General features: G+C 47.3%; 4 protein-coding genes across 6 annotated transcripts; 1 reads left to right on the forward strand and 3 right to left on the reverse strand.

Moving 5' to 3' along the window:
- Nucleotides 1–10,760: 10,760 nt before the first annotated feature.
- On the forward strand, nt 10,761–45,287 carry Tmem50b (transmembrane protein 50B). Of its 2 annotated transcripts, none has more exons than XM_041673364.1 (7): nt 10,761–10,884; nt 29,494–29,633; nt 32,485–32,597; nt 35,258–35,325; nt 38,197–38,289; nt 40,880–40,937; nt 43,644–45,287. In XM_041673364.1, the coding sequence occupies exons 2-7, from the start codon at nt 29,535–29,537 to the stop codon at nt 43,687–43,689; spliced, it is 477 nt and encodes a 158-aa protein (XP_041529298.1). In that variant the 5' UTR covers nt 10,761–10,884; nt 29,494–29,534; the 3' UTR covers nt 43,690–45,287. The 2 variants fall into 2 exon arrangements, with proteins under 2 accessions (XP_041529298.1, XP_041529299.1); XM_041673365.1 differs by lacking the exon at nt 10,761–10,884 and adding an exon at nt 21,808–21,912.
- Nucleotides 15,368–15,888, reverse strand: LOC121461975 (macrophage migration inhibitory factor). The gene has a single exon (XM_041673366.1). The coding sequence runs from the start codon at nt 15,842–15,844 to the stop codon at nt 15,497–15,499; it is 348 nt and encodes a 115-aa protein (XP_041529300.1). The 5' UTR covers nt 15,845–15,888; the 3' UTR covers nt 15,368–15,496.
- A 7,030-nt stretch (nt 45,288–52,317) lies between the features above and the next one.
- On the reverse strand, nt 52,318–74,469 carry Ifngr2 (interferon gamma receptor 2). Of its 2 annotated transcripts, XM_041673066.1 has the most exons (7): nt 74,253–74,435; nt 65,526–65,658; nt 61,004–61,197; nt 57,250–57,392; nt 55,421–55,583; nt 54,431–54,585; nt 52,318–53,007 (listed from the first exon to the last, which is right to left on the reverse strand). In XM_041673066.1, the coding sequence occupies exons 1-7, from the start codon at nt 74,320–74,322 to the stop codon at nt 52,873–52,875; spliced, it is 993 nt and encodes a 330-aa protein (XP_041529000.1). In that variant the 5' UTR covers nt 74,323–74,435; the 3' UTR covers nt 52,318–52,872. The 2 variants fall into 2 exon arrangements, with proteins under 2 accessions (XP_041529000.1, XP_041529001.1); XM_041673067.1 differs by lacking the exon at nt 65,526–65,658 and having other exon boundaries at nt 74,253–74,469.
- A 39,267-nt stretch (nt 74,470–113,736) lies between these two features.
- Nucleotides 113,737–136,369, reverse strand: Ifnar1 (interferon alpha and beta receptor subunit 1). The gene is made up of 11 exons (XM_041673049.1): nt 136,200–136,369; nt 131,362–131,482; nt 126,397–126,575; nt 124,585–124,739; nt 124,353–124,494; nt 123,533–123,647; nt 121,039–121,238; nt 120,620–120,759; nt 117,975–118,122; nt 117,213–117,352; nt 113,737–115,499 (listed from the first exon to the last, which is right to left on the reverse strand). Exons 1-11 carry the CDS (start codon nt 136,270–136,272, stop codon nt 115,272–115,274), a joined length of 1,641 nt encoding a protein of 546 aa, XP_041528983.1. The 5' UTR covers nt 136,273–136,369; the 3' UTR covers nt 113,737–115,271.
- Nucleotides 136,370–142,742: the final 6,373 nt, after the last annotated feature.

The raw sequence follows: 142,742 nt of genomic DNA on the forward strand, positions 1-142,742 counted from the left end.
CCTAGTCTTTTGTTTAGTCCTACGTGCGACTATACAGAATACAAGGCATAACCTCCTCCCCATTGTGCTGGCAGCCAACCTGATTCACCCTCAGATCACGTTCGTCTCCTACCTCCACCACCACTCCTGCGCCAACTGCACACACCCTCTCTGGGACCTGACGCCCTGCCGAAGCAGGTCTTCAGCACTAATAGAACGTATTTACAGATTCTGTGGATTAGGAAATGGACATACTGGGAGGTTATTATCCTGGTTCTGCAATATCCTTTCAAAAACTTATCATTTGTGTGCAGAATTTATATACACAGTCTTTCTCTAATGTGGCCACATTGTTGACATTCTTCTATATCTTTCTTCGCCTGGTTATTACTAGATTTTAGCTCTATGTCATTATTTACTGAGCCTGCATGGTATGGTATGCACTTCTGGGAATTAGAACTCTATACCACCAAGCAGAGAAATAATAGTACAGCCAGTGGCACTCAATTCCACAGGGAGGAGGCTCGAGGCACAGAGGAGAAAGGAAGCTGAGGTTTATCATGAACCAGGAACCAGATGTGGCAGAATGAGGAAGCATAAGTCAGAAGGTTAGGGGCGATGGCGACAATCAGGAGGCAGGCATGAAATGCGGCTGGTAAGGAGAGGGAAGACCCAAGGCACGGAAAAGGTGAACCTGGCACACAACTGTGGCCTGCTTCTTTCGCAGTCACCGATTTAACCCCTGCAACAACTGGGAGTCACAGTTCCTCGCTCCCATACTAACTCTTTAAAAAAAAAATTCTCTAGTCCCAGCACTCAGCAGGCAGAGGCAGGAGAATTGCCACAAGCGCAAAGCCTGCCTGATAAATGTAGTGAGTTCTAGGCCAGACAGGGCTAAAGAGTGAGATCCTGCGTCTGAGAGGGAAGAGGGGAGAGGAGGAGGAGGAGGAGGAGGCCCACAGGGATTAAGTAACACATTGGGGGAGGTAGACTCTGATCCCAGGGCATCTGCTGTTGGTCTGATTCCCGAACTCTGTTCCTGTCCTACTCCAGGGCACCGTGGAGACGCGGGAGCTCCATCCACTAGAGTGTTGTCTGCATGAGCTGACATTCTCGTCCTCGATTTCCCATGAGGGCCTTGACTCCCTGAGTGTTGTAGCACAAATTCTAATAGGTATTAATAATAAGAACCCAGGGTCAGATATTAGGCGTGAAAGCTGAGAGATCAGAGAAGCAGAGCAGCCAGCCAAATCCTCAGACCAAAAGGGTGAGCCTGTCCTCAGACTGCATCCTCTGACTGCTTCAGACTGCATCTCCCGATGGCACTGAGTCTTGTCTCCTTCTGTCTTTTTTTGTTTGTTTTTAAATAGTTTTTTTTTTAATTTATTTATTTATTAAAGATTTCTGTCTCTTCCCCGCCGTCGCCTCCCATTTCCCACCTCCTCCCCCAATCAAGTCCCCCTCCCTCGTCAGCCCAAAGAGCAATCAGGGTTCCCTGACCTGTGGGAAGTCAAAGGACCACCCACCTTCATCCAGGTCTAGTAAGGTGAGTGTCCAAACTGCCTAGGCTCCCACAAAGCCAGTACGTGCAGTAGGATCAGAAACCCATTGCCATTGTTCTTGAGTTCTCAGTAGTCCTCATTGTCCACTATGTTCAGCAAGTCCAGTTTTATCCCACGCTTTTTCAGACCCAGGCCAGCTGGCCTTGGTGAGTTCCCAGTAGAACATCCCCATTGTCTCAGTGTGTGGGTGCACCCCTCGCGGTCCTGAGTTCCTTGCTCGTGCTCTCTCTCCTTCTGCTCCTGATTTGGACCTTGAGATTTCTGTCCGGTGCTCCAATGTGGGTCTCTGTCTCTGTCTCCTTTCATCGCCTGATGAAGGTTAATATTCAGGAGGATGCCTATATGTTTTTCTTTGGGTCTCCTTCTGTCTTAAAGTCCTCTCTCTGCCCAGTCATATCTTTTCCTGTCTCCGCCTCCCTAGTGTTGATATTAAAGGCATGGAATTCCCAAATACTGGGATTAAAGGTGAGAGCCACCACCACCTAGCCTCTATTGGCTTAGCTCTGTACTCTGATCTTCAGGCAAGCTTTATTGGCTAAAATACAACCGACCTGTCACTACAGAGTGTCCGTACACAATACTGACGAGCAGAGGCATCATAGTGTGGTAGAGAAGGAACTTTGAAATAGAGGGATTTCAGGGTGGATCCGGGATTTTCAGTCACTAGCCATGTGACTTTGAGAAGAAACAACACAGTCAGTGAGTGCTGGCCACACAGGCATGAGACTTGAACTCAATGCCCAAAGTCCACGTAGAAAAGCCAGGCATGATTACAGCTGGGAGGAGAATGGCAAGTGGATCCTAGGCTTACTGCCCGTTCAGCCTCGTTGAATTGCAAGTCCTAGGTCCCAGTGAGAGATCACGTCTCAAACAAAACAAAGCTCCCAAATCAAAGCAGAATAAAAACAAGTGAAGGAACCGGTCAGTGGTGGCACACATCTTTAATCCCAGCACTCGGGAGGCAGAGGCAGACGGATCTCTGTGAGTTTGAGGCCAGCCTGGTCTACAAGAGCTAGTTCCAGGACAGGCTCTAAAGCTACAGAGAAACCCTGTCTCGAAAAATAAAACAAAACAAAACAAACAAAAAAAAAAGTGAAGGACAGTCAAGGATGACACCCTCTGGTTTCTACAGGCTTGCACATACTCTTGAATACATACACCTGTTCATGCACACACAGAGAGATATAAAGCCCACCAGGCAGGACTGAGGTATTCCTGGGTCACATTATGCTGGCTGCAGGGTAGAGTCCTGGTTGCAAATCACTGGTTCTCAGGGGAAGCTGCTCTTCTCCAGTGGGGCCCTTTGAAGATGAATCCTTAGTTGCTACAATGATAGGACATTGCTGCCAGCAGACTTTCTGTTTAGTGGAGTTGTGCAGGTATGCTCCGTTGGCCAGCACTCTTTCCGATTGACTTCTAAGTCCATGTCGTCCTGCTGATAGGCATTTCAAGCATCATGTCTGACCACAGGCAGGATGCCAGGTGTTTTTCAGTGTTCAGGGCAATTAAGCATAATCAGGAATTTTTCCTTGCTTCACCTGACTTGCAAATGTCCCACTAAACAGTCACATGAATGAAAAGCCTGCTCATTATCCAAGCCTACCATGGAATTATATATTACACATAATGGCAGCATATTATTTGCTTGCTATTAACTAAGCCATACACAATACAACCACTGTGAACTTGGTTAAAAAAAAAAGTACTCCATTTTCTTGTGAATTTTACTATGAGTGGTAACCAGAAAGTCATATTAAACTATGTGTTTGTTTGTGTGTGTTCATGTTATGTGTGTGTACATGTTCATGTGTGTTAGTGAATGTGGAGGTCAGAGGTCAATGTCAAGGGTGTTCTTCAATCACATTTACCTTATTTTTTGAGACAGGCTGTTTCACTGAACCTGGAGCTTGATGATTTGCTAGTCTAGTTGGACAATGAGCTCCAGCATCCTCTTGTCTCTGCCTCATTCAGTGCTGGATGTACCCAGTTTTGCCCAGCTTTTCGTGTGGGTGCTGGGTATCTGAACTCAGGTCCTCATGTTTGTGCAGTGAGCACTTTACCCACTGAGCCATCTGCCTAGCCTCTACTATCTGAGTCGCTTATATTACAAAGCTATTACAGTCTACATTTGGGGCATTCAGTGAAGATATCCTTTTAATTTAGAATAAAATATTACTAAATAAATAAGGGTAGTAGCCAGCCTTCAAGATGATTCTCAATGATCCCCATCTTCTGATAGTCATGGTTTTGAGAAATATCCTTGAACATTGTATTAGACTTGATCTATGTGACCAGTAGAATATAGCAAAGTCATGATATATCACTTCTGACATACTCTCTCTCCTTCCCTCTGTGTGTGTGTGTGTGTGTGTGTGTGTGTGTGTGTGTGTGAGAGAGAGAGAGAGAGAGAGAGAGAGAGCGCCGTGGACCTTGGCGTGCAGGTGTGTGGTCCCATATATGTATATATGGAGGCTAGAGGAAGACACTAGGTGTCTTTCTGTTGTGGAATAATCCTTCTGTATACTGTGAATGTGTTGATAATAAATGTCTTATTGGTTGATAATAAAAGCTGCTTTGGCCTGTAGCAAGGCAGAATAAAGCTAGGCGGTAAGGCCAAATGGAGAGAGAGAGAGAGGGAGAGACAGAGGTGGAGAGGGAGAGAGAGACATGGATCAGCCACCCAAAATCCAAAATGCTAGCAGACCAGTAAAAACCACAGCGACATGGCAATGCATAGATGAATAGAAATGGCTTAATTAAATATAAGAGCTAGTTAATAATAAACCTGAGATATAGGCCAAATATTTTATAATTAATATTAAGTCTCTGAGTGATTATTTTAGAGCAGCTGTGGGATGGAGTGGGACAGAGAACCCTCCATGTGTGTATATGTGGAGACCACAGGAGGACACTGGGTGTCTTTCTCTGTTGCTCTCTGATTTGCCTTGAGAAAGAGTCTAGCACTGAGCTGGAAGCTGACCTTTTCTGCTAGGCTAGCCAGTAAGCTCTCAGGATCCTTCTGTCTTCACCCACCAACGCTGGGGTCACAGACATATTCAGCTATGCTTGGCTTCTTATGTTTGTGCTGGGGCTTTGAACTCCATGCTCACGGAGCAAGTGCTCTTACCCAGTGAACCATCTCTTCAACCTCTTAAAAAAAATCTTTTTAAAAAAATGAACCTTTGTCCCATGGATTGGTCTATGTAACTGAGCCTAACCCAGTTATTACTTAGCATTTCACCATGTCCAGGGATTGGTTTATAGGTTGTCCAATCAGGAGTAGGGGGACTCCTTTCCAGGCTCAGGAGAAAGCGGTTCTGTGTTGGTAAAATGACAGTGGGATCAAGCTGAGCTGCTGTAACAAAACACCCTATGCTGAGCGTTTTGGAATGGAAATTCATTTCCCACAGTCTCAGAGCCCAGAGTTCTGGGATCAAGATGTCTGCAGATTCAGTTCCTGGTGTAGGGTCCACCACCTCATAGAGTGGCGGAAGGAATGAAGATTTCTTTGAGACTATCATTTTACATTTTTACATGTATTAATTTGATTGCATAGGTGTGCACACACATGTGCGGGTGGAGGCCAGAGGACAATTGGAAGGACCCGGTCTTCTCCTTCTGCGGCATGAGTTCCAGTGATCCTATGAGGCCTTCAGCCTCATCAGCAAGCACTTTTCCCCACTGAGCCAGCTCTCTGGGCCAGAGACCTCTTTTTATAAGGGCCATTTATCTCATTCAGGAGAGCGCCAACCTCGAGACCAATCACAATTAGGATTCAACACAAGACTATCGAGGAGACATAAACTTTCAGCTCATATCCTCTATCATACTCCCCCGCCAACTTTCCTAGTCCCAAATTGTCTTATTATTTAAGTCATTTTGAGGTGAATTTTTCTGTTCCTTGTCTGCTGTGTCTAGAATCTCCTCCACAGGAAGAAATGCTTCCTCTTCCACCAGGAGCAATGAACTCCCAGGTAATGATGTGTTCTAGGTTCATTTCTGTTCATGAAATAAAACACCCTGACAAAAGCCATCTTACGGGGGAGGGGGCTTGTTTCCCTTATAGTTTCAGGTTATATGGTCCATCAGAGAAGTCAAGGCTGCAGGAACTTAAAGTGGCTCGTCGTAGGGTCCACAGAGGTGAGCCTGTTCCACCCTGACCCAATCTCAGAGAGTCTGAGCTTATTTTTGCTCTTTCAAAGTTGTTGACCACAGGTGTGAGTACAAACAAGAGCTCCTGACCTAGGGTGTGGTTAATTGGTATTTTGAGTATAGAGGTAGGTCAGTTCCACCTTGCTATTACTGCTTTTTCAAAGAGGATTGGCAGGAGGATCCAGGGAGTAGCTGCCTGCAGGATACCTGGTCTAGTCCTTATATCGTGTTAATGAAGTCTGTTGCCTCCCCTCTCCCCTTCTGGAGTGAAGTATATAAGTGTGTGGAAAATAAATGCAGGCAGGTTCAGTATTCACTGAATGTCCCTCCCGATGCTGTTCTGTGTTTCTGTCTCTTATTTCTCTCATATCTCTGTTCCTTTTGCTTAATAATTCTAATCATCGCGCGCTTACCCTGGATCGTGCAAACCTAATTGGGGTTGGATCCCGATGGATGTCACCCCAACATGTGGCCTATGACAGATGTCAGCCCAACATGTGGCTTATGACAGCTAGTCCCATCATATCTACAACCAAGTGTGTTATAGCTGAAGGGAAGTGTTGCAGCTCTGAGGTTCCGGAAAGGTACCCTGGCAGTACGGAACCAAGGGATACCATAAAGTCGCATTGCACATCAAACCTCAGACAAGAAATGTATTGGGAAGGACACAAGAAGGTGGCTACTTCAGTTTGGCTGAGAAGCATCAAGGAGTTGAGCAGGAGGTGGGTTTTATATAGGGTTTCTTGGGGGCAGGGTTTTCCAGGGTGGAGATTTCCAAGGTGGGGATTGATGGGATTTCAAGGCAAGCCCAAGGATTGGTGGTTTTTTTGAGCCCAGAGAAGTGGATTTTCAAGTTCGGGGAATGGTGGTTTTTGAGCTCAGGGACTGGTGGGTTTTAGTGAGTTTTCAAACCCAGAAGTAGATTTGAACCTTTTAGCCTACACCAAGAGCAGAGAGAGAAATGAATGCACGCACACTTCTTCCTTATGTGTTTTCTCATATATTGTCCAGGGCTCCAAACCAGGGAATGGTGCCTCCCTCTCTCAGACTGAGTCTGCCCACATCAGCTAAGGCAATCAAGACAATCTCCTACAAACATGTCTGCACACATGTAGTAAATGTTCATGACCTTTTACGAAACATGTTAAGGAAATGGTAGCATTAGTGCGATTGAGGGTAAAAATCTTCAGTATGCTGTCATCGTGTGTCCTCTATCGGGCTCCTACGCAAGCTTAAGTGAAGGGGTAGGCGTTTTCTCTTTCTTTTCCTTTCCCTTCCTTCCTTCCTTCCTTCCTTCCTTTTTTTCTGTTTTGTTTTATTTTTCAAGACAGGGTTTCTCTGTGTAATAGCCCTAGCTATCCTAGAACTTGCTCTATAGACTAGGTTGGCCTCAAACTCACAGAGATCTGCCTACCTTTGCCTCCTAAGTGCTGGGACTGAAGGTGAGTGCCATCACAACCTGATGTGGGAGGTAATGTATACTGTGAATATGTTTTATTGCCATTGGTTAATAAAGAAGCTGCTTTTGGTTAATGGTTTAACAGAGTAAAGCCAGGCTGAAAGAGATTTATAGAGAGAGTAGGCAGAGTCAGAGAGAAGCCATGTAACTACCTGCAGGAGATAGACACACTGGAACCTTGCTGGTAAGCCATAGCCACGTGGCGATACACAGATTAATAGAAACGGGTTAATTTAAAATATAAGAGCTAGTCAGAAATACGCTTAAGCTATTGGCCAAAGAGTATTGCAAATAATATAGTTTCTGTGTGATTATTTCGAGTCAGGGCGTTTGGGAAATGGACAAGCAGCCTCCGCCTACAACCACCACTGCGTGGCAGGGGTTAGGTGTTTTAAACAGAAGTGGTCAGCAGAGCTCTGAAGAATAACCTTAACAATTGTCACCTTGAGCCACATGCCAGGGGTGTTTCCAAAACAAAGCTGTGGGTGACTAATGCTGTATTGGTCAGTCACATGGCTTCCAAAATTAGTTCAAGTTAACTAAAAGCAGAAAATTAAAAGCTTTAAAGTTTATTTAGATTAGCCCTTGACTTCAGTATTTTCGCCAAATGATTAATGCCACACAGACCTTCCTTCATAACAGAGACACCACGGTCTTAACAAGGAGTCTGCTTCCTCTCCAGGAAGTCTTACACAGAGAAACCCTGTCTTGAAAAATAAAACAAAACAGAAAAAAAGGAAGGAAGGAAGGAAGGAAGGAAGGAAAAGGAAAAGAAAGAGAAAACGCCTACCCCTTCACTTAAGCTTGCGTAGAAGCCCGATAGAGGACACACGATGACAGCATACTGAAGATTTTACCCTCAATCGCACTAATGCTACCATTTCCTTAACATGTTTCGTAAAAGGTCATGAACATTTACTACATGTGTGAGGATACAATGTAACAGCAGTTTGAAGTCCTTTTGTTGCTCAACACAGTAAACTTACTGAAGGAGAGACAGTGTTTGAGAATATTTACACACCGTGTTTACAAAGCTCATTTCGGTCTTTTAGTTGTGGTGCCGCTGTTTGTTTTGCACTCTCAGACGGTGGTGATCTGAATTGCACTGTTAGAAGTAGTTCATGGAAAGAACTTGACAGGGACAGATCAGAACTTAGGGAGTCTCATGTGAACAGCCCGAGTGTCCTGAATTGCTCTCCTCTCTTTCTGGTCGGCTTCTTTCAGTCTATTTGCTGTTTAGGTGAAATGGGTCCTTAGTCCTGGTCCTAGGGAGAAAATGATCCTAAAGTTTCAAGATCTTCCCAGTCCAGGGAGCCTCTGCAGGGGCTTAGGCAAAGAGAATTTAAGAAAATCCTTGGGCTGGGCGTGGTGTCACACACCTTTAGCCCCAGCACTCTGGAGGCAGAGGCAAGTGGATCTCTGTGAGTTGGAGGCCAGCCTGGTCTACAGAGTGAGTTCCAGGACAGCCAGGGCTGTTACACAAAGAAACTCTGTCTCAAAAAGCAAAAAAAAAAAAAAAAAAAAAAACCAACAACACCCAAAAACCCAAAGCACATGATTACATATGTGGTGGCCGAGTTCCAATTCAAATAGAAAACATGTATGTAGGTTTGGTCTTTTTTATATTTTAATTTATTTTATGTATATGAATGTACAAGTGTTTTGCCTACATGTATGCATGTGTACCATTTGCATATTTGGTGCTCAGGGAAGCCAAAAGAGGGAAGCAGATTCCCTGGATCTAGAGTTACAGGTGGTTGTGAGCCTCCATGTGGGTACTGGCTCCTCTGTAAGAGCATCTTTGACATCTGAGCCATCTCTCCAGTCCCATTTTCTAAAAAACTGATGGTGAGTGGAACCAAGTTGTACCTAGTTTTACATCCTAGATCCTCAGTTATTTTGAGACAGGGTCTCACTTCAGGCTGGTCTGGAATTTACTATGTAATTCAGTCTTGTTGGAAGTAAGAATCCTTCTGCTTGGGACCATACTCAAAGCAAAGCGGGGGGCATTTTGGAATGTAGGCATTAAAGGCATGTACCACTACACCTGCTTCATGTGAGGCTGGGGGTACCATGCAGCGCCTTGCATATTCAAGGCTAATACTATACCAGCTGAGCTACATCCCTTAGCCCTGGGCCAGGTGCTTACAGAGCTTTTCCCCTCTGTGTCCTCCTGCCTGCTTGCTAGGGCGCATGCATAATCCCATACTTCTTAAAAAATTATGCAGCAAATGTTAATCAAGCATCTAAGTCCCAGATTACATACAAGAACCATAGGAGTAACACAATCCAGGATAATATTTGTGACGGTTACATGACAAAAAAATCTTTTGCTTTATTCTCTCTTGGTAAATCGTGTTTGCATCCAATTTTGTAATAACTTGGACTTCGTAGCTTTCCTCAACTTTATTTGATTAAATTCTGTAGGAAATGTGGCCTTTGAAATCGTACTGAAAACCCAGAGGCAGTATCTTTAAGAGATTAGTAGAGTGATGGAGGAAGGTCATTGGCTAATAAAGGAACTGCCTTGGCCCATTTTATTGGTTAGAACATAGGTAGGTGGAGTAAACAGAACAGAAGGCTGGGAGGAAGAGGAAGTGAGCTCAGACTCCACAGCTCTCCTCTCTGTAGCAGACGCCTCAGAGAGATGCCATGCCCCGCTCCCATCTTCCCGGTAAGACCGGTGCTACAGTTTATTAGAAATGGGTTGATCGGGATATCAGAATTAGCCAGTAAGGGCTAGATAGAAATGGGCCAAGCAGTGATTAAATGAATACAGTTTGTGTGTTGTTATTTCGGAGCATAAGCTAGCCAGGCTGCCGGGGTGCTGGGAACGCAGCCCCGCCGCCCCTATTTACTACAGTAGAGATTTGTTCCTAAAAAAGCCAAAAATATGGTTGGATGGATGGAAAAAGAATCATCAGGCTGAAATAGCACTTTGGCTTTATTTTGCGGGTGGCGACGGGAACCAGTACAGGCTGGACGTGTAACTTCGTCTCTTCAGGTCTGGGTTTCTGAATAGCTTTCTTTTTTTTTTTTTTTTTTTTTTGGTTTTTCGAGACAGGGTTTCTCTGTGCCTTTGGAGCCTGTCCTGGAACTAGCTCTGTAGACCAGGCTGGTCTCGAACTCACAGAGATCCGCCTGTCTCTGCCTCCCGAGTGCTGGGATTAAAGGCGTGCGCCACCCTTGCCCGGCTGAATATCTTGAAGCACGTGCTCAACTCTCGGCAGCAGGTGAACAATGCTCACCCGCAGAAATGCAAAGTGATCTTGCGGAGTAGGCGTGGGTTCACCACGAAAGTGTTCTCGCCAACTCTGAGGTGCTTGTGTTGACACCGCCAGAATCCGCAGCCAGCGAGGTCCAGACTTTCAGCTCCTGGACAACAAGCAGAGTACCGCGCCAGCCCCGCCCTCAAGAATCAAGCCCCGCCCCTGCCTCTCCGGCCTAACTCTGATTGGTCGCCGCTATGAGCACGGCTCTCGCCCCGCCCCGCCTCCGAGGCCCCCGCCCCGCCTCCCGGCGTTATGGCCCGCCCACGCAGGCCACTTGCTGCAAGCCCATTGGTTGCTGCGGTGCGCACGGCGCCTCGCTCCCGCCCCACCGGCGCATTGGCCTCGCGCCCGCCGCCGGCTGCCGGGCTGAGGTTGAGCGGGCCGCAGCTACCCCGGCCGACGCGCACCCTCGACGTCCCTGCGCCCGCCTGGGGACGGTGTGGACGTCGCAGGTAGCCGGGTGAGTGCGGCTGGCAGGTCTCGGGCTTCCACCATCCGCCGATCGAGCTTGGGGCGCCGGCCCTGCACGGCCTGAGGTGCTGTGGCGCCGCCGGAGTCGGTGCGGAGGAGCGCGCGGGCGACCCGCGGGGCCCGGCCTGCGCCCGCGTCCGCTCGGCCGCCCGTGGCTGTGACGCGGCCGGGAGAGGCCGCTCCGCCGCGCATCTCTTCCGGAGGCTGGGAGGTTTCTAACTCGTTCCCTGGAGCGTCCCAGTGCGACCGGTAGGGATGCACGACCTGCGGGGCGCCGCCGCCGCCTCGGCCCCACGGGGGTCTGGGGACGAGCGACCCTCCCGTTTGCTCGGAGCCATGGCCGGGAACTGTCCGTGCTGCCTTGACTTTCCCGTCCGCCCTCCGCCCCTGCAAGCGCAAGGATGAGAGGGAAGTCTTTGGGAATTCATCCTGAGTGGCGAGTGGCCTTTGCAGGGAAGTAGCGCGGATGGTGGTCGCGGTGGCGGTGGCTGTTGTGGGCTAGGCCGGTTTTCAGCCGGTGAGTTGGTTTGCGAGGTCGCCACTGGAAGGGACTTCAGCCCGAAAGGCAGATACTTGACCTTTCCAGCTGTAGCGGTGGAGGGACGGGCGGGCTCGCGTCCACAGTGCTGCCGCGATGGGAGGAGGGGGCGTGGGAACTCGAGTCTCGCTCGGGAGTGGATATGCTCACAAAATCAGCCTCCTTTTCCCTCGCTCGCAAACTCTTCACCCTGCTGGGACCACAGGTCTCATTTCTAGATAATTCCAGAGGCGCCTATTCCTTAGCTTGCCAGCCTTTTTCATCATCCTCACTCCGTGGGTTTCCAAAGAGCAGAGCCAAGCGATTTTACACTTTAACCGAGCAAGCGTAGTGTATAAGGACTTCCTGCTCCTAAATTGAAACCCAGAGGTTAATCTGCATAGCGATACTGCAAGAAAAGCAGGTTAAATTGGAACGGGGTGAGGACGTAGTTTTTCCTCTTCAGGAGACACGCCCTTTTGACCTCCCCTTTCTTCCCAGCTGGCAGCCTTCAAGGCTGTGTTTTGTTGGTTTTCGTTTTCTAAATTCACTTCTGGGGTCCAGGGGTAAAGAATTAATCTTGTATAATCCTTATTTGCCTTTTAGCGTAATAAAACTAAAATGTGTAGCACAATTTCAACATTACAGAAGGCTATCAAGTATTTAGACAATACAGAAACGTCAAAAAGTGAAACCCTCAAAATTCTCAGACCTTCACTCTCCACTCTTTATGCCCCCAGTTGTACTCCTGAGGCCGTCATAGCAGAATATTTTTTGGCAAGAGATGATGAAGACACATTTAATCTTTTTTTAAAAAAGGGTGGGGGCGCGGATGCATGGAGTACCAGAGAGAAGGCTCAGAGGTTAGAGTGCTATTTCCTGCTCTCGGAAAGGAATACACATCAGACTCACAACCCAGCTGCTACACTCCAGGGAATCCAGTCTTCTGGCTGCTGTGGGCCTCTGCACTCACATGCGTGTGCGCTCCTCACAGGCACACATATATACATTGTGTGTGCACGTGCGCGGTTTTCAAGATAGAGTTTCTCAGTCCCTGGCAGTTCTAGAACTCACTTTGTAGACCAGGCAGGCTTCGAACATAAAGAGATCTGCCTGCCGCTGCTACCCTAGTGCTGGGATTCAAGGCAAGTAAAAGCTGAATTTTAGGACACGACTGTAATTCCAGTGCTGGGGATGAGTCCCAGGGGCTTGCTGGCCAGCCAGCCACTCTAGCCCAAATGGTGACCCCTAGGTCTGCAGAGAGACCTTCATCTCAAGCATAAGGTGGAGTACAGTGGAGGAGGCATTGACCTTTGAACTCTACATGGGCACCTACACACCTATGCTCATACATGCACAATAAATAAATAATTGAGTAAAAGCTTGTGAGTTACATGTATTTTCATTTAAAGAAAAAAAGAAAACTTACTGCTCTTCCAGAGGACCTGGGTTCATTTCCCAGCACCCATGTCAAACAGCTCATAACTTCCTGTAACTCTAGCTTCCTGATCCAACACCCTCTTCTAGCCTCAGAGAACCCCCCTACACGAGGCATATTCTCACATAGACACACACATGTGAATAGAATTTTTTCAAGGTTTATTATATATAAAAATATACAGTATTCTGCCTGCATGCCAGAAGAGGGCACCAGATCTCATTATAGATGGTTGTGAGCCACCATGTTGTTGCTGGGAATTGAACTCAGGTCCTCTGGAAGAGCAGCCAATGTTCTTAACCTCTGATCCATCTCTCCAGCCCCCATAAAAAACTTTATAAGTGATATAAAAATGCCTTTAATCTCAGCACTTGGGAGGCAGGGACAGGCAGATGTTTGAGTTCATGACTAGCCTGGTCTACAGAAACCCCTCCCCCCTAAAAAAAACCAAGATAAATAAATAAATAAGAAAAGATAGCATGTTTCAAAGCTTTATTTAAGCATTAGAAAACTTTTTCCAAAAAAAGATTCAAAGGAATGGTTGTTTATGTAGTTCATAAAGAGAAGAATATCTCATAGTTGCTATGTTAGATATAATATGGTTTTATTTTACAGGGTGAGAAAAAAAATCACAATATTTGGAATGAATTTTCCCTACTAGGGTATACAAATCCAAATCATACCGTGTTAATGTCCTCAGAGTTATAAACTATATCTTCATCAATAGAAAACTGTCCATTAAATAAACGTAGGACAGCTGGGCGGTGGTGGCGCACACCTTTAATCCCAGCACTCCAGAGGCAGAGACAGATGGATCTCTGTGAATTCAAGGCCAGCCTAGTCTATAAGAGCTAGCTCCAGGACAGCTCAGACTGTTACACAAAGAAACCTTGTTTTGAAAAAAAAAAAAACCAAAATAATAAGTAAATAAATAAATAAGCTTATGACAAGGTCAAGTCTTCTAGAACCCACATGACATCTACAGAGCCTTACTATTGGAGAATGTCCTTCCTGGCTTGCGGTATTTACATTGTTTTATAATCTTAAATTCAAACTTGGCCTTAAGGAAAGGACAGTATTGTCACTATAACTTTCAGGAAGAGGTGACCCAACTGAATGGCTTCAGTTCATCTGGCTCCCATAAGGGAGAGAGCCCTGATAATCAGAGTTCAATCAGGGAATCCGGGGACTCTGTACCTAGGACTGGAAGGACATCAGACACTGTCGTTTCTGCATCTGCATTCACCCAGAGCCTTTCTGCAATTGCCAGGACCATCAAAGTCAAACCTCTCTGGGAGGCAAGTGCCTGGAACATGGGCCTCAGGACTTGCAGGAGAAACACCATCAGCATATACTCAAGATGAAGCCAGCCCTGCCAAGTGGCGGCAGGAATCTGGGCTAGGTTCCAGGGTGTGCAGGCTGAGGTTGAAGGCTGCCAGAGCAGCTGGGACATTGCGCTGCTTCCATTTGGCCTGGTATCCTCTGCATCTGGGACATAGCTGGCTTCCTTAGCTCTTCTGTGCTGGTCTCTCCTGTATCCTGTGTTCTTTCTGAGTGGCTTACCTTCTCTAGTGGGGCTCCAAGTCTGGGAGGGTTTTGATAGAAATTAGTTTGGGATCTCTTTCAGGTCGGATGCTTTGGGTCTGTCCTCGTGCGTGATTGATATTTTAGCTAACAGAATTTTGGTTGAAGTCATTTTCCTTCGGAGTTTTGAAGCAATCGCTCCATCCTGACCTGCTGTTGAGCATTGCTTGGTCCTTCGGCCAGATTTCCTCCGTCAGTGAATGCCGTGAGTGCGGGTCTGTCTTCATCCATGAACCCTTAAAACACAACAATAGAGGAGCGTGAGAATGTGTCATTGTGTGTGAACTTTCACTTCTGGTTTTCTCATTGCTTTTGTTTCTTAATATCTCTCCCCTCGCATATGCTGCTATTGCTTGCTTGAGATAGTTTCTCATGCTGTTAGCCCAGGCTGGCCAGGAACTCATTATGTAGCCTCGGTTTTCCATGAGCCCACAGCTGTCCCACCTGATTCTCCCCAGCACTGACACTACAAGCAGGACGACTATGCCTGACCTTTTGTTTAGTTTGTCTTTTCCCCCCAGACCTTGCTCTGTAACCCAGGTTGGTCTAAAACTTGCTCTAAGTTCAGTCCATACTTAAGTTACAGCCTTCCTGCCAAAGTCTTCTCGATGCTAAGGATTCAGATGGATACTTTATTTTCTTTAGAACTTTTTAAAGTTTATTTTTAATTTTCTCTGTGCTGGTGTTTTGCCTGCCCTTACATGTGTGTCACATGTGTGCCTGGTGGCCATGAAGACCAGAGGGCCTTTCAGTCTCCCAGACCAGAAGTGTAGTTACAGACGGTTGTGAGTGGCCATGTGTATGCTGGGAGTCATACCACAGTCCTCTGTGTGATAGCGGATGCTCTTCACCCTTGAGCCATCTCCTCAGCTCCTATCTTATTTTCTTGACTCTTTATTTCTCATTTTTTTTTTTGTTTTGTTTTTTTTTTTAGGTCTCTAAACCATTTATTTCTCCCGGTCGGAGGGTGGACATTGCTACGTGTGGACGAAAACAGAACACTGCGTGCAGCAAGGCTCCAAGAACAAGAACAGCGGTGCAGGTAAGTTATTAGGCCAGCACTCAGGCGAAGGTGGAACCGTTCCAGCCCACGTTGGCTGCGCTCATGTCGTAATAGTTGATGTAGATCCGGTCAGGGCTGATGTGCAGGCGATCAGCCAGCAGGCCGCACAGCAACTTGCTGTAGGTGCGGTTCTGCGCGCCGCCGATTTTGCCGATGCTGTGCAGACTGCATAGGGCGCAGGGGTCGCTAGAACCGCTAAAAGTCATTAGCTGGTCCGGGACCACGTGCACTGCGATGTACTGTGCCGGCTTGCCGGTGGCCTGCGCCAGCTGCTGGGTGAGCTCGGAGAGAAGCCCCTCTGGCACTGAGGCGCGGGGAACGTTGGTGTTCACGGTGAACATCGGCATCGTGGCGGAGGGATTGCACGCAGTAACTAGAGGACGGTGAAAGGCGGGATCTCTCATTTTTTTTTTATTTGGAGATTGTGTAGCCTAGGCTGTCCTCAAACTTCTGTCCTACCTAGGCCTCTGGGGTACTGAGATTAGAAGTGTGTACTCTTAATTTATTTTTCAAACCGTATTTATTTGGGTACGTGTGTGTGTGTGTGTGTGTATGTGTGTGTGTGTGTGTATGCCACAATTCATATGTGGAGGTCAGAGGACAACTTGGGGAGAAATTTCATTCCACCACAGGGGTTTCAGGGATCGAACTCAGGCTGCCAAGCTTGGGTGCAGCAGCAGGTATCTTTGGACGGCTGTGCTGTCCCCATGGTCACAAGTGCTCCACTGTGATACTTTTAAATCCTAAGACTGTTTTCTAGTCTTGATGTTCGTTAGCATAGCATTCCTTCTTAACATTTATTATTTATGTATTTGTGTGTGTGTGTGTGTGTGTGTGACAGAGAGAGAGAATGTGTGTGCTTATATCCAGAGGACAATTTTCAGGAAGAGTAGTTTTTCTCCTAGTGTGGAGATCAACTCAGGTGCCAGGTGCTCACATGTCTGGAATGGTGGCAGAGCCATCTCCCTGATCCTATGATAGCATTCTCTTCTTGGTTTCTGGGGTTGGAATGTTTTTTTTTTTCTTCTTCTCTGTGTCCGTGTGTTTGTTGTGTCAAGCTGCTTTTTCTTTTTCAGACCCTCTCTTGATGTCTTTCATGTTCAAAGGTTCTTCATGCACACAGCACTCTTTGAGTCTGCTTAGAATTTTTAGGGGACTAGGATGACAGACCGCTCTGAGGTTGTGGACGGGACTTTTGAACCGCTCGTTGCTGGAGGCCTTTAGGTTAGTGGAAACCTTAGTTTCCCAGTTACTTGCTGCCCATCTGCTTTGGAGCTTCTGTGCTTTCACTGGTTTTAGCTCCTCCTTTGTCCTTCCTAGCAATGGTGTTGGTCATTGCTTTGGTTGTTGAGACAGAGTCTTACTGTGTAGCCCAGGCTGGCCTGGAACTCACAGAGATCCACCTGCCTCTGCCTCCCAAATGCTGGGATTAAAGGCGTGTGCCAGTACCGCCACTCTTTTACTGTAGTTTTAGCGAGGTTGCAGGATTACCCAGGAGCGGTCATAATTTCTCTCAACCTGAGAGTCGTGGTGCTTAGTCAGGAGCGGCACACCTCAGAGCAGTGTGTTTGTGAAACCTGTTTGTGGTTGATTGGCAGGTCTGAGTGCTAACAGGAGTACTCCGCCATGATTATTTCATTTCTCATTTTTCTTTGTGTGTGTTTTGTATGTTTGTGTTCATAAGGAAGCCAGAGGTAGACACTGCATATTACTCTTAAATTGTTCTTTTTTTTTTTTTTTTTTTTTTTTTTTTTTTTTGGTTTTTCGAGACAGGGTTTTCTGTGGCTTTGGAGCCTGTCCTGGAACTAGCTCTTGTAGATCAGGCTGGTCTCGAACTCACAGAGATCCGCCTGCCTCTGCCTCCCAAGTGCTGGGATTAAAGGCATGCGCCACCACCACCCGGCTTAAATTGTTCTTCTCTTTATTTTTTGAGACATGATCTCTCATTGAATTGGAGCTTGCCAGCAGGCTAAACTATCTGGTTGGTCAGCTCAGGGGATCCACTTGTGTAGTAGTGCGAGCGGTGGGCTGTGTTCCGCCCGGCTCCCAGCTGCCTGGCTAGCTTATGCCCCAAAATAATTACACGGAAACTGTATTCTTTTAAACACTGTTTGGCCCACTAGTTTCAGCCTCTTACTGGCTAACTCTCACATCTTGATTAACCCATATCTAATAATCTGTGGCTTACCAGTAAGATCTTAACCTGTATCCATCTCAAAGAGGAGAGCTATGGCGTCTGGCTCACTGCCTTCTTCCTCCCAGCATTCTGTTCTGTCTGCTCCGCCTACCTAATTTTCTGTCCTATCAGAGGCCAAGCAGTTTCTTTATTAATTAACCAATGACAGCAACAGATAGATACAAGACCCACCTCCATCACACTTGTGTGGTTTGAATAAGAATCTCACCATAGGCTCATATATTTGAATGCTTAGGCTGCAGTTGGTGAAACTGTTTGGGAAGGATTAGGAGGTGTGGCCTTGTCCGGGGAGGTGTGTCACTGGGTGGTGGGCTAGCTCTCTGCCTCATGCTTGTGGTTCAGAGGTAAGCCCTTAGCTCCTGCTTTAGTGTCATGCCGGCCGGCTGGCTTGCTATCACACTTCCAATGCGATGAGCACGGACTCTAGCCCTCTGCAGCTGTGAGTCCCCAGATTCGGGGAAAGGGGACTTTCCTAGAAACATGTCTTTGTGGTATGCTTCCCCTGTCCTCCTTGGTTGGTTTTACTTAGCTGTGGCAGGGTGGCTTGCCCACACTCATGTCTCAACTTGCCAGCCAGGATGTCAGTCACCCAGGAAGGTCTTGGAACTTAACTTTGACCCTTATTCAAAGTGAAAGTTTGACTCAAAATGACTTCAGTTTGGTCCCCTCTTACAACCTCTCCAGTCTTGACTTTCTTAAAACTCAAACAGGTCCTGGCACCTAGCTAGTCCAGGAAGATGCGAGTAAGCACCTGAACTGCCCAGGTAGGTGCACATGCCAGCTAGTGCTGGATGATGCTCCTGGATGCTCAGTGTCCGTTTCCTTCGAGCCCTTTAGAGATGCTTTTATATTGCTCTTTCTTAGTTTGTCCTAATGCCTCGGTTGTCTTAGTGCTGCCCCAGCAGAGTCCCCCTCAGCCTGTGCAAGCTGACAGCTGTGGCCCTGTAGGCTGGGCAATTCCAGAGGATGATCCCTAAGCCGGGGTTCTGCTGGGAAAGGATGCTACAGCTGGATTGGCTCGTGGGTTGGAGCACTCATTTGCATTCATGTGGCAGTTCCTGGGGGTGTGTTTTCTATTTTTTGTTTTTTTTTTTTAAACATACAGAAAGGTTCTGGGGCTGGAGATGGTTCAGTGGTTCAGAGAACACTCTGCTCCCCCAACGGGCCTGGGTTTGATTCCCAGCACCTACATGGTAGCTCACAATTGTCTGTAACTCCAGTTCTAGGATTTAATGCCTTCTTCTGACTTTCTAGGGTACTAGGCACTGCAAACAAACACCCATATACATAAAATAAAATACGTTTTGCAAAAAATTAAAATTTATCTTTTTTAAATAATACAGAAAAGTTCAAAGAACAATAGAGTCAACACTTAGTATTTGTCACATTTGATTTATTATCATTTGTGTTATTATTACTTTTTTTCCTTTTTTTGCATGAGAGAGTCTTATTTTGTAGCTCAGACTTTCCTTGAACTCACCATATAGCTCAGGTTGGCCACAGACCAGCAGTGGTCCTCCTTCCTTGCCCTTCCAGAATCTAGGATGGCAACGTGAGCGACCACACCCAACTGTTTTGTTAGTATTACTAATAATTTTAAAGCTTTAGTTTATTTTTAATTATGTGTATGTGCACAGTTATGCATATACGTGAGTAAAGGAGCCTGTGGAATCCAGAAGAGGCCATTGGATATCCTAGAGCTGGAGTTACAACAGGATGTTGTGGGTGCTGGGAACTGAGCTTGGGTTCACTGCAAGAGCAATATGTGCTCTTACCCACTGAGCCATCTCTTGAGCTCCCATTGGTTGTTACTATTTTGCTAAATTATAATATGTTGCCAGCATTGACGTTTGACCTGTAAACATACCAGCTTGCATGTTACAGGGCTGCTGTACCCCAGGCCTGGGGTGGGGTAGTAATAGTCCTGATGACCTCTGATCTTTTTCTTCCATTATCTCAAAGCACGTAGCACCTGGCTTTTGCCGAGCGCACTGGCCCACACCAGTCTCCTTTGTCAGAAGGGCATGTGCTCAGGCCTCTGTTCTGTCCTATGCAAGCATCCCTCCCCCCATATGAGCAGGCTCAGAAAATAGCCCACGTTTTTAAGTTCTGCTTCTCTTTTGGTGAACAGTCTTCTTACATTGTACTTACATTGTAGAAGGACTCGTGAGAGGACAAGGTGCACATTCCCAACCCCGCTGTGCAGTTGCCTTAGCCAGCGTGTAGTTGTAGTATCAACTACTTGGAACACTGCAGCAGGAAGACAGCTTGAGCCCAGGAGTTCCTGGGAAGCCTGGATAATACAACAGGCTCAACTCTCTTAAACAAAACAACAGTGCTGGCCAGTGCCCTTTAATCCCAGTACTTGGGAGGCAGAGGTAGGTGGATATCTGGGAGTTTGAGGCCAGTCTGGTCTACAGAGTGCGTTCTAGGACAGCCTGTTCCACAGAGAGACCCTGTTTTGGAAAAACAAAAGAAAGAAAGAAAGAAAGAAAGAAAGAAAGAAAGAAACAAAAAGCCCAACAGCTAGAACATGTCCTTTGCCAACTTTGAATTTTGACACATTACAGGTTCTGTCTTCCACAAAACACTAAAACGTAAACCCAAAATTATATTCTTTGGTCCTTTAAAACAACGATCGTTTTTCCACACAGGTCTCATGACATCTTCATCCTGCTTAGAACAGGGCGAGACACACAGATGTCCCATCCAGATTCTTGGTTAAATGGAAACGTAAGGCCAGTTTATCATGGTGGACTATGCTAGAGGAGCCGGGCAGGGCAGACTTGGCCCTGTTGTCAGCATGTAGGAACAGATGGTGGAAAGATTGGCTTTCTACAGGGCCCAGCCGTGAGCAGTGCCCCCAGGGTGAGGCCTTGGGTGCTCCTAGCTCTCTAGACTCTCTCCCTCTCTTCCTATCCTCTCCTTCTCTTCCCTTATTCTTTGGCCCTGACTGGCCTGGGAATTTCCATATAAACCAGGCTGGCTTCAAGCTCACGGAGATGGCCTTCTTCTTCCTCCCAAGTACTGGCATTAAAGGCGTGTGCCATCATGTCCAGCTTGCAGGAGACTCCTTTTTGCTTCCGTCCTGCCTCTTCCCTCTCAATTCCTGTCTGAGAGGTCAGTGGTTTGTCCCTTACTGTCGTATTTTTGCCACTGGTCTATCACGATTGGAGCTCTGTCTTCACTTCTCTTCATCCTGAGCTCTCCAGAGTCAGACGTAATGGTCTGTGCTTCCTTTTTTTTGTCTTGTTTTTAGCATGCACCAGTTGCTTTCAGCCTCTCCCCATGGCCATTGCAAAGGTGCGCCCACATTTTTAACTGTTACAGGAGCTCCCCTTCTTCTAGTTTTCTCTCAATCTGGAACACAATATCATAAATTAAGTAGCTTATAAACAAAAATACATTTTTCACAGTGCTGGAGGTTGGGAAGACCGAGTTCAGAGTGCTGGCAGATTTGGTGGCCCGTGACATCACCAGAATCCTAAGCTGGAGACCTGACCCTAGGGGTTCCTGGTGTGGGAGGTCCTTCTGTCTATGTGTTGCTTTTATTGGTTAATGAATAAAGGAACTGCTTTGGGCCTATAGCAGAGCTATAGGGGAACAGAGCTAGGTGGGGAAAACTAAACAGAATGCTGGGAGGATGAAGCCATAGTCAGAGAGAAGCCATGGATCCGCCACAGGAGATAGATGTGCTGAAACTTTGCTGGTAGGCCACAACCTCATGGTGATGCACAGATTAATGGAGATGGGTTAGTTTAGGATATGAACTTAGCAAGAAATACGCTTAAGCTATTAACCAAACAATATTGCAAATACTATGGTTTTCTGAGTGGTTATTTTGTGGCTGGGCGGCCGGGACTAACAAGCGACCCTTCCCCCAACAGGTTCCAGTGGACCAGACTGAGCCACTTGCCCCAGTCAAACAGGAGACAAATGTTGGTGACTCTAGGAGAGAAATTCATCCCAAAGCTCCCCCACTGGGAAGGCAAAACCGAGGCTACTGTGAGGTGGCCACACCTTGCATAGGGAGGGGACAACAGCAAGACTGCAGGGTCTCTGCATGCGTGCTCGTCCTGCTCAGATTGTAATCTAGTTGTTCATTCTCCTAGGGCTGGTTCCACAGTCGCACCTGTGCCAAGGAGATTGCTGTCTTTGGAGAGATTGTTTCCATTTCCTTGGGGGATGTTTATCTTATAAACCTGTCTGGAATTTAAGGTAACAGAAAAGAATGGGCTAGAGTGCACATAATGGCACAAACCTGAAATGCCAGCACTGGGATCATGGAGGCAGGTAGAGTTCAGTTTGGCAGAAGTCTGGCCTATATAGCAGGTTCCAAGTATGCCAGTTTGTGACCCTGTCTTACAGGACAAGATGAGAAAGATGTGATCAGATGGCATTTGTTAGGCCAGTGATTGAGTTCTGCCCCAGGGAGGGCTGGCTGGCTCAATGAGCACATTTTGCCTCGATGCTGTGGGAAGAAGGGTAATGGATCTCTACCAGGCTTCTTTAATCTTATGAGGGTCCCACCATTATGACCTAATCTAATCCATAGCCATCTGCCCCCAAACCTATCAACTTGGCTGGGGATTAGGGTTTTAACATTTGAATTTTGGGGTACACAAGCATCAGCAGTGGATCTCCTAAAAATAAGCAGTTTCTTTATAGTTCTGCCTCTCACAGGCAAGGGGTCGGTATGTGATGCCTGGTATATGGGACCTGTGTTTGGGTTTCTCTCATTGGCCCAGGGCCTATAAAACATTATTTTAAACAGTTTTCATTAAAGCTTTTGGTGTTTAACTCGGCGTGTTAATAGCAGTGCTGACATAAAATGAAGGAGAGGTCCTTTGAAGCATCTGCCCTTCAGGGCTCTTGAAGACTGCCATGTGACTGCAGTCTGGGGGTTCTTGGAGCCTCGGGGGACCATGGAGGTGATTCCGTACAGTGACCACCAAACTTCACTGATCACGAAGGAGGGACATTTTCTAATCTGGAGAGTTTCCAAGCGTGTTTCTTCCTGACTTTCTGACTCTAAAGGGTGGGTTCCCGTGATGCCTTCGCCTTCCCACCAAACTCCTCTGCACAGGAGTTTAAGCTGGTGTGAGTCACTGTTGGCTCTCCAGCACTCTAGCCTCAGGGGACAAGACTTACTTGGCTCACAGTGCTGCCTCGGCTCTGTCACCTCCAGGGACGAGGAAGAAATGCAGTGGCGAGGATGAAAGCTGCTCATCTCATGGTGGCCGGACTCCAGGGCAGAGCAGAAAGGGGCCAGGAGCAAGATGCCCCCTTCTGCTGTCTGATGCCTTTCATAGGCCTTGTTTCCTAGTTCCTCCCCTTCCCAACAGTGCATCAGACTGGGGGGCTTTGGGACGGGCTGCTACGGCAGCTGTGCAGCATGAAAGGGAAGCCAGTGCTTGGCAGACGCAGAGGCTGGGTCTGCAGGGGACGAGGGGCTGTTGGGTAGAGTCTGTTCTTAGCCAAATGAGAAGGCAACTCAGTCTTTTCAGCAGGAGGAAAAACACCAGATTTGCATTATTTTGTATAAAAATTCTCCCATCTGCAGTATACAGTACATACTGGTGAGGGCAGGGGTGATGTGGCTAGCTCTCCAGGAGGCTATCATGATGGGGCAGGGGAGTGCACACCAGTGCTTGGGTCAGTGGGTCAGTGTCAGCGTGGAGGGAGAGGGGACCAGGACAACTCAGAGTGTGGCAGGGGAGTGCACACCTGTACTTGGATCAGGGTGGAGGGAAGTGGCAAGGTGACCTGGGCGACCCTGGGATCTGGCTTGTAAAACTGCTTGTCATGCATTTAGGGACTTTCAGAACCTATAACCTGGGATCAGCTTGGGAAGGCTCAGGTCAGACGTGTTGATGCCAAGGCGGCTTTGCAGGCTGAGCACCAGGCAGGCAGCTGTGTGCATCTGGGACCACATGTTGGCGTTTGTAAGTCACTCTCATTGATTTACATCAAGCAGTCTGCACTGAATACTCATTGTTAACAGGGAATCCCAAAGCTATGGACTTGAAATCACTTTAAAAATTCGTGTTCTCTGGCTTTTACTCTGTTTTTAGATTTAATCTTTCCCCCAAGCTAGAAGTATTTACCAGGTTTTATTTTTCTTATATGTGACTTAGAGTCCAGAGGGTGAGAAAGTGTTCCCTGATATTAAATATGTAAAATGTTTTCCCCCAAATACTTAGCTCTCTGAGTAACTCATGTTGCCAGATTTTACAGCCTGTAACATGTCCACACAGTGAGTATCTAGAAACCAGATTTACGGCTACCTCTCCTTTGTCCCTGCCCCAGCGCGCTGGCCACGTCATTGCAGTCCTCACTGGACTGCCTCCTTTCCCAGTGACCTGCAGTGTCCTCTAAGCTGGGCCCATCCTGCATCTCTTGTTCTTGTTGTCTTCCATGGCAAGCAGATAACCCTCTCCCCGTGGCATCTGAATTGAGGACCCCTACAAAGGTCTCCGTTGTGTGTGTCACAGTGGGCAGCAGCATAGTGTCATTGTCCCCGGCACAGGCTGTGGAACCATACGTGAACTTCAGGGAGAAGCCTGGTCTTCCTCCTCCTTATGTGACCTAGAACTGTTCTTCAGTAACGTGAGAAACTGGTCATGTTAGTGTGTGTGTGTAAGACTGATTGTAATAGTAAAGAATTCTCACTGGGCAATGGTGGCACACACCTTTAATCCCAGGACTCGGGAGGCAGAGGCTCCAAAGCTACACAGAGAAACCCTGTCTCAAAAATCAAGAGAGAGAGAGAGAGAGAGAGAGAGAGAGAGAGAGAGAGAGAGAGAGAGAGTTCTCACAGAAGCCAGGCATGCCTCATCCTGGCATCAAGTTCCAGGCCAGTCTGGAATACATGTGGGGTTCTGGATCAGCCTGAGTTCACAGTTAAACCTTGTGTCAAAAATCTAAAATCAAACCAAAACAAGAATTAGAGTTTGTGAGTACTGAACGGAATAGGTTATAATGAGCATCTGTAAGCAACCTGTGCTGAGTAGCCAGAGCTGCTGGTGGCCACGGTGACAGGAAAGGCACAGCTTCCACTTGTCTGTCACCTGAGTCAGTTTGTGCTACTTTGGCTCTACTCTAGTTCAAGATCCTAATCCTTCATGGTGCTTGTGTTCTTGTCATTGTTAACTGATTTCTTACATTTTTTTTCTGTGTACATCATTGAAGATTGAACCCAGGTCCTCACAGATCTCACAAGTGCTTGACAAGTGCTCTGTATTGAGCTCCATTCCCAGCTCTGTAACGGATTTTAAAAGACATGCGGCCCATTCCTCTCCCTCTCCCCGCCCCTCTCTGTGTGTGTGCGTATAGGGCAGAGGTCCATGTTGGTGTCTTCCTCTGTCACTTCTACTGTAGTGTTTTGAGTGGGTCTCTCACTGAATCTGGAGCGCTGGGATCCACTTGTCTCCCAGGGTTAGGATTACAGACTGTCTTAGGGTTTCTATTGCTGTGAAGAGATACCATGGCCATGACAGCTCCTATAAGAAGAACATTTAATTGGGGTGGCTTAGGTTTTCAGAGGTTTAGTCCATTATCATGCAGGGACATGGTGGTGTGCAGGCAGACATGGTTCTGGAGAAGGAGCTGAGAGTTCTTTATCTTGAACCACAGGCAACAGGAACTGAACTGAGACACTAGGCGGGGCTTGAGCATATACAAGCCCTCAATGCCCACCTCCACAGTGACACACTTCCTCTAACAAGGCCACACCTACTCCAAGAAAATCACACCTCCTAACAGTGCCACTCCCTTTGAGCATATGGGGGCAAATTAGATTCAAAGTAGCACACAGACTCAGCTGTCACAACTGACTCTCGCACCTGTGTGACAGGTACTTCACTCACTGCCGCCTCCCTAGCCCCAGAGGTTTTAATGACACAAGCTATAATTAGCCATGTGTTGGTGGCACCTGTAATCCCAGCACTTGGGAGGTAGAGGCGGAGGGATCAGTCTTCCAAGGCCAGCCTCTGTTGTATAGTGAATGTGAGCTTGGTTTGGGCTGCATGAGACCATCTCAAACAACAAGAAAAAGAGAGTTAAACATTTAGAAGGGCTAATTGAGTCTGCCCTGGCAGTGGGCACTCTAATGATGGAGCTTCCCCTCCCCTCTTTGCCTCCTCCCCCAGGAGGCCCTTTTGTAAACGTCTAGAGAACTCTAGAGGAGGAGTTGTCTGCTAGCCCACACCATTGTGTGAACACACCTGCTGTGGATGGCGGGAACTCAGGGAAGACAGCAAATGGGAGAAGACCCATCTGTCACATGACCAGTCAGCCTCCTTTCTAGACTGTTTCAGCTGTCTCTGTTTCCAACTGCTCATCCTGCAGCTCGTGTCATTCACTCTCTCTCGGTTTTCCCTGTCAGCAGCCCCAGTTTTGATCAGTGGTCTCTCACTTGGCACTCAACCAGGACACCTGATAGCATTCTTGCCTGTTGCTAATATTTTAAAAAGATGTCTAATAAAACCTTTTCTTTGGCTGGTACAGTGTGGCTCAGTATCCATCTTATCCTCTTCCGTTTGACTATGCAAATGCTTTGTTTACATTCCTCCTCAGCTCCTCCTGCAGTTGACAGCCACTACCGGGGCGTCACCTTGCTCTCAGCTCTCAAACCCCTTGTGGTTTCCTGTTGCTTAGAGCAGAGACCTGCAGGGTCATCTCTGGGCTGCACTGGCTGTCCCTCTGGGCTTTTGTTTTAAGGTTTATTTGGTGGCAGGAGATAGTTTAGAGGTTAGGAGTACTCACTACTTTTACAGAAGACCTGGGTTCAGTTCCCAGCACCCACAATAGCAGCTCACAACCACCTCTAACTCCAGCTCCAGGGATCTGATGTTCCCTTCCTGCCTCTGCGGCTCCTTCCTGCATGTGCACTCGGGCACATACACACACAGAAATACTATTTAAAAATCGTAAAGGTTTGTTTGTTTTTATCTTCTGTATGTGAGTACTTGCATGTATGAATGTGTACCACATGTGTGCACGATGCCTGAGGCCAGAGAGGACATTAGAGCCCTAGAACTGGAGTTCCGGGTGGCGAGCATTAGCACTGGAATCATCATGAAGGTCGTTAGAGCGTCAGCTCTCGGTGTGACACTGCCCCTCCCATGCTCACCATTCTTCTGGGGTCTTGGTATTCTGGGCTCTTTTCTCCCGAGAGATCTTCAGTTGGTTTCCCCCTTAGAGCCAGCAAACCCCCAGATCTTCAGTGAGGTCCTTACTAGTCCTTATGGGATGGAGCTCTTAGCTGCCTTCCTCCATTGTGATTACAAGCCCCTTGCCCCGATTCATTACTTGCTGACTGTCTTTGGTACTGGTGAATTCTTTATTGTTGAGACCCAAGGGTTGTTTTCTCTTATTTTTGCTATACTCTTTTGCACATCCTTAATCTCATTAATTCTCCTGTCCTATGCCATCCCTGGACACAGGAGGGTCGCAAATCAGGGCATGGACATAGCTGCGAGTTTTCTGCTTCTAGGCCTACTTCCAGCAGGTAGTATGGGATGAGCTTTCGAGGGCAGTGAAGTTCCCCTGTGTAACCTTCAGGTGCTGTTTCACAGTGGTGGTGACCTTCCTGACGCCCGGCTTTTCACTTCAATCTTTTGCTAACAATCTGATAACATGTCTGCAGAATATCTTGCTCACAAGTGCCAATATTGCTCTTTGTTGTATGAGGTAGCTGAGATATCAGCTGGCCGGTCACCTTGGTCACATTGTGAAACAGGTTTGTTCCTTGTTAGGATATGCCTGGAAATCCCCTCTGACTTGGACTAAGCCGCACCATGTTTCCCGTGCAGGGAACAGCAGTTAGACTCTTCTCCAGTCTTTTAGCCATCAGCGGGTTCCCTGGGGTCTCCACACACAGATAGATATGTTCAGGAGGCAGGTGGAGGTAGCAAAAAGGAGTTTACACTAAAGCGTTGGGATTATCCCCATGACCTATCCCTCAGGATTTCCCTCCCCAGTCTCCTGCTGACCTGACATCTCTAACCAGCAAGTATGGTTGAGTCACTTCAGATTCTTGCTACTTTTGAAAAGCAGTATCCAGTGTTTTAAAACAAAGCCTTTTCTTGTCCTTTTTGGAAGCTCTGATGTTCTGAGCCTCCTGCTGGGCAGTCTTTGTTTTTATTATAGTATAATGTGGAGCACTGCTCTCACATGTATTTGTTTATTTTGGTTGCTGTTTTGAGACGGTCTCACTCTGTCCCCCGACTGTCCTGTAATTCACAGTGATCTGGCTGCCCCTGGCTCCTGGGCGCTGGGGTCAAGGGTGTGCGCTCCTGTGGGCTCCTGTGCCACACTTGTAACAATCTTCATTCACACCGTTCTCCCCCTCACTACTATGCTGCCTTATAGATCAACCTCGAAGGCTTGGTTCTGTGTGAGGACTTTGGAAAGGGCCCCGCTGAGATATTGTTTCACTGCTCCGTATACTGGGCACCTTACCTGGGAAGGCTCACTGCGTGGCTGACACTCCGTCCAGGACAGCGGTCTCCTGTTTTACACACACGTCTGCTGCTTGAGGCTCTTGGCAGGGACTCAGCTGGAACTGTGGTCTCCTCACAGCGTGGAAGCTTTGGGGATTTTCCATGCTCGTTTTGTAGTACTCCTTCTGTTTTAGTTGATCATCTATATTGTGTCAAATTCAAGAGGGGAGAAATTATTAGTATAGTTTCCATTATTTTGGTCCTGACCGTTGACTCAAATTTAAGGGTAGGACACACATTCTCCTCTGAATGAAAGACTTGTCAAAGGATTTGCCACATTCTCCTCTGAATGAAAGACTTGTCCAAGGATTTGCCACATTCTCCTCTGAATGAAAGACTTGTCCAAGGATTTGCCACATTCTCCTCTGAATGAAAGACTTGTCCAAGGATTTGCCACATTCTCCTCTGAATGAAAGACTTGTCCAAGGATTTGCCACATTCTCCTCTGAATGAAAGACTTGTCCAAGGATTTGCAGTCTTTGTTTTTGCTTCACCGTATGGTGCTTGTGATGAAAATATGGTTCCCTGATTTCCTATTCTCCACTGCTGGGTGTTGCTCCAACACCTGTGGGTGCTAAAATCTAAATGACCATTTAAAGAATGGTAGTGCCCCCTGGTGTCCAAGTCCAGCTACATACATCTCAATAGGTTTTGTGGTTTGGTTTTGTTTTTGTTTTGAAGACAGAGTTTCTCTGTGTAGCTCTAGCTGTCTTGGAACTCGCTCTGTAGCCCAGGCTGTCCTGGAACTCACAGAGATCCGCCTGCCTCCGCCTCCTGAGTGCTGGGATTAAACATGTGCACCACCACTGCCAGGCCAATGGGTACTTCTTGAAGTGTGGTTTTTCATAACTATAGTAGATAAGAACTTAAGTCATTTTAGGATTACAACTCTAATAAAGGAATAAGGTACTTTATTTAGTTATTTGAGACAAAGTCTACAACTTGCCCTGTAGACCAAGCTGGCCTAGCACTCACAGAGTGCTGCCTGCTCTGGTACTAACGGTGCACCGTGCACCCGCTGATGTTTTGCTTCTCAGATGCATTTCCTAGGGCTGGAGAGGCGCTCAGGGATGAAGGCCTGATAGTGCTCTTCCGAAGGAGCCCATGTCAGGTGGCAGACATCCGTAATTCCAGCTCCAGAGGACCCTGTCCCCTCTTCTGGCACCTGTGGGCACCCCACCCCCTCAACACACACACACACACACACACACACACACACACACACATATGAAAGTAAATGTTTTTAGAAAGCGTTTCTTGAATTTGATTTATTTTTCTGTCTTTTGTCCTTTAGGAAACGTTATTTAATGAAAAGTTCATGCTTGCAGAGTAAACATGGCGGGCTTCCTAGATAACTTCCGATGGCCGGAGTGTGAGTGCATCGACTGGAGCGAGAGGAGAAACACCGTGGCCTCTGTGGTTGCAGGCATATTGGTAAGTGAGGTAGACGTACTGGGGACATGATGCCTTGGCGGTCATCTTCGAAATGAACGTCCGTGTCCTTAGATGACAGTGGCCTTCCAGGGCCGCTTCACCTCACTGCTGCTGAGGATAGGTCATAGTATTATGTCGCCTGCTGGGGTTTCATTTTGTTTATTGAGGGGGAGATTATGTAGTCCAGGCTTGCTTTGCGTGTCTATCCTCCTCTGCCTTGCAGCTGTTGGGGTTGCAGGGTTAGTGTTGCTAGGCAGGCACCTTTTCAGCTGAGCTGAGTCCCAGCCCGCCATGCATGGGTCCATTTGATCTGAGGATGGTTTAGATTTGGTGTCTTTTCTGCTGCAGCATCTGTCACAGCCTCAGAACCCGGTGTCACAGAGTCACTGTGACTGGGTGGGCAGCGGTGACACCTTACGCTTTGTACAGACTGGTGCCTCCGCACTGCAGACTCAGAAAGAAGTCTTCTCTTTTGTTTTGTTGGACTCAAACTCACTGTGTATCCTAGGCTAGCCTTAAGTACTAGGATTGAAGGTGTGAATGACAGAGTGGGCTTGCTTACCTTTCTTTCTGTTTTGCTTTCCTTTTTTTTATTATTATTATAGAAAATGTCAAAACTTTAAAAGAAAGTGGTTGAGAAGGGTGGGGAGGTGGGGAGGAGCTGGGAGGAGAGGAGGAAGGGGAAATGTTGGTCAGAATTTAAAACAAGATTTAAACAGCAGCAGCAGAGTAGTGGTATTCGTGCCTCTCACTTCATGCCAGCCGTCCAGTGTCCCAGCCATCCAGTGTCTGCGTCCCTTGTGTCTCTCGCTCCTCTCCTCCGGCTGAGGGCCCACACCGCTCCTGGGCCTGCCTCTGCTTCCCGAATACCCGACTTGTTTATTCTGTTGTTTTGTAAATCATGACCCGAACAGTCTTACTTTATATCTGTGAACCATTTCCTGCCTCTGAGGTAGAGTAAGTGGAAAAGGACAATTACTAGATACGGATTTATTGATTTATCCAGTGATTAAAGCTCCGCCTGTACTGCCTACTTGCCAAGTATGACTTCACTCGCTACCTGGAGCAGAATGACCCAGAGAAGAGCTGAAAATGGGTCGTTGCCCTTAACAACCTCCTGACTGGCTTGTAGACTTCTGTAAAATCTCGCGCACCTGCCCACCATGTGGTTTAGAGCATAATGTAAAAGTGCAAACAGGACCTGGATCAAGGCCTTCCTGGAGCTGTCCTGGCTTCCTTCCGTCGTGACATCTCCTCTTCCACTCTCTTTGCTGTCGGAGTGCTTATTCAAGAAAGTCTCCAGTAACACCTACTGCATTAAAACAAAACAGATGTTTATCCCCCTTCCCCTGCTTGCTTTGGAGGCAGGGTCTTGGTATATAGATAGCAGAGGCTGGTCTCAAATTTGAGGTCTTCCTGCCTTTACCTCCCAAGGGTTGGAATTACAAGCATGTCCCACCTTGCCTAGCTTTTCTTTCTCTTTTTTTACTCTTTCATTTCCTTCCTTTTTTTTTTTTTTCCTGTTTTTGGATCAGGTCTCACCAGGGCCCTGCTCCCCTGGAACTCACCAAAGCCCAGGCTGGCCTTGAACTTGACATGAAGCTTTGTGTGCTGGGATGACAGTCATGAGCCACCATGCCCAGTCTTTCTCTTTTCTTTTGCTTTAGCTTTCTTTCATCATATGTATTTATTTGTGTGTGTGTGTGCAGGGGGGGATTGGTAGGGTAACTGTGGTGCTCGTGTGCAGGTCAGAGGATAACTTTGGGAACTGGTTCTCTCCTCGTACCGTGTGTATCCCTGGGGTGGGACTCAGGGCCTCAGGGCCAAAGGCACACATTTCCCTGCTGAACCATTTGGCCTCTTTTTCTTTTCTCCACTCTTTTTCACACAAGATCTCATATATCCCATATGCATGAACGAGTTCTGCCCGCTGAGCCGCATCCCATGCAGGAAAGCCTACATTTAACTGATATTTTACTTCATAAAAGAGTGGGGAGCATTTCTATAGATGTTTTCAAATGAATTTTGAACTCTCTTAAACATTGAGATTATGTAATTCTCTTATTTTGTCGTTTGAGACAAGGGCTCTCACACCTGTCCTTCATTTCTCTGGACAGTCTTTGCACCTGTCTGTTTAGGTGTACTCAGCTTGGCTGACGTGGAACCCTTACATTTTATATACTCATGTCCAGTCAGCTACAGGGTGCTTAATTAAACCACATAAACTAAAACAATAGTTGGCTTTTATAGTCTGGGAGCTATGGCAACTGGATGCTGGTCAGTGAGCAGCTGAGTAGAGCGCCTGCTGGTTAAGGAGGCTGCCGGCTGGTTAAGGAGGCTGCCGGCTGGTTAAGGAGGCTGCCGGCTGGTTAAGGTGGCTGCCGGCTGGCTAAGGAGGCTGCCGGCTGGCTAAGGAGGCTGCCGGCTGGTTAAGGTGGCTGCCGGCTGGTTAAGGTGGCTGCCGGCTGGTTAAGGAGGCTGCCGGCTGGTTAAGGAGGCTGCCGGCTGGTTAAGGAGGCTGCCGGCTGGTTAAGGAGGCTCCTATCTGGTTAAGGAGGCTGCCGGCTGGTTAAGAAGGCTCCTGTCTGGTTAAGGAGGCTGCCGGCTGGTTAAGAAGGCTCCTGTCTGGTTAAGGAGGCTAGTCATGAGGTGGAGGGAGGAAACAAGCCATTCCTGATGAGACTCTTCTTACGCCGTCAGAGGTAAAGAGCAGGTAGGCCAAGGGTGCTCACCTTTGTGATCTAGCACCCCAAACACAAAAGCAGCGCTTGCCGCACCTGTGCCCGGGGAGGTAGCCACTACAGAGCGATGCTGTGAGCTTCATGACCTGCCTTCCTGGGCTCTTTCTCAGTTTTTTACAGGTTGGTGGATAATGATCGATGCCGCGGTGGTCTATCCTAAGCCTGAGCAGTTGAACCACGCTTTTCACACATGTGGTGTGTTTTCCACACTGGCTTTCTTCATGTAAGTGTGAAATGATTCTCAATTCAGCATTGCCTTTTGAAAAAAACAGTCTTCCTGACCTTTAATGTTTTTTTTTGACATGATTTATGTTTTATTAAGGATATACATAATAATAAATGCTATTTTAAAAAATATTTATTGCAATTTTCAAAAGCAAAATGCTTAGTTAAATTGATTTATTGCACTAAAGAGATATTTCCATGGAGGAAAACACTGATTAAATCCCATTTCCACCTATCTTAAATATTTCTCAGTCTGAAGAAATAAGTAACTTATTTATATTTTATTGTTCAAATAGTGAGAGAGAGCATGACACATTTGTCTTTATGTATATGGCTAATTATAATCAAACCTATGCCCATTTTCATTCATGTAGGCAAAAATCATAGAAATTCATTATATATGGTAAAAAATATTCCATTTTGTGTGTGTGTTATGTGTGTGTGTGTGTGTATCTTATTCTATTCTACAGGACATCTCTTCACTCTACAGACTACTTTTCCATACACACACACACACACATATATATATATATATATATGACATATTTATTTTTACCCACTCATCTGTTGATGTATCCCAAGATGAACTCCATATTGTAGCTATTGTGAACAGTGCTGCAGAATATGTCGGTACGTAGGTTTATCTGGTATGCTGATTTGATTTATATTGGATAATGATCTAGAAGTAAAGTAGCTGAATCATATGGTACATCAAAGTAGAGCTTTCATTGGACTCTTGCTAGTATTCTAAATAATGGGAGTATCAATTTATGCTCCTGTGGATAGTGCAAGAGTTCTTTCTTTTTTATTTCCTTACTGGCATTTGTTGCTTTAAATATATGCATTTTAACTTGTAAACAACATATCATAGTACATTTTTGATTTATAATTTAATGAGACATTATGATATTGAACAATTTTTATGTATTTTCTGGCAATTTGTATAGTGCATTTTATAAAAATAATTTATTAAGATTAATTAACAAAGTACCCTTTCAGATTATTTAAGCGGGATTCACTGGATTTCTTTGTGTGTGTTTAAAATTTTTTATAGGTTTCAGCATAATTAATATTATTTTTCCTTTTACTTCCGTCCCTCAGAATCTTCCAATATACTCTTTCCTATTCGCCTTCAAATTCATAGCCTCTAATCTATTTGTATGCATATCTTCCTAAACAACTTCTGGACTTTATTGATGCATTCTTCTTTTTTTCTACTTTTTTTGAAGGTTTTATTTTATTTTTATTTTTTTAGGTTTTTGAGACAGGGTTTCTCTGTAGCTTTGGAGCCTGTCCTGGCACTAGCTCTTGTAGACCAGGCTGGCCTCGAACTCACAGAGATCCACCTGCCTCTGCCTCCCGAGTGCTGGGATTAAAGGCGTGCGCCACCACTGCTCGGCGAAGGTTTTATTTTTAATTTTTTAATTTTTTTATGTATAAGTGTTCTGTCTGCTTGTGCACTTGCATACTAGAAGAGGGCATCGGATCCCATTACAGATGGGTGGGTTCATTTCCCTGTGGGTGCTGGGAATGAACTCAGGACCTCTGGAAGGGCGGCCCGTGCTCTTCAGTGCTGCTGACCCATCTCCCCAGCCCTGATGGATTCTTTAGCATGATGGATTTATCCCTCTGTGTGACCATTCTGGCTGTTCTGGAACTCCCAGAGATCCACCTGCTGGGATTAGATGTGTGCTCCGCCATACCTGGCCTAACAGTTTTATTTTATTTATGTATTTAGTTACTGATTCATTTATTTTGAGATAGGATCTTTCTATGTAACCTTATTGGAACTTGCTATGTAGACTCGGAAGGTTATATTATGAAGGCTAAAGCTGCTTACTCTCCATAAAGCGACTGTAAGTAGCTCTTCTATTAGCATACCTGTCCTCCCCCCCCTCCCTCTGTTTAACCTGCAGCCTTATTCATACTGTACATATGCTCTGACACTAAGCTATACCCCGCTCCTATTGGTCTTTTCAATATTTTTAAAAATTATTTTTATTTTATGTGTATAGGTGTTTTGCATACATGTATGTAGGTATGCCACATACCTGCAGTATCCATAGAGGTCAGCAGAGGGCACTGGATCCTCTGGAGCTAGCGTGTGGGTACTGGGAACCAAACCTGGTGTTTTAGCCAGTGCTCTCAACTATTGAGCCATCTCCAGCCCTACCTGTTTAGTTCTTCATTATAATGAAAACTTGAAAATGGGATAACGAACCCTGAGTCATCTATATATACTTGTATGAAGTAGATAATAAAACGAGAAACTAAGTGTGGTGGCTCACACCTTTAATCCCAGTGTTTGGGAGACAAAGCAGGTGGATAGATCTCTGTGAATTGGAGGCCAGCTTGGTCTATATTAACAGGGCTGCAATAGTGGGACCCATCTCAAAAGAGAGAAGAAAGAGGAGAGGAGGTTAGCTGCCGTTTCCTGGTCTCTGGGACAGGTGATGAGCTAAGTGTGTTTCTGGGTGTGCTTTAGGGGAAACAAAAATAATAGTATTTCTATGCACTTGCGTTTCTGTTTTGTTAACTACCTAGCTGTCAGATGTTGTCCCTAGTTGGGAAATAGTCATTTTTCTTCTAAATGATGTGCAATCCCGGTGTGTGTTGTCCTGACAGGAGCGCTCACTGGCTGGTTTTGTGTCGTTCTAGGATAAACGCCGTATCCAACGCGCAGGTGAGAGGCGACAGCTATGAGAGCGGCTGTTTGGGACGGACAGGTGAGGCCCCTGGAAGGGAGGACTGCTCCGGAATGTGGAGAGAAGTCAGAGCTCCTCAGGAGTCTTTTCCGCCTTTAGTTTTGTGTGTGTGAGTGCTTTGCCCGAATGTGTGTAAGTGCCCTCTGTGCAGTACCTGGTGGCAAGCAGGCCAGGAAAGGATGTCAGATCCCTGAAACTGAGGTGGGGACAGTTGTGAGCTGCCACATGGGTGCTCGGAACGGAACCTGGGTCTTCTGCAAGAGCAGCAAGTCTGCTCAGCAGCCGCTCCATCCCCCCAGCCCTCACCTTCATTTTTAAGACAGGATCGTGGAGCTCATCAGTGTGGGTGGCAGTGGGCTCCAAGGTGTTTCCTGCTACCCTGTGCTGGGGTACACTCAGTACTGCTGCACGTGGGGTTTATTAGTGTGGGTGCTGGAGGTCTTGTCCACAAGTCCTCGTGCCAGTGCGGCAAGCCGTCCACTGAGCCCTTGTTTAGAACCCATGGAGTGGTACCACCACACAGGGCGAGTTTCTCATCTCAGCCGTCTAGAAACTCCTATGTGGATGTGCAGGATGCATTTTCGGGAGTCTTCAGTCTCATCAGACTGGCAGGCAAGATTGGCCATCACTCCTGCTTCCTAAAAATGGGTTGAATCCACTTGACTGTCCAGAACTCTGGGCTGAAGAGACACTTGTGCCCTGAACTCAGCAAGAGCGTGTAGTGCAGGGCATCTTCCTTATAGCCGCAGAGCAGCCGGACTGTCCCTAAGGGCAGCTGCTGTGTTGGAGGTTCGGGTGTGACTGTCCCTAAGGGCAGCTGCTGTGTGGAGGTTCGGGTGTGACTGTCCCTAAGGGCAGCTGCTGTGTGGAGGTTTGGGTGTGCTGTTAGAAGCAGACTCAGGGGACCCTGGTCTAAATCCACCCCTGTTTGCCGGAGGTGGCCATCTGATGCACCAATTATTTGATTATGTGTACAACAAGTGACCTTTCTTTTTTATTTTTTATTTTATCTTATTGATATTTATTGAGCTCTACATTTTTCTCTGCTCCCCTCCCTGCCTTCCGCCTCTCCACTTCAATCCTCCCCCAAGGTCCCTATGCTCCCAATTTACTCAGATCTTTTTCTACTTTCTACTTCCCATGTAGATTAGATCTATGTAAGTCTCTCTTTGTGTCCGCATTGTTGTCTAAATTCTCGGGGATTGTGATTTGTAGGCTGGCTTTCTTTGCTTTATGTTTAAAAACCACCTATGAGTGAGTACATGTGATAATTGTCTTTCTGTGTCTGGGTTACTTCACTCAAAATAATGTTTTCTAGCTCCATCCATTTTCCTGCAAAATTCAAGCTATCTTTATTTTTTTTGCTGTGTAGTACTCCACTGTGTAAATGTACCACATTTTTCTTATCCATTCTTCGGTCAAGGGGCATTTAGGTTGTTTCCAGGTTCTGGCTATGACAACCAATGCTGCTATGAACATAGTTGAGCACATGTCCTTGTGGCACAATTGAGTATCCTTTGGATATATACCCAAAAGTGGTATTACTGGGTCTTGAGGAAGGTTGTTTCCTAATTTTCTGAGAAATTGCCACACTGACATCCAAAGGGGTTGTACCACTTGCATTCCCACCAGCAATGCAGAAGTGTTCCCTTTTCCCCACAACTTCTCCAGCATAAGTTCTCATCAGTGTTTTTGATCTTGGCCATTCTTATAGGTGCAAGATGGAATCTCAGAGTTGTTTTGATTTGCATTTCTCTGATGAGTAAGGATGTTGAACATTTCCTTAAGTGTCTTTCAGCCATTTTAGATTCCTCTGTTGAGAGTTCTCTGTTTAGGTCTGTACTCCATTTTTTTTTATTGGATTATGTGATCTTTTGGTGTCCAATTTCTTGAGTTCTTTGTATATTTTGGAGATCAGACCTGTGTTTGATGTGGGGTTAGTGAAGATCTTTTCCCATTCTGTAGGCTGTCGTTTTGTCTTGTTGACCATGTCCTTTGCTTTACAGAAGCTTTTCAGTTTCAGGAAGTCCCATTTATTGTTTCTCAGTGTCTGTGCTGCTAGGGTTATATTTAGGAAGTGGTTCCCTGTGCCAATGCGTTCAAGTGTACTTCTACTTCCTACTTTCTCTTCTATAAAGTTCAGTGTGGCTGGCTTTATGTTGAGGTCTTTGATCCATTTGGATTTGAGTTTTATGCATGGAGATAGATATGGGTCTATTTTCATTTTTCTACATGTTGATATCCAGTTATGCCAGCACCACTTGTTAAATATGCTTTCTTTTTTTCCATTTGATATATTTTGCTTCTTTATCAAAGATCAGGTGTTCAAAGATGTGTGTATTGATATCCGGGTCTTCTATTCGGTTCCATTGTTCCTCCTGTCTGTTCTTATGCCAATAATAGGCTGTTTTCAGTTCTGTAGCTCTGTAATAGAGTTTGAAGTCAGGGATTGTGATGTCTCCAGAAGTTCTTTTATTGTACAGGATTATTTTTGGCTATTCTGGGTTTTTTGCTTTTCCAAATTAAGTTGAGTACCATTCTTTGGAAGTTTTTGAAGAATTTTGCTGGGACTTTGATGGGCAGCAAGTGACCTTTCAATTATGGTTTAATAAATCAGTTTAGTGAAATTCTTGTCAGAGCCTGACTCCTCAAATAGTGGTTTCTCTAGAAGTAAAGAGGTAACTTCTCTTCTTTTCCTCTTTCTGAGATGTCTAACCCTTTTTAGCTTCTTTGTTTTGGTGTGAGTGCGTGCGTGCTTTAAATCTTCACGAAGCTAAGCGGTCCAGCAGGAAAGCACGTGATGCGCACCAGGCAGCCCTTTGCAAAGCTGCACATTTGTAAGATGCTGCAGAGCTGCGAGGGAGTGGGTCCTGAAGCCTCCTCTCCCCGCAGGTGCCCGCGTCTGGCTCTTCATCGGCTTCATGCTGATGTTCGGCTCACTCATCGCCTCCATGTGGATCCTCTTTGGTGCTTACGTCACTCAGAGTAAGTGTGCACCCTCCTTCATGTCACTCAGAGTAAGTGTGCACTCTCCTTCACGTCACCAGTGCAGTGCACCCTCCTTCACGTCACCAGTGCAGCCCCTCCTTCACGTCACCAGTGCAGTGCACCCTCCTTCACGTCACCAGTGCAGCCCCTCCTTCACGTCACCAGTGCAGCCCCTCCTTCACGTCACCAGTGCAGCCCCTCCTTCACGTCACCAGTGCAGCCCCTCCTTCACGTCACCAGTGCAGTGCAGCCTCCTTCACGTCACCAGTGCAGTGCAGCCTCCTTCACGTCACCAGTGCAGCCCCTCCTTCACGTCACCAGTGCAGTGCACCCTCCTTCACGTCACCAGTGCAGCCCCTCCTTCACGTCACCAGTGCAGTGCACCCTCCTTCACGTCACCAGTGCCATTGTTGAATTAGGTTAAATTCTTCCTCTGTGTGGAGACCCATCCCCTTGTGCCCCAAACACTGAAAATAGGTTTCTCTTGCCTCGTTTGCACTGAAATCTGACCCGAAAGGACATGTGGCTCATGTGGTCTTTACCACGTTGACTCGGAGTGGACTTGAGTCAGGTGTATTTGGCGGTGAGGTGCCGGGGCTGCTGCATAATATCCATTTGCTTTTCGTTTGTGTCCAGACTAAGTTAGAACTCGGAGGACAAAGACAGTGCCGGGCAGCTGCTTCTGTTGGTTTGCTCCGAGAACAGACGAACTGTTTCCTGTTCCTCTAGTGAAAATGGGAATAAGCCAGCATTCCCATGAAGGGCCGGGAACTTTGTAAAGTTGTGCTCGTTCCTGTGTCCTCATCTTAAGACAGCTCACAGTGAGAAGCACCTCAGTTACTGTCTCTTCTGATTCGATCAGTGGTGCTCATTCCGTACACTCCTCTGCTTAGAAAGTGAGTGGAGTATTTCCGGGGTCATTTCTGACATATTTCAAAGTTCAGCAGACAGCCTTTCTTGGGACTGTTGATATTTATAATAGCAGCCACCATTTAGTGTACATTGAACATCTCTAATCTGTAAATTTGAAATCCAAAAATGCTCCAAAATTGGAAGCAGGGGTTCTGAGCTGTGACGTGACAGCACCCATGTTCCAGTCTGTCCCTGACCTTGTGTGCTGGGTTGCAGTCCAAACAGGGGGACTAAACCTGGTGTGGTGGTGCACACCTTTAATCCCAACACTTGGGAGGCAGAGGTAGGTGGATCACTGTGTGTTCAAGGCAGTCTGGTCTACCAAGTGAGTTCCAGGACAGCCAGGACTACACAGAGAAACTCTGTCTCGAAAAATAAAACCAAACCAAAACTAAACTAAAGTAAAACAGGCAACATAATTGAACTTCATGTTGGGTCCCAACTGAACACTTGGTCCCATTCCCGAGCTATGCATATGCAGCTGTCCCCAAATCTAAAAGCTGAAATCCGATCCCAAGCGTTTTAGATAAAGTGTCAGATAAGGTGAACGCATCTGGTATCGCTCAGTGGTCCAAATACTGTTGCAAACATTACATTTAATCCCACTCCTGTATTGTGGGCACTGTTAGAATGCCTGCACTACAGAAAAGGAAGTTGAGACACTGAGGTTTAGTAACCTGCTCAAGGTGGTGCATTTAGTCAGTAACAGAGCTAGGGTTCAGCACCAAGAACTCAGCTCAGACTTGGGGCTCTCCAGCTGACCTGGTGTTTCGTTTCCTGTGCTCTCAAAAGCTTGAAATGTAAGCATGGGCAGTGGTCAGTCAGTGAATGTAATATCAGGAATAACTAACGCCCTTGTAAGAGTCTGTGCTGGCCCTGCCAGGCACAGGTGGTTTACTTTCTTGTCACTGGTTTTTGTTTTGTTTTGTTTTTAAGACAGCACCCCGGTGTTTCCCATGCTGAACTCAGCTTCCCGGGCTGAAGCGGTCCTGTGCTTCAGCTTCCCACAGCAGTAGAAGCATGGTGCCCAGTTATAACAGCTGTGATACGGCCTGAGCCCTGTGAGTTAGACGGCGAGAGCCTCATGAGGTCACTGACGTTTATCTAAAGTAATCTTTTAGGGAATGAAATGTTGTAATATGAGTGGCAGGGCTGTGTCCCCAGCACCCCAGCCGCCTGGCTAGCTTATACCTCAAAATAATTACAAGGACACTGTATTCTTTTAAACACTGCTTGGCCCATTATATCTAGCCTCTTCTCGGCTAACTCTCGCACCTGGACTAGCCCATTTCCAATCATGTGTGTAGCACCCCAAGGTGCACTTACCGGGAAGATTCTAGCCTACGTTCATCCTGGGTCGGAGCTGAATCGCATCTGCCTCAGAGAGCAGAGCTATTGCATCTGCCCAGGAGAGGGGAGCATGGCGACTCTGCTCCAGAGAGCAGAGCTGTTGAGTCTGAGCTCACTTCCTTTTCCTCCCAGCATTCTGTTCTGTTTACTCTACCCACCTATGTTCTAACCTATGAGGGCCAGCCAAGCAGTTTCTTTATTTTTTTAACCAATGACCTTCCTCCATCAATGATTTGTTTCCTTGTGGACACACAGAATGCGTCACGCTGAATGGCATGGGCCCTGCGGCTGTGTTCCCTTTAATCTGTTTCATTCTTGTTTGCAGATATTGATGTTTATCCTGGACTAGCTGTGTTCTTTCAAAATGCTCTTATATTTTTTAGGTAAGTTGTCTAATTTCCTTTGCTCTCTTTTATTTTTTTTATTATCATTTATTATTATTATTGTTATTATTATTACAAATTTTCACCTCCTCACCTCCTCCTATTTCCCTCCCCCTTCCCTCATTCCCCCTCCCCCTTCCTCTCCAGTCCAAAGAGCAGTCAGGGTTCCCTGCCCTGTGGGAATTCCAAGGTCCTCCCCCCTCCATCCAGGTCTAGGAAGGTGAGCATCCAAACAGACTAGGCTCCCACAAAGCCAGTACGTGCAGTAGGATCAAGGATCAAAACCCAGTGCCATTGTCCTTGGTTTCTCAGTCAGCCCTCCTTGTCAGCCACGTTCAGAGAGACCGGTTTGATAGATTTATTTTTATCTGTGTGCATGCATGAGTGCCTGTATGAAGAGGCCTCAAGAGGGCGCCAGACCCCCAGCAACTGGAAATTGCAGGTGGTTGTGCCGCCCACCGGTGTGGGTGCTGGGAACTGAATCCTGGTGCTCTGCAAGGGCAGCCAAGGCTCTAACTGCTGAGCCATCCTCCCAGCTCCAAGTTGCCTGATTTCTCACCTACACTTAAAGCATTTACAGAAATGTCCACAGCGTTGTAAGAGTGGCGTGGCCATGGAACATCAGTGAAATCCTGCCACCAAGACCTCACTCATTGTCATTTAAGGATATGTTATCTTTAAGTTGCTGCCACTGCTTAAATGAGTGCCAGCTGTACTCTCCTTCATAGGCGAGACATACTCAGAGGAGAAAATGCAGAGAAGGAACTTAAATCCAGACTGTAGATTTAGTCCATAGCCTGTTCTTTGCTTAGCAAAAATCATGCAGATTGATAAGAAAGAGAATAATTCAGGGCTTGAGGTGCACGCCTTTAATCCTAGCACTCTGGAAGCAGAGGCAGGAGAACTTGTGAGTTCGAGGTCAGCCTGGTCTATAGTGTGGGTTCAACACTTTGTTATTGGCCAGTAAATGAGGCTCTAGATATATTAACACTAGGTGGTGATGACTGCTGCTCTTCCTCCCCTCCCTCCTCCTCCTGCTCCTCCCCACTTCGCCTTTCCCTCCTCTTCCCCTCCTCTGCCTCTCCTTCCTATGGTTTCCCCCTCTTCCTCTTTCTCCTCCCGTCCTCCCCCACTTCACCTTCTCCACTTCTCCCCCTTCCTCCTTTGCATCTTTCTCCTTCCCTCTCCTTTTTCTCTATCCCCACCTGTAGTAAGAGGAAGATGTTTGTTCATTTCCTAGCCACCCATACTCTCAATAACCACACAGAAACTATATTTAAATTACTGCTTGGCCCATTAGCTCTAGCTTCTTATTGACTAACTTTACAAATTAATTTAACCCATTTCTATTCATCTGTGTATTGCTGCAAGGCTGTGGCTTACCCAGTAAAGTTCCAGCATCAGTCTCAGGTGGGGCTACATGACTTCTCCTTGACTCTGCCTTCCTTCTCCCAGAATTCAGTTTAGTTTTCTCCATCTAGCTCTGTTCTACCCTATTAGGCCAAGCCAGTTTCTTTATTCATTAACCAATAAAAGCAGCATAAATACAGAAGGATTTCCTACATCACCTGCCTCCCCATAATGCAGGGTCTTTTTGTATTGCCAAGACTGGCATTAAACTCCAGGTTCCCATAATCCTCCTGCCTTGGCCTAGCAGCTGGGACTAAAGGAGCCATCATGCCCATTCAGCTCTTACATTATACTTGTAGAAGTCAGTGCAGCTCGGTGGCTCCCTGCCCTGTGCCTGGCTTTCCTGTTGTCTTCTCTCCATGCCTGTGTGGCTAGTTTCTGATGTTCTGTCTTGAGGCTCACTGAGCTGAGCTTCAGTGTCCAGGCGGATGCTCATTCCAGCCTCTGTGCGTTTAGCCCTAGAAGCTCAGTTTAGGTCCTTGTCTCTCCTGAGCATGCTGTGTTTCTGTTCGTGTGACTACCCCTGACCATGTAAACCATTTTTGATGACCTGCACTGTTTTCATTCATTGATTATTTCTAGTTATTTTTCTGTTTGGGGCTTTTTTTTCATTTGCAGTTTTCTATGCAAATTGTTGGGGTTCTGTTCTGATACAGTGTTTTTGAGCCCAAGTTTCACATATCCCAAGCTGGCCTCAAGCTCACCGTAGCTGAGGATGACCCTGCACTCCCTCCCAGGATGGGCTGACGGGCTCAGATTCTCCTCTGTTAGGATCGACACCACACGCCGTCCTTTACAGCCTGTTTTCATGGCTGAACTTTGACATGTACCCGTTGTCTCCCGCATTAGACAGTTTGTTCCACGAGGAGCAAATTTGTTCATTTTGAGTCAACCATAACCCATCTCTTAGCCAGAGGCTCTGTGCAGTCCAGTGTTTTAACCCACAGTCGTTGCTGAGGAACGGAGAATTACAGTCTGGTCTGTTTTAGGTGCTTCTGTGACCAAGCATAGATAAAGATGCCCTTAGAGCTGTAAAGTGGCCTTGGACCCACGACTGCCACAAGGCTGCCCCTCTCTCCAGCATATTTCCTACATGGTAGCTGCCTAGGCATTGTGGGGTGCTCTTCACCCCCAGACACCACGGTGCAGCTACTTCACAAAAAAAGGGCATCCCTCACAGCGCGCTGGTCTTGCATTTGGTTTTAGACGTTGATAAACGGTCAGTGACGTCACTGATGGGCATGTCTGTCAGAGCCACGTAGATGTCACCTCACAGCTCTGTTCCTCCCTTTCTAGCACTCTGATCTACAAATTCGGAAGAACTGAAGAGCTCTGGACTTGAGATCGCCTCTCAAATTGCACCCTCCTCTTGTTCAGTTCTGTTCTTAGATCACTTTATCTCTGGTATAATTTACACATTGCCAAATGGAACAGATTGTACACTGAGTGTTTGATTTCTTCACAGTTTTATGCTCTGAGATTAGAATTGCTCTTGCAAAATGTCTGTCTTGGTTTTTCATTGGCGGACAAGTTAATATGTACATAATCCACAACCACACAATACATAATACGTGATGCTGGATGTCAGGGTTTATTCCGAGGCGCTCAGATTAGTATGTGTCTTAAGCTGGGGTTCTATTGTCTTGGTGTTTAGAGGTAAATACTCTGTCTTGGTGTCTGATGTTGGACAGTGAACAAAATGCACAGCTCCACGTCTCTGCAGTGGCCTGAGCTGTCAGAGAAGGCGTGCACATTTGCCAGCTGTAATTTATTTTGGCTTGGAAATGAGACTTTTTTAAAAGGAAAAATGTTTGTGTGTATGTATATATTAGAGAACTGGACTTTTTATATGAAGACTTTTTAAATGCTCAAAGGCCTAGTTTGAAGCCCCCTTTAAAAAGAATTCCTCACCCGTGACTTTTATTTGAGAAGGGATAACACTCTCAGAAAAGCTCTATTTGTTGGAGTTAATGTAAAAGGACTGCAGGTGGCTGAACAGTGTGCTCCCGGTTGTCTCCTATGGCTCAACACCATCCGGCATCACACGCTCAAGCAGTGACCCTGACATACATGTCACAAAAAGTGGAATAATTAGATTGCTTCCTGAAGGGCCACAGCCATTTGATTCTCCTAGCCCTTGGCTCCCATGCTCTTGTCTCTGGCTTCAGGTGACCAGATGCTGCACAACAGCTCGTGTGCTGAAAGCCACGCTCCACCCCGGAAGCCCCTCCGCCACGTCTGAGTGCTTGCCCCATGTCTCTTCCTCCAGGCTTTCCTTTGTTGTGAAGATTCTGTATTGCACTCTTAACCCCAGAGGGATTTTTATAAAACCTTTTGCAGAAAACAATAATATTAGTGGTAGAATATGCAACTTTCAATGCAGGCCTTACGTTTCTTAGCTTGCCTCCCCGAGAGAGAGGCCTCACCAAGCATAGCGCGTGAAGCGGCTGCGGATTGCTGCGCCTTCATCTAGATGCGTCTCGCTTCGTGACTCCGCTGTCAGCCCTTCAAAATGCTGCTTTGTCTGGCTTCCGGAACACGGCGAAGCTAATCACACATTTCCATTCTTAGAGTCTAATGCAATAAATATTCCTCGTACCCGCACTGTACAGCTAGGTGTGCTGGGGACATGATCCGCAGCCCCGCTCTCTGTTATTCTCCATTGTCCCAGTTAACCCTATCCAAGACACATGACTTCAGCACGCCAGTGTGGAGGTTTATGAAGGGCAGCCCTGAAGACCGACTGACAATGCTGCTGGCTTCTTTTGTGTTCATGAATTTTGGTTTAGTTGTGAGCATTCTGTTGATTTTCTCTGTTACCTCAATAAATGAGAGACGCTGTTAGCGCCCTCTCCCAGGTGTTGTGATCAGTAGAAGAAGCCTCGGTGATCCTCTAAATGCACATGATTCTCCTAATAAAAGTCTTTATTTGTTACTCAACTTTAGACTGTCGAATCTGCGTTTTTTGTGTGCCGGAGCGTTCTGTAGGCCATTCTGAGATCCTCACCATGTTATTTTTTGGTTCTTTTGGGGGAGAGTCTCACTTTGTAACCCTGGCTACCCTGGAACACAAAATGTAGCCCAGGCTGGCCTTGAACTCACAGAGATCTGCCTCCTCTGCCTCCCAAGTGCTAGGATTAAAGACATGGGCCACCACACACAGCCTGTGTTACTGTGTACGTGTGCATATGTGTGCATGTGTGTGGAGGCCAGAGGTCTCTATCTTGTTGTTTGAGACATTCCCTCCCTGGGAGCTGGGGATCGCAAATGAGACTAGGCTGGCTGCTCAGTAAGAGCCCAGCTGTGTCTGCCTCCCCAGCACTAAGATTGCCAACATGTGCCATCGAGCCTCGGTTTACTTGGGTTCTGTGGATCAAACTCGAGTCCTCATGCTGCTTTGGCAGACTCTTTACCAACTGCTCTGTCTCCTTGGCGCCCTTGTTGCAATAACTTTCCTGTTGCCACTGATGAAGACACACCGATTTCCCCCTCTAAGTACTAGTCTGCACGAACATGCCAGGCTTTGAAGATTGAAAGATGGATGGTATTAAACCACATAGCTTGGTCTCTTGAGTAGCAAACTCTGGAGTGTTTGTAATGGACAGGTTGAATTTATGTTCTCTGTGTTTCTCCCTCATGGAAGAAATATTACAGTCACAGTGTCAATTTAGGATCACTTAAAATATATTTTTTATTACTTGATTTTATGTGTGTGTGTGTTTCTGTGAATGGATGCATATGAACCACATGAGCATCTGGTGCCAGAAGAGGCCAGAAAATAGTGTCAGGTCCCCAGAGCTGCAGGTGATTGTGAGCAGCTGTGAGCGTGTAAGGACAGTGTCAGGTCCCCAGAGCTGCAGGTGATTGTGAGCAGCTGTGAGCGTATAAGGACAGTGTCAGGTCCCCAGAGCTGCAGGTGATTGTGAGCAGCTGTGAGCGTGTAAGGACAATAGTGTCAGGTCCCCAGAGCTGCAGGTGATTGTGAGCAGCTGTGAGTGTGTAAGGACAGTGTCAGGTCCCCAGAGTCGGAGCTGCAGGTGATTGTGAGCAGCTGTGTGCGTGTTACGAGCCCAACTTAACTCCTCTGCAAGAGCAGCCAGTGCACTTAACTGCTGAGCCGTTTCTCCACACCCAGCTCTTTGTATTACTCATTTGAGATTTGATCATTTCATAGGAAACAGTCTTTGCCACTCACACAAGTGTATCCCAATTTTTCCATGTACTCTCCCGAGTACTCGATTATTCTGATCAAAATTATGAAGGGTTAGGCTTCTTTTAGTATTATTTATTTACATGTATGTGTTTATGTGTCTCTTGTCATTCTGTATATCTGTCTGTGTGCTTGCCTGACTGCATATATATCTCTGTGTTTCTGTGTATGTGTTGTCCTTCTGTGTCTGTATGTCTGTCTGTGTATGTAGGGGCGTCTGTCTGTGCAGGCCAGAGGATCACCTGGGGCAGTTAGTTCTGCTCAGTACAGCCTGGCTCACAGAACAGGATTCATGGGCACCACTTTTAGCTCTTTTCCTTCTGTGAGGAAATTGGAAGTTGCTGTGATTGACAGGCCCAGTTGAAGGAAACTGGACACTGATTTCATTGTAGAATCCTTTCTTACCTTTAGGAAATTGTGACATGGGTTTTCTTTTCATATCTCATCCCTAGTTTCTTAGAAATAGTCTTTTATTATGTTTTTATTTTCTTATAAATTAGTTTTGGGTTGGAGAGATGGATCAAATGTTAAGAGTACACCGATTGCTCTTCTAGAGGTCCTAAGTTCAAATCCCAGCAACAACATGGTGGCTCACAACCATCTATAATGAGATCTGGTGCCCTCTTCTGGTCTTCAGTCATACATACAGACAGAACACTATAACACTATACATGGTAAATAAGTCTTTAAAAAAATTATTTGTTTGCACAGACTGTTTGATATTCAAAGAGCTTACTTTTTTTTTTTTTTTGGTTTTTTGAGACAGGGTTTCTCTGTAACTTTGGAGCCTGTCCTGGAACTAGCTCTTATAGACCAGGCTGACCTGGAGCTCACAGAGATCCTCCTGCCTCTGCCTCATGAATGCTGGCATTAAAGGAGTGTGCCACTACACCCAGTTATATTGTTATTCCTTTCTCCCTCCCTTCCTTTTCATTATGTAGACCAGGCTGTTTTGAAGCTCATAGAGGTCTACCTGCCTCTCTCTCCAAAGTGCTGTAATTACAGGTGCGTGCCATTACACAAGGCTGTAGTTTCTTAAAAACAACAACAAACACTGTGAAAGGATTAAAATAAGCTAACTAACATGTCACCATGACCACTCCAGGTGTCCTCCACCTCCGTCACCATGACCACTCCAGGTGTCCTCCACCTCCGTCACCATGACCACTCCAGGTGTCCTCCACACCTCTGTCACCATGACCACTCCAGGTGTCCTCCACCTCTTTCTTCCCCTTAAGAAGCAAACCGTCCAAGTACACTCCATTTTCTCCCTCGGTTGGTGCTCAGTCCCAGTGGACGCTGTTTAAAGAGTGCTGAACAGTTGTCCCTAGCAAGGGCACAACTGGGTTCCTGAGAGGCACTAGTCACAACAGTGTCCTTAAGTGATCAGCTTTGTGGGTGTTTCACTTTGTTTAATAGATACTGTTGCCAGGTGGTGGTGGCCCACGCCTTTAATCCAAGCACCTGGGAGCCAAAAGCAGGGGGATATCAGTGAGTCCAAGGCCAGCCTGGCCTATGGAGGGAGTTCCAGGACAACCAGCACTGTTACACAGAGAAACCCTATCTCAGAAAAAAAAATAGTGTTGATGTGACACAGAGAAACCTGGTCTCAAAAAAACCAAAACAAGCCGGGCGGTGGTGGCGCACGCCTTTAATCCCAGCACTTGGGAGGCAGAGGCAGGCGGATCTCTGGGAGTTCGAGGCCAGCCTGGTCTACAAGAGCTAGTTCCAGGACAGGAACCAAAAGCTACAGAGAAACCCTGTCTCGAAAAATCAAAAAAAAAAAAAAAAACAAAACAAAATAGATACTGTTGACATGTTACATTGGACCCACCATCACCACCTTCTTGTAGCTATAAGCTCTAGACAGAACTTGAACTCAGCCCTCAGAGACCCTGCTAAACACCAACAAGAGCAAAAGCTTAAAGGACACGTTCCCAGAGAGACCAGACACCTGTATCCACCACAGAGCAGAAAGAGTCCCCCCCCCCGCCCCCCGCCTCTTCAGGCACCTCAGATCACTCTGCACATATCCTTAAAGGATCAGGAAATTGCCCCAAATACTGACTATGGGGTCACAAATACATTTCAGCAAGTAGACTGTTGGCCATTGTGGGTCCGAGTAACAGGGTGTGTAGTGACCGCATGCGTGCACACTGGCACGCGCACACACACACCGCTGGCACGCACACCCCCCCCCACCGGCACGCACACACCCCACCGGCACGCACACACACTCCATTGGCCTTCGTCCCTCCCACACTGCTTGTTCTCAGCATTCCTGTGCTGGGCCACCATCCCTCCTGCATTTTATGGCTGCCAATTTAATCACCTGGCTTCTGGGCAGCCTGAGTCATTTCTGCTGCACACAGATAGCTGGGGAGACAGAGTGTCCTATATTCTCTCCTCTGCAGTTGTCTTGGGTTCAGAGAGATCAAGGCATTTGTTAGTGACTCAGACTTTTTCAAAACTTCCACGATCCCGTTTGAAGAAAGAAACTGGAAAGCCCTTTGATGTCAAGGAGATTGACCTCCATTCCACCCCTGCCCTCTGCCCCCCCCCCCCGCCCGTTTCCTCTGTCCCCTGCCAAGGGCCACCTGCCTCATGCCCCTCTTCCCTGCCAAAGGACGTAGAGTGCAGTTCCCCACGACGTTTCATGTTCCTCGAGCCAAGCTGGATTTCCCTCCTGCCATGAACAGTGTGAATTTTCAGATTAACATTTTATTTTGAATAACTAAAGTCTTACAGAGAAGTAGCCACAACAACAAAATTCCATGTGACCTTGTTTTGTGAGAAGTGTTTGACACTATGTTGCAGACTGATGTCTGAAATGCTTCTGTGTAGGTCCTAACATACAAGGCACAGACAGTGTGTCTGTTATTTAAGCAGGAAATGTGTTGGTGACTTCGAGGGAGCTGTCTTTATCTCATCCACCCATAGGCTAATGCGGGTTAGTGCTTGGTCCAGCCAGCTGGCATGGGCTGAGCAACCCTGCCTTCTCCTATACTGTGCCCAGCCCTCCCTGACTCCTAGGAGCATGCGCCCAAGAATGCAATACCTCCTCTTAACATTTGTGACCCCCGACCTCTATAGCATAAACCTTGATGATGGGAGTGGCTCTCTTTGTGGCGGTACAGGGACCACTTCATTAACTAGGCCAGCAAGCTTTCCACAAAGGGCCAGGTAGGGTAAATATCAGACTTTGTGAGCCATGCATTCTGTTGCAACTTCTCGGGTCTGCCTGGCAGTGCAAAAGTAACCCGGAAGGAGTGTGCCTCCCCAGCTTCCCATAGACCACGTAGGAAGGAGTGCGCCTCCCCAGCTTCCCGTAGAGCTCCATGGACACCATGGACATTCTTTTTATCTGTGCCTTCTGTTTGTCCCCATATGTGTGCAGGTAATGGAGGTTAAAAGAGGGTGTCAGAGCCGGGCGATGGTGGCGCACGCCTTTAATCCTAGCACTCGGGAGGCAGAGGCAGGCGGATCTCTGTGAGTTCGAGACCAGCCTGGTCTACAGAGCTAGTTCCAGGACAGGCTCCAAAGCCACAGAGAAACCCTGTCTCGAAAAACCAAAAAAAAAAAAAGAGGGTGTCAGATGGAACTGGAACCATAGGTGCTTAAGTCACCCAGTGTGGGTGCTGGGAACCGAACCCAGGTCCTCTGGAAGAGCAGCAAGCCCTCAGCTGCTGAGCCATCTCTCCAGCCCCAGGCTCTTGTTTGCCTCTCCAGCTATTTAAAGATGTAAAAATGGCTGTTGGCTCAGAAGCTGCAGAAAAACAGGAAGTGAGAAGGCCCAACCGGATGTTTTATAGATGATGTTCTCTTGATTAGAAATTAAAGTTCCAAGTTAGCACAAGAATTAATCCTGTTTTCTAGTTGTTTATTATACGAGGCAGAGCTAGGCATAGTTCTCTGGGAGAGAAAACTATGCATGTATCTTTCTTATTCGAATCTTCTGGTCCTTCCCATAGGCAGGCCTCGCTGTGAGATGGCTCAGCTCTTGCCATCCTGTTCCAGCTCCCTCCCCGTTGAGGCTTGCCCTCTCCCTCCCTCCCCACAGCCATCACTTCTGCCTCCAAGAGTTCCAGGGTCTTGACCATGGTCCAGATGTAGAAACCAAAATAACTAACTAGAAAAATATATAGTTCAAAAATAATTGGCAAGTTACATCTGGAATAATTACTGTGTTCTGCCAGGAATGAACGTTTCAAGGCTACTCCGGCCTTCGTCTAACTTTGATGTCAATGATGGTCTTTGTGGGGGTATTTTTGGCTCTAAAATCTTGCATCCCTCAGCTTGGGCACCAGGAGACTTTCCCGAGGCACCAGCCCAGTCAGGCCATAAATAAAAAGGACTTAAAACTTTTAATTGGCTTAATCAACACCGTTGTCAATAGCTACATGAGTAGATCATTACGGTGAAGAGTGACGCAGAAACCGCTTGTTTCTTCTGGGCACGGAGGCACATGTCCTGCGAGGTCGAGGCCAGCTTGATCCACATAGATGGTTCCATACCAGCCAGGGCTACATAGGAAGACCCTGACTCAAAAACTAACCAGCCACAACAAATATACCCATTGATAGCCTGTTGGAATTCTCAGTAGGTGGGTGTGTCCAGCTCAGTCCCTCCCTCAGACTGTAAGCGTGGACAGCCTGCTCCCCACGTCTACAGTGTTTGCTCTGGGCTTGGGCTCTGTGTCCCCTCTGACTTCACTGCCACCATTAGCCAACTGTGCTACCCTGGGGGCTCAGCCACAGCCTCCTCCTGCCTCAGGACAATAGACCAATTCCACCCAAAAACCACTTTATAACGGCTGTTCTTCGTTTTCAATGTGATCACATTGGGAACTAAAACCAAAAACCGGAGGGCCTGTGATGGGGGTGCCTCCTTTATCTTTTTCTTTTTGGCAGTTCTGGGACTGGAACTCAGGGCCTTGCTACTACTGAGCCAAATTTCCCATCCTGTCCTAACCGTTAGCGCCCCCACCCCACCACCAAGATGGCTAGTTCACAAGCCTAGTCAGAGATGCAGCCCAACAGGAGGAGGAGGCTCTGTCAACAAGTGTACAAGGTGCCACCAGCCTAAGGCTGAGTGTCTCTCACTGCTGGCAAAGGCTGTTGGCAGGGCTTCTCAGAGCAGACTGCAAGGTTGCTGTGTCACCGTGGGTGGCAGAGGGGAGAGCCGCACAGCCTTCTCTAAATGAAACAGAAGGGTTTCAAATGTGCCTTTGGGAAGCCGAGCGAGACTGGCAGTCAGCTCGTGTGTGCTCGTGGTTGGTGGAAGCCGAGCAAGAGTGGCCGTCAGCTCGTGTGCTCGTGGGTGGCGTGGTTGGTGGCCATCTTCCTTTCCTGGGTTCGTACATTGTGACTCGTGTGACCGGCATGCTGGTGGCCCCTCTGGAAATACCCTCAGACTCTGAAGAATTAGGAGGTGATTTCTTCCTTGCTGGAGTCTCCTGAGGGTTCATCAGCTCTACTGGATGTAACTTAAGAAAACCCAAGTTTTAGATTCAGTTGGGTTTTGTTCTGACACAAGGTCTCTGTATAGCCCTGGCTGTCCTGGAATTTATCGTGTAGATCAGGCTGGCCTCAAACTCAACAGAGATTTGCCTGACTTTGCCTCCTGGGCCCTGGGATGAAAGACGTGTGCCACCATGCCTGGCTAAAACTTCTCAAAAATCAAAACTTTGTAGAAAAACAGCCAAAGCAACGAAGGTAAAGTGGGGGAGGATGAAGAAGAAAAACTCACATAGACTTTTTACAAAGTTCAATATACAATCCTTTATTTCTAGCCTTAAAAATCCTAACTTAAATTATCACGACTCTATTTACAGAATTGATCATCTCTACATGTGTGAGGTGCGGGGTAGGCCATGTCCATGCTGGGCAAACACTGGCCTAGCAATAACCACATTTAGACCATTACACTTGAAGTGGACATCAAGGGCCCCTCTTTGTGACAGGCAGAAATGGCTGGGACAACTCATTTTCAGTCTCTCGGCAGCCAGGGCAGCGAACAGCAAAGAGCATCAGAAGTTGGCAGCCCTACTGCCAGTAAATGACTGTATGCCTTTTTAGTGTTTAAGAGAAATGGTTTTTTCCCTGAGTTATTTTTCTGTGGAATCCTTTTAGATACTATCTAAAAACTCATATGATCCAGAAAACTCATAAAGAATCAAGAGTCCACCATCTTCCCCCTGAAAGGCCTTCCTGAGGCGGAAGTCCGTGGGGGCGCTGTGGTCTCTGCAGAGTCCGGGCAGAATGGCAGCAGCATCCCACATCGTCGTCCTGGGCAAGCAGGGACTGGTGCCCAAGCTCATAGTGTTTGGAGCACACGATCTTGCTCCTTTTCTAGAGAGGAAATGATGGACACAGAGTCCCAGGCATCATCCTTTGGGGAACTGTCCTTGTCCAAGACTTCTAAGATGGGTTGCTCTGGGTCCTTTAAATACTAGGAAAGGTTACAAAACAAAACGGTTACAAACAGTTTCATCAGCCAAGCCTCCGTGTCTCTACTTGAAGTTGGTAGAGCCAGCTACATGATATTCCCGTGTAACTGTATGTCGTCAACCAATGCATACTGCCACCGACAATATTGTTGTTACTATGGTGACGCCTGGGGTCAAGCCCAGGGCCTGGTACACGGTAAACACACAGTCTGCCCTGGCACACGCCCAGCCCTGATTTCCAGCATGTACCTGTCTTTACCTCTCATCTCAGTAATAACTGTAATGGGGCTCCAGAGGCAGGCCTGGGGTGTAGCTCCGTGTAGCAAGTGCAGGGGCCTGGGTTCCATCCCCAGAATTGTAAAATCAAAACCAATCAAACCACGTGAAAATTAAGGGCCAACCATATTCATTTGACGATAACCGTGAAGAGCGGAACTGAGAAAAAGTAGGACTTCTGGCTGTCCTCAGTGTACACTTTGTGGGTGATAGACTTTAAAGCATTTCAGAAATGTAACATTTGATGGGGAGATGACCCCTTAGGTAAGGGTGCTTGCTGCCAAGCCTGGCCACCTGCGTTTGATCCCCAGGACCCTTGTGATGAAAGGAGAGAACCAGCTCCTGAAGACTGTCCTCCAACTTTTATACCCAGCATGCATTTCTCACCCACCCACTATAACAGAAAATGTAACCTTCAGCTGTCATCCAGCTGTGACAGGGTGGAGCAGGGAACGTCCCTAAGTGCCCTGGGAGCCCCTCCTTCCACTTGCACACAGCCCTAGGGTACGCTGGGGTGGGGTGGGGTTCCACAGGAAGAGAGGTTTCACAGCCCTCAACTTTCCCTTTGGTCCTTGGCTATGGACTCACCCTGTTTCTCAGGCTCTGTCTGTAGCCCTTAGAAGTGCTGAAAGAGACACCAAATGCTAAGGGCCAACAGAAAGAGGAACAGGGTCACACCCACCCGTGACACCCAGACACAGAAACAAAACCGTTCTCTATTCTCAGGGAACATCAGTGACCTTTGGCAGTTTTTCATTCTTTCCCAAAAGAGTGCATCGAAACCTTGGATTCCTGCCCCAGAGAAACAGCTGGGGTGAACCCTGACTCAGCTCCTCTGAGGGTTGGACCTGAGAGGCAGGACGAGCCCAGTAAAACCCCAGGGGCCATCAGGACCCTACTCTCTGACAGTGTCAAGCAAGGAGCCTTTAAACCCATCTCCACGGTGCCACGTGCTCATACGGACTTGGATGTTACCCGACATTCATTGTATCACATCTTTATTGTGCGGATTTACGTGTGTGGCCAGTACCCACCTACGGAGAGCAGAGGCCAACTTTAGGGAGTCAGTGCCTCCTACCGCGTGGGTGCTGGCTCAGGCGTGTGCCACCCTGCCCAGCTGGGTCCCCTGCTTCCAATCTGCACACTCACCTCCTTTATTTGTTCCGGGATGTTTGGGGGAGCTTGAAACCAGTACTTCACCCGGCTCTGGTATTTGAGGAACAGGAAGAAGCAGGCCCCCGTGAGCACCAGCAGCGACAGACAGATGCCCAGGGGGATCAGGGTGACTTGCAGCCTGGTGTAGTCTAAAACAATGACATAAATGTGAGCAGGGCGAACTGCAGTGCGTGGGTCACCTGCCACTGCTTGCCATGTTCGTGTCCCAGTAAAACTGACAGGAACCCTCTGCTGCCCTTGTCCTATGCACTTAATAATTTCAGTCTGAAAATGCGAAGTCTGAAAAATTCTATTTCAAAATAGAAACCTGCCTTGTCATGATATCACACGTGGAACGCTCTTCACCCAGGTTCACGTGATGGCTCACAGTTCAAGCAGGAGTGCACGCGGGGCAGTGGGATGGCTCAGTAAGTAAAGGCACTGGTCCCTCCCCATGACAGAGCTCAGTGCGATCCTGGAGAACTGCCCTCTGACCTCTCCTCAGCTGGACACACACACACACACACACACACACACACACAAATGCAATAAAATTCCCAATAAAAATAAAAACACCAGCGTACTCAAAATATCATATAAAACCTCCTTCAGGCTATATAAGGTATCTATGAAACATAAGGGAATTTTGTGTTCAGACTTAGGACTCATTCCTAAGACTCTTCATTATGTATATGCAAATATCCCAAAATCTGAAACAAGAAAACCTCAAATCATACATACTTCTGGGTCCCGGGTGTTGTGGAGGCTACTTAGCCTAGTCACATGATCAGACTTCCAGGTAAGCACTTCTGGACCTCTCTGCTCCTACCGCCTGCCGCCCCTCACAGCCTGTCCTCCTGCCACCCCACATACATAGCCTGCCTGCCTGCAGTCCCGCAGCCTGCCCGTCTTCACCATTTCAGGAGAAGCATTTTCACAACCGCTCCACACAACACATGACAGATAAATGAAGGGATGCCTTACCCTTTGCTGTTGTTTCTTCGCAAGATACGTTGCTGAACGAAGACTTAGGTCGACAGTTACTTTTGTTTTTCACAATCAGCTGCGTCTCAATTTGTAAACAGTAAACTCTAAACGACTTCAAATCATCCAACACAATGGAGTTCTTCTCGAAGGGGCCGCTCACCTGGGTAGACAGCATCACGGCCACACAGGTCAGCCAGCCAGCCAGGGCCAGTGGCTGCTAGCTTTTCTAGTACCTCCTCAAATGCACAGTGAGCACGGCCGACCGGGAACAAGACTGCAGGGCTGGAAGCTCTCGTCAGCCTTCTGCAGCAACCAGGACTTAACAAATACTACTTTCTAGGGTAAGAATTCTCTGAGCTGGAGAGATGGCTCAGCCATTAAAGGCTAGGCTCACAACCAAAGATAGAGGAGTTCAGTTCCCAGCACCCACAGCTGTCTCTCCAGACACACACACACACACTTCTCCTAGAAAATTAATACATTAGGCTGGGTGATGCTTTGGTGGGCACAATGTTCGCTGTGCAATCAGTACCAGCAGCTGAGTTCAGATCATCACCACCCATGTAAAAATCATGCATTCTGCCGGGCGGTGGTGGCGCACGCCTTTAATCCCAGCACTCGGGAGGCAGAGGCAGGCGGATCTCTGTGAGTTCGAGGCCAGCCTGGTCTACAAGAGCTAGTTCCAGGACAGGAACCAAAAGCTACGGAGAAACCCTGTCTCGAAAAATCAAAAAAAAAAAAAATCATGCATTCTGACATTCGGCTGTATCCCCAGAACTGGGGGAGCAGAGACAGGTGGATCCTTGGAGCCTGGTGGCCATCCAGTCACTGAATGGTGAACTCCAGGTGCAAAGAGAGACCCTGTCTCAAAAACAAAATAAGGTGGAGAACAACAGAAGAGGTCACTTGACATTGACCCCTGTCCTCCGCACACATAAGCGTGGATAGGTATACCTGTGCACACACACATGTGCATTCACCCCCTCAACAATAAAATAGACATCTGTGTCTTAACAGAGAAAAAACATCCTATGATGTTTTCCCTTTAATTCCAAAACAGCCTCTGGTTTGAAGTAAAACTTGCTGATCCCTTTATAGTTTTGGCCAAAGTGACCATGGGTATTTATGTCCTCAGGAGATAGCTGGACACAATGGTCTCAGGCTGACAAAGTCCCTTGGATCTGATGTCCCTGTCAGCCTTCTTTTTGACCACATCTGTCTCGTGGCTTACACTGATCAAAGCATCTGCAGTGCCCCATGTGTGCCCTCTCATCCATGATGATGTCCCACGGTGGAGGCACTAGTCCTTGGATGTTCTTTCTCCTTCCAGGTGATCCCTGCCTAGTCATGCATGGGGCCTTTCTGCAAACCATTCAAACCACTTGCATGACATTGCAGATCATGTAGTCCATGCCAAAAGTGGTCCCATCAAGGGGGGAAGAGAGCCTGATGTCAAGGAGGCCTTGTCCTGGGATTGCTCCCATGGTTTTTGTGGCCTGACCGTAACTGAAATGACATCACAAATCTCTGACCGTCTGCAAGTCCTAACTATCTAACTGGTTTGGAGGGAAACAGGTCACTGTACCTCCCCAGAGTCCAGACACAGCAAACCCATTATAGGCCAGGAACCAGCAAAGCCTAAAAACGGAACCAGACAGCAGGAAGGCATGACACCAAAGACGGGTCAGACCGTCAGAGAGAAGGATTAATCCTCAGCAAGGAGGATTAAAACGGGTCACGCTCCAGGAGACACGGGGCCCTGGTCTTTCTTCCGAGTCAGAAACTCCAAAGAAAAGAAACCCTAGACAAAGGAGAAAAGTTCTTGCCTGTTGGGTTCCTGTTTTTTCCCAGTAATGGACATGATACTCAAAAGTTACTTCTGTCGTCACATCAAAGGGAGGGGAGAAGTGGATGATGAGGGAGCCTTTTCCTGGGGTCACCGAGATGTTTTTTGGAGGCCCAACAGTAACTGAAATAGAATTACAAACAAAAAAGCTCACATGAACGACATACACTCAATATGCATACCCATATAGACCATGTATGTGCATACTGTGTATATACAGTCTGCATGATCTACTTTTGTATGTGTGTGTACACACACGTTTATGCTTAGATAAGCAACGGCTTTGTGCCTGCTCTGAATGTGCTGTTTACTGAAAAGCCAACATCCAAGTGAAAGGAACCCCCCTGCGATCCCACATGTAGCCCCAAACCAGCTTCTGGCAGGTGCAGGATTCACCCCCACTGACGCCCTCTGAGCTGCTTCTATTAGTACCACACGGAAGTTGTCTTCCTGGCTCCCACTAGGGAGAGGCCAAGCAGGAGATATATGTTTTGAAACTTTGCTGGTAGGCCACAACCTCGTGGTGATATACAGATTAATAGAAATGGATTAAATTAAGAATGAAGAGTTAGCCAATAAGAAGTTAGAGCTAATGAGCCAAGCAGTGATTTAATTAATACAGTTTCTATGTGATTATTTTGATTCTGGGCAGCCGGGACAAACAAGTGGTCCCTTGCAACATAAGATAAATAAAAAGTTAGGTATCTCTAGTGTTTTTTATAGCAATGAAAAAAAAAAAAAAAGAATCTGCACACGGCACATCTCAGGGCTGTGGCCTTGCACAGTCTTTCAGGACAATGGTGGCTGAGGTGCTGGCTCTCAGCAGGAAGTCTTTGAGAGTAAGTAAAGCTTCCAGAATCATGGCTGACATCAGAATCCCAGACAAATAGGACAGAAAGTTAAGTCAGAGGTCAAGTTTTCACCCAGAGTAGGAAAAGCTGTGTAAGACTTGAAGTCTGCAGAGAAACGGGTGGATCTGGAAAGCACCATACTAAGTGAAGGACCCAAACTCAGAAACAAAAAGCATGCATGTTCTCCCCCACCCATGAAGATCCTAGTCTATAGTGTTCGTGTGTGTGTGTGTAAGTAAAAGGGATATCGCATGAAGATCCTAGTCTATAGTGTTTGTGTGTGTGTGTAAGTAAAAGGGATATCGCATGAAGATCCTAGTCTATAGTGTTCGTGTGTGTGTGTGTGTGTAAGTAAAAAGGATACCACATGAAGATCCTAGTCTATAGTGTTTGTGTGTGTGTGTGTAAGTAAAAAGGATACCGCATGAAGATCCTAGTCTATAGTGTTTTGTAAGTAAAAAGGATATCACATGAAGATCCTAGTCTATAGTGTTTTGTAAGTAAAAAGGATATCACATGAAGATCCTAGTCTATAGTGTTTTGTAAGTAAAAAGGATATCACATGAAGATCCTAGTCTATAGTGTTTGTGTGTACGTGTGTAAGCAAAAAAGACTGAGTGTGGGTGTAGTATAACATTGCTATATCATTGGGTTCTCTTTTACTGTTGGTTTTTGAGAGAGGGTTTCTTTGTGCAGCCCTGGCTATCCTCTATCCTGGAACTCATTATATAGACCAGGCTGGCCCAGAACTCAGAGATCCACCTGCCTCTGCCTCCCAAGTGCTGAGATTAAAGGCGTGCGCCACCCTTATCCCAGGTCACTTTTTAATAAACTGACAGTTTAATGGTTCTGGATTTTTTGGAGGGAATTTTTATTTAGTTAGTTGAATTTATTTACTTATTTTCATTTAAAATTTTTTTATTATATGTTTGTGTTGTAATGGTAGTAGCAATAAAATATGCCATTCTACCCAGGATCTTTAAAAAAAAAAAAACCTAGCCCAGCTGGACAGTGGTGACACACGCCTTTAGTCCTAGCACTCAGAAGGCCGAAGCAGGTGGATCTCTGAGTTCAAGGCCAGCCTGGTCAGACTAGCCTTGTCTACAGTGTGAGTTCCAAAATGGCCAGGGCAGTTACACAGAGAAACCCTGTCTTGAAAACCCAAAGAACAAAACAACAATAAAAAGCTGGGCTTTATTGTCAGCCCTTCTCTCCAAGGGCTGGAGAGATGGCTCAGCGGTTAAGAGCATTGCCTGCTCTTCCAAAGGTCCTGAGTTCAATACCCAGCAACCACATGGTGGCTCACAAACATCTGTAAAGAGGTCTGGTGCCCTCTTCTGGCCTGCAGGCATACATGTAGACATAATATTGTATACATAATAAATAAATAAGTAAATAAATATTTTTTAAAAAAACTAGCCCAAATAAATAACTCTGTTTAATACAGCATCAACTATCTAGAAAGTGGTCACATAGCCAATTGTCTTATACCTGGATTTCGTGTGTGTGTGCGCACGCGCATGTGTGTGCACACTCAAGTGTGTAAGTATCACATATGGCTGTGTGTTTGTGCCTGTGGGAGCAGGAAGTTGATAGCAGGACTCATGCTTGATTACCCCTTCTTCACTGTTAGCTTCCTCTGAGGACCCCACCTGGGGATCCCACCTCCACCTTCAGAGGCTGGAATTAAAAGCAGAGGCGGGACTCATGCCCTTGGCGACTGTTGAGGTGTGTTGGGATCTGAACTCTGGTCCTCAGGCTTGTGTGGCAAGAGCTTTAGCCATTGAGCCTGGATTTACTTGTTAGGATACAAGTGAGCCTCTTTGTGTGTGAACCAGCCACAGACTTAGGAAGCTTGGGACATGGCTGAACCGTGGCAGACACAGAACCTGAGTACCCGAGATGCACTGCTTTATTCTGCAAGTCAGCATTCACGGACACCTCACATGAGAGGCCCTGTTCAGGTCTGAGTGAAAATCTTTCTCTCGTAAAGTCAGTGTGCTGTATCAGGAAGGGTGACGAGAACCGACACACACAGGCGGGTGCCCTGTCAGTAGGGTGGGTGGGGACTGTCCTTCAGCACCTGTCCAGCAGGCATCAGGTTCCTGCTCTCCAGACCCACAGCAAAGAGAACAAAAACGGGGTGCAGCTGCCTCCCAGTGAAACAGTATTTGCAGTAGCCAGGGGGCAGGTCAATTTGGAGCTTGGTGCAGCAAATCACCTTCCTTTAGCATCAGCCTCCAGGGCCAGCAGTCTCTCACGACCCTACCCATTTGCCTTCCGCTTATTTAGGATGAGGGCCAGGACCAAGGCCTAGGGCAGGTTCAACATTGTTCACTGAAGAGGCATGAAAAGAAAACCTGGGCACCATAGAGCATTTCTTTTTAAAGATATATTCATTTAATTTCCCCCCCTTTTTAAAAAAAATTTCTGTGTAGGTGCATGGGTGCCCCAGGAGGCCAGAAAAGGGTGCTGCATGCCCTGGAGCTGAAGTTTAAGGCAGTTGTGAGCTCTCCAATGTGGGTGCTAGCAACTGAACTCTGGTCCTCTGCAGGAGCATCTCCCTAGAAACTGAACTCCGGTCCTCTGCAGGAGCATCTCCCTAGAAACTGAACTCTAGCCCAGCAGTGGTGGTGCACACCTTTAATCCCAGCACTCGGGAGGCAGTGGAAGGTGGATCTCTGTGAGTTCAAAGCCAGCCTGGTCTACAAGAGCTAGTTCCAGGACAGGGTCCAAAGCTACAGAGAAACCCTGTCTCGAAAACCCAATAAAAAAAAAAAAAGAAAAGAAAAAAAAAAGAAAAAGAAAAAAAGAAACTGAACTCTGGTCCTCTGCAGGAGCATCACTCTAGCCCCTGTAAGGTGTCTCCCCAAGTCCTCTCACCATTACAATAGTGCTCGAACTGGCTCGAGGTGACCCACTTAGAAGTGAGGCTTCCTTGCTTGGCTCGAACTCGTAAGTGAACTAGGCGTAAACCTGTGAAACTCTTCAAGCCGCCACCTCCTGTGAAGTCACACTTCGTCTCTGTGATGTCTGTACAATTCACGTCCTTGACCTTATTCCAAGAACCAGTAATGCTGGGAAAGAAAACAAGATTTCAATTCACAGTTCTTCAGAAACATTGTTTTCCATAAAATAGTTGCAATTGCAATTGTTTCTCCTTTTGGCATAGGTCAAGTATACTGTTTACCAAGGATTAGTTCCTATGCTGTCCCTACTTAGATGTACTCAACACAATGGTTTTAGGGTAGTCAGCTGCCACTATGGCCAATTTTAAAAATATGTTGCTATCCCCCACACCAAAAAACAAAACACCCCACCCGGTATCCATTGATAAGAATTCTCCATTTTCCCTCAACCTGGTGCCCAGTCACAGGCAACTGATGTACTTTCTGTTTCAACAGGTTCCCTTGTTCTGAATGGAACCATACGTATCATATGGCTGCCCATGACAGGCCTATTCACGCTATAGAATGTATCATTTTTGTTTAGCTTTGGTTTTTTTTTAATTTCTGTTTTATTTTTATGTGAATGTGTATGTGCTTTAGAGCGTTCATGTATTCTGTCTGCATCTAGGTGCCCGAGGACGGTTAGAAAAGGGTATTGGATCCCCTGGAACTGGAGTTATGGCCAGTTGTGAGCTGCCATTTGGGTGTTAGGAAATGAACGTACACACTCTTAACCACCGAGCTATCTCTCTAGCACATTTTACATCTATTTCCGTGTGTATGTGTACCATAGCACACATGGAAGTCAGAGGACATGTGTGGAACAGGTCTCAGTTTCACTCTGTGGGTTCGAGGGACTTGAACCCAGGTTCTCAGGCTTGGCAGTAAATGCCCTTTCCCTAAGCTATCTCTCTAGTTCATGTATCAGTTCTTTATTTCTCCCCCAGCCCCAAACCTCCACTTAAGCCTGGTATGTTGGCACACACCAGGAGTTCTAGTTTCTCTTTTCTTCCTTCCTTTTTTGTATTTTTGGGGTTTTTTTGTTGTTGTTGTTGTTTTGTTTTTCGAGATAAGTGTTTCTCCAAGCTTTGGGCCTGTCCTGGAACTTGCTCTGTAGACCTTGAACTCACAGAGATCCGCCTGCCTGCCTCTGCCACTTGAATGCTGGGATTAAAGGCGTGCGCCACCACCGCCTGGCAGGAATTTTAGTTTTCTAGAGGCCATGACACTCGGATTATGAACTTGCGGTCAGCCTGGGTTACATGAGTTTCAGACCAGTCTGCAACACATAGGGAGACCCTGTCTTCAAAAGCAGGACGAGGAGGGGGAGGAAGAAGCAAGAAAAAAGGGAGAAAGGAAGAAAAAAAAAGGTCCCTTTATATGGGGCAACACACTTTGTCTATACGTCCGTGAGCTGGTAGGCATGTTGTTTATACGTCTGCCATTTTGAAATGCCTGACCAGGGTTCCCAAGGGAGCTTCTCGTCATGTACCATAGTATCCAATCCCAGGGCCTCAGAGCCGAGGAAGAGAAGGACCATGAACAGGAACAGCCCCCCGCCCCCCCCCCCCCCAGAACAAGCACTTTCTAGCCTCCAGTCTGCCAATCCCATTCCGCCAGCGGCTGAATTTGGAGGAGCAGGCCCTATATCTCACACTCCCTGACTCACCAGGGGATTAGACACTCCTCCTGCCCCCCCCCCCCCCCCCACGGTCTTCTAACCTTGTCCCCATCTCAGAACAACTTTTAAAAAATGTTTCTTGGAAGAGAGCCTAATGGGGGAATAGGAGCTCTGAGAGAAGGAACCCCTTTCCGCGGGGAAGGTAACCTCACCAGACCCCATCAAATCGGCCTGAGCTTTACTAGCCAGATGACTTACTCCGCCTTCTGGGCTCTGACCCATCTTGGACTTCTGTCTCAGAAATCACCTAGCGTTTCGTGTGTGAGCGTGCGGGGCATCTGTGATGGCTAATTTTAATCGACAACCTGGCACAGTCTAGACGTTCCTGGGAAGTCTCAACGAGGGCACGTGACTGCGAGGATCGTTTCTTAACACAGTTCTTCAGTCTCCTTATCTCGAAGAGAAGAATCAGGCCAGAGACAGCTTGGTGGGGGAAGGTGCTTGCTGCCAAGTCTGTTAGCTTGAGTGCACTCCCCAGGATCCACATGGTAGAGGAGGACAACTAACTCTGGCGAGCGGTCCTGACTTCCACATCAGCTGTGGCATCTGTGCCGTCCCAGTGCACCAAAACATTAAATAATAAGAAATATGTGCTTATATGTGTGCATGCACATATATATTTTCTTTCTTTCTCTCTTTCTTTCTTTCTTTCTTTCTTTCTTTCTTTCTTTCTTTAGGGGAAGGCTCAACTATAGCATCTGCTTCCTAGACTTAGGAGGAAGACCGAGATATAAGAAAAGCACTCGAACAAGTACCCCGTGCTCAACAAGCAAATGTCTGTCAGAACTACTTCTACCACTTAGGGCATCCCTGAGTCAGCGCTCCTCAAGCCTTTAACACCACCCTCTTCCTTGTTTCCTACACAGGACACGCCTCCCTAGCTGACCCTCTCTCAGCTTTCAGGACTGAGGGCCTGAAGTGGCGTGATGGGAACCTGGGGACGCTTCCTCTGGAGAAGACGGTCTGATTAATGCTTTAATGCTTCACTATCCTTGTTTTCTCTGGCCCCACCCACACAGCTGAAGCTCTGTCCCCACATCCCAGGCTAGGTGTGGGTATGCATGTTCACCATGCATGGAGACCAGCAGGCCGTGATGCTCGCTGTGCTTCTGCGTGTCCTACAGACAGCATGCGCTGCTAGAGCACTCAGAGAAACAAACGTTCTGAGTGGGCAGCGGTGGCAGGGCAGGTCTCCGTGAGCCCAGCAATAAGCTGTGACCAGGCCTCGAAGACCAGCGGAGGACAGCATGCTTTTGTTGTTAATACAGCAAAACCCTCCAGATTCTATAATGTTGGCTACTAATGTTTGCTCGCTTTTTAAGGATTAAACACTAGGGCCATACAGCCTGGTGGCTGCTATCTGTGACCTACTATTTAAACTTTACAATCCCCCACTATGTTTCCTGTAGATTTTGTCATAAAAACGACCAAATGCTTCTTTTCTTTTTAATAAAACCAACCTCAACCCCTGATGAAAGGCTACAAAATGTTTATCAGAAAGAAAGGAAGGATGGGGGTTGGGGAAATGACTACCATTAAATGACAGCTCACAGATGTGGATTTAGACCTGAACACCCAACGGAACCTGTAAGCCGCCAGTGCAGTGGGCAAGAGAGCCGGACACAGACACAGGCAGATCCCTGGCCAGTCCATCTAGCTGAATGGGAGAGCTCCAGGTTCAATGAGAGACTCTGCCTCAAACAATAAGGGAGGAAGAGGCAGGCGGATCTCTGTGAGTTTGAAGCTAGCCTGGTCTATAAGAGCTAGTTCCAGGACAGGCTCCAAAGCTACAACGAAATCCTGTCTCAAAAAAACACAAAAGGGGGGTGGGCAGAATTAAGGAAGGCACTTGGACATGCTCTCTGGCCTCCAGATGCCTACGCCTACACACACACACACACACACACACACACACACACACGCACACACACAGGCAACGCACATATATGCACACACGACTTAGAATCAAACAAGCTACTCTAGACTATGAAGCTACACACACACATGCACACACACGTGTACAACTTAGAGTCAAACAAACTACTCTAGACTATAAGGCTACACGGAAACATTTTCCACAAAGTTCAGTAGACTGAGTACAGTGGCATCAGACTAGAATCTCAGTTACTCAGGAGGCTGAGGCAGGAAGATCTATAGTTCTGGGGCTACATGAGCAAAATGAATGCTTGTCTCAAAATATACAAACAGACAGTTTTGTTCACGTGGTACGTGTGCAGTGACTTGGCCGTGATCTTCCATCGGCTTACAACTGAGCACACTCTCCCAGTGCACAGCTCTAAGGGTGCACAGCAAGTGCCAGCCAACAACAGAGAGACAGGCAAAGGAGGTGAGAGGCAGAACAAAGGGCGAGAACAATACATCATTCAAAACAGAAAACCAGGTGAGAAACCGAGAATTCTTTGTAGTCTGCAGAGTAAATTCCTTCGTAGGCTGAATTTGGACTTTGAGGTTTTTAAACCTGAAAGCCGCCCCTTCCTTTTCCTAGGCGGAAGTCAGCTCTCACTGTGAGGAGAGTGAAGGGGTTAACTTTCACCAGGAAGGGAGGGTACACAGCAGCCAGTGTTCTCCCCGGGCCGCCAGACACACTTGAACGGACCTCTTGTGGGTGGGAGGTAAGAGCTCGGTCCTTGGAGCTTTTAAAAGCAAGAGAGAAATACCGGCCATGCACAGATCTCTCCACAGTCCTGCTGACTCCATTGCTCCATCTGACTCCCCACCAGGTCCCAGCAAGGATACCCATAGAACATCAACTTACAATTTATACTCCACCTGGTAAACCACTGGTCTCTTGTCGTTGGTGGGGGGTGACGGCGCCCAACTCAGAATCTGCTCATCATTGTACAGGTGAAGGTTCAGGTGCTGAGGAGCAGCAAGCTGGGAAAAAGAGTCTTGAGAGGAACCAGAAATGAGGGGGGAATGGGGCAGATAGGGAATGAGAGGGGATGGGGCAGACAGGGAATGAGAGGGGATGGGGCAGATAGGGAATGAGGGGGATGGGCAGATAGGGAATGAGGGGGGAAGGGGCAGATAGGGAATGAGGGGGGAAGGGGCAGATAGGGAATGAAGGGGGAAGGGGCAGATAGGGAATGAGGGGGAAGGGGCAGATAGGGAATGAGGGGGGATGGGGCAGATAGGGAATGAGGGGAGATGGGGCAGATAGGGAATGGGGCAAATTAGGAGGGGGATGAGGGCGGGTAGGGAAGGAGAGGGAGAAAGGTGAAGAAGAGGTGAGGGGGAATGGGCAGGGAGAGAAGAGGAAGATTGCATAAGAGAATGCTCAATTACAAAACATTTCAGGGGGCTGGAGAGATGGCTCAGTGGTTAAGAGCATTGACTGTTCTTCCAGAGGACCTGAGTTCAATTCCCGGCAACCACATGGTGGCTCATCCCATCTGTAATGAGATCTGGCGCCCTCTTCTGGCCTTCAGGCATACATGGAGGCAGAATGTTATATACATAATAAATAAATAAAATATTAAAAAAAAAAACAAAACATTTCAGGGCATGTCATCAAATATTTATGCAGTGCAGCCCTCGTCACAGTTGAGGAACGGGGGCACCTGTTCTCCTGGCACACCCTCTGGGTCTGATGGTGAGGACACTAGGGACAGTGGGAGAAGTGTTTGAGGCCACCCTTCACCTGCGGGCTCCAGCTGGTAGAGCAGGTGGTGGGAACCACAGCCTGGCTCCACCGGGATCTGAGATCTACCATTTGTGACTGCGCTTGACTCTGGGCTGCCCAAGCCTCCATTTTCCTACAGGAATAACCCTAACCCCGACCAATAGTGGAACGCCCATAGAGCTTGGGTAAAGATTCTGTCGGTGAGGAACTAACAGGCGCGGGCAGGGTACCAAGATGACCCTGCATGTATGTGGAGAGGCAGAGGCCCCACATCAGGCAGGCGACCGCCAAAGGCACGCGACATCACCTGCTCCTCCGAGACCCCTCAGCACTCGTCCCCGAGATCTGGGACAGCTTCTAAATCCCAGGTTCCATGCCATAGATGAGGATATGCGCTCTCAGTTCGCCTCCCAGCTTTTGAGAGACCCAGATGACAAAATAAGGCGTTCCCTCGAGGTAGCAGATTCCTCCTCCTGGGGTGACAAACTAGTTCCAACCCATCCTGTCAGACAGATACTCCCTCTGCAGGCGGGGCTAGCGTCTGAGAACGCTGGAACCTTCTCTCTAAAGAGATCATAACACTTTCTCTGATCGAGAAAGATTAATGAGAAATATTCAGAAGGTGGAAAGAAAAACATACCGCTCCAGAATTCAAAGCCGGAAACTCAAACCACATGTTTTCCGAAAGCGCTTCCAGACCCGGCTCCCCACCCCCACCCCACCCACCTCCGCGCCCGCCGCGGCACACCGCACCGCCTGCCACCGGGCTGCAGCCCCTGTCTAGTTACGGAGTGTCAAGCGCTTCCACCTCTGCGAGCTCCGCTGCCCGCGGCCTAGTTCTTTCAACACTGCTGCCCATTCACGCGGGGCCGCAGGAGAACGTGCACCAGAGCCAGCCAAGAGAAGCAGCGTGGCAGAGGACAGACCGGTTCAGCTCACCGCGGCCAGGCGCCCAGAGAGGAATCTCAGGGACGCGCTTTGCCTGCCTGCACCGGGGTTTGTCGCTGCTGTACCTATCACCCCAAATGCGAGAGCTTTAAACAACCCATTTATCATCTTAGCACATGCATCGTTTATCATCATTCTGGTCAGATGTTTGAAACGGGCCCATTACCCTGCCTGCCATACCTCCCCCCACCATCTCACACATTTGCTGGTGCCCCTGCCTGGGACCGGCTCTTCCCAGTCTAAACACCCCTCTAAGAAAAGCAACACCAGGGGACCCAAGCTGTGGCGAACCTTGCTCCGCCCACACAGGTGCTCTCAGGTTCAAAAGAAACTCAGGACCAACGACTAACACGGAAGTGTCTGCTGGCTCCTCTCAGCTCTTCTCACTCCACCCCTACCCAGCCCGCTGGTGGGCTTCCCTTCCCCCAGCTCCTCATTCCTATATAACCTGCCATGCCATCCATGCGTCTTCCCTTCTCCCCTTCCCCCTTCCTTGCGCATCTCATGGCCTGGTCCAATCTGCTGGCCATGTTTACTGCTTTCTCTCCCTGCTCTGGCCTTCTCCAGATGTCTCTAGCTGTATTCTCTCTCATATCTACAACAAAAACCCACGCCCACGCCTCACCCACAGCTGGGAGCAGGCAGGTCCTCGCTTTATACACTTGTTAGGGCTGGGGCATGGGGCTCATGGTACAGCATTTGCCTAGCAGGCCCAAAGCCCTGAGTCTGATGTCCAGAAACTCAAAAACCAAACCAAAACAAAAACCAGCAACAAAAAGATAATCTCTGGGAAAGAGGGAGTTTTCAGACTAGGCATATGAAAGGTCACCCAGCACAGCCGTGTCTCCACGAGGGCCGTCTTGGAAACCCTTATCTTGTTATAGTCACTGAAGAAAATGAGTCTGAGGACTGTGGACTCCACCAGGAAGTGCCAGAGATTAATCCACATATCATATTCCACTTTACCAAACAGCCCTCTTCCCGGCCTGGAGGGCTCATCCTTGAACTTCAGCCTCTCCACTCCAGCCCTGTTTGCCCCTGGGAAACGCTTAGCACACCTTCCTTGGGACCTAGTTCTGCCCTTCCCTCTCCATCAAGTCTCCTGGTCTGCTCAGTCACGGCCTCAGCACAGTGACCACCTGGAACATGTCAACTTGCAAACCTGCCTCAAGGTGCAATTCCCACCTGAGTCCCTCACACAGAGAGGTCAGAAGCAACGACTTTAGGACTAGATTGCCTGGACTTTGTCATTGTCTCAGGCTGTGCTCAACTCTGCCTCCCTCTGCCTCCCAGTGCTGGGATCGAAGGTGTGTGCCACCATGCCCGACTTCACAGTGCACTCTTAATCTGGCCCTCCGGAGGAAGGAGGGAGTTCATTTGATGTGTAGCTGTGCCCCACCAGCGGCACCCCAAGTCTGTCTGTCTCCCCTCAGCACTAGAGCATGCACTTTGAAAAGGTGGGGTGTTTTCTCCTGGGGTCTGGAACGACAGACACAAAAGATGTGGGAACAAGTGTTGCGCCCTTCCACTTGGAAGCCATGCCAGGCCAGACTCTCTTCCTTGCTTGCTTTGTGTCTGAGCCCAAGGTTTTGTCTCATCTCACAGGCCAGGGCAAGGTGCTAACGATTCTGGGTGAGAGACTTCTCCGGATGGTTCCAAAGATCTGTGTTAGTCACTTTTATGTCACTATACCAAACCATCTGACAGAGTTTGGCTGGTTGAGGGGATTTCAGTCCATCCTAATGGGGGAAGCATGTGAGAAAGGCTGCCACTGGCAGCTTACTGTGTGGCTGCATCCCCCGCATCCCCCGCCTGCATCCCCCGCATCCCCCGCCTGCATCCCCCGCATCCCCCGTCTGGCTAACCTATTTCTTAAGTACATGTGAAGTCTCAAGTGTTTGGATCCCAGGCCCATCACAGGGGTGGGGCAGGGAGGCAGGCTGGAAGGACCTGTGACCCCGGTGCAGAGGGCATGCTCTAGTGAGCTCCACCCAACTTATCTCTCCTTACCACAGTGCCACGGGCACATGGAGAAGGAAGGCAGAGTGGAGCTCTGCTCCCCTCCCAGGTCTGGGCACTTTCCAGGTAGGAGCTCCCTGTCTTTGAAGTCCCTGTGCCCACCCATGGGCACCACATTGGTTTCCTACTGTTGCTGCAGCAAATGACCACCAAGGTGGCAGCATGAAACAATAAACATTATCTTATAGTTCTATAGGTCAGAGTGCAGCAGGTGTTCGGGGGCAAAGGTCATGGGCCTAGGAGCTGCAAGTAGAAGAATTTGTTCCCTTACCCTGGCTAGACTCTGCTGAAACAGTTTCCCGGGTGATTATACTGGACATAACCAGATATGCCCAAATCATACCGGACATAACCAGATAAGCCAAAATCATACCGGACATAACCAAATACGCCAAAATCATACCGGACATAACCAGATACGCCAAAATCATATCGGACATAACCAGATACACCAAAATCATACCAGACATAACCAGATACGCCAAAATCGTACTGGACATAACCAGATATGCCAGAATCGTACTGGATATAACCAGATAAGCCAAAATCATATTGGACATAACCAAATATGCCAAAATCGTACTGGACACAACCAGATAAGCCAAAATCATACCAGACAGAACCAGATATGCCCAAATCGTCTCTGTTCTAAAATCCTGTGTCTATGGACCTGCCACTTCTCATGCACCCTAACAGTCACAGGACACTGGCAAATTGGCTAAGAAGGCATACTAATCTGGCCTGTGACAGGGCAGAGCCATTGAATATTGTCCCAGCCTGAGGCCACTTATTGCTGGTCACTGCAAGCGTGTCTCAGGAACCAGCTCACTACCTGCAGAGGCAGGCATGGGGAACCAGATGTTCTTAAAAATCTTAAAAACGGCATCATTTTCAATTATTCATTATTAGCCAATCGTTTTTAATTAATTAACTCATTAATTAATATGTATGTGAGACTGAGAGAGAGAACAACTTGTGGAAGCTGGCTCTCCTGCTACCAAGTAGGTCCTAGATGTCACAGTTAAGTCACTAGACTTGGCAGCAAGCAGCTATGTCACCGTCCAAAAAATGACATCTTAAACCTGAAAATAATCACATCTTTAAAACAATGACAGACTGCTGTCTGCTCTTGCCTTTCACTTATTTTTATTTATGTGTATGTGAGTGGGCCCGTGTGTGGCTATGTGTACCACGTGTTTGCAGGAGCCCATGGAGGGAACAGGTGGCTGTGAACTACCTGACGTGGGTGCTGGGAACCAAACCCTGGTCCTCTGCAGGAGCAGTAAGTGCTCTCAACAGCAGGGCTGAGCCATCTCTCCCCCTACACTTTCACTAATGATCCCTTGCCTCTGACAACTCTGTGGGAGGAGCTTCATCATTTGTAAGGAAGCCCAGGCTTAGGTGCTGACTGGCAGGATTCTGTGGCTCTAGCCCCTTCATCCCTGCGCTGTATCCTGTTGCCTTGTCAGCACCACTAAGAAAGTTTGTGTGGGGTTGAGATGCCCCACAGGCTCATGCTGTGAGTATGGGGACTCCAGCCTGTGGTGCCCTCACAGGGCTGTGTAACCTGTAATGAGGGGCTGACTAGGGGGAGTAGGCCACCAGAGACCAGCTTTTGAAAGTTACTGAGACAATGGGGATGTTCTATCGGGAACTCACCAAGGCCAGCTGGCCTAGATCTGAAAAAGCATGGGATAAATCTGGACTAGCTGAACATAGCGGACAATGAGGAATACTGAGAACTCAAGAACAATCGCAGTGGGTTTTTGATCCTACTGCACGTACTGGCTTTGGGGGAGCCTAGGCAGTTTGGATGCTCACCTTACAAGACCTGGATAGAGGTGGGCAGTCCTTGGGCTTCCCACAGGTCAGGGAACCCTGATTGCTCTTCGAGCAGATGAGGGAGGGGGACTTGATCGGGGGAGGGGGAGGGAAATAGGAAGCGGTTGTGGGGAGGAGGCAGAAATCCTTAATAAATAAATAAATTGAAAAAAAAAGAAAAAAGAAAGAAAGAAAGTTACACCCACTCCCTGGCTCTAGTGTGCTTTCTCTGCCTCCTGGTCAGCCTCATGTGAATCATGACTAATGCCACGATCTTACCTCCAGCACCTTAAATGTGCTGGTAACGAAACCAGGAAGTTACCCTTTTTAGTAAACCCCCAAGAGCAAGTATTTTTTTTGTTTTGTTTGGTTGGGTCCCCTCCCCCAGCCTCCCAGATAATTTGAAGATTACCTACTTCAAAAGAACAGTTGAAAACAAAGAGAAAATGTAGACAAAGCTTAGCAGCTTGCTTCAATAAAGGGAGCCCGCATTATCATTGATCTAGCTACAATGTAGACAGTTTCCCCTCTGAGCCGGAGACCGCACCTGGAGAGGAGACTCCCTAATGCCCAGTCCTTTCCAATGGCTTTTAGGTTGTCTGGGACTTACTGTCCTTGCCAGTGGTTAACATAGACACTAGACATTCCTCCAGGCCTGTTAGAGACACTAGACATTCCTCCAAGCTTGGGAACAACGGCAATGAAGTCCTTATACTCCCACAAGCAACACACACACACACACACGCACGCACGCACGCACGCAAGCACGCACGCACGCACGCTCATACCATTCTTCAGGGCAGGTGATGAAGTAACTAAAGGGTTTCATGCTGTCATTTTTTTGTCTGTTTTTTATTTTGTTTTGTTTTTGTTTTTCTGATCTACAGCAAAGGGCTGCCAATTAGCAAAGCAAAGGAGAGCAACCATGGACTGTTTTGGGTCCAATATTTTTATGCTACCCTTGAACTCACTGGAAGAGCTTGATATTATAAACTTTCCTTCCAAAGCCTTGTTTCTGGGGGCTGGAGAGATGGCTCAGCATTTAAGTTGCTACTTGCTACTCTATCAGGGTCCCAGTACCTATTCGGCAGCTCACAACTGTTTATAACTCCAGTTCTGGAAGATCTGGCGCCCCCTTTTGGCCTCTACAGGCACCGTCCATTCCAGCGCACATACACACAAGCAGGTAAAACACACATATATCATTAAAAGAAACTTAAGAAAGCCATCTGTAACCTATGGATCAGCATGGGACTCTTCCTTCCCATTTCCTGCTGGCTTCAGGATCACCCTTAATATTTTCCACTTTGCAATGTGACTAAAAAGCTCCCAGACAGCATTTCTCTGTGTAGCACTGGCTGTCCTGGAACTCGCTCTGTAGACCAGGCTAGCTTTGAACTCAGAGACCCACCTGCCTCTGCCTCCTGGGTGCTGGGAGCAAAGGTGTGAGCCATCCCCTGATCTGCAGGGGTTTTTGTTTTTAATATCTGTCCCAGCAAGTCTTTTTTTCATAAAAAAGTATGAAAATTTCAAATTGTTACTTGTTAAAATCCTCGTATGAGACTCTAAGAGATTTGCACAAAGGGCTCCAATGTTCAGAAGACCTAAGGATCCAGTTTGTTGTCAAGAAGCTACAGACCAAAACTTTTATAGAATATAATAAAAGTTAATCATTAGAAAATGATAATGTTCCACAATGTCGGTTGTAAAGTTTCTAAATATGTCTATCAACCTCTGAGCTCACAGCACAGAGTTACAAATAGTCACAGACGCCCTCTGTGGCCCTAGCCCACACCACCACTTGTCCATCACACACAACTTGGACAATCACAGGCTCTTGGAAAGGAGACCTAGGGAGGGGCAGCCAGAGACTGCTCAAGGCAAAATTGGGGAACATCAGAGTCTGGGTTTAAACCATTTGTCTAACTCATGAGAAGAAGTTAGCCATGTAACCAGGGTGCATCCCTCTGTGAGAATCTCTGCCCTTAGGGAGACAGGGAACTTAAGGCCCAGGGATGCAATGAGAAGGTCCGAGCCCCCAGAGCTACCTTCAAATGGGAGGGGGCTTCCTAATTCATGAGATTATTTAACTAATGGCAAATCAAAGAACAAAATAGGGAATGCTAAAAAAGGGGGGGGGGGGGCTGGAGAGGTTAAGAGCACTGGCTGCTCTTCCAGAGGACCCAAGTTCAATTCCAAACACACACATAGCAGCTCACAACTCTCTATGACTCCACTCCCAGGGGATCTGACACCCCCACACCAATGCACATAAAATAAAATTAAATAAATTATTAAAAACAAACAAACAAACAAACAACAAAAGCAGGGCGGACTGCGAGTAGCCTACAGTGGCCAGGAAACTTCAGGACCCTCCTGTCTCATCCTGAGATCTGTGGGGATTTTGCTTATTTGTTTGTGTTTTTCACAGACATGCACCGTGCACTCGCTGTAGACTCCAGCAATCCGGGCTTTGACATGATCTCCGCATGGGAAAGAACCCAGCAGAGCATATACAAACACAGAATGGTCTTGGCCAGTGAGGTCTTCTTTCATTGATTATGATCCTGGATCATAAATATAGTGAGGTAGTGACCTAGGCAGGAGGTAGAGTTTAGGTAAAGGGCTATCTGGGTGGGATAGGGCAGAGTTGGAATTCAAAGTCAGGCTCAACGGGATCCCCTGTCCTCATACACTGCAGGGGACACGGACATTTCTGTTCCTCATTTATAAGACTCGGAGAAACTGAGTACCAGGATTTTATAGGCCGCCCAAAGCCAATGTTGGTCCTAGCCCTTCAGCTGCTCTCCCCGGCACCCAGCAGCCAACAGAGACCGAGACCTCGGTCAGCTCCAGGCCTGGAATTCCCCGAGGTCCGCCATACACTCACGGCGGCTCCCTCCCGTAGACTCCTCGGGGTCGGTTCCCCGCCCGATCGCGGACGCCCGTAGATCGGGACCCGCTGCAGACCCCTCCACCCTGCGCCCTCCCGGTGCAAGCTCCCGGTGTCACCCACGCGTGGACGCGACACCAGCCGAGTCCTCGGGGTCCGGGGTCCAGGGCCGCGCTTACCTAGCGGAGGCACAATGGCGCCGAGACCACAGAGCAGCAGCCACAGCAGCCACAGCGGCGGAGGCCGCATGGCCCGGGCGGCCCGGGACCGCGGGGTGGACGCCGCTCAGACCGGTACCGCGCGCGGCCATGGCGAGCCGAGCGCCCGCCTCTTCCCAGCCGGGCCGCAGAGCCGCCCAGCCCCGCCCGCGCCCCGCCTCCGCCCTGCCCGGGGGACTTTCCCGGGTGTTCCCGGGAACCACGGTCCCCCCGCTCCAGCCCAGCACCCCCCTTTCCAGCCTAGCACCCTGCAGCGGGGGCCCCGGCCGCACCCCACCGAGCCGACCTCCAGGCGTAGCCAGGGACCTTCGGGACCGTCCTTCTGGGGGCCTGCGAACACCCAAGCCCCACCTACCCCGCTTCCAGACTCCCGCTACCCAAAATTTGAGGATATGCCCATTTATTTTGAATTCTGTTCTCTTTAATGGCCCCAAAGTACATGCTAACCTTTGAACCCTTTTTAGCAGAAAGTTACTTAGGGGTATAGTAGAGAGGACCCGCTAGGACATCGTGTCACAGAGAAGGAGGAAGGAAAGCTAGAGGAACTTGACTCTTTGCTTCAGAATCTGTGGGTTTGGCCCTGTGTGCTGTGAAGCTTAGGAGGAAGTGACCCCGAATGGGGCAAGCAGAGGCTCCCAACCTGAGCCCTTCGCAGTGGCAAGCCTGTTAGTAGAGAAGTTTTCACCTGCTACCCTCCATCCTCCAGCTCAGCCACAAGGAAGGGGCAGCAAAAGGTGGAGGGGAGATGGAGACCTAGTCAAAGACGTGGGTCCTCCCACCCGGGATCAGCTGCACTTAGCCCCTGGGTCCTCCCCACTCCCTTCATTGTGTTTTGAGATAAGGTCTCAGGTAGCCCTGGCTGACTTCTAACGGGCTGTCAGCGAGTTGGCCTTGAACTTCAGATCCGTTCAAGATCCTCTAGGGGCCTAGACACCCTCCTTTTCTGTGTGTGCAACTCTTGAAGTTGGCCTGTGTACTGGCTGGTTTTGTGTGGCAACTTGACATAAGCTAGAGTTATCAGAGAGGGAGAAGCTTCCTCCCTGAGATCCAGCTGGAAGGCGTTTATTTTCTCATTTAGTGGTAGGGAGGTACCCATGGTGGTTGATGCCATCTCTGGGCTGGAAGTCCTGGCTATGGGAAGCAAGCCAGTAGCAGCAGCTTCCCCTCCAGGGCCTCTGCATCAGCTCCTGCCTCCAGGTCCCTGCCCTGCTTGAGTTCTTGTCCTGACCTCCTTCAGTGAAGAACAGCAATGTGGATGTGTAAGCTGAGTACCCCTTTCCTCTCCAGTTTGCATCTTGGTCATGGTGTTTTGTCACAGCAATAGGAACCATAGCTAAAACAGCCTGTTATAAAAATATGTGGTGAAATACCTAGCAAGAATTCAAACTATGCCTTTATTATTTCAAGACACAAAAATGTACTTATAGGCCAAGTGAGAACAGCAGGGTTTGTCGGGATCTTTTCAACATGATCTTTGAAAATGGCAAAGGAGAGAAAGTCTAACCCAGAGGCTGTGAATTAGGAATGAGTAGTGATTTCTCTCTCCTTTCCCCTCCCCCCGTTAATCATGTTTTGTTTGTTTGTTTGTTTTTGGATGAAGGGTGTCAGGTTAAGGAAAAGGGAACGTGTGTCTTAGCTGAGGCCATAAGGGGCTTGTCACCGCTGAGCCTTTTAGAAGGGAAATCTTGGGAAATGCTGCCACCCCGCCCCGCCCCACCCCTTCCGGAATCTCCCTCCTGAGCTCTTCTCTGCAGAAACTAAGAGGATTTGTTTCCCCTGCAGAAGTCATAAACACTGTGCAAATGTGTGTTCCTCAGATTGGCACCCTGTGCCTCAAGCATACAGTACCCCAAATACAAGTGATTCTCTCCCAAGGCGACTTTGTCAGAGCGAAGCCAACTCAGTGCTGGCTTGCACTCTCCTGCCCTTCCTGATGTCCCTGATAGCGGGCTCTAAACTTCTACTGAGATCTGGCAGCTGACGATAACAGGAACCCGGTTTGACTGGCATTTCCTGTGAAAGCGCATGGCACTCTTGGCTCTGTCTTCCCTTCTGTGCACCTGTACAGCCCTGAGTCATGTGCCTCCTTCCTGGGTGTTCTCTTTGTTCCCAGCTCCTTCTCCCCTTTGGAGGAAAGTTTACTGTGGCCACAGTGAAAAGATTAAACCACAGGGCATTTTATTCGCATCTTCCAAGACTGTGAGAGGAAGAGCTGTTCTTAGGCACTGTGTGCACACAGTTACATAATCCTAAAATATTTATTTCATGTGTATGTGCATTGTGTGTGTGTGTGTGCACGTGCCTGTGTGTGTACCACATGTGTGCAAGAGCCTGTGAGATCAAAAGAGACATCACATTCCCTGGAACTGAAGTTATAGGTGGCTGTGAGCTGCCATGTGGGTGCTGGGAATTAAACCCTGGTTCTCTGATGTGGGAGGTCCTTCTGTCTATGTGTTGCTTTTATTGGTTAATAAATAAAGAAACTGGCTTGGCCTATAGCAAGGTAGAAGGAAGGCGGAGTCCGAGAGAAGCCATGTAGCCCCCGCTGGAGCCAGATGGAACTTTACCCGGTAAGCCATAGGCACGTGATAATACACAGATTAATGGAGATGGGTTAATTAAGCCAATAGGAAGCTATAGCTAATGGGCCAAGCAGTGTATTAAATAATATAGTTTCTGTGTGATTATTTCGGGGCTAAGAGGCCGGGAACTAACTAGTGGCCTTTCTTCAACAGCCCTCTGTAAGAGTAGCCAGCACTCTTAACTTCTGAGCCATCTCTCCAGACCCTGGTCATGTGCTTTTGTGAAATCTGCAAAGTCAGAAGGGGATTTGAGCCGCTTTGGTAAGAGCTCTGTGTCTTTACTCTTCGAGTCTCTTTCTGACACCCTTGCCATGTAGGGAAGTGTTGAGGTCGCTGAGTCTTGAGAAACGCCGTGATGTTTAGTATGTCGATGCGGATCAGGAGTAACTGTAGCTGTGAAATTGAAAAAGAAACTTTCTAAGTCAACAACAACAAAAAACCAGTTTTGGGGCTAGAGGTTTGGCTCAGCAGGAAGAGCACTGGCTGTTCTTGCAGAGGACCCAAATCCAGTTCTCCTCACCATGGCAGCAGCCCTGTCTCCCGCAACTCCAGCTCCAGGGGATCCAGCACCTCTTTAGGACTCTGGGCCCTGCACTCACATTGCACAGACACACAGACACACATACTGTGAAGTAAAATATTTTTAAAAAGCAAATTCTGGGGATGGAGAGATGGCTCAGAGGTTAAGAGCATTGCCTGCTCTTCCAAAGGTCCTGAGTTCAATTCCCAGCAACCACATGGTGGCTCACAACCATCTGTAATGAGGTCTGGTGCCCTCTTCTGGCCTGCAGGCATACACACAGACAGAATATTGTATACATAATAAATAAATAAATAAATATTTTTTTAAAAAAGCAAATTCTGGCTAATCATGCCAGAGGAAAGACGAGGTTTATTGTATGTAAACACACACATGTGACCATGTTCACATACATAGAGATCAGCCCTTGGCATTTTATGTCGCGCTTACACACATCTCAACTGTGACGTTAAAAGTGACCTTTCTAACTTATACTTTATAAGTCATGCCTCAGAAGGAACTCAAGCACCTTCCTGTCTCTAGATGATCCTGTGCAAGGTCAGCACAGAGGCAAGAATGACTTACTAGTAAGAGCAGGCAAAGGGACTTATAGCATGGTGGGCGGTCACAACATTTCCTTATGTTTTCTAGGTTTTGTGAAGCTAGTGTACTTGGCAGCCTTAATGCTAGTGTATTTAGAAGCCTTAAAATGGTTATCTGTTGTTTATTTTCCCATTCTAAATTAATATTTACCATCCTGCCTAATTTTATATTCTTTATTGTATATTATTTTATATGAAGAGAGCTCACATAATATTATATGAACTTTGGTTCTAAGATTTGAATCTGCCCCACCTTTCCCAAAGATTTCCTACGTTGGGTCCCTCAGTGCGCCAGGTTCCGACTCCGTTGCACAGATTCGGAAGCCATCAGAGCTAGGTACTGTTCCCAGGAGTGGATCTGTATTGTGTCATCTTTGTGACCTGTGACCCCACTTCCTAGAGTTCCTCTCCCGGCCTGAGTCAGAATGAGGGGAACAAGTGTTTCTACACAGGGTTCACTGGGTAGCAGAAAGTGCACAACCTTAGTCCTCATTCTTGGGAGGGTTGGGTTGAGTGGAATCGGGTCACAGCTCATAGAGCATGGCTTATCTGTTGGCGTCCTGGATGGCAGGAACGATCCCCTGACGGATATTCCACCATGGCTGCTTCATCTCTGCAGGACACACGCATGAATATTCAAGTTGGAGGTCGGATAGTGGAGAGACACCGGGGGGACTGGATTCTGGATAGTCTTAGGTGTTAGCTCGTCCCTGCTTCCACTACTTCCTGCTCACTTCCTCCCAATCTCCTGCCTAAGCACTTCTTCCTCAGACATAAGAAAGACAAGGCCACATAGACTGTGCTCAACTCTTATAATGGTATCAGATCAAATCTTTATAATACCCTATTCACATACACGCATGTGCGCTTACATACATGCACAATGGCTCGGCTCCTCTCATCAAAGCCTGGCTTGCTGAACTTGCCGTAGATCACATGACTGATAAGTGCTGGGGTTGGCTCCCTTACTCTTACCTGATTTCAAAGCCTACTGCAGCTCATGTCTAGCTTCTGCTGCTGCCGTTCTTTCTCCCGTAGCCAGCCCTGTTCTGAGGCCAAGTTCCCGCTCCCGTAGCCAGCCCTGTTCTGAGGCCAAGTTCATTCTCCCGTAACTTGCCCTGTTCTGAGGCCTAGTTCATTCTCCCTTAGCCAGCTCTGTTCTGAGGCCCATTTGCCCGCTGCTCCTTGCTCTACTGGCAAGTCTCTGTAACTGTATCTCTTAAAGGCCACCTGTGCCTGCTTCTCTGCTTCTGCTGCTGTGGATTTACCAGCTGGCTCCTCTTCCTGTCCTCGCCAGGCCCCCTGTTCCCATGCTTAAATTCAGAGTTCAGTCTCCCATCTAGGCTCATCTCTGCTCCCAGAGAACTTTGGGGCCTGTCCTCACTACCATCTCTTATTGCTTGAGACCACATTGTTGCTCTCTGTGGGGTGACACCTCCATAACAGGCCCACTGACTTCTGTGTGTGTTTGCAGTTGCATGGCCTCTGGGAACATAAACTGAGCCTCGTGTTTGAGTTGAACCCAAAGTGGGACCCTGATGATCGCTAAGTGAAGGTTTGGTTTGTTGCTGGGCACTCAGGATCAGGCTCGGAAGCATGGACACAATGCTAATGACTTTTGCAGTGTGAACTTCCTTAAGGAAGGACTTATTTTGGCTCCCGGTTTCAGAGCCTTTTGGTTTTTGGTTCATCACAGCAGGGACAGCATGGCTGCAGGAGTGTGTGGTGGAGGCTGCTCACAGCACAGAAGACCTGAGAACAAGGAAAGAACGGGGGATAGGTGAAACCTTCAAACACCCACCCCTGGCAAGCTACTTCTGCCGGCCTGGCCCCATCTCCTAAAGGTTCCACAGCCTCCTGACTTAGCACCACTAGCTGGTGACTAAGATTCAGAATGTGAGCTTGTGGTGGGACGTTCAAATTCAAATGAAATCCTCGGGAAAGACCAAATTCCCTCGGGTCTCCAGAACCAGGCAGTTTTCTTACTGGAAGCTACCAGTGGGAGCTGGAAAGAAAAGACATGAGGTTTGGTTTGCTAGGACTCTCAGGACAGGACGTGTGTCACGAAATCTCTTGGGTTTTGTTAGTTCGGAGAACCTCAGATTGATTTGTTTTCTAGAAAGATTAAGATCATATCCTCTGCGTGTGTGTGTCTCTGTGTGTGATATAAAAGTTTACTTTCTGAGATTCTGGAAGGTTCCAGGAAAAGCTTGGCAGTTGAGCAAGTTAGAGCTATTCCAGACAGACTGGGGCTGGCTCAGCGCAGTGGTGGTTGCTGTCAGTCACAGGGAGGAATGGGGAGGTGTCAGACTGATGTGTGTGAATGACTGCAGGTGTTATCAAAAGACCTGGAGTTATGTCCAACTCCGGCCCCCGCCCGGTGACACAGTGTGTGTACATGTGTGTATGTTTTGAGTGGTTCTTGGGCTTTGACTGCCAGCATGTGAAGAAACCCACAGAACAGAGAGGCTGGGAATGGACTGCTTCTTCAGTCCCAGCTTCTGTCTGGTCGCATGTAGCTTGTTTAGGAAGTGGCAGTAGCTGCTTGTATTGCTGCAACATAACAGCGCTGCATGACTTGAATCTAGCTCACTTCCTGCTACAACCCCTTGGGAGCTGCCCCTCCGTGTTTCCGGAGGCAGAGTGAGTTGCCACACTCACGAGGGGCTGTGATCCAAACCACAAGTAAGAAGACTTGCTGCTTTAGTATGCCCCCGAGGCCTTCCTAGGAAAGGCAGCGCGGTCCACAGGGCTTCTGGACCCTTGAAACCCTTGTTCCCATCTGGAGTGCCCAGCAAGGCAGGGAGTCAGCTGGGAGCTCCCAGGAGACAGCAAAGCTTGTCCCTCAACAGCAGATACTGTGAGGCCTGCCTGGGCTTCTGTCCCAGAGTCTCCATTGGTTCCATATTGCATGCCACCACAAACTTGATGGCTTAAGACAAAAATGACAGGAATCCCCAAAGAGTTGGCACAGTTGTGGCTTTGGGGAGGTTCCTGGGGAAGAGAGAAATGCATTTCTTCACTTTTACCAACTTCTAGAGTCAACAGCGCAGATTTTCTCAGTTATTTAGCGTGTTCTCTCTCTGTCTCTGTCTCTCTCTCTTTCTCTGATATCCTCCCCGTCTCTTACATATAGGGAAACTTATGCCCTCCCACTAAGGCCCATCGGTCAAAGGCTGATCCCAACCTGTGTATTGGCAGCAGGTGGTGGAACCTTCATTTAAGATGTAGGGCCTGACCAGGGGAAGTTAGGTCATGGGGCATGGGGGCATGCTGTTGAAGGCTCCAACGAACTCTAGGGTTTCTCCCCTCTGTCTCCTCTGCCAGGAACTTCTGCCATGAAGTTCTGTGTCACCAGCAATCTAAAGAAGCAGGGCTGGGCAGCCTCGGATGTCAATCTTTGAAACTGTGAGCCAACAGGAGCTGTCCCTCTTTGAAGTCGATTCGTTTCAGGTGTTCTGCCACAGCCCAGGACGCCAGCTAATGTATTTCCATGCTGGAGGCTGGACTGTGGACCATGAGGAACCTCTGAGCGTCCCCCTGCCAGGCCGCAGACTGCCTGGCGCAGAAGGCTGTGCGCCGCACATCTTCCTTGGGTGTTTCACTTCCGCGTGTGACTGTTCCTTCTGCACCCAAACACCAGACCTGGCTGGCCACTGAGCTACCTTCCCTATCTCAACCCTAAAGACCTACCAAGGATATGCATCCTGGACTGACATTGATTTTTCCCTTGCTTAATTAACTTATTAGAATCCTGGTTTAACTAAAGAGGGAAGTCCTGGGGTGGGGTTCCGTGGTAGAGCATTTGCCTCCTACGCCCTGGGTTCTCCAGGACTGAAGTGGGGGGTGGCAAGAAAGAGAGAAATTAAAACACAACAACAGAAAAATCTAAGCGGGTGTGGAAGGATCAGAACTTTCTTCTGGCCTGGAGCACTACAGCAATGGAAGGCGGGAAGGATTTGCTTCACTTCTTAATCCTTAGCATTAATCAGGGGACAGGGCTTCAGCTTCCTGGCCTCCAGAAGGGCAGCAGGGAGACCAACACCTGGGCAGAGCTGGCCAGTCATGAGGTGTTGTCAGGGAAACAGTTTACTGAGTAAACTCTCCTCTCCCTCCCTCCCTCCCTCCCTCCCTCCCTCCCTCCCTCCCTCCCTCCCTCCCTTTCTTCCTCCCTCCCTCTCTCCCTGTGTTCTCCTTCTTTCCTTCCTTCTCTTCCCTTCTCTTCCCTTCTCCTTCCTTTTTTCCTTCCTTTTCCCCTCCTCCCTTCCTTCCTTCCTTTCTTCTTTCTTTCTTTTGTATTTTTTTCAAGACAGGGTTTCTCTGTGTAGCCCTGACTGTCCTGGAACTCACTCTAGAGACCAGGCTGGACTTGAACTCACAGAGATCCGCCTGCCTCTGCCTCCCAAGTGCTGGGATTACACCACTGTCCAGCTGAAATAGCAGCTTTCTTTATTGAATCCTTTTAACTGTTCCACTGATAAGTCCTGGGAACATACTCCTCTTGTACAGGCTCAGGCTAGAATTGAGGCTTCTGGGAAAGTTGAAGGGAGCAGCCCAAACACCCTCCCGGATTAGCTTGGTCACCATGTATGGAAGTCAGCTGGATGCTGACCCCCAGTGATAACAGCAAACTAATGCTGTGCCCCATTAATGCTGCACCCCCTTCCCTGATTTAGAGTTCATTGGAAAGCAGTTCGGAACAATGAACACACGATACGGCCATTTGTGCTGGGTGCACACACAGGAGCCTCCCCTTCACTCTTCGCTCGTGATTTGACTTCTGTGGTTTTAGTAGAAAGCATTTCACTTGCTTCCATATGCAGGATATTCTGAGCAGTGGGATAAACACTTTGGAGACCCATCTCTGTTCATCCACCCTTTATCCAGTGTGCCCACGCTGCAGGCTCTACACTGGTGTAGGAGGCCCTTCTGCATTTGTGTTGATTTCATTGTTTGAATAAAGAAGCTGCCTTGCCCTTTTGATAGGGCAGCCCTTAGGTGGGTGGAGTAGACAGAACAGAATGCTGGGAGGAAGAAGGGCAGTGTGGCAGACGCCATGCTTCTCCTGCCCAAGACGGACACTGGTTAGACTCATCCCGGTAAGCCACAGTCAAGTGGCGATACAGATTATTAGAAATGGGTTGAATCAAGATGTGAGAGTTAGCCAATAAGAGGCTAGAACTAATGGGCTGAGCAGTGTTTAATTAATACAATTTCCATGTGGTTATTTCAGGGGTTAAGCTAGCCGGGTGGCGGGACACAGCCCGCTGCTCCATCTACAACATACACACCCCTCAGTCACTCAGCATCTTGCATGCTGAGGTCCATCTCTGTTTCATCCACCCCTTTATCCAGTGTGCCCACGTTGCTGGCTCCACACACCCCTCAGTCACTCAGCATGCTGAGGCCCATCTCTGTTTCATCCACCGCTTTATCCAGTGTGCCCACGCTGCCGGCTCTATACACCCCTCAGTCATTCAGCAGCTTCTCTGGTTGTCCAGTTGGCTGTTGTGGTCTGGGTCACACAGTGCTGTGTCAAGGAACCCTAGACAGTAACCTACCATTACATCACCTTGCTACAACCGTCACCTCACGCCATCTTCCCGTTTAGGCACTGTCGTCTCACGTCACCAGGAGAGTGGGTACAGTTCGACAGGATATTTTGAGAACAAAAGACTACATTTGAAGAACAGCCTAGTATATCGCTGTAATTGTGTTGTCTTACCATAATTATTGTTCTTAATGTATACTAAATAAGTATGTTAAACATGTATTTTATCTGTATAAATATAAATATTTACTCTAGGCAAAGACAGTATGTTATATAGCTGGTGACATCCAGGATTTCAGGTATCCACTGGGGGTTTGGCAGTCCCCCTCCAGAGATAGGGAGAACCGCTGTGTTGTTTATTTTGCGTGTGTCTGTGCATGCTTCTGTGGGCGCACATGCATGTGAGCATGGGGGCCAGAGGCCAACTTTGGGTGCTGTGCTTCAGGAATGCCACCTGCTTTTTTTTTGTTTTAGATAGAATCATTTCCAGAAAAGGATTATGGATCGTATGTATATATGCGCATACCCACACGAATGTACGCGCACCACATGGGCTGGGTTGGCGGTATGAGTGGATGCTCCTTATCCAGGCTCTGGACTAGATCTTAGAGCAGGTGGCCTCGCCACTGGTAATGGCACTAGCTAGTTCCCTTTGGACCGGCAGGGACATGGCAAAGGTAAGTGGTGTGTGAGTCACAGTACCTGGAAGAGCTCCGTCTCCTGGAGGGGAGGAGCCCTTGGAAGGGTGATGCATAGCACTAGATAGATGATATAATATACTGGATGTAGCTAAGGATCAGTTTCACAATCCATCATGGTCAAGAATGGCCTTGGACCCCTGTTAGGGACTGCCATGGTGCCCTGGCTGGGAGCTGGAGTCGGGGAGTTGAAGAGACAAATCCTAGATGAGGAGGAAGGTAAGCTGGTGACTGAGGACATGGTGGCTTGCTCAGCAGATTCTCCCAGCTGGGGCCAGATAAAGAGACAGTGAGTTCTCAGTCCCTCAGAACATCTCAGACCCAGAAGGGTCTTAAGGGAGAAGGAGTTTTGAAGATGGGGCAGCTCTGGAACTCTTCTTGGAGAGGCGAGGGGAGCATCCTCTAGACTCTAGAGGATTAGATTCTAGAACATTTCCCGTGAAGTAGTCTGCTTCCTGGATAATCAATGAGGGTGACCAGACCCTACCTGGGGAAGGCCAGCCCTCCTAAAGCAGATCCATTAAGCAAAGGAAGGCGGGGTCATAGCTCAGAACGACCCAGTGTGCTCCACAGAACACGGCGCACACCATACGCTATGCCGTGTGCAGAACCGGGGAGGTTTACTCAGAACTAATGGCCATCCAGTAGGGATAGGAGATGGTGCTTCTGAGAACCACATCTGTGGGCTAGCCCATGCTCCACTCAGCCCAGGCAACCCTGCAGTCAGTGTGTAATGTGTACCCAACCCCCTCGGGGAGAACAGTCTGCTGTGTGGTTGATGTGAGAAGACACTTCTGTCGGTGGTGAAAGTCCTGCAGACAGAGACGTGGTTAGCAGACTATAACCACACAGTATCAAAGGTGACTTTGCTAAGTGCGAAAGCAACAGTGACTTCTACGAACATCAGGGAAGCTTGGCAAGCCTTCTTCGAAGCTTTCTGATGGCAGCCAGAACCACGTCAAAATCACACCAGTTCCTCTGAGGCCAAAGTCATGTTCTTTCTCCTGTGCCCAAGGCCTCTCCAGGTACCAGGAAACCAGAGCCTGCTAAATGAATCTTGGTATGTTCCAGGGTCACGTTGATGAGCAAGGAGATGGCTTATCGGTTATGAGCACTGGTTGTTCTTCCAGAGGACCGGGGTTCAATTCTCAGCACCCACACGGCAGCTCACAATTGTCTGTAACTCCAGTTCCAGGGGATCTGACATACAACATGCATGTAAAATAATAATTTAATAATAATAATAGTAAATTTTATTTAAAAGAGGAGATGCTCTTGATCTCTTACTGAAAGGACTGAGTCTGGGTGTGTGCACTGACTTTTTTTGGAACACATGCACCTACAGGGCTCATCAGAATTCTCCATAGTCAGTGCTGACAACAACCAACAAGGCAGGTGTTCCTGGCAAGGACTCTGCTTCCAGTATCTCCCAATCAAGTAAGAAACACAGATGGGAACACATGTTTTGCCAGGCTGAGGCAGGGGAGGAGGGAGGCAAAGAGCTTACTCTGGAGGGAGGGGCCGGTTAGCATGTCAAATGCGGATGAGGAGAAGGATGGAGGAGGTTGGACCAGTGTGTGGGCATGGCTCCTGCAGACAGCAGTGACTGTAGAGAATGGTGATAAAGCAGCAGCCGGGGAAGCCAGCCTAGCGATGATTAACCACTGAGTGGGCGTGCGGAAGCAGAGAAAGGTGTGGCAGTCAAGTGCAAAGGTGAAGCCAGGGAAATGGTGGAGGAAGAAGCTGGGGGGATCTGGGCATCCTTGCAGGCAGGAGGAAGATAGCGGTGAAGGTGGGAATAAAGATTTGGACCTGTCGCTGAGATGCTAATTTAGAAGTCCCCACAATGTCCCACCTGTTTAGGCCTTGGCTCTGAGGGTGGTGCTGTCCTTTGGGGGACAGGCCAGGGGAGGTCTTTAGGACATTGGGGTTTGCACTCAATAGGAACTGTAATCCTCCCCTTCTTCTTTCTCTTCCCCTTCTCTCAATTTTGGTTTTTCTTTACTTTTTTTTAAAGGTAGTTTAATTGCTTTTTAAAGGTTACTGCAGTCTGGGGCTTTGCCCAGAAAGTGGGAGGGCCCTGCCTATCCCCACCCCCACCATATCCATCTCTTTGCTTTAGGTTGGAGATGTGACCATTGGCTCCTGTGTGTACTCTTGGCATGAGAGTTGCTTTTGTCAGAATATTTTAACACAGCCTCAGAAATGAAGCTAACAGTTTATATTGATATTTTATCTGTGATGTTAAAGACAACAGCAAGAACAACCTTGTTCCTGCAGCTTCTCAGAGCGAGTTGGAGCTCAGCTCAAACCTCCAAAAAAGGGATGGGACGGGCAAGCTCATTATCTAAGCATTTACTTATCGTACATGCACAGGGGTCTGAGTTCTAGTCCCAGTACCACAGAAAATAGATAAACAAAATGTGGTCTACCCTGCTATAGACTAGGACTAGCCATGGAAGGCATGAAGTACTGATGCTGAGCAGGAACGAACCAGAAAGCCTGGAGATGCTAGCCACACAAGAGTGGTCCCCTTGTCCTTGTGTCCTTCCCATTGCTATGACAAAATACCCCACAAAAAAGTGCCCAGAAGGGAGTGAGCTGGCTTGGCTCATGATTCTGCATGGCAGTCTGTCGCTGTGGTGGGGCCAAGGCAGGAACCTCAGCAGCTCTTCATACCCACCATCAGGAGTAGGAAGAATGGCTGCAGGCGGGCTTATAACTAAGTTTCATTCTCCTCTTTTATACGGTCCAGGACCCAAACCCAAGAATGGTGTCACCCACCTTTAGATTGGGTCTTCCCATATCAATTATTTAGAATAAAAATTTATTTTATTCTATGAATGTGAGTGGTTTATCTGTATGTATACGTGTGCATCATGCGTCAAGTGCCATGATCGGGAGAGGGTGTGAGGTTCCAGAACATTCCAGATGGTTGTGAGCCACCATGTGGGTGCTGGGTACCGCACCTGAGGCTCTGCCAGCACAGCCAGTGCCCTTGGCTGAGCCAGCCTTCCAACCCCTTCCCTCACTAATTGGTGTAATCGGGGCAATCCCCACAAGACATGCACACAGGCTAAGCTTGTCTGGACAGTCTCTCATTAGCACTGACTCCCCAGCTGACTCTGTGTCCAGGGGAACTCACTAGCAAACCCACTTCTATGAAATGCCCAGAAAAGGTCAGTTCACAGAGGCAGAACTCAGACTGGTGTTTCCCAGAGGCTGGAGGGAGACTGGGGGGAGGGCGGGACCGACTTCACGGGTGTGAGAGTTCTATTGAGATGATGACTGTGTGCAGGTTAGGATTCTCAGCCTTTCCATCACAAGATGGCCCTTGTTGTCCTTAGCCCCCGGGATAGGCAGCTCAGCCTGGGAACACTGCCTTCTGAGCACCAGGGATGCTGCTAGCCTGAGGGATGACAAGACCACTTTCTCTAAGTCCGTTGGTGCCAAAGATTTCTCCATTAGTTCACAGCATCTCGAATCCTCTCTGGGTCTCTGGGAGAAGAAAACGAGACTACAGACAGGATCCTAGGCTTAGGCAGATAGCTGTCTGAAGGGCTGCAAAGAGCAGGCAGGAGAGATGGCTCAGTCGTTAAGAGGCACTTCTAGACGACCTGGGTTCAGTTCTCAGCACCCACAAAGCAGTTCACAGTCATCTGTAACCCTAGTCCAGAGGATCTGATGCCAGGCAGGTGCAGGGTGCACAGTCTAATCATTTCTGGAAAATCCCTCGTGGACACGCCTGCAGCTGTGTTTTTGCAAATCTGCTAGGTGTTTCTCATTCCACATTGGTGAGGTGAACAATCACACAGCAATAATTAAAACAAGGCAGGGTTGTTCCTCAGTTGGGAGAGTGCTTGCCTAGCATGAGGGGATGTCCTAGGTCCCATTCCAACACAGAGGAATGTCCTAGAGCCTGCCCCCAACACTGAGGGATGTCCTAGGTTCTGCCCCCAACACTGAGGGGATGTCCTAGGTCCTGCCCCCAACACAGAGGGATGTCCTAGGTCCCATTCCCAACACAGAGGGATGTCCTAGGTCCTGCCCCCAACACTGAGGGATGTCCTAGGTCCTGCCCCCAACACCATATCGACTAGGCTTGCTGCTGCAGGTCTATGTTCCTAGCACTTGGGAAGTGCAGGCAGGACAACCACAAGTTCAAGGTCATCTTTGTGTACACGAGCCCCGGGGTCAACCCCGTTCTCCGTTCTCCTTTTAAATGACAAACAATGCCAGGCACTTCCTGTTCCTGAATGCTGCATCTTTCGTGCCAAGGACTTATTACTTTCTGGCTTTGAATCTGTGGGTGGGGACACCACCACTGGTCACTGAATACTTGTCTGGTGGATTAGTCACAGCACAATAAATATTAAGAGTGGCTTTCCCATAGGCTTTCCCCACCTAGGGCCACGTGGCACTCTGTAGAGCATCGCTCTATCTCAATCTTTTCTTTCCCCTGGACTGGAATGCTTTATATAGTCCAGGTTGGCCTTGAACTCATGACCCACTGGCCTCACCTCCAAGAGTTCCACTACCACACCTGGCCTTGCATCGCTATCACCAACCAATGCTAAGGTGCTGTACTTTGCATGGTGACTGTCGGCCCTGCTTCATCAGAGACCAAGGAGTTTCCCCTACTGAGGGAATTTTGGTGAGAAACTGGGAAAGTCCCGGGTCAAACATGATGAGCTGGTTATGGGGGGGGGGGTGCGCAGAAGTCAAAGCTACAGCCTCCCTCGGTCAGGGATGTGCAGGATTTCCATGAGCTAGCGAGGAAGCTGGATTTAAGGTCAAAGGTGTAGGATAATTCTAAAGCAGTGGCTGCCAATTTGTCCCCTTGGAGTTCATCTTGAGGTCAAGGGTTAGCACAATGGGAGGCCTCTTCAGTCACATGGATGCCGGGAGCTTTGGTGCAATTGGGGTGTGGTGAGATGGCACCTGGGAGATGCCAACAGTCTGGCTAGTTTATAAGAGTGGCAGGGCTCTGCTTCTCTGTTTCAGGGTTCAAGTTACCGCAGCACATCTGACGAGTTGGGGCCCGGGAAAGCTTGACAGTGGCCAATCCAAAAAAGAGGGCAGAGGTTCTCCTCCCCCGGGGCCAGCTGTCTCACTGCCGTGACCAAACACTTGCAAAAGCGACTTCCAGAAGGGAGATCTTATTTTATAGGTTACAGGGAACACAGGGCACGGTGGCAGGGAAGGCGTGGTGGTGGCAAAGTGTGAAGTGGTTGGTCATATTTCTGTGGCTGGGAGGCAGAGGCAGACAACGCTGGGGGCCGGCAGGCTTTTCCCCTTTGCCTCTTTCCTTCTTTCCAGTCTGCCAGCCCGTGGGGGTAGTGCTCTCTGCACTCAGTGGGTCTCCTTTCTCAGTGACAGCTCTCTGAGAACACATTCACTGACGTACCAGAGGGTGTCTTCCAGGGAACTCTAAAGCTAATGACGTCGACAGTGAGGTTAATCGCTACCTTGTGAGGGTGAGAGAGAGTGTGAGCTGTGGTCCTGGAGTGTGACCCACTTGTGAGAGGAGCAGTCTGGGATAGACTGCAAGAGACATGGCTGCCAGCATTTTACGGGTTGTATTAGAGGTAGTAGCTGTCCGTGAATCAAACGTGGGCAGCTAAGTACTATGTGTATTAGCCCCAAAGTGAACAGCCCAAGCATCTGTCCACTTAGGAATGGATAAATAAAATGTGGTGTATTGTGGAAATTATTTGGGAATTTTTTTAAAAGTTGTCTTGCGGGGGCTGGAGAGATGGCTCAGAGGTTAAGAGCATTGCCTGCTCTTCCAAAGGTCCTGAGTTCAATTCCCAGCAACCACATGGTGGCTCACAACCATCTGTAATGGGGTCTGGTGCCCTCTTCTGGCCTGCAGGCATACAGACAGACAGAATATTGTATACATAATAAATAAATATTAAAAAAGGGGTAGTTCTTAAAAAAAAAGTTGTCTTGGGTCAGTAAGATGGTTCAGATGGCAGAGGGGCTTGGCACCAAGCCTGGTGGCTGGAACTTGATCCCTGGGACCCCCGTGGTGGAAAGAGAAAGCCGAGTCCTCTAAGCTGTCCTCTGACTTCCACGAAGGCACCATGGCGCTCACAAGACTGCACACACACACATCCATACACTAATAAATAAATGTAAGAAATAAAATCTTGAGCAGCACTGATGAGGGGTTCTGTGGCACCCCATGGCTATGAGCCTCAATAAGGCCACAAGGCCACCAAGAATGTGGGAGCCATAGTACAGCCACTGAGGCTGGAGCACTCTCTGTCCAAGAGGCCATGCTCGGAGAACAGTGTTCTGTTTCCTGATTGCTGTGACCAATCGCCCGCCGTGATCCGGACACAGTGGCACATTCCTGTAATCCCAGCATGTGGAGAGCAAAAGCCAGAACGTCAGCTCAAGGGCTGTCTGGGCTACTTGAGACCCAAAAATTTATAGCTAAAACCAAAAAGGAGAAAATTTGGCTGAGGGCTTGCAGAACAGGTCATAACACAGAAGCCAGGGAAACAAAGGGACAGACAAGGAGGAATTAGAGACAAGACACCCTCAAGGGCATACCCCCAGGGACCTACTTCCTCTAGTCAGGTCCCATCTCTAAAGCTTCCAGAATCTTCCAAATTAGCACTACTAGCTGGGGACCAAACCCTTATCAAATGAGCCTTTCAGGGGGGCCTTCCACATGAAAGTATGACAGCCCTTATGAGCCAGTGGCCTTGCCACAGCTGCCCAGGGACTCCAAGGATGAAGAAGAGTTAAGGGAAAAAGATTTAAGTAGTTGAGACATCCCCTTCACCAAGAGAAAAGCAGTTGCCAAGGAAGACCGAATCCCCATCCCTAGTGTGTGTAATAAAACTTCCAGACCAAAAATAAATAAATAGATAGATAGATGATAGACAGATAGATAGATGATAGATAGATAGATGATAGATAGATAGATGATAGATAGATAGATAGATAGATACATACATACATACATACATAGATGATTGATAGATGATAGATAGAGTCGTGTTCGATGCTGCAATGTGGGCGGAACTGGGAAGTGAGCGACTCAGCAAATAACCTAGGCACAAAAGGCCTCAGAGGGCATGATTCTCTTCATCTGAAACATGTAGAGGAAGGCTGGCGGCACCAAACATGCTCATAGGCGGTCTGCTCATTTGGGAGATCACATGAGCCACCAATGAGCCCTGAGGTTGTGGTATTCAACCCCTGGTCCCTCCCTCTGTGATCTTGTTTATGCTTTAATAGGCTCCTGATATTTAATTTTCTCTATTCAAAATTTGTAATCTTTAATTATGTAATTGTGAATATATATACATTGTGAACAGAATTTTGTATTTTTTAAATAAAAGTGTGTATATGTTTTGCACACGTGTACATATGTACCATATATGCGTAGTGCCCACACAGTCCAAAAGAGAGCACTGGATCCCCTGGAACTGGAGCTACTGATGGCTGTGAGCCACTATGTGGGTGCTGGGAACCGAACCTGGGTCCTCTGCAAGCGCAGAGAGTGCTCTCAACCACCGGGGCATCTCTCCAGCCTCATGTATTCTCTCTTCTCTCTCTCTTTTTCCCCTTCCTTCCTTCCTTCCTTCTTTCCCTCCCTCCTTCCTTTTTATTACACATATGCAGAGTGTCATTTTTGCCGTATTCTTGCTTGCTTGCTACTGGAGATTAAACTCTGCCAACTTCTGTCTCCTTTTAAAATTTTTTTTTTTTTGGTTTTTCGAGACAGGGTTTCTCTGTAGCTTTGGTGCCCGTCCCGGAACTAGCTCTTGTAGACCAGGCTGGCCTCGAACTCCCAGAGATCCACCTGCCTCTGCCTCCCTAGTGCTGGGATTAAAGGCGTGCGCCACCACCGCCCGGCTCCTTTTAAAATTTTTAAAGGGATTAGTTTATCTTTTTAATCTTTGACAATTTCATGCAACGTGTTTGGTCATTTCCCATGTCCTCTCTGATGCCCCATCCACTTCTGCTGAGCCTTTTCCTTTCCTGAAAAGTCCCCCCCCCTTTCATGTCCTGTTTCATTTTGTTTGTGGGAGCCGTTGAGTTTAATCTGGGCTCTTTGTGTGCACACAACAGGGGCAAACTGGGGCACGGACAGCAAGTGGCTACAGCACTGAAGAAAATGACCCCCAGCAACTACTAACTACCTTTAGCTCCTCAGGGGGGAGGGCGGGGCTCAAAAGCCCCCTCCATCCATGACAGAACGCTGATGAGCTGGAGTTACAGATGGTTGTGAACCACCACGCAGGTTCTGAGTATTAAACCCAGGTCTCCTGGAAGAACAGCTAGTGCTTCTAATTTCTTAACTATCTCTCCAGTCCCCTCTTCTCCTTTTTTATGAGTTTTTTTGAGAGTTCATACAATGTATTGATGGGGGAGTGTCATATATCAATCTGTTGATTTCATTGATTAAGCAATAAAGAAACTGCTAGGCCCATTTGATAGGCCCACTCTTAGGTGGGTGGAGTAAACAGAACGGAAGGCTGGGAGAAAGAAACTGAGTCAAGGAGTCACCATGATTCTCCCACTCCAGGCAGATGCAAATTAAGATCATTCCTGGTAAGCCAGATCGTGGGCTACACAGATTGTAAGAGATGGGCTATTCCAGGTGCGAGAGTTAGCCGAGAAGGGGCTGGATGTAATGGGCCAAGCGGTGTTTAAAGGAATACAGTGTCCGTGTAATTATTTCGGGCAAAAGCTAAGCTAGCCATGTGGGCGGCCGGGTGCGGGGGACGCAGCCCCGCCGCTCCTATTATTTCTACAATGTATTTTCATCACATCCATTCTCTTCCCCAACTCCTGCCACCCTTCTCTACACACTCCTAAAAAAGACAAAACGAAAAACCAAAACAAGTCCAACTTGTTCTGCTCAGATACTTATGAATGTATGGCCTCCCTCTGGAGCCTGGCCAACAACACCACTCAATAAACCAGAGCCTTCTCTCCTAGTGGTCAACAGTTGCCAGTATCTCCCCACCTAGGAGTGGGGACACCTGCCGTGATGGGATTCTGTATGGCTTGAGGTTCTAAAGTTCTTGTGCCCACTGTGCAGCTGTGGAGAATTCATATGTGCAGTTCCCTGCTGTGTCCAGGGGACACCACTCCCTTGTAGCCATCCTACATCTGCTGCCTCTGGCTCTTACAGTGTTTGCATCCCTTCTCATGCAACAATCCCTGAGTCTTTGGAGGGGAAGGTATACAATACAGATGTTCTGTTTGGGGCTAAGCATTTTGTAGTCTCTGAGTCCCTACACTTGGTCGGTTTTAGGTCTCGTCTCAGTGCTGGTCACCATTAACTGCAAACAGACGCTTCTCTGGCGAGGGCTGAGGGCTGAGTCAACCTGTGTGTAGTGCTAAGTCATCAGGAGTTGGTTTAATACTTTTTAAAAAGTGTGTGTGTGTTCACGGGTATGTGTGTGCACACGAGTGAGCTAGTGTGCAGAAGAGGCCAAAAAAAAAAAAATAATCGGATTCCCTGGAGCTGAAGTTAAGGAAGTTATGAGTTACGGGATGTGTGTGCTGGGAAACAACCTCAGGTCACTGCAAGAGCAATACGTGCTTTTAATAGCTGACCCATCTCTCCAGATCCCATGAAAATATTCTTAAATCATTGCATTTTTTTTCTCTCAGTGACAATAGCTTAAATGAAACCAGTTGGACAATCTGAATGAATCTATAGGTGCCCATCTTTTGTCAAGCATCCTGCAATGGTTAATGTGTATGTGCGTGGCGCTGCCCAGATATCTGCTTAAACACTATTCTAGATCTTTCTGGGCTGCCTTGCGTCAGTGTAGCGGCCATGCAAGTGGTGATGGTGGTTAGATCTGAGACTGAGATGACCCTGGCAGGATTTCCTGACTGAATGTAGGGCACAGAGGAACTGGGAAGTCATGACTCGCACACGCCTTTAAGCAGAAGTCAGGAACTAACCTAATTTTGATGGGAAATTATTGAGCAACAAGACAGTTTGACTTGGCTTCAAACCAGCACACTCATCCCTCCTTTGTCTGTCTTATTTGAGACAAGGTCTGTGATAGACCAGGCTGGCCTTTAACACACTTATCCTGCCTTAGATCTAGAGCACAGAGGTAATAGCATTAGACGTACTGTTATGTCTGGCTGCTGCTTTTTCTTTAGTAATGGAGGACTTTTTTTTTTTTAATTTTGGAAGCTGTTTTCTTTCTTTCTTAAAGGAAAGGAAAATATGTCTGTTGAAAAACCACAGGAAAAAAAAGTCTGGAGTCTGTACTTGCAGAATCGTCTAGATAATGCTGCAACTTAGATCTGTGTAGTTTACGGCCGCCGATCTTCACAATGCATGAGAACATCTTTTCCATGGTTATTACTATCCCATAGCTATTCTTCCTGAGCACCTGTGGGGCTTTAGGAATAGAGAGGCGAAGCTGTTTAGCCCAGCGTGCACAGGAAAGAGCTGTCAGGGCTTGAATTTGAACTAGGTTGGTTCCTAGGATCCTTATTCCTTCAAGACACTTGGGCCTAATTGCAGAACTGTACATTGGGTCTGCTGTCTCAAAAACACATGCATGACAATAACTTTGAGCTATCTGTTTATCTGCTCCAGAGTAGTTAAAGGCAATGTGAATATCTTTTGGGTCACTCAGTGCTTGTTTCTTAAATTCTATGCATGGAAAAAAAAAAACAACCCCAAAAAACCTTCCCTGCATTGATGAGGAAGTGTAACTAGACACAGCACGCTTAGTCAAGGGGGGAAATTTCAACATACAAAAAAGCCCATACATTTGAGGAAGTGGCTCCACAGGCCAGCAGACCAGTAAAGAATCAGACATCTGTATGCATGTTTATAACAAAATTATGTAAAATGGAAGGAATAACACTAGCAAGATACCGGTATTATAGTTGGTTCAGGACAGCTTTCCTTGGGTGGTTAATGGAAGGTTGTGGGCAGGTATTCAGTGTAGGTCTGTGAGATCGAAGGAGGCCTGTGTTCCGAGATGACCCACGGCTTTGGTAAGTTTGTTTATTCCTGATGATGACTGGCCTAGAGATGACGGTCAGGCTAAGGCTGCAGCTCGGTGGTAGAGAGCCTGCCTAGCACGCGTGGACCCTCTGTGTTCAGTCTTCAGAACAAAACAAAGAAAAAGGAGCCCAGTGTACAGGAAGCAGGCACCGCCCAACGCCTATAGCCGGGGCAGATGTAGAGGAAGATTCAGGGTACAACCAGTTGAATTTTAGAGAAAAGCAACTTAAGACAAAGCCTTCATTCTATCCATTCTGGTTTTGAAAAAGGTAAATCCAAATCCACAGTTTTCCACGCATTGTGATTTCAACAAAAGCAAACATGTTCTTCTTGACTGGGTATATATATCGTGAATTCATTATGATGAGTTCTTCCTGTTTCAAAACCACAGTTTTTGCTTCGGGACCTAACACACTCCCCACCCTGACCTTGCTGCCACCCTGCCAACCTGCTGTGGGATATGTTTGCCACTTTGGCCTACTGGTTCCATCTGGTGTGGACACAGAGCCCCTCAAGGTCTCCCAAAGGGCCACTAAAGACAAAGTTGCAGGTGTGCGGACTTCCCTGCAGGGCCCAGGGTAAAGGGAGAAGGTCCAGTACACGTGACCAGTTTTTAAACAGTGGCCTCCAGGACACTCTCAAATCCTACAGGATGTGAAAGCCTGTCTTCTCCTCACTCCCAGGCATCCCTACGGGCTGCCTGACTCCCGGCATTTCAGTATCTTAGGCGAATCTCACTTTGGTGGCAGTGACTACATATCTTGAGATTAGGAGGAAGGAGACAAGCCTTCCAGAATCCACATTCTGGATTTCCTGTGAGTCTTCTTTCCTGGTTCCCATGGAGAACTTAGGGCTGTTCTTGTTCATTTCAGGTGAAGTCATGCTTCCTCCCCAGGGTGGGGCTCACTCACATACCTGCTTGATGCCAGCTGGACCTCTCCCAAGCTTTGCCAGACAAGTCTCTGGTCCTTGGCGTGAAGAGCAGAGCTGCTGGCTTCTATCTGCAGAGACCTCCTGTCTTGAGGCCTGATGGAGGAAGGTCATTGGTTAATTATAATAAAGAAACTGCTTGGCCCTCATAGGTTAAAACATAGGTGGGAGGAGTAAACAGAACAGAATGCTGGGAGGAAGAGGAAGTGAGCTCAGAGGCCATGCTCCCCTCTCCCGGGCAGATGCGAAGGATGAAACTCCGACCCAGGATGCACGTAGGCTAGAATCTTCCCGGTAAGCGCACCTAGGGGTGCTACACACATTATTAGAGATGGGTTAAGAGGCTAGATATAATGGGCCAAGCAGTGTTTAAAAGAATACAGTGTCCGTGTAATTATTTCGGGGCATAAGCTAGCAGGCGGCCGGGGTGCTGGGGACGCAGCCCCACCGCTCCTATTACAACAGAGGCCAAGAGTTCTATATACTATAACCTCACCACAGGCTGAGATCCATCGTGTTCCCATGCCTGGGATTATTAAGGGCCTATCTATGTGGAATGGAAATCCCGGGGACTGCCTTAGACTTGTCCACTGTGCTCAGCTTGAGGAATGATCACTCATGGCCAGTCATGTCTTGTTTGGCCACAGGATAGACTTCCTTGTAAGCCTCCATTGTTGAGGTTGACTTTCAAGAAGTATAGTAGTTGTGCTCTCTGGGGTGAACTCTGCAAGGAAGTTGGGGGGAGGGGGAAAGCAAGGCTGGGGAGACAAGGCTCCAGGATGACCCTCAGGAGTGTCCCCATAGAGGTAAAGTCAGGACTTCTCAGTGAGGCACTTCTGAGGATGCAGAGAGCATCCTGCTTCTTGGCAACCCCCAGGCAGGTAGGGATGGATCAAGACCTTTGCTTCTAAACCCTGCATAACAGCCCAGCTGTAGCAGTGCCCTGCTTTGTGGCCCCTTACTTCTGAGTCCTGTCTGACAGCCGTAGCAGAATGCTATATTGTAGCACCTTGCTTCTGAACCTTGCATGCAGCCATAGCAGAACGCTACATTGTGACACCTTACTAAATTCATATCCAAGCACGTTAACTTGAGCACAAGTTTTGGTCACCCATAACTAACTTGCCATTTTCTGACCAGCAGGGCATTGGCTGGTCAGGATACCTGCATAAGGGCCCACAGCTGAGTAAGGCCCTGGGCCCCAGTTCTCCCCACAGCCGCCTACAGAGCAGCTGATGTGCAGAGGGACAGTCTCCAGGGAGGGAACTTGTGACCCAGTTTCAGTTTGATTTTTGTCCTGTGACCAGGGCCTGCGGTGGCTTCAGCACCATGGTTCTACCATCAAGTTCTGGTGGGCAACAAACAGCAGCAGCCAATTGCCTGTATTGTTTTGGGGTCTCAGAAACCTCCTTGACCACTGACTCTGGGAGGCTGCTCCCCTGGCACTGAGATTTTCATTTAATAATCTGTGGCTTCTGAGATCAGCTGTGCCTATTCACAGAGTACTCTGCTCAAACTAATTGGTTTTCACTTTAATTTTTTTAATTAGCTTGGCAAGAAGCATGTTTCCTTCTGGATTTTCACACATCCTAAGTTTGGTTGAACCACCTCCCCCAGCCTCTCTTCTCACCATGTCCCAGATAAGTTTATTTTAAAATGTTAATATCACAACCCTGGAAAGAACAGCCTTTGTAACTACCTGAACTTTTCAGGAGATATTTTAGATGTTAATTAAAACATAAGGGATATAAACACAAAATTCTTTTGTAGGGACAGTAAGCACCATGTTTAGAATGTAACTCTTCCCATCCCCTTTTTGAGAAAGGGTGTAGCCCAGGCTACTCAAACTCACATAGTCAAAGACCTTGAATTGAACCTCCTGCCTCCACTTCTTAAGTTCTAGAATTGCAGGCACATATCATCAAGCCTGGTTTATGTGGAGGTTGGAATAGAACCCAGAGCTTTGGGCCTATAGGCAAGCTCTCTACTGAGCTATATCTCTCCTCTTTTTAAATGTTAAATTAATCAAGTAATTAATTTGTTATTTTGGTTTTTTGAGAGAGGGTATTTGTAGTAGAATGGCACTTGTTTGTTCCCGGCTGCTCAGCCCTTAAATAACCACACAGAAACTGTATTAATTAAATCACTGCTTGGCTTATTAGCTCTAGCTTCTTACTGGCTAGCTCTTACATCTGAATTTAACCCATTTCTATTAATCTGTGTATCACCACATGACTGGCTTACTGGCAAAGTTCTGGTGTCTGTCTCCGGTGGGCTACATGGCTTCTCTTGACTCTGCCTTCTTTCTTCCAGCATTCAGTTTAGTTTTCCCTGTGTAGCTCTGTTCTACCCTGCTATAGGCCCAAAGTAGTTTCTTTATTCATTAACCAATAAAAGCAACACATATACAGAAGGACTTCCCACACCATTTCCCCTTTTCTGTCTAAATAAAAAGGAAGACTTTAACATAGTAAAATTGCATACAACAAAACAGGCATCAAGCAAGAATTACAGTTACAACATTTATATCTACTTTATATTTTATTTTTTATTTTTATTTTATTTTTTTGGATTTTTTTGAGACAGGGCTTCTCCGTAGCTTTTTGGTTCCTGTCCTGGAACTAGCTCTTGTAGACCAGGCTGGCCTTGAACTCACAGAGATCTGCCTGCCTCTGCCTCCCTAGTGCTGGGATTAAAGGCATGCGCCACCACCGCCCGGCTACTTTATCTTTTATTATAACTAAGGAAAACTATAACTATCTATCCTTCAACTCCATCAAAGACTCCAGAAGGATATAATATTACCTAAGTTAACAGGAAGTGCCTTGTAAGCAGCTTCTATAACTCTAGAATTGACAGAGACATTTTGCTGCCTAGACAGTCACCCAAAGTTCTTCTGTACCATTGGGGCATCCATCTTCAGTCTACAGGACCATAGAATCCAGCAGACTTTTCCAAGAAGCAGGAATTTCAAAGACAGTTCCACCTATATTGGCAGTTTGTCAGTCACTTTCTTCTGTAGCCTGCAGAATGTCTGGCAGACTCTTTCAAGAAGCAGGAACCCTGAAGGATCATCTCACTTTTAGGCAAGTTCAGCAGTCGTTTCTCTGTGGGTCCTGCATGTCCAGTTCATACAGCATAGTATCAAATAGTCCAAGAAAGAGCAGTTTCTTTGAGGAGCCTCTTTGATACCCATCATGCTCTTGAAGTAGATTGGTGCTGCCAGGATCAGATGTGTCTCATTGTCATAAAAAATCCTAAGTTATTAAAACATTTTAAATGCCATATTCTGAAAGTCTCTGAAAGATTTGAAGAATACCTATTTAACTGAAATATATTTCTATACACTTAGAAAACCTAATTAATATGATGACAAGCTTGACTATTATAGATGACTATTAACCTGTATTTCTTACTTATATATTACAATTTTAAATGAACTGCACAACAACAATACCTTAATCAAGAGAAGAAATATACAAATAACAAAATTGATCTTAAATTTGTATTAATAAACCAAGAGCCATACAAATGTAAATCTCTATAGTATATCCCCCTTTAATTGTAAACAAACATTTATAAACAGTATTTGGGAATTTGGGCATAGTTCTCTGCTTCCTGCTTTTTGTTGGGTGAAGTAATTTTTGGGGGTGTTCATGGCAGCCTTTTGGTGGGGTCTTGGTCCATCAAACCACATTAGTCTGGAAGGATTCCACAGGTTCTCATCCTCTGAGGAAACAAAAGCAGAACCTCTTTTCCAAAACAACAAATCCTTAGACCCAAATTCTGAAGTCAAGATACCGTTATGTTGGCTTAATTTAGCGGTCCATACAATGAAATGTCTCTTGTTATGTAGCTCTTTAACAATCAAAAAATTCAAAGAAAACACAATAATATACATAATCCAGACTCTCTGCATATATTCCATCTTTACATGGCTTATTTTTCTTACTCTATTACTTTTCCTACAAGTTTAATCTTTATTTTGTTATTTTTACTCCTTTAATCTATGACTGTACTATGTTTATATTACATTTACTGTCTCTCTATGTCTTTCTCTCTCCCAAGTCTATGCACACTTTTTGTACACACTGTGTCTCATTGTTTCGTTTAGAGGTTTTTTTTTTTTTTTTAAACATTTGACTCTATCCTATTGTGTAGCTGTAATCCTTTTCTGTCCTGGAGAGCTTTTAAAATGGTAAAAAGCTTGGTTGCAGTGGCCCTGGATGCTGGCTCCTCTTCTCCCCACCTTTCAAAATGGCAGAGGTACCATTACCGCCAGCTCTGGGACCACCAGGCAGGAGCCACACTCACTACTTTAACTCTGAGAAGGAGCGTGCAGCACATAAATTCTTTTTATCTGAGCAATATCTAAGTCTGTCATGCAGAGCACTGCTTGGCCTGGAGATATCTCTGTGTACGGTGGTGGAAATCCACCATGCTCTCCTGCCTGTGTACTCCTAGCAGACCTGATCCCATTGCCTGCCCAGGCAGGGGGCCTTGAGCCACAGGCATGGTCTCAGCCACTTTCCTCCTAAACCCAAGTGGGCATACAAGTACCTGGGCCCACAAACCCCATTTAAGTGCTCTGTAGCAGAACCTCCCAAAAGGGTCAGAGCCTTTTGTGCTGCCATTTTGAAAGCACACATTTTTTGTTATTGTTTTGTTTTGTTGTTGTTGTTGTTGCTACCGCTGAATCAGGAAGACCTCTCTTAAAGGAGCCACCAGTAAACAGAGCAAGAAACTGTTGTTTTTAGAATTCCTGTTCAAGCTTTCTCAGATTTTATGTGGATTTAACTGGGTGCAAATTTGTTGGGGGGAGCCGGCTTTTTTGTTCTCAGCTGCTTAGCTCTGAAATAACCACACAGAAACTGTATTAATTAAATTACTGCTTGGCCTATTATCTCTAGCTTCTTATTGGCTAGCTCTTACTCTTAATTTAGCCCATTTCTATTAATCTGTGTATTGTCATGTGGCTGTAGCTTACCAGCAAGTTTCTGTCTGGCAGCTGTCTCTGGCAGGGCTACATAGCTTCTCTTGACTCTGCCTTCTTTCTCCCAGCATTCAGTTTAGTTTTCCCTGCCTAGCCCTGTTCTGCCCTGCTATAGGCCCAAATCAGTTTCTTTATTCATTAACCAATAAAAGCAACACATACACAGAAGGGCTTCCCACACCAGGTATTGATATAGCTACCACTGACCTTGCACTCCTCATCCTCCTGCCTCTGCCTCCCAAATGCTGGGATCAGGAGCTTTGCCACCATGCCCAGCATCAACACCCAGAGCGTTTAAAGTCATCATGCATCTGATGTCCTCATCCTTCTTCTCAGTGTAAATACTGCATCCATTTTCTTCTCTGGCCAAGAGCAACAGAGAAATATTTGCTCCATCAGTAAAGGTCTGAGGGACCATTCCATGCTCACTTTCAAAAACGATGCATGAGGGGCTGGAGAGATGGCTCAGTGGTTAAAACTACTGACTGTTCTTCCAGAGGACCTGGGTTCAATTCCTAGCACCCACATGGCAGCTAACAACTGTCCATAACTCCAAGGTCTGACACCCTCACACAAAGATACATGCAGGCAAAATACCAATGAATGTAAAGTAAATAAATTATTTAAAAACAACAACAACAAATCAGAGAAGCCTCACCTTTCACAATAGCCACAAATAGCATAAAATATCTTGGGGTAACTCTGACCAAGGAAGTGAAAAATCTATTTGACAAGAACTTTAAGTCTTTGAAGAAAGAAATTGAAGAGGACACCAGAAAATGGAAGGCTCTCCCTTGCTCTTGGATTGGGAGGATCAACATAGTAAAAATGGCAATTCTACCAAAAGCAACCTATAGATTCAATGCAATCCCCATCAAAATTCTTCACAGATCTGGAGAAGACAATAATCAACTTTATATGGAAAAACAAAAAACCCAGGATAGCCAAAACAATCTTATACAATAAAGGATCGTCTGGAGGCATTACCATCCCTGACTTCAAACTCTATTACAGAGCTACAGTATTGAAAACAGCTTGGTATTGGCATAAAAACAGAGAAGTCGACCAATGGAATCGAATAGAAGACCCTGACTTTAACCCACAAACCTATGAACACCTGATTTTCGATAAAGGAGCTAAATGTATACAAGGGAAAAAAGAGAGCATCTTCAACAAATTGTGCTGGCAAAACTGGATGTCAATCTGTAGAAAAATGAAAATAGATCCATATCTATCACCATGCACAAAACTCAAGTCCAAACGGATTAAAGACCTCAATATCAGTCTGAACACACTGAACCTGATAGAAGAGAAAGTGGGAAGTACTCTATAACACATGGGCACAGGAGACCACTTCCTATGTATAACCCCAGCAGCACAGACATTAAGGGCCTCATTGAATAAATGGGACCTCCTGAGACTGAGAAGCTTCTGTAAAGCAAAGGACACTGTCACTAAGACAAAAAGGCAACCCACTGACTGACCAACCCCGCAACTGACAAAGGTCTGATTTCCAAAATATATAAAGAACTCAAGAAACTAGACTGTAAAAGTCTAATCAATCCAATTATAAAATGGGGCACTGAGCTGAACAGAGAATTCTCAACAGAAGAAGTTCAAATGGCCAAAAGACACTTAAGGTCATGCTCAACTTCCTTAGCGATCAGGGAGATGCAAATCAAGACAACTTTAAGATACCATCTTACACCTGTCAGAATGGCTAAAATAAAAAACATCAATGATAGCCTTTGCTGGAGAGGTTGTGGTGAAAGAGGTACATTCATCCATTGCTGGTGGGAATGAAAACTTGTGCAACCACTTTGGAAAGCAGTGTGGTGGTTTCTCAGGAAATTCAGAATCAACCTACCCCTGGACCCAGCAATACCACTCTTGGGAATATACCCAAGAGATGCCCTATCATACAACAAAAGTATATGCTCAACTATGTTCATAGCAGCATTGTTTGTAATAGCCAGAACCTGGAAAAAACCTAGATGTCCTTCAATGGAAGAATGGATGAAGAAAGTATGGAATATATACATATTAGAGTACTACTCAGCAGTAAAAAACAAGGACTTCTTGAATTTTGCATACAAATGGATGGAAATAGAAAACACTATCCTGAGTGAGGTAAGGCAGACCCAAAAAGAGGAACATGGGATGTACTCACTCATATTTGGTTTCTAGCCATAAATAAAGGACATTGAGCCTATAATTCGTGATCCTAGAGAAGCTAAATAAGAAGGTTAACCAAAAGAAAAACATATAGGCATCCTCCTGAATATTAACCTTCATCAGGCGATGAAAGGAGACAGAGACAGAGACCCACATTGTAGCACCGGACAGAAATCTCAAGGTCCAAATCAGGAGCAGAAGGAGAGAGAGCACGAGCAAGGAACTCAGGATCGCGAGGGGTGCACCTCACACTGAGATAATGGGGATGTTCTATCGGGAACTCACCAAGGGCAGCTGGCCTGGGTCTAAAAAAGCATGGGATAAAACTGGACTTGCTGAACATAGTGGACAATGAGGACTACTGAGAACTCAAGAACAATGGCAATGGGTTTTTGATCCTACTGCACGTACTGGCTTTGTGGGAGCCTAGGCAGTTTGGATGCTCACCTTACTAGACCTGGATGGAGGTGGGTGGTCCTTGGACTTCCCACAGGTCAGGGAACCCTGATTGCTCTTTGGGCTGATGAGGGAGGGGGACTTGATTGGGGAAGGGGGAGGGAAATGGGAGGCTTTGGTGGGGAGGAGGCAGAATTCTTTAATAAATAAAATAAAAGACAACAACAAAAACGATGCACTTCAGGACCTGGAGAGGGTTCAGTAAAGTGCTGTCATATGAACATGAGGATCTGAGTTCAATCCCCCAAAGTCACATAGAAAAGCCTTGTATGGTGGTGTATGCATGGAATTTCACTGCTGGGGAGATGGAGCCAGGTGCATCTCTTGGGCTTACTGGTCAACCAGCCTGACTTGGCAAGTTCCAGGCTGGTTGACCTCTCCGGGTCATGAAGTGCTGTGTTTTTAATGGAATATACTTACGGCAGCCCCTCCATTACTCACTTTGCCCTTGGTTCCCAGACATTATTTTCTTCTTGTCTCTTCACAGTTTGGTCTCTTATCAGCCCAGAGTACAGGTAATTTTTTATGAGTCACACTTTGTTTTTTGTTTTGTTGTTGCTGCTGTTGCTCTTGTTTTATTTGGTTTTGGTTTTTCAAGATAGGGTTTTGTGCCAGGCGGTGGTGGCGCACGCCTTTAATCCCAGCACTAGGGAGGCAGAGGCAGGCGGATCTCAGTAAGTTCAAGGCCAGCCTGTTCTACAAGAGCTAGTTCCAGGACAGGAACCAAAAGCTATGGAGAAACCCTGTCTTGAAAAAAATCCCCAAAAAAAAAAAAAAAGATAGAGTTTTGCTGTGTAGCTTTGGTGCCTGTCCTGGAACTTGCTCTGTAGACCAGGTTGGCCTCGAACTCACAGAGATCTGTCTGCCTCTGCCTCTGCCTCTCAAGTACTGGGATTAAAGGCGTGAGCCACCACGGCCTGGCTCAGGCATCATTTCTGTTTTGCAGGATCCATTCATCCATTGGTACTGATCTGACCTTTAAAGGCCCAAATATCATTTGCATTCTCAGTTGGCATTTTCAAACCTAGAGATTCAATAAGTACTTGTCTAGCTTCTGGATCTGTTATTCTTACTTGGCTTTTTCTTTTTTTTTCTTTTTTTCTTTTTTTAAAAAAAAAGCCACTAAAGGGCTCTTTCTGGTTGACCCTGTTTAATGCTGGCATACGATTCAATTCTTTTTCTTGGTTCCTGAATCTGTCCTAAGCATTTAAGGCTGCTGTGTGGCATAAGGACAAGCTGTGTTTATCACATAGAGCCTGGTCTTGTGGGTCTGCATAATAGCCCTAGCTAAGAGTTTGATCTTGGGAAGCCTCAAATCCTTTTGTTTTCCCTGTTTTTCTAAAAGTTTTGCCTCTTCTCGCTAATGGCACTTTCATAGCAGCTGTGGTCTGTCTTCAAGGACCACTGAGGCTAACTGAAGCCAAATGTGAGGTGTAGTAGGAGCTGCGGGCCTGCTTTTCATCCAGCCCGGCTCCTACACGGCTAGCTTTACACCAGAAATAACATACAAACTGTATTCATTTAAACACTGCTTGGCCCATTAGCTCTAGCCCTTATTGGCTAATTCTGATATCCCGATCAACCCATCTCTAATAAACTGCGTAGCACCGGTCTTACCGGGAAAGATTCAGCATGTCTGACCTGGCAGCTTGCTTCATCGTGTCTGCCCGGGAGAGGGAAGCATGGCCTCTGATCTCACTTCCTCTTCCTCCCAGCATTCTGTTCTGTCTACTCCACCCACCTATGTTTTAACCTATGAGGGCCAAGCAGTTTCTTTATTTTTTAACCAATGACCTTCCTCCATCATTTCCCCTTTTTCTGTTTAAACAAAAAAAGGAAGGCTTTAACTTTAACACAGCAAAATTACATATAACAAAACAGTTATCAAGTAAAAATTACAGTATTTATATCTATTTTATCTTTATCATAACTAAGGAAAACTATAACTAACTATTCTTCAACTCCATCAAAGACTCCAGAAAGATACAATATTACCTAAGCAAACAAGAAATAAGAATCTTACAAACTCTAGAAATGACAGAGACATCTTGCTGCCTGGACAGTCACCCAAAGTTCCTCTGTACCATTGGGGCATCCATCTTCGGCCTACAGGCCCATAGTTTCCAGCAGACATTTCCATGAAGCAAGCAATTTCAAAGACAGTCACTATCTGCTTGTCCTGCAGAATGTCTTGCAGACTCTTTCATGATACAGGAACTCCGAAAGATCATCTCACCTTTAGGCAAGTTCAGTAGTCCTCTCTCTGCGGGTTCTCTGTGTCCAGTTTATGAAATAGTCCAGGCTAGAGCAGTTTATTGCCCAAATGGCTATCAAACTCCACAAGGATCTTCTTCGATGCCCATCTTCTTCTTGAAGTAGATTGGTGCTGCCAGGAGCAGACGTGTCTCATAGTCATGAAAAGCCCTAAGTTATTAAAACATTTAAAATGCCATATTCTCTAGCCTTTGAAAGATATGAAGAATGCCTATCTGAAATATATCCATGCACATCTTGAAAATCTAACTGACTACAAGCTTCACTATTATAGATGATTATCTATTAACAACCTATATACATTACATTTTTAAATGAACTACACAATCACGATACCTTAATCAAGATCAGAAACACATATACATATAACAAAATTGACCTTAAATTTAAATCACTAAAGCAAAATCCATATCAATGCAAATTATTCATATCTATATCATATCCCCCTTTAAATGTAAAAGAACATTTTTTTTAAAGATTTATTTATTATGTATACAGTATTCTGTCTGCATGTGTGTCTGCAGGCCAGAAGAGGGCACCAGATCTCATTACAGATGGTTGTGAGCCACCATGTGGTTGCTGGGAATTGAACTCAGGACCTTTGGAAGAGCAGGAAGCACTCTTAACCTCTGAGCCATCTCTCCAGCCCTGTAAAAGAACATTTATAAACATTTGGGAATATGGGCGCAGTTATTTCTCTCCAAACTGCTTCCTGCTGAATGGGGGCGTCGTTAATTAGGTCTTTTATGGTATAACCTGTATGCTAGTTTCATCTCAGTTTGCAGTTGAGTGAAGCAATTTTCTGAAGGTGTTCACAGCAACCCTTCAGGAGGGCGTGGTCCATCATACCATATTGGGATAGAAGCAATCCACAGACTCTCACTGTCTGTGAAAACAAAATAAGAAACTCCTTTCCAAAGCATCATGTCCTTCGATCCAAATTTCAAAGTCAAGGCATTTTCAAAATATCTATGTTGGATTAGTTCAGCAGCATTTATAAACAAATATCTTTTAGCAGCTGTTGCTCCTTCCTCAGCATTCAACCAATTCAAAGAGAGCATAATAGCATACAGTATCAAAATTCTCTGTTTATTTTCCATCTTTGTACGGCTTTATTTTAACTCTATTTTGTTTATTTTTACTTTTATTTTTTATTCTCTGTATATCTTTGTCCTGGAATAACTCTGTAGACCAGGCTGTCCTTGAACTCTCAGAGATCCGCCTGTCTCTGCCTCCCAGGCATTCGGGATTAAAGGTGTACACTACTACACCTTGAACTCACAGAGATCTGTTTGTCTCTGCCTTCTGGCACTGGGATTAAAGGCGTGTGCTACCACACCTTGAAGTCACAGAGGTCAATCTCCCTCTGCCTCCCAAGTGTTGGGATTAAAGGTGTGTACTACCACACCCAACTACTTTCTTCCTTTTTTTTTTGTTTTTTACTTTTCAGAACTTTAACTTTTAGCCTGCATATATTTTTAACACACTGTATATCATTTAGACATTTTCTTTGTCTTTGAATCTCTCTTTACTGTATATCTCTCTTTTTGTGACCAAATGAATCTTTAAATTACGGAGTAATATGGGTAGGATTAAAGCTGTGGCTTTGGCAGCTAGATCCAGCCCATTCCTTAGCTTTCCAGCCTCATGGCTGAGGTACTGGCTGTAGCCATGTTTACTGCCACAACTCTATGATATTTCAAGGTCCCTGCCAGCAAGTAAGTTGCAGCATTATGTCCACAGACAACACTCAAGTCCTCTCTCTGTAGTCGGCCCTACTGCCTCAAACAGTCAGAGTTTGCCCTGGCAGGATGGCCCAGAAAGCCGGCATTTTTAAAACAACACAACTTTTTTCCTGCTATGGCTGAAAATGAACAAGCATTCAGTCGGCTTTTATCAACACCATTTAAGTGTTTTGTGGCAGGATCTCTTAAGAGCTGCAGGGTTTTGCAGCTGAATATGAGTCAGGAAGCCTCTCTTAGATGAGAGCGCTTGCCTGCCTCCAGCAAGCAGAGCAGACCAGAGAAGTTGCTGCTACCACGTCAGGCGCCATTCTGTAGTAGGAGCTGCGGGCCTGCTTTTCGTCCCGCCCAGCTCCTGCATGGCTAGCTTTACACCAGAAATAACATACAAACTGTATTCATTTAAACACTGCTTGGCCCATTAGCTCTAGCCCTTATTGGCTAATTCTGATATCCCGATCAACCCATCTCTAATAAACTGTGTAGCACCGGTCTTACCGGGGAAGATTCAGCATGTCTGACCTGGCGGCTTGCTTCATCGCGTCTGCCCGGGAGAGGGAAGCATGGCCTCTGAGCTCACTTCCTCTTCCTCCCAGCATTCTGTTCTGTCTACTCCACCCACCTAAGGGATGGCCTATCAAAATGGGCCAAGGCAGTTTGTTTATTACCAATGACCTTCCTCCATCATTTCCCCCTTTTCTGGTGTCAGAAATGGGATTCATTCCCTTCTCAGATCTTTGACGGAGTTGAAGATTATATAATTGTAGTTACTCTCTACATTATTAGCTACTTGAGATAGAATGTTTAGAAAAGCTTTTGTTCTCAATATTGTTTGTTATATTTATTATTTGTTATTATTGTATATAGTTGTATTTGGTTTAGTTCTGTCTTATTTAGACAAAAAGGGGAGATGTAGGGATAAGTCCCGCCCCTTAGGGGGTGTGTTCGCCTCGGGCTAATGTTCACCTATCAATCTGGCGAGCGTGCTCCCAGCAGTCGCTTCTGCTTTCCTGGTCTCCGCAGGAACGGTGGTTCTGTAAGTCTATTTCCCCATTAAAGCTGTATATATTTTTACAATCTATCTGCATTCATTTAAGCCGTTACAGTGTGGGGTAATCTTATTGTGTGAAGTCCAAATTCTCACCATTTCCCTAACAAATGGTGAGTGTAAGCCATACTATCGCCTACTTAATTTCCTTTAGATCGTTCATATGTGCAGTTTGCCATTTATGTTCTTTGACTACCTTAGGGTACTTTATACCAGATGGCTCCTCAGAGGAGACTACCAGATAGACAGCTAAGACTCTGGCATGCACTGACGGGGCTAAATCCTCTTCTTGTACCTTCTCCCCTGCTCACCAGTCCCGATCATTTCCTCACTCATGTCAAATCTTTTTACCTCTGCCTTTTGTGAAATTTAAATCTCATGTCCAGCATACAGTTATAGTGCCTTCATTCATTCATTCATTCATTCATTCAGTTTTTGGTCCTTACTCTGCACATATGATTCCTGGGTATGAAATTTTTCCAGTCAAGATAATATCTCATCCTTGGACATTATTTGGATGGTGTGTATATTGCCTTCCTGGAGAGATACCATATCTGTTAACCCATCATAACTTTACAATAGATTCCGATTGTTAAATTCAACAATACAAATTTTATCATATAATTTCTCAGCACCCTTTGACCTGGAGAGAATTTTGTCTGTTAAATTAATGTTATCCTTTTCAATGGTATTAATTTTTTCAGCTAACAGTTCATTATTAGTCTATAAAGACTATATCATTTCTACAAGTGCCTCATTCTTGGCTCTGCTATCAAAATATTTCTTTAGGATATAATTTGAAGAATAAATTAATTCCCCAAATCAAATAAATGGATGTATAAGGAAAATCACATAAGCCTTGCAGAAGACCATCCATATTGTAAGCAAAATGGTTATTAAATTCTTGGATGTGTATTCAGAGCTCAGGGTAAGGCTAGCCCACCCATATCCAGGCTAAATGCCGTGTATCCAGAGCTCAGGGTAAGGCTAGCCCACCCATATCCAGGCTAAATGCCATGTATTCAGAGCTCAGGGTAAGGCTAGCCCACCCATATCCAGACTAAATGCCGTGGATTCAGAGCTTAGGGTAAGGCTAGCCCACCTATATCCAGGCTAAATGCCGTGTATCCAGAGCTCAGGATAAGGCTAGCCCACCCATATGCTGGTCAAATGCTGTGTATTCAGAGCTCAGGGTAAGGCTGGCCCACCCATATGCAGGCCAAATGCTGTGTATTCAGAGTTCAAGGTAAGGCTAGCTGCTACAAGCCACATCATTAAACAGCAATTGCTCAGCCATCTTTTCATGAGTGACGACGTAGCCGAGCCAAGGGATCTGGTAAAGGCTAAACCAAAAGGCAAGGCTTTTTGGCATTACTGCTTTGTCAATAAAGTGACCTCCCTTTGCTGTAGAATTTTCGCTGTAGCTGACTTCCCTTCTGCTATGTATTTCGGAATTAATTCCCACAGTTCAGATCTGTTTCCCACTGCCAGGCCTGTTCCTCTCTTCTAGGTGAACACAGAGATTTGCCTTTCTGCAACAATCTTTATCAGCAGCATTTGGTCAGTGCTTAGGGTCCAGGCATAGAACATTACCCGCCCAAGCGGCTGCTCTGGTTTTACCTCACTCAAAAGATTCCTAACTCCTTGCGTTCTCGTGCACTCCAGTTTACTGAGAGTTTTAGTTCAGGACTCTCAAGGACAGCAGAAGGGATATTAACTGCGACCCAGAGAAAGACTCACAACACCCACGATCAGAACGGCTGATAACAGCATAGCCTGGAACTGAAAACTGAGAGGCCTGGGTCCCTTCTTAGAGCAGCAAGTCTAACTGCATTCCTAGATCCGCAGAAACTGCAGCGTCCAGTGTCTGTGCTATCTGAGCAGGAGCCATGGCTTCTCCCTGACTGTTTACGTAGGTTGCCTAGATACCTGGTAGTCTCTATGCATACTGGGAGAAAAGAAGCAGCATGCTGATTTAAGATGCAATTTGTGTCCTATTCATAATTTTGCTGCGAATAAATCTTTTAACCTTTTATCTATTACCGAAAAATGTGGAATTCCCTGATGAGTTAATAATAGAATCCCCTGATGATTTAATTCCTTTCTTAGCATCTCTCTCTCTCTCTCTCTCTCTCTCTCTCTCTCTCTCTCTCTCTGTGTGTGTGTGTGTGTATGTGTGTGTGAACATCCTTATCTGGTTTTCTATGTAGCAGAAGATTTTTGGCCCTGGAACCTGCTAGGCTGGAAACTGAAGGACTTAAGGGTATATGTGACCGGGAACATTTGTAACGGGGACTAAGAACAATGCAGGACAAGAATAAGGGTAAGGCTAGCCCACCCATATCCAGGCTAAACTTACATGAGATTTAAATGAAATTCAATTGGGTGGGTGCTCTATTTTTATTTACTACATCTGGCAACTTTGCATGGTACCTACTGCCTTCAATCATGACAGTCATTTAAGAATCTTTTCCCTAAGCAAGGTTGGTGTGGCATCCCTTTAATCCTAGCACTCAGGGTTAGGAGGATATCTGAGTGCCAGACCAGCATGGTCCACACAATCAATTCTGGGCCAGCCAGGACTGCACAGTGAGACCTCATCTCCACCAAAGAAACAAACACACGACAGTGGTGGCCCACTCACTCCTTATCCCAGCACTCAGGAGGCAGAGGCAGGTGGATCTCTGAGTTTGAGGACAGCCTGCTCTACAGAGTGAGGTCCAAGACCACCAGGCCTACAAAGAAACCCTGCCTCCAAACAAACAAACAAACAAAACAAACAAGCAAGCAAATAAACGGGCCTACAAAGAAACCCTGCCTCAAAACAAACAAACAAACAAGCAAGCAAGCAAGCAAGCAAGCAAATAAACAGGCCTACAAAGAAACCCTGTCCACAAACAAACAAACACACAAGAAAAAAACCGTCATACACCAGAGGATAAACAACCCTTTTCTTATATAGCAGCCAGTTGGGCCCACACAGATGACTTGTCTCCCTCTAGTGGCGAATGCCGTCAATGCATGGACTTTCCATGACCACGTATTTACACTCGCTGCCAAAAGTCAGCATTGAAGTCTCCCACAGTAGCCGTGAAAAGATGGGGAGAAGAAACGGATCTTTATTTCCGGGCCCACCTTGGAAGAAGACGTCCTGTGCAATGCTATGGACGCTCTTTCCAGGAAGCACGCTACACAAAACTGCAGCTGACTTCGACATGCGAACGTGGAGCAGTTCTTGGGAAGATGGCGCAGAGGATGCTGGACCTGCATACCAAAACCAGCGCTGTCTCTGTGTACGTCAATCCTCGAATACGAACAAGCACGATGAGACTGGGGATGGCGTACAGTAACAACAACAACGTCTTCACTTTCTGTCAGGAGCACACAATTGCTCTCTCCCCTCTTCTTCCATGATGGAGCCAGAAAACTTAGGGTGTGTGTGTGTGTGTGTTCACGGTAAGTAACGTCTAACTGCTAGCAGCCACGGGGCAGTGTTTTCAGTTCCCCTCCTCTTCCCAATTTGCCCCTCCCCACCAAAGCCAGGGTATCAACCCTGCCAAAGTCCTTCTTCATTTCCATCATTATCTCCTTGCAGAATTTCCTTCGCAGACGCAGGCTGAGGGGGCGGGGCGGGGACTTGTAGGGCTCTCGCAGATGGAGAAGATACTGTTCTCCTGTTAATATAACCAGTCCATCACCCCCACACACATGTATTTATGCTGCCCTCAGGACTGGTAACTGTGTGATCATCCTAAGCCCGGGAAAAGCTGTAAGAAAAGCGGAAAGTGGTCTGGGAGCCGGCTCACTGGGCGAGGGCTTGGTCGGCATGAGCACTGGGCGCACACCACGAACACCTAACAGAAAAGCCAGGCTTTGCTGTTTACCTCAACCCTAGCACTGGGGCAGACAGGCGGATCTCCAGAGCTCACTGCTCAACCACCCCAGGCGGAATCCTGAGCTTCCTCTCCACTCCACAGGGAGATCCTATCTCAAGTCACACTCAGACCTCCACACTTGTGACACCTGCGTGTTCACACTCATGCACAAGTGTGTACTCACCTGCAGCACAGACACAGAGGAGAGGGGAGGGCTGGGATATCTCTGTGTAGTCCTGGCTGTCCTGGGACTCACTCTGTAGACCAGGCTGGCCTGGAATTCAAGAGATCCACCTGCCTCTCGAGTGCTTGTGCACCACCACTGCCCAGCGTGAGTTTTGGATGTAATGAATTGAAACATTCCCTACTGGAGAGATGAGAGAAGCTTCCAAAATTTAGGAAGCGAAGAACTCTTCCAAGGCTCAGGAAGTCATGGGATCAGAGAGCCCTTGCTGAGGGGATGAAAGCAGGGAACTGTCGCTCAGGAAGAGGGGACCCCCAGCAGAGCTGCCTGCGAGTCCGACAGGGGGCGCTGAGATACAGCTTTCCAGTCCTCACCTGAGCTGCAGGGCACTGGTTCTCCACCTTCCTAACGCTGGGACCCCTTAATACAGTTCCTCATGTGTGGTGACCCCAACCGTAACATTATTTCACTGCAGTTTCATAACTATAATTTTGCTGTTATGAATCATAGTTAAACATCTGATACCCAGGGTAACCCATATTAGACCCCTATGAAAGCGCTGACTGAAAAGGGGTGGGGTTGCGAGCAACAGGCTGAGAACCGCGGACTTGGGTGGCACCCTCTCTTTGCTCTGTTGTTGGTGCCTGATCTTGGGCGGTGACGTTTCTTCATGTTCACCTAGGAAGAGTCAGGCCACAGCCAGTGATCTGAGCACTTGGGAGCTGAGGCAGGAGCACTGTCAATCAAAGCCTGGAGGCAATAGGGTCTGTCACTATCATTAAGTAACAGGACATTTAGGAATAAAGATGATAAATTTATTATTTCCTCCACTGTGAGGAAGGAAACTGACAAACACGAGTTGTGTTCACCCTCCAAGCAGAAGGGATCTCAGGATATGTGAGACGGAGGGACAGGTGACACCGACACTGGCAAAGGTGAGCAGTCTGGATCCGGGAAGCCAGAGGGCAACAGTGCTACACAGCTCACCTCGTGACGCCACGTGCAGGGCTGCTGCCCACCGGACACCGTCCGCAGTGTCCTGCTGCTGGGAATGTCTTTGGAGGGCTCTGTCTCAGCACCCCTGGCACACAGAAGCCAACTTCAAAGTAGCACCTGCCAAAACTCCGAGTGTTGGCTCCAGTGTTTGTTCTGTGAAACCATGGCAGTGGCAGACACTCAGGCAGATAAACAAAAGGACAAGACGTCTGTGCCGAGTACCCACACTATGATGGGGTTGGGTCACAGTGGGGAACTTGGTCCCTGCGTGAAGCTTTTGCACGAGAGGGGAGACAGACACCGAAGGAACCAAGCAGGCCAGGTACACGAGGCTACACTGGGGGTGGGAGGCTTCGGTAACACATGCCCCCAGGGCCCAGGAGAAATACAAGGTTGTCTGAAGTATCATAGCCTGCTGGGCTCTGTACTTTATACACATGTACGTACATGTATCTACCCCTGTCTGTAAATACTCATACATTCGTAGGCTCTGGGAAAGGAACACAACAGGGACCGTTAGATGACCTGCCTACAATAGACACTCATGAGCAGCAATGTAAAGTTAGTTACAGGCACCTGCAGACGGCGGTACACAATCAACTCTTCCTTCGCCTTAGTATTTGACACTGTTTCTTTAGCTACACGGATTCTGAGACAGGGTCCCTGAATACTGCTGGACGGGAGAGGTCGGCCTGGTTTACAGAGGAACAAAGAAAAGCTACATACAGACGCCGGCATGGGCTGTCAATGGTGCTCCAGCTTACTCCTTCCGGAATGATTTCACTTCCGTCTGCTGCCGGCATCTTCTGCTCCTACAAGCGCTAGACTGCCTATCCACTATTTAACGCCAACTCCTCGGCTTGGAGAGTTACCCTCTGAGTTCTAGTCAGACGCCACTGCTGTGGCAAGTCAGGGGTTAGGAAGTGCCAGTGCAGACAATAGCACCTTTGAGACACCTTAGGGGCTACGGCAGTAGTAAAAAGCCGAATGTTCTGGATTTCTTCTAGAAAATGAACAGTGGGAGAACACCAGATGGCATACGCAGCAACGGGCCACCGCTGTGGCACAAGACAGCACCCCGGGACTTCAGCCGGCAGCAGAAATGGGCGGCCACCTTCAGTGAGGCCTGTCTCCTCACAGACGAAGGTCCATCACTCCAGACCCTGCCCCTCCACATCAGCGGCGGAGAGCTGCCGCATCTGCACGCCTGGGCTCTGAAGATGCTCCTCCTTTCCCAAGGAGCAGCCGCCCTCTCTCAAGTCCCAGGAGGACAAAGGTGTGTTCCTTGGCCTTCCCACATGGAACTCTGAAAGAGCCCACTGCGGGCAGACTCAGTCCTATGGCCTGAGCCCTTGGCTGCTCTCACTCCCGGTACCTTCCTCTTCGTTAGAGTAGTTCCCCGAGTCCTGGCTGGTCTGGAAACTGTACTTTCTGTGATCTTCCTCAGGCGCATGGTTTTCTTCTGCTACAGTAACCAGGTTTGCGCTCTCGATGATGAAGCACCTCTCGGTGTGCTCCTCAGGAGTCAAAAGCAGAAGGATTTTCGAAGGCGGCTCAGAGAAAAGCTAAGGATGAAGAAGGAAGGGAACACAGGTTGTTTAAAACAAAGACTGATGTTCTAGCTCTAATGTCTTTGCTTTCCTATGCCCGACGTTAGCAGACCTACCTTTTGGCATGTGCATTCCAACAGATTAGCTAAACCCAGTCATGCGTGTACGGCATATTTTGGGCAAGTCTGAGAACGCTTGGACAGACACTGTCTGTCAAAGGCTGGGGCAGGGGCGGGCACTGGATTTTGAGGGAGCAGCATCCAGCTCGCTGGTACTCGAAAGCACAAGGGAGACGTGAACATCTTCCTGGTGGTCTGGCTGGTAAGGAGCCACTGGCAGAGCACCAAGGGGGATTGAAAAGGCCAACATGCAGGAGGCTGGGTGCCAAGCTCTGAGGGCATCGTTACAACTCAGGCACCGGGGAATCCTGGTACAGACTTGCAAGGGTCCCTGGAGCTCTTTATCCAAAGCCTGACCTCTCAAGGCCAGCTTGCCCTGCCTTGAGCGAATGGCTCATCCTCTGGGTCCCAGGGTGTAGGACGAACCCTTCCTCACTCAGTGCTGTGACTGCAGGTGCTAACCTCACAGGAGTCCTGAGCCACTCAGTGGTTTCAGGTTTACCCTGACCTCACCCAGGGGACCAGGTGAAGACAGATGGATAACAGGGTAACAGTGTTTCTCATACGATGTGGAAAACCACACAGAGAGGAAGTGGAAAGACAAACCCAGGGACAAGTCATTATTCCGACTGTAACATACGTTTCTCTAGCAAACGGTCAGATGCCACTGACCGCTGACTATGGGAATAAGGTAGCCTTGCACATGCTCGCGCATCTCCAGTGTCCATCCCCTGGCATGAGGTGGCTGTGCTGGGAACAGGAAGTCAGAAATCTCACTCCTGGAGAGAACGTCCTGTGCCGACTCCAGGAAGACTGCGAGGGTATCAGGGCTTCTCTGGTGATTTCCTGGGGATGCTGTTAGTGCCAACCTGATGGTTCTGTTATTATCCGCTGTCCACTTTCACTTTTGTTGCTACACACTTACATGTACTCATTTGGAACCAGAATGCAGCAAGTACTCAGTAAGCCATTGTTTCTAAACATTTTCCTTTCCTTCCTTCCTCCCTCCCTTCCTTCTTTCCTTTCCTTTTCCTTCCTCCCTTCCTTCCTCCCTTCCTTTCCCCTTCCTCCCTCCCTTCTTTCCTCCCTTCCTTTCCTTTCCCCTTCCTCCCTCCCTTCCTTCTTTCCTTTCCTTTCCTTTCCCCTTCCTCCCTCCCTCCCTTCCTTCTTTCCTTTCCTTTCCCTTCCCCTCCCCTCCCCTCCCCTCCTCTTCCCTTCCTTCCGACAGGGTTTCACTGTATGGCCCTGCCTGACCCTGAATTCAGAGATCCACCTGCCTCCTAAGAGCTGAGGTGAAAGCTGACGACAGCTTGCTTTGTGCTGGGGTCTCTCTGTAGCTCTAGCTGGCCTGGAGCTTTGAAAACCTCCTGTCTTGTATTTGCAGATAGAATCGGACTACTCAGCTCACGCTGGCCTCAAACTCATTGCAATCCTCCTGTCTTAGCTTCCTGAGTTTTACAGGCATGCACTATCATACCAGGCTTCCAACATCACCAGAATTCTGAAGAAAAAAAAAGCACATCAGCCCAGAATACTTTCTGGACAGATTATCTGCTGAATCCAATGCTTGCTTCCTAATTCCTGGCTGGTGACGAGAAGAGACACTTACCTCATGGATACTTGGGGGAGGCTTGGGTGATGAAAAGACACGGCTGAGGTCTTTCAGGATGCTCTTCCCAGCATAAAAGACCAGGGCACAAAAAAACAGAATGCCAAGTCCAGTCACGGCCCAGATTACAGGAGAATTCCCTGAAACACACGAGGACGTGCGTGTAAGCACATAAGACAGTCAGAGGAGAGGAACGAGTGCCCTGAGAACCTTTGGGAGCACTCAACACACCGCTGTGGGCAGTGGCAGTCACACTTGACGGCCGCCCTGAGAAACAACCCTGCGATCAACAGGAGAACCATACGAACAGAGCAGTCTCGTCCGCTGGGTCCCCCGCACCTGTACAGTCACAGCGTTTGGTGGCTAAGCCAGTCGCCTCCAGGAACTAAAATACAAAGGAGAATGAGGCCCGAACACATGAAAACCTCCACGAGAACGTCCATTCTCACAGGTTATTAAAGACCAGAAAACGGGAGCACTCCCAGTGAGTGATCTGGCTGTCTGACAGCGAGCAGGGACTGAAGGCGGTTATCACCGTGTGAGCACCGTGTGAGCAAGGACTGAGTGAAACAGAGTGACAGGAAACACGAACTGGGAGACAGAGTGTCCCTGGCCCCGGAGGACTCACTGGGCTCACTTTCCATTCCTGTGGCTGAGGAAGGACATTCTCTACCACTGGAAGCAAAGATGGAATTCTCCACCAATCCCAATGCAGCACTTTATCAACCCGAGCTCCATTGAAAACATGTAGAAGATGCTCACCTGCCCTTGTTTTCTCACACACCCTGTTACTGAAGTTGCTGCTCTTGTGCTCCGAGGCAAAGGGGTACACTCTCGCTTCCACGCAGTACACAGTCAGCGGCGGCAGGTTCATGATGGTGAACTCCGGGCTACTCTGCACCACTTTTTTCTATAAGAATAATAAAATTCGTGATGAAACTCAGTCGCTTCATAAAATCTGACAGGGAATATGCATTTTCTGTATTTCTTTTCTCTTCATGACTGGTCTCTTCCAAACACCTAGCCGGTATGTAGCAAAGCAATATAAATGCTTTAAGTTACCCATTATAACCAAATCAGAGTTAAAAATCTGTCACCAAAAAAAGCATATGATGCCTCCCTCAGGCAATTTCATCCTAACTGCCACTGCCGCATACCGGTGGGGACAGTTAAGAGTAAGGGCTCCAGCGGCCGCTGTTCCCAGTAAATCACCAGGCAAGCTGCACTGCTGGTGAAGTCCTGTCACTGGGACCTTATTTCCCGATCCTTGAGGGAGAACCTGTCATTGCTGTTTGCACTGGTCAGCCAATGCTACAACCGTGCTGGGTAACAAAGCCATTTCAACACCAAGCCACAAACTGGCTGGGGTAGTTCCCTCTAAGGCCTGGTCCACCAGTCTCATCCTCTGTGTCCCAGAGCCCGTGCAGCACACACCACGCCATCAGGCACGCCTGGGCTTCTGTTCTGCGCATGTGCACTCAGCCTTCAGCATCAGTGAGCAGAGCTCACCAGTATCTGACGCGCAAACTAACTGCAAATACTGTTTTTGGAAAAAAGACGGGGCAGGTCATATAAGACCTCAGCACAAGTCGGACAACGAGCGGCTGCTTGGGTCAGCACGGCCACTAAGGCGGCCCGAGTCTGTGCCAGGTGCTTCAGTTGCCGCCTCATTTCAGACCTGACAAACGCTTGCTGACATCGAGTTGCTAGGGCTGCCAGTGCTTCGGAGAAGAAGAGACCTACATAAAAGTTCAGTATAATGTCTGCTGGACTGGCGACGCTGAAGCTAATTCTCGGAGTTAAATGACACTACAGTTAGCGCAGGCAGACAGCTGGAGGGGAAGCAGACCGAGCTTTGGGATTTGTTTACATTCCAACCAAACATGAAGAGACAACATTCACTGTCTCAGCTGTCCCAGACTGTTATGCTTGATTCTTTGACTGGAATTCCACCGGGGCTCAGGGCATGGGCTGGGCGGGCTCTGCCGAATGACTGGCTCAGAGCAGCACTGAAGTCCATCCCGTTACTCCTCCGTAAGAAGGGTGTTAGCTGGTGCTCTCACACAACTTAAGCTGACCTCTGGAGGCTTTCTCTCCTGAGGTCCACAAAGCTCTCTGTCTCCACTGAGCTGCCAGCTGAGGACATGTGACAACATCTGGAGATATTTGGTTGACATACCTCTGAGGGAGTGCTATGGACACCCAGTAGAAACTGTGATGTTCCGTATCCACTGAAGTAAGGGCGGCTTTACCACAAGGAATTCCCAGGCACAAATGTCATTCTTATAAAGGAACCTTAGTTTAGGACAGTGCTGGGAATCATGGTAAAATGGTTCTAATGCCATAGCAATAGACTCAAGTTATATTTCAAGAGCAAAGTAGAGGGCTGGCAAGAGGGCCCAGTGGGTCAAAGGGTTTCCTGAGAAGCCTGATCACCAGTTTAACCTCTGGGAGGTATTAGGTGGAATCACTTCCACAATCTGTCCTAGAAGTTCACATGTGCCCTTGGATACACACATAATAAACAGGCAATTGTAAACACGTGCATGCACACACACACATGCATACTGTGGGATAGAATATTTGTTTAATTAGGTCGAGATGTGCTGTGCTTGTTTCTGCAGCATTTGCTGAACTAGGTAGAGGTGTGTGGCTCTCTCACCTTGCCTGCCCAGGGCACCTGACTGAGCTAATAAAAGGAACAATGGCCAATAGCAAGGCAGAGGAGGGATAGGCAGGGCTGGCGGGCAGAAAGAAAAGGGGGGCCAGGCAGCCTAGGGTCAGCTGTCCAGACACAGAGGAAGCAGGATGGACAGTACACAGACGAGAGAAACGAGCCTTGGGGCAGCACACAGATGAAATGAAATGGGTTAAGTTAAAAAAAAAAAAGTTAGCTAGAAACAAGCCGAAGCTAAGGCTGGGCATGCATAGTTCATAATAAGTCTCCTGTCATTATTTAGGGGCTGGTGGTCCAAGAAAGCCTGCTACACACACACACACACACACACGCATGCACTCACACACATGGTCACTAACACACACACATGCACTCACACACATGCTCACACACACGCGCACACACGTACTAACACACATGCTCATGCACACATGTACTTACACACACACTCACATACATGCACACACACACATACACACACGCACACATGCAATCACACAAATAAAGCAGGACCCAGATGCAGGCAGCCCATAACTGTCCTGCAGAAACATGGAAAGGCTAATACCGACTCTACCGCACACAGCTGCAGTCATAAATGTCTACAAGACCCCCCATGCACACATCTTAAAGCCACGACATACGTCTCAGTCTCTCTCCCTCCCTGCTCGGTTTCTTTCCCAAGCCACAGTTATGAGGTTTAAGTCACAAAGTTTACTGTGTAGGCTTTTACCTTAGTGTTTGAAGAGATTTCCCAAAAAATTATTTCGTAATTTAGTCCGTGACACTTGTTGGAACTGTCCTGACAGCTCACATTGACAAGCAGAGATTTCCCAGTGGGAGTGATGGCAACGGTTGGAGGACGAATGGCAGCTGGGAAGACGTACAGAAAAACGAAGAATTAGACACCTTAGAACAATTCTTACAAACTTAAACTAAATGAGGAAATTACAGTCTCAAGTGAAAAAACTGAGGTAAGGCATGCACAAACCACACCGGTAACCTCAGCTCTCAGGAGCTCAGGCAGGAGAACTGCCATGAGTTTGAAGCCAGCCTGGGCTACACTGAGTCCCAGGCCGGCCTGGGCTACACTGAGTCCCAGGCCGGCCTGGGCTATAGTGTCAGATGTCGTCTCAGAAAAACATGGCTTACTGTATTCTTGGGAATCAATAAGTTTCTCTTCAGACCAGAAAGATGTGTTGTTTCCATCTGAGGCTTGTACCCGGAGGAAGAACGTATTCGTGTGGGTGGTGTTTTGAGGAAAGACACAGCGTGGAGTCTGGACATTTGCACAGGCAGGCACTGGTCTCCATTGACCTGAACATCCTTCAGGAACACTTTTTAAATAGCGCCTTTGAAAGAACAGAACAGAAGGTAAAAGTCAATCATGAACTCAGTAAACACGTACTAAGGATTTACAATACGTCAGACACTGTAGTCAGCGCTATGGTCCCAGGGACAGCTTCCCCATTTAGGAAACTCATGGGACAATGGAGGAGACACTGGTCCTAACAAAGGAGAGCCGAGGATGCTCCAGAGTGTGCAAGCTGTTCCTCTGTGTGTGTGTGCATGTGAGTGCGTATGTGGAGGTACACGTGCGTGGGGGGAGCAGCGTGAGTTTATGTAGGCCTTAAACTGACGCAGGGTGTCTTGGTTGCTCTCCCCTTTCCTGAGGCAGGGTATTTCACCCAGCTTGCAACGTGCTGATCTGGAAGGTCCAGCTAGCCAGCTTGCCCCAGAACCCTGTCTGACTCCCAGGGGCTGCCACACCTGAACCTCAACTCCGGCTTGTGCTTATATGGTAAACGCTTTCTCGGCTAAGTCATCGCTTCCAAGTACATGTCTTTTAAACAAATCATTATTAAAAGGCTGATATAAAATTCAGAAATAAAAACTTACTAAAAATATTCAAAGCATCCCTTGTCTTTTGTGAACTTGGTACAGGCTATAGTCATCCGCAAGAAGGGAATCTCAACTGAGCAGAGGCCTCCAGGATACACAGGCTGTAAGTAGGCAAGCCTGTAGGGCATCTTATTAGTTACTGATACGGGGTGGGGGGGCAGCCCCAGCCCACTGTGGGTATGGACACCCCTGGCTGGTGGTCATAGGTTTGATAGGAAAGCCCCGAGGAGCAAGCCAGTAAGCAGCACCCCTCCATGGCCTTGGCATCAGCTCCTGCCTCCAGGCTCCTGCCCTGACTTCCCTCATGTTAGACTATGATATGGAAGAGAGCTACGTAAACCCTTTCCTTCTCCAACTGCTTTTGCTCACAGTGATGCATCACAATAGTAACCACAAGTAAGAGAGCCCAGTCATCTTTTCTTGAAGCTACTTCTGACTCTCACATGCTAAACCACACTACTTCACCATGCATGTGCATGCGTGTCTTCCCAGGTCCACATTCAAAGACTTCAAGCTGGTAGCTTCAAAGTGGACATGATGGAAACATTTCTGCCACAAAGTCCTGCCAACACTACAAATAGGGACTTTCCCTTCTGGACAACACCCCAGCAAAAGTGCCATAACTTTTCCATGGCGTCCCTTACAGAGCGCATCCCATCAAGGGGGAGTCCCTCCCTGAGGCTGGAGAAGAAAATCTACTGGCCAAGACACTAGAGCTCGAAGCATCTCAACTGAAGGCCAGGACTGCAAACCTCCTAGGTGCCTTCCTTAGGCATTCTGCCACCTGAGCACAGGGCCCCACATAGAATCCAGTCACATATAGCCAAACAGACCCCAGGCCACCTCCCCTCACAGACCAAAATTGCCAATGGCCCAAAGATTTCTGAGATAGGCGGCCAGTGCCAAGTCTTTTTGTTTTCTTAAGTCACTTCTCCTTGTCCAAATGTCTGTTCTGCTCTTCTCGGACACCCTCAAGGCTTCTGCCCCCTCACCCCCAATACCATACACTTCCTACAATCCCTCCAGTGTGGGCAAGAGCTGAAAAGATGGTGGCTGCTTCGCTTTTCTGTCAGGCTACATTGTTTGGCAGGAGGAGGGCTTCTGAAGATTTAGCTTAAGGGTCCATCCACCATTCCGAGTTAAAGGAACGGCACATCTCCTTTGTGGACATGACCTTTGAGATGAACCCTTAACCCAGGTGTAGAGGTCACAGTCCCCTCCTAATGTCCTCTGAGATGAGGCCTTGAGTTCTACAGCTTCAAGACAGGGCTTCTGCCCACAACCGCAGGAGCAAGGCGGGTTTCAGATGAAGTCACCCTCCTTGGCGACATTACTTCTCTTTCCTTTGTGTGTGAGCTGGCGAGTGCGTACACGTGGATGAGTATGGTGTGTGCATCTGTATATGGGCTGGGATGTGTACGGGGCCAGGCCCAGCCACCGGGTGTCCTGTCACTTTGTGTGTGAGCCGGCGAGTGTGCACACGTGGATGAGTATGGTGTGTGCATCTGTATATGGGCTGGGATGTGTACGGGGCCAGGCCCGGCCACTGGGTGTCTTGTTCTATCACAAGCCACCATGCCCCCTTGAGACCTACAATAAGGGAGCCTATAATAAGACTAGCGGCTTCCCAGAGCACCTCACCCACTCTCAGTCAGTCATTCTGTGTGCGGTCAGCGGCACACAGAGGCAGCGTGAATGGACATCGAAGCACACTGGGTAAAGAACAGGTAGGAAAGGGACTTACGGGAGCCACTCTGCTCTGAAGCTCACGTCTGGAGATGCATAGTCCCAGCTGAGAACATAGCGCTCACCCTGGGCATCCACTTCTAGGTTTTCTGGCACAGGCAATCGATTTGCCTCTAGAAGTCAAAGAATCCATTAAACATACATTTCTTTATAACACTTTTTTTTTAAAAAAAAAAAATTATGTTCTGCCTGAATGTAAGTATGTACACCAGAAGAGGGCACCAAATCTCACTATAGATGGCTGTGAGCCACCATGTGGTTGCTGGGAATTGAACTCAGGACCTCTGGAAGAGCAGCCAGGGCTCTTAACCTCTGAGCCATCTCTCCAGCCTTTAAACTAGTGCGACAGAACCGTATTTATCCTGTCTGATTTTAAGAGACAAAACATCCTAAATTTCCAGTTAAAACCACGAACAAGCCCAGTTCCCACCCCTGACCTAATTTCTGGTAAGCTTGGCAGTGCCAGCACTGTGGGCATTTCATCTGTAGAGGCTTTGGATACCAACTATTCTGCTAGCAACTGCATGAGGGATTGCAGGCAAGTAAAGAAGCATTTATGATACTATAAAATTTTAACTTTTAAGTAGAATTTATTATTATTGAGACAAAAATTACTAAGTAAATGACTTGATTCTGTAAGTGCTATTACCCTCCCTTCCTTCTGTGTGTGTGTGCTGGACAAGTGTTCAATCACACGCCCCCACCAATGCTCTGTTTTAATAATTATTAAACCTTCATTCAACTCCATCATGTAAGACGTGCAAATTCCATGCTGTCTGTAGTGGGTTACTGACCTAAGGTCAAGAGTTCACGCTTACTTGTGGTGTTTATACACTGCACTTCACTGAAGTTGCTCTGCTTCCTGAGGTACAGATGTATGGCTTCAACTTTTAAACAGTAAGTAGTCTCTGGTGACAGTTTTAAAATCTTTTCTATGCAATACTTAGTTGTAACATTTTGCTACAAAAAAGATAAAAAATAAAGAGTCAAATTTTAGAATTCACTCAGCGCCTTCTCTCTCACATGGAATCGGGGTCAAGAGACACTTACGGTCACACCTGAAGACTTCTGCCAGAACACTATCTGGTACATGAAGTTGTAAGTTTCGGTTGCCCACATCTTCCCACCTTCTCCCGGTTGAGAGATGTGGACTGATATAGCTTTGTCTTCAGCTTCCAAACGTACTCCCGGGGGGCCAATGTGAGCTGTTGACAGCAGAGAACAATTACAGAACTTCAGAGACCCCTCTAAAATGTTCATGACAAGCATCTGCCTGGAGGTAAGAAAGAGGACAGCCCTCATGGGTCTGACGCTTTGGGAGGACATGGCAAGAACAACCCTAAACCAAGGTCTGCACGCAGGCGCTGCAGACAAACACGTGAAGAACAGGAAGGGCACACATAGGAAAGCCAGCCGCTCCGAAACCTCCGAGCAGAAGCCGGAACAAAGCACCGAGCTGTGCAGATGGCAGAACGGCAGCCCAGGACCGGGGACCACATGTGAACTCTCTAAGACGGGACACTGAGGGCACAGAGTGCGTGAGAGGACTCAGGAGGAGTCAGACATCTGGTTGGAAGCTGTGCAGAAGGAAGTGGTAACAATTTAAGAAGACACTGGGGGTTGAGGATGGCCAAGAGCCAAATCCCATTCAGGTTCTGGTATCATCAGCCTGGCCAAGGGATAGGAAGCAGGGAGGTCAGAAAGAAGTCAAGAGAAGACAACAAAGGCCTCAGTAAAAAGGCAAAAAGGGACGTTTCAGACATCCTCACGTGACATTTGTGAGGCATAAAATGTAGAAAAGGATCAAAATGAGTCTAGGGTCAAGCAAATTACCAGCCGATGTCATTCCCTGAGATGGCGAGGGCTGCAGGAAGGGCTGTGCGTGAGACTGAGAGCTGTGCTCGACCATTTTCACCGTGAGACGGCTTTGCCATCTCGGCAGACACTGGATGGAGAAGGGGACACCAGTCTAATGCTCAGAGGGAGCCTGGGGCAGGGAATGGAATGCTGGGAGTCAACAGCAGGTCCAATGACTAAGGCCGGCTACAGCCCAAGCTTGACATCTCCTAGAGAGACAACAGGACACCAGGAGACTCAGGAGCGAGCAGTTCCGGGGGAGCTGGGAGAGAGCTTTGAGGGACTGGAGCCCTGTGCACGCTGTGCTCAGACGCACCCAGCCTGAGGACCGGGAGTGCACCCGGGAGAAGAGGCGGCCACTGCCATCTGCAGAGGTGACAACATGTGAGAAGCAAGGAAGTGAACAGACAGTGATGAGAAGGAAATGGGAGGAAATGACAGTGGACACAGGCCAGGCCTTAAGATGGGGACAGGGCAGTGCATCTTGAATTCTGGTCTCTAGATCTCTTTGCGCTGCCGTAGAAATCACGGAAGCTGTTGAAGATTTGTTTACACTGGCTATGGACTCTGACACTCAGCATATTGCCCATGAAAGTAGACAAAATTACAAAATGCGGATTCACAAAGATAAAATTATCAGACACATTGTTACAAAAGTAATTTCCAAAACCAAGAACTTAAAGGCGTGATTTTAAAAAACCTACATTAAAAACATCTCATTACCCTGTGAACTAACCAGCACAGACCCACATCCGCAGCCAGTAGGTTCTCGCCGTGTGTCTACCCTCCTTTCAAAATTCTCTTATACAGACAATCAAAATATCAAAATGAATGAGGCAATAAAGTCTCTGGATTACTAGGGAGCAGTGACTTTAGGAATACTAAAAGGCTCCTGGTGACCACACCCAGAGAGCCACTAACACCAGCGGGAAGGAGCGGCACCAGGCCGAGGACTTCTCTGGTGACACTTATTAGGGAACGAGGCGGCCAGCGATGCCTTCTCACCTCTCTGAAATGGAATGAACTGCTCGACCTCATTCCACGAAGAAGTGTGCTTTCCTTTCTCAGCTCTCACACGAAACTTCATGTAGGTGAAAATATTTGCATCCCGTAAGGAGAATTCGCATTCAGTCCCCATAATGTGTTGACACTCGGGCATCTTTAACCAGTTCTCCATCTCGTCTCTTTTAATTGAGAAAAAAGACTGAATGAGCTCACGTCCACACAGAAGCTGCAGAGACGTGTCCTATGCACCGTCGTAGTTCGCTTAACTTACTTCCCATGCTGAGCGTCACCGTGTGCCGAGCATGTGAGCAGAAGGGAAGGGTCAGAAACAATACCAACAAATTAACAACAGCTGTAGAAAAAGGCCACGGGCAAAGTGCGCCCAGGAGGTGCCCAAGGACAAGCACACTAAGAAGCTTGTCATTTGGAACAGCAGAGGCTGCTGCCGTCAGGGACAGGGACGTTTCTAAAGCAGATGCCTTCAAAGGTCATGTGCTTTCCAGCTTCCCACGCTGGGTTACTATGTGAGCTGAGCCATAGAGCTAGGTGGTCGGATCTACTTGGGAAGCCTGGACACAGGCCTCTTGGTGCTGCCCTAGGACCTCCACCAAAGTCCACCAAAGAGGTGGCTTCATTAACGACAGAAGAAAAACATCTGGGAAAAATAAAATGGAAATTATTCTTAAAACAATATTTCCTTTGGGATAATGTCCTGCTAACACTTACCTGGTTACCCTTTGACACCTTTCTGATACATATGAGCTACGGCACTACGTGGAATAAGTCAGATATTTAACTTTTGTTATTGCTGGGTTTTGAGACAGGTTTCTCTATGTAGCCTTGGTTGTCCTGGAACTCACTCTGTAGACCAGGCTGGCCTCAAACCTGGAGATCTCTCTGCCTCTGCCTCTGGAATGCCACCATCACCTGCCACCATCACCTGGCCACCATCACCTGGCCATTTGGTCAATTTTTAACAAGGCTTTCACGTCAGTTCTCTGAGTGCTTACATCAGCATTTCAAGAAACCAGAAACAAAAGATCCATGAGACAGAGCAGATGTGGCCGGCCTAGGACAGCGGTGTGACTTCTGGACCTGTGTCTCTGGACTTCAACTTCCTTATGGAAGCTTGGTAATTGGTCTGATAATCGATGTGGGATTCCCTTCCATATGCTATGGCTATGTTTTATTACTACTGGTTAATAAAGAAGCTGTTTTGGCCAATGGCTTGGTAGAATAAAGCCAGGAGGAAAATCCAAACAGAGATATATAGAGAGAGTAGGCAGAGGCAAACAGATGCCAGGCAGTCCCCAAGGAAACAAGACATGTAGAAAATGAAGTAATGCCATGGCCACGTGGCAATACACAGACTAATAGAAATGGGTTAATTTAAGATGCAAGAGCTAGCTAGAATACGCCTGAGCCACTGGCCAAGCAGTGTTGTAATTAATATCGTTTCTGTGTGATTATTTGGGTCTGGGTGGCTGGGAAAAGAAGTGTGGTCCTCCCTTTACAGATGATGACTGCCTTCTGACCCTCGGCAAACAGACTGCCTATCCTAGGATAGACTCAGTACTGTGTGGCATGTTTTCCTTGGCCCTATCTCAAACCAATCACTCTGTTTCCTGGGGTCTTTAATTCTTCAAAGACTTCTTCTAGAATTATGTGCACATGTGTCTATGTGTGGGCATGTGCACGTTATTGTGGGGAACAGCTAAAGCTGGGGTTCTAGGTGTTGTGAGCTGTCTCACCTGTGCTGAGCACCTGAGTTGGGTTCTCTGCAAGGCCAGAGAGCTGCCAAGCCCTCTCTAGAGCCCCAGTCTCCTTACTTCTATTACCACACCAGAAGCAAAGCCTTGGTATGTCAATGTAAACAAATGGATTCCAGCAGAAATGTCCAATCAGACAATTTTAGGCGACTTGTATTAATAGTCTTAAAATGGGGCATGGCTGGGGATGGTGATCCATGTTTAGAATCCTAGCACTGGGAAGGCTGAGACAGGGGGATTGAACCTTTGATGCTAGCCTGGGCTACACAGTTAAGTTTGAAATCATTCTAGGCTATATAGTAAGACTCCACAAATAAACATCTAAACAAACAAACAAAAATAAGAAAAATTAAATAATAAAAAATGTGGTGAGGGGTGTTGCTCAGTGGTCAGTGCTGGCCTAGCGCGTGCAACACCCTGAGCTTAGCGTGACTGACAACGACTGACTGCGTGAATATGAAACTCGCCCCACTGTCCTCTTAACCCAGCACGATTCGTTATCTGTGTCCTTCCGTGTTCCTGCAGATAGAGCTCATCTGTCAGTGGATGGCTACTGCATTCAAGGGAGCTCCTCACAGTGGGAGCGAGTTTCATATTTTCTTAAAAAACACTTTATCATACTCACAACTACAGCAGAATACAATTTGAAACATGGCTATCTAACTGACCCAAGACTCATTCCTAAATTCAGTCTCCTGACCAAGGAGGCATTCAGGAAGTACGTGTTAAATAGTGACTATCACACATGATGTAGATCACAGTCTTTCCGATTGGTTTCCTTAGAGACAGTGTCTCCCTCGGTATTCCAGGGTGGCTCGGAACACACAGCATAGCCCAGGATCGCCTGTCATTGCTATCCTCCAGCCTCTGCCCCCTGAGTGCTGGGATCCTAGGCGTGAGCCACTCTGCCTGCAGACAGGTCATTTGAGACATAGTGACAGTGATGTTTAGGCAGTGTGTGTTCTAGATGCAGAGACTGAAGGGCTCACTCGTTCTGTCTATCATCAGTGCTGCCTGTCCACATGGTGAGGAACACACAGTAGACACGGAGTAGGCCAGGTCTGCTCACACCCCAGCTCACCACTCCCATCACCCTCTGGGCACTTCAGGCTTTGCTTACATAAATTATTTTTATTTTATTTAAAACATTTTTTTTATTTAAGTATGTAGGTATGTACGTGAGAATACAGGACCCACAGACATCGCCTGAGCTGGAGTTACAGACGGCTGTGAGTGGCCTGACCTGGCGACGGGTCCCCAGGAGTGCCCCGAACTGCTGAGGCATCTCCCTAGCACCACAGAGTACTTAATACAAAACCACTCACTCTGTGCTCAGACAGACTTTAGAGCTAAACTCCTCCTCCTCCCCGGAGTACCTGGACAGCTCCTTTAGAACCACGCTTCCTTTCACTCTCAGAACAGCCCTGACTCGGATGATAAATCACTACCACAGCTGTCACAGCTGTCACCTCCATTAACACCACAGGGACAACGCAGACACTGACAGCAGTGGAGGGCAGACTCAGGCTGCACAACTCCGCCCCACTGCTGTTAGTGTGTAGGTCTCTGCAAGGGGACTGCTTGCAAGGCCAGCAGCGCTACAGGGTGAGGATGATGCACCTGCCAGGACAGAGGGCACAGATGACCGTGAACTGGGTCTGGGATAATAGTGCTTGCGTGAGACTCTGGCCGTCTGCTCTTTCTTATGGGTAACTTTAAAGGCGTCTGGCAAGATCCCCACTACACCTAAGCCAGCTGCTGGGTGAAGAACCCAACCTAAGGCAAAGAACAAATGGTATCAAAACTCAAAACGGAATGTACGGGAACCCGCTAGAGAGACAACCTGCCTGTGCACACAGACACAGTTAGGAATCTCTGGGTCACTGTCTTAGTAACACGTGGAAGGAAACACAGTGCAGTGGTGGGGGAAGCACTGGGGTCCTGACACCTTCCTTCACTGCTGACTCCATCCTACACAGGGATAAAGGGGTGCAGTCGGGGACCCCACACTGAGCAGGAGATGGAGGGCAGCACCTCCTGAGCTGGGCCCCCCTTAGGCCTGCCTTAGAGGTCCTCTGTTGATCGCCCTGGCAAATGGGAGGCAGAAAGTCAGTGCTGAGAAAGAGGCACTGACGAAAGCATTCAGTCTATGGAAATGCAGGGTCTGAAACACTCATGCATATGAACTGTATTTAATCTAGGGCTGGAGAGGCGGCTCAGTGGGTAGCAGCACTCACTGCTCTTGCAGAGGGCCTGTTAGGTCCCCAGCACCCACATGGTTCACAACCTTCCCTAACTACAGTTCCTGGGAGTCCCGTGCTCTCTTCTGGCCTCCACAGGCACCAGGCATGCACACGGTACACACACACACACACACACACACACACACACACACACACACAGAGGCAGAATAGTCATGCACATAAATTAGCCTAATTTTTAAAAAGTGAAACCTTTGTGTATGACGGTAATGAAAGGAAAACTGACTCCAGAAGGCTGTGAAAGGCTGTTCCAGGACCCAGCATGCCTTCCGGGGTCTCTGCACATGTCAAGACAGTTCAGACACCATAACACATTTAGTGAATGAATATGTGACATCCATGCAGAGAAGGGATGGGAGAGGATGTGTACTACTCTCAACCACAGACCTCAAGAAACGTCTTCTTTATTTTGTTTGTTTGTTTGTGCGTGCGTGCGCATGTGTCTGTGCAAACACACCACGGCACATGAGTGGGGGTCAGAGGACAACTTGCAGGAACTGGTTCTTTCCTTCCACGCAGGTCCTGGAAATCCACTTAGTCTCTCAAGCTTGGCAGCATGCACTTCTGCCCGCTGAGCCATCTCACCAGCCCTTCAGCTCAGCTCGGCCTCCACTGAGATAGTCACAAATGTGATGGGAAGTAGAACTCTATGATGAAAATGAATGCTTCCCACATTAAAAAGAAATCATGGATCCAGGCAGTGGTGGTGCACACCTTTAATCCCAGCACTTGGGAGGCAGAGGCAGGTGGATCTCTGTGAGTTCGAGGCCAGCCAGGTCTACAGAGAGTTCCAAGACAGTCTCCAAAGCTACAGAGAAACCCAGTCTCAAAAAAAAAAAAAAAAAAAACCCTAAAAAAAACCCCAACAAAACAACAACAACAAAACAATTACAATAATGCCCCGTATCATTCCAGCAAGCCAGTTAGTCACTTACGTTTGATATTCTGCTGAGAAAGTCACATTGTTCACTGACTCTTCATTGCGGCTCCACTTTAGGGTAAAGCTGTCATCTATAATATAGACGTCTATATCCCCAGGAGGTTCCAGATCTTCACCTAGAAAGCCAACAAACAACAAAATGATTATTTATATAAAAATATTCTATAAATTGTTATTATTCACATCAATAACACGACTGATTGCATTCATTTCATTTTTTTTAGCTGTGATGTCTAAGAGCCACCACCACATCAGCATGTACACTAACCCTCTGGGTGCAATAGGGGCACACACACACTGGCGGTCACCAATGGCTCACCACACCAGCATGTATACTAACCCTCTGGGTGCAATAGGCACACACACACTGGCGGTCACCAATGGCTCACCACACCAGCATGTACACTAACCCTCTGGGTGCAATAGGCACACACACACTGGCGGTCACCAATGGCTCACCACACCAGCATGTACACTAACCCTCTGGGTGCAATAGGCACACACACACTGGCGGTCACCAATGGCTCACCACACCAGCATGTACACTAACCCTCTGGGTGCAATAGGCACACACACACTGGCGGTCACCAATGGCTCACCACACCAGCATGTACACTAACCCTCTGGGTGCAATAGGCACACACACACTGGCGGTCACCAATGGCTCACCACACCAGCATGTACACTAACCCTCTGGGTGCAATAGGCACACACACACTGGCGGTCACCAATGGCTCACCACACCAGCATGTACACTAACCCTCTGGGTGCAATAGGCACACACACACTGGTGGTCACCAATGGCTCACCACACCAGCATGTACACTAACCCTCTGGGTGCAATAGGCACACACACACTGGCGGTCACCAATGGCTCACCACACCAGCATGTACACTAACCCTCTGGGTGCAATAGGGGCACACACACACTGGCAGTCACCAATGGCTTCACCAACTGAACTTCAGATCTGCTTAACAAGACAGAAACCCTTCCTGGCACTGGAAACTTCGTCAGCTGCTCAGGCCCAGTGAAGTCATGGATCTTGGCAGAGAACCTACAAATGTCATAAACCATCATAATCCCTAACTCTGTTTTAAATGTTTGTCCTTACACCCCCAGGGAAGTGTAGTTCTCTGTGCAACAGAGGGAGAGCATAACAGAAAAATACAACTGGTCAAAATGCAAAGTCGTGGAGTCCCAAGTTGTACTTAAGGCTCAGGGACTGCTGGGGAAGAGGGAGCGTTATGAGCCAGGGAAACAGGGAATTGACTGTGTCTCCTAGAAATGCCAGAGGCTACATCCATGACGGCTCCCCAACATGACTGCCTAACATGACCTAGCCGAGCATCAGACATGCTAATGTGGAAGGGAAAAGCTCAGGAGGCCTCTGTCCTAGAGAAACAAAACGAAGAAGTACGGGCAACCGGGAATGCAGTGAGCACGTCAATCATTGGATGTCCAGTATCAAATGGTCAGCCTGAAAACACATACGCAGGAAACATTATACAGATTAAGAAGGGTGTTAATTACACATTTAGGAATACATACGAACACACACACACAGTTACAGGAAAAGAGACCGTGAATTTGAAAGAGTGAGGAAATGGGAGTGCTGGTACATGAGAGAGTATGGACTCCAGTTCCTAGGCTGTAATTTTTAATCTTTTCATATCTGGTTCCACTGTTATTTCCTATTTTGAAAATGTCTGCCGCAAGGCTATCATGTCCTATCCTGACACGCTTCTAACCCAGAAGTTTACAGATTATAGTTAGATTACATGAGGAGATACTGGAGAAAACATTTTCTGATTCTTTTTTCTTTTTACCTGTCGGGGGGAGGTATCTATCAAGTCTCTCCACTCTCAGTATTAACTTTCTCAGTGTTGGGGATTAAAGTCGTGGTCTGGCATATGCTAGGAACTACATTTCCAGGACCCCATCAGAGCCTTTGAACTTCATCCCTAACCTGCATCTATCCTGCTATCCTTATCTTCTTAACTTGGGCCCCATCCCATTTGTTGGAATTTACAGATTCTGTGCAGGAAGGGCAGTAACTGGGCATATGAGATTAACAAAGGATCCAATAGCATTTGTAGCAGTTATAATATTCTGTTCATAATATTTGTTTTCATATTTATATGTAGGAGTACTTTGTCTGCATGTACACCATGTCCTTGTCTGGTCAGAAAAGGCATCAGATCTACCTAGACCTGGAGTTACAGGTGTTTGAATGCCGCCACATGGGTGCTGGACTGAACTTGGGTCCTCTGAAAGAACAGCCAATATTCTAAACTGCTGAGTCATCTCTCTAGACCCCAGTTCATAATATTTTAATCGAAATGAATGTAAGCCCGAGAGGAAGTGGAGATCTGATGAGGTATAGCCAGGGAGGATGCATCTTCCTAGTGCTAACTGAAAGAGCCCAACGGTAGAGGTATTTTGGTACTTGGGTGACCAACTCCTAAGTGAATGGGTGGTGTAGGAACTCAGTAGAGTCACTGAACCAGGCAGATATAAGAGGAACAGCTGAGGTTTCAGGAGTACCGTGACCTTGAGGAATCCTCGAGGAAAACATCGCAGCCATCCCATGACTTTGGTCACAAGATACATCAGGCACACCTGAGGTCCTTGCATTATTGTGTATTGCAAACAATATATAAGAAAGGACTAGAGTCCTGGGGGCATGCGATGCTCTCCTTTACTAGGATACAAAGCATGATTTAATTTAATTAATTTTGTTTTTTTGACATTTGGTCTAAGGACCAACATTAATCCCAGCACTCTAGAGGCAGAGGTAGGTTGATCTCTATGAGTTCCAGTTCTGCCAAGGCCATACAGTGAGACCCATCTCAAAACAACCCAGCTCTGGCTTGGCGCGGTAGCACATGCCAGTAATCCCAGTCCTCAAGCAGCAGAGGCAAGAGCGTTCAAGTTCAAAGCCAGCCAGGCTACATAGTGAGAGCCTGTCTTAATAAACCCAAACATGAGGGTGCAGGGAAACAGCTCAGCTGACAAACGTGCTGGCCGTGCAAGCATGAGTGTAGTGTTATTTGTGATCTATCAAATAAAGCTTGCTTGAAGATCAGAGCGAGCCACTCATGAGCCACAGAGGCAAGGCACTGGGGGCACACAGTTTTAATTCCAGCACTCAGGAGGCAGAGGCAGACAGATCTCTGAGAGTTCAAGGCCATCCTGGACTACACAAGATAAGTCCAAAAGAGAATCAGAGCCAGGCTGTGGTGGCTCACACCCTTCATCCCAGTACTTGGGAGATACACGCACGCCTCTGATGCCAGCTCTAGGGAGGTGGAGACATACAGGGATATGGCTGGGCATAGAGGGGGATATACGGCGGGAGGAGACAGGAGTTCATAGCATTTAGTCTAAGGACTTGTAGAGATGGGATACCCATTTCCTTCTGAGCATTGTAGAGGTAAGACCTAGTGGCTGGCTGCTCAGCTTCTCTGATCTTTCAGCTTTCACCCCCTAATATCTGACTCTCGGTTTTTATTATAAAGACCAACCAGAATTTGCGCTACACACAAGGAACTGAGTTCGCCTCCAGCTGGGCGTGGCAGCATGCGCCAGTCATCCCAGGGCCCAGCAGATGACAGCAGGAGGGTGCCTGGTGCTTGATGAGTGACCAATATATTATCCAGCTCCACGTTCAGAGACCCTGTCCAGAAAAGGTGGATAGCACCAGAGCACAGCACCTGACAGTGACCTCTGACCTCCCGTTTCAGGAGCACACAGCAGCACACTGTGCACACACGCACACATCAAAACAACAGCCCAGCGTAGTTAAGCCACAAGCCTCCCAGGAATAGACTCACAAAGTATGATTTTCGATTCAGTCAGTAACTGGTCCACACTGTTAGGTGAGCTAGTTAATGTCTCAGTGCCTCAGTTTCCTCATCTGTGGAATGGCAGCGCTGAAAGTTTAGTTTACCCCTTTAAAAGACTTAGTGGCGAGTCCAGTAAATGCCCCTGTAAATTATGCTTTAGTCCAGTTTGAGGTCAGTTCTTCTGAGACACACACATTCTCACCATTATCCTCTCACCTCAACCCCCGCCTCAGTCTCTCCAGTGCTGGGACAACTGGCTAAAATTAATTTTTTAATGTACACCCTCCTCAATGTCCATTTTACATGAAAATAGGGAGGGGTTCCCTTTTATACTGAAGTAAACACGATCGTGAAGCTTTCCAAGACCAAGGGCTTCAAAACATCACCTGGGGCTGCATCGGGCCACTTGCACGAATTTCCAGGACTGGGTGCTATCTGCAGGGTGAGACTTGGGGTGTCCCATATCTCCCAGGTGTACCGATTTCTAAGAGGAATCGGGACTTACTAGCAGCCTCACAAAACCCCAGGAGTCCTGGCTAGCAGGCCGGGCTGTCTTCCTCGAGGTGCTTAGGCCACTATGAAAAGATCGCTCTTATCTACCCCCCCCCCTCTCCCCACAGAGAAGTCACCGCTCTCCTGATGCAACAAACTAGCCCGGCGGTTTCCTGGCTTGCTTGTTATTGTTTTGGTAGCCTGCTGCAACCTCGGCTGGCCCGTAAGGAGACTCTCATCTCACTCAACGCTGCGGCCGGGACAAACCGCTCTAGGCTGGGAGAGCGAGTTTCTGCGGCTGTCTGGTCTCCCACCGCCATCCGGCCCGAGGTTTGGGCCCAGGACAGCGTCCCCAGGCTGATCAGGGGCGCAGGAGCCGCTTCCGTCGGGAGGGTGACTGGATCAGCGCCACCCACGCCCAGCTAGCGGCCAAGGCCAGCCGGCCAGGGCTCTCCCTCCCTGCCGCCCAGCCCTCGCCCAGGCCCCTCGGCTCACCTGCGGCTGCAGGCAGCACCCAAGGCGCCCCGGCCACCAGCACCAGGGCCGCCGAGCCTAGGAGAGCGAGCATGGTGTCGGGAAGACAGACCAGTGGCTCGCATCCCCCCCGGCCTCCTCCAGCGGCGCTGTGGAGTCGGAGAGGATCCCAGAGCAGCGTGGCCCCCTCCGCGAAGCCCCACCCCTTCCGCGACGTCCCGCCCCTTTCTATAAACCCCGCCCCTCCGCAACACCCCGCCTTCTCTGGGAGCAAGCCGCTTGGAAAGTCCCGGGCTGTCTAGCCTTAAACTCGTGACTTCTGATCGTAGACGCCCTGTCACGCCCCACTCCCACTTTCGTAAAGACCGACTATGATAATTATCTCAGGGGGAAACGCGAGGTGCAGCCAGTACGCCTGCTCAGATCCTCCCGATAACACCCCACCCCCTCCACTCCCCACCCCTAGCTTCTCAGCTTCCTGTTTTTGTCCTGGGGTGGAGCTGGTGTGGAGGCTGTAGGGTGTTTTCTCATCCGGGGACGGTGCACGGGCATGCTTGCAGCCTGGTGTGGGCATCCCCTAACGCCCGGGAGTGTTGTTCCTTTGCGGAACTACAGCTCCCAGAGTTCCTCTGGACCACGGACACATTTCCCAGAAGCCTTTGCATTCCTCGTTAACAAGCGAGGGTGCTACGACCCCGACCCCTTTTTCCTTCTCTTTCCCTGCCTGTGTACCTGCCGTTGTTACCCCTCCCCCATTAAAAGTGCACCCACGTGGGACCTTTTCGTGTCTGTGTTTTCTTCCCCGTGTAATGTCTTTACCCTCTAACCCGCAGACAAAAAAGCCAGCCAGAAATTAGGAACAACACCGAGGACCCTGGGAGCGGGAAGGCACGGGCTACACATTTACTATCTCAACTGCACACGATTTTTACGCTTGATTCTTTGATTGAAATCCCACTGGGATTCATGCGATGGTTTGGTGGGTTTTCAATCACACAGCATTTGAATTCTTTTCCTAAAAATAGTTTTTAGGTTGGTTTTTCGTGTATGAGTGTTTTGCCTAAGTGTATATATGTGCGCTATACCTATGTGCATGCCTGGTACCGATGGAGGCCAGTAGAACGTGCCAGATACCTTGGCACCGGAGTTACCGATCTTAGGAGCTACCTTGAGGGTCCTGGGTCCTGGTATCCGAATTCCAGTCCTCTACAGTGTGCTCTTAGACATCTCTCTAACTCTTTAACTGTTTTCCATAACTACCTCCTAAAGAGATTTTTATTTATTTGTTGTTTAAGTCATTTTTTAAAAGCATGCTTATACATCAGCAATGATACAATATGGAATTATTACAGTAGAGAAAGAAACAATACCCAAATACGAAGAAATTTTCTGTGTTCTCATATTTCTGACTTTTGAAATTCAAGAACAAATCAGTATTCCCAGGTAGTTTCGGGGCTTTGAAAATAATGATACTTTAAACATAGTTGGTATAAACTTTGCCTCTATAATCTGGATAGCTAGAATTCCTGTTCAAAGACTCAAGTACACTATATTCAATAGTATTTAGAACTACATTCTAGAAGGATAGTCAATGAGGGGCTGGAGAGATGACTCAGTGGTTGGAAGCACTGGCTGCTCTTCCTGGGGACCCTTGTTCAATTTCCAGCAACCACATGGCAGCTCGCAGCTGTCTGTAACAGTTCCAGGGGATCTGACACCCTCACACTGACATGCATACAGACAGACGCCAATGCACATCAACAACAACAACAACAACAACAACAAAAATAGTCAATGAAAACATAACCTAAAATTCGGGTCTCACAGTAAGATCAATAGCACTTCATGAAATCATATGTAGCCAATGCCCAACTAAAGACTTGTGTTTCACAAAGTGTACGTGTGAACTCCTGATAAGCCCATTAGCTGTGGTAATTTACCTATTCTTGTTCTATAACATGTTATGCCCTCATGTACATGTTTACTTAGACACATGTAGCCATAGGCTAGGACCCACAAATGAAGGAGAACATTTTCCTCCCAAGATGGTGGCCTTGCTTAATTATGTATTCTAAGTCCATTCATGTTGTGGAATATCATTTTAACTGGGCAAAGATGTGTTATGTTTGTTAATGCTCCAGAATATTACCTTAGCCATGTAGAGGTGTGTTACCTTTGTTTATGCTGCATGTGTTTAATGTTGTAAGGATGTGTTGCATTTGGTTCACCTTGCCCATGTAAGATTGGTCTAATAAAAAAACTGCCAATAGCTAGGCAGGAGAGGGATAGGTGGGGCTGCCAGGGCAGAGAATAAATAGAATGAGAGAAAGCTGCAGAGAGAAGAGACCAGGGGAGACAAAAGGGAGAGCCTGGGGCCAGAAACCAGGCCAGCCAGACGTAGAGACAGCAGGAAAGTAAGGGAAAAGAAAAAAAAAACCCTGAGGCAAAACAGAGATAAAGAAAAACAGATTAAAATAAGAGCTAAGATAAGGCTGAGCATTCATAACTGATTTTAAGTCTCCGTGTCCTGATTTCAGAGCTGGTTGGTAGCCAGAAAGAGAAAGCCTGGTACACATTAATTTTTTCTGACAAGTTTTGTGATTGTTTTCCTTTATAGCTGAATAGTATTTCATTACTTATATGTACCGGATTCTCAGGATCCACTCATCTGCTGGTGGACAAGTAGGCTGGGTCCATTCCCCTCCTATAGTGACAAAGCAGCAGTCAACAGGAGGGTGCAGGTATCTCTGTGATGGGGTGTGGACAGAGGGAAATAGCTGGCTCATGTGGTGGTTCTGATTTGAGGAACCCCAGAATGGTTTCCACAGTGACTATTGATTTGCATCCATCAGTGGTGAGTAATAGTTTCTTTTTCCCGCATTCTCTCCAACATTCGTCAAACTTCTTGATGACAGGGGTGGGGTGGCATCTCCAACATTTGCTGATGGCTCTGGACATTGAATACTCTAAAAGTAGTTATTGGCTATGTATTCATGTTTTTGAAAACTGCATTCAACCCATTCGTCCATTTGGTGACTGGTAGTTTTATTTCCTTGGTATTTAGCTTCTGTAACTCTTGGGTTTCCCATATCAGAACCTTGTCTGAGGTGTAACGGGTGAAGATTCCCCCATCCTGTGGCCTGTGTGTTCCTCTGATGTCTCTGTGGATGAGCAGAAGCTCAGCATGTGACGTGCCGTGGGTGGATGCCGGGGATGAGTTCCGCTCAGACACTTCTTGCCTCCCCCGTGTGGTGCACAGTGTCCCCTATGTTTTTGTCTAGATGTTTCAGGTTTTAAATTAAGGTCTTTGATCCATTTAGAATTGGCTTTTGTGAAAAACACAACTCTAGTTTCATTCTTCTGCTGGTGGACGTCCAGTTTGGCCAGCATCATTTGCTGAGTGTTTTTCTCCGCATGCCTCTTTTGTCAAGAGTTGGATGGACACAGCTTGGTCAGTTTCTATCCAGGCCTGTGATCTGTTCAGTGGTCTGTTTTAAGGCCAGGCTGTCTTTATCTCTATACCTCTAGAGTATAATTTGGAGGTGTGTATAACGTTAGGACTGCTTTGACTGTTAGTCATTGCTTGTGGTTCCATATGAATCCCCGAATTATTTTTATTGCATCTGTGAAATATGACATTGGAATTTTGATGCATATTGCATTAAATCTATAGATTAATTTTCACACGTCAGTTCTGCCAATTGGAGAGCCTGTCAGATCTTTCTATTGTTTAATATTTTCTTGGATTTCCATTTCAGTGTCTTGAGATTTTCATTGCAGAGGTGTTTCTTCTTTAGGTGTATCCCTAGGAACTTTTTTTTTGTACAGCCCTAGGAACTTTTTAGGTGGGGTTGGGAAGCTATTTGGAATGGGATAGGCCCCCTAACTTCTTCCTTGGTGACTATATTGTTGGCATATATGAAAACTATCTTTTAAAGTATTGATTGTATCCTGCAATTTTTCTGTGTTTATTAGCTCCAGTTTTCTAGTAGCTTCTATAGCAGTTTTAAAGTATAGAATCATGTTATCTGCAAGTAGAGATAGTGTGGCTTCTTGGTATTCCATTTTTAGTCCCTCTATGACCTCCTCTTATTTAATTGCTATAGCTAAGACTATGAGCAATATTTCAAACAAGAGAGGAGAGAGTAAGCGTCCTTGTCTCATTACTGATTTTTGAAGAAATGCTCGCTCTTCATCTCTATTTAATATTGGCTATAGGTTGTATATATGTATCCTTTACTATTTTGAGGTATGTGCCATATGTTTCTAACAGTTCCAGGACTTTTTTTTCTTGTTTTTCAAGACAGGGTTTCTCTGTGTAACAGCTGTAGCTGTCCTGGAGCTCACTCTTTAGACCAGGCTGGCCTCAAACTTGCAGAGATCCTCTTGCCTCTGTGTCCCCAGTACTGGGATTAAAGGCACGTGCCCCTACTGCCCAGCTGTTTTCAGGACTTTTATCAAGAGGGCATGTTCACGGTTGTCAAATGCCTTTTTGGTGTCAGTTGAGTTAGTCATGTGTCTCTGTCCTCAAGTTTGTTTATGTAGTGTATTACACTCATTGATTTGCATATGCTGGACCAAGCTTGCCTTTCTTTGATGAAGCTCACTTGAATATAATATATATTCTTCTCAAGGTGTTTGTGAATTTGGTTTGCAAGTATTTTGCCAAAAAAAAATTTCATCTATACCCACAGTTTCTTTAGTATGTAGTTTTCTTTGTTGTTTCTTTACCTGGTTTTTGAAGTTAGACTTTCTTTGGACCTCCAGCCCCCAGATAATTACACGGAGACTTATTAATTATGAAAGCTCGGCTTTAGCTTAGGCTTGTTCCCAACTTGCTCTTAAAAATATAAACTAACCTGTTTATACTCATCTAACAACATTCTGCCACATGGCTCATTACCTCTCCTCAGTATTGTGTGTCCCACTTCCTCTGTATCTCGCTGGTGAACCTCTGCTTCTCTGATTCCTTCCCAGAGTTCCTATCTCTGTCTGGAAGTCCCGCCTATCCTCTCCTGCTTAGCTATTGGCCATTCAGATCTTTTTAAAACCAATCAGAAGGTGTCTTGGCAGAGACACATCTTCACAGTATACAAAATGATTATCATGCAACAGATTTTGTTATTATATTAATATTGACTTCCTGGAATGAATTTGAAAGTGTTCCTTCACTTTGTATTTTGCGGAACAAACTAGGAAGTACTGAGATCTTTCTTGGAGTTTGATAGCATCCCAGTAATCAATCTGGTCCTAGGCTTTTCTTTGAGTGGAAACTTTTTGGTTTTAATTTTAAATTTTGGAAACAGGGTTTCTCCATGTAGTTCTGGCTGTCCTGATGGTTGCTCTGTAGACCAGGCTGAGCTCAAACTCACATGCTCCTCCTTGCTGACTGAGCGAGCAAGTGCCAGAGGCTGAGAGGAAGCTTTTGATTGCAACTTCTGTCTCATCGCTTGTGATGCGCCCAAGTTATTTATATCTTCTGGCTGTAATTCTGGTAGATGATATGCATTCAGAAACTCTATTCCTATGTCTTACAGAATTTTAGAGTATAAGTTTATGGAGCATACTCTAATAAGGTCCTGTAATTTGTTTGATTCTGTTGTAATGGCATTCTTTTGATCTCTTATTTTAATTTGTTTCTTCTCTTTTTATCAGATTGGCTAAAGGTTTGTCAATCTTACAAAAAAAGAAAATACAAAAAACTTAGATGCTTTTTTGATTTTTTGATATATATTACTTTTTCCTAATTCCTTTTGCACCATAAGGAAGAATTCATCATGATATCCAAGATTCTCTGTCTCCTAAGAACCGGTTCTATATGCCCAGAGTTGCTGTAATAGGCACTTAGACCTTAGTACAATAGATGCCATGGTAGATGCACCATTCTGACCTTAGAACCTAGCTCGCCGGCCCCAACACCTGCCAAAACAGGAACAGAGACTTCACCCATCCAAGATCTTGTCTGTAGTTCCAGGGTCTGGGGAAGTCCCTGTAGGGGTTTGACTTAGAGTGACCCCCATTGATTTGAATGCTTGGTAGCACTCGTTAAAAGGATTAGGACAGGTAGCCTTGTTAGAGGGATGTGTCACCAGGCTCAGTCTCTCTCTCTCTCTCTTTCTGTTGCCCGTGGGACTGGATGTAGAACTCTCAGCTATATATCCAGCTCCATGTCTGCTTGTAGGCAGTCATGCTCCCCACCATAATGGACTAAACCTCCGAAACTGTAAGGAAGCCCTAATTAAATGCTTTCTTTTGTAAGAGTTGCTGTGGTCATGGTGTCTCCTCACAGGCATTAGAACACTAAGACAGTCCCTAAATGTACTAGCCTTGCTTTTGGCGTCTGTAGTTTTGCTTCTCACTGACTGTTCTAACTGAGGGTGTGCCAACCAGAATTATATTTTTCTGCATAAAAAGCAAAGATCAGTGAGGCTTGGGGCTGCATGATGGAGGCAAGCTTCCCAGGTAGCCACTGACTAGCAATATAGAACTTTGGCTTTAAGAGTGTTCTTGTAAGCCAGACGATAGTGACACATGCCTTTAATTCCAGCACTTGGGAGGCAGAGG

The sequence above is a fragment of the Microtus oregoni genome, unplaced genomic scaffold (assembly GCF_018167655.1).
Source record: "Microtus oregoni isolate MIOR12 unplaced genomic scaffold, Mior012 000023F_ref0000262, whole genome shotgun sequence".
Lineage (NCBI taxonomy): Eukaryota > Metazoa > Chordata > Mammalia > Rodentia > Cricetidae > Microtus > Microtus oregoni.

Coding starts and splice junctions, on each gene's coding strand:
- Tmem50b (XM_041673364.1), top strand. CDS start 29,535: ATGGCGGGCTTCCTAGATAACTTCCGATGGCCGGAGTGTGAGTGCATC. Junction 32,598..35,257: donor TCCACACTGGCTTTCTTCAT/GTAAGTGTGAAA, acceptor GTGTCGTTCTAG/GATAAACGCCGTATCCAACG. Junction 38,290..40,879: donor TGGTGCTTACGTCACTCAGA/GTAAGTGTGCAC, acceptor TCTTGTTTGCAG/ATATTGATGTTTATCCTGGA.
- LOC121461975 (XM_041673366.1), bottom strand. CDS start 15,844: ATGCCGATGTTCACCGTGAACACCAACGTTCCCCGCGCCTCAGTGCCA.
- Ifngr2 (XM_041673066.1), bottom strand. CDS start 74,322: ATGCGGCCTCCGCCGCTGTGGCTGCTGTGGCTGCTGCTCTGTGGTCTC. Junction 54,586..55,420: donor CGAAGAAACAACAGCAAAGG/GTAAGGCATCCC, acceptor TCATTGTTTTAG/ACTACACCAGGCTGCAAGTC. Junction 53,008..54,430: donor TCCCGGAACAAATAAAGGAG/GTGAGTGTGCAG, acceptor AACCTTTCCTAG/TATTTAAAGGACCCAGAGCA.
- Ifnar1 (XM_041673049.1), bottom strand. CDS start 136,272: ATGCTCGCTCTCCTAGGCTCGGCGGCCCTGGTGCTGGTGGCCGGGGCG. Junction 124,740..126,396: donor GTTCATTCCATTTCAGAGAG/GTGAGAAGGCAT, acceptor TGCTGTCAACAG/CTCACATTGGCCCCCCGGGA. Junction 117,353..117,974: donor GTGTGAGAAAACAAGGGCAG/GTGAGCATCTTC, acceptor CGTGTGTTTCAG/GGAATTCTCCTGTAATCTGG.